Here is a 144,179-nt window from a genome sequence, read left to right on the forward strand (position 1 = left end):
TAAATGTCCAGAGCTTGCGGTATAAATCTGTGGATATGGAGAGAAAATAGGTCCGGTATGGACTGAGTTGCGTTGTACAAAACAGGCGATAGCTTTTTGAGCTAAAGGATAGCTGATGACCACCAACCGTGCTTAGCTGAATACTAATGTTAGCCAGTAAATTGCTTCTGGCTAGCTTCCGGCTAACTTCTAGCTCTCTTCTGGCTAGCTTCTGGCTAACTTCTTGCTATCTTCTGGCTAGGTTCTGGCTAACTTCTTGCGATCTTCTGGCTATCTTCTGGCTAACTTCTTGCTATCTTCTGGCTATCTTCTATTGTGGATTTCAGATTTGAGGTGAATGATGCTTTTTTTTAAATTGGTGAGGCGGGTTGCAGGAGAGTGTTTTGAAGTTGAGATTTTTAGAAAAAAAATATATAAAAAGATATGAGAAGAAAAGATGTAAATATATATACAAGGGACACGACAAGACGATGACAAAGGACGTCTGACTGCTATGCCATCTTGGGACATCTCATGTTGATGATAGGGATAATAGGGACAATGGCCTTGGAATACAGGAGACAATGCTTTGACACCACAGTTCCACTCCTAGGGAGAAAATGGTACTTCAGCAGGGACAATGGCCTTGGAATACAGGAGACAATGCTTTGACACCACAGTTCCACTCCTAGGGAGAAAATGGTACTTCAGCAGGGACAATGGCCTTGGAATACAGGAGACAATGCTTTCACACCACAGTTCCACTCCTAGGGAGAAAATGGTACTTCAGCAGGGACAATGGCCTTGGAATACAGGAGACAATGCTTTCACACCACAGTTCCACTCCTAGGGAGAAAATGGTACTTCAGCATCGACAATCATCAAAGGGAAATGGCATTGCTCGATGTCCATAATCAGCTCTTTAAATTGTCTTACAGTAGAAGCGTGGGGCTACAGGAAGAGAGACGATAAAACACACCCGAAAAAAGAGAAACATTCAAACTAATTCACAGCATCAAAATTATTGTATTGGTACTTGACAGAGCAGGGTGCCATAGACTGTACATCGTAGCTTTGACTACCCATAATGATGCAATTATAGCAGAAACATGTTGTACTTTTAGAACTGGCTGATCTTCTCATTCCCCTTCTGACGGAATTGATTGCTGGCTGTTATTAGGTATTCTCATTGCTATTAACCACTGCTGAATGAACTGAGGCATGTATTCCCTGTGCTTGACTGCTTCACCGAAATAAACCTTGGGATAATTGCTATAGAAGTGTATGGGGGTGGCAAATTGAGGTTGTGCTGTGCCCTACAGCCTATTTATAGATGTTCAGCAAACTGCTTTATAAAATGAAGTGAGAGTCGTGTGTGTGTGTGTGTGTGTGTGTGTGTGTGTGTGTGTGTGTGTGTGTGTGTGTGTGTGTGTGTGTGTGTGTGTGTGTGGGTACGGCCGACCTGCTCATTAGGCAGGATTAGACGGCCGTCCATAGCGGAAGATTTACGAGGGCATTTTCTGAGCTAAACTGACCAAGACCCAAGACACACCTCCAACAACAACACATAAAACCTCACATAATTCTGCCCAAAAACAATGACAATTTCTTTCAACCAGTGACACATGGGCTTTTTTAGGTGAGCGCTGATGCCGCCCTGTGATAAGCAGTGTCCACTTTGTCAAAGGCAGGGACGCAACATATTTCTCTTTTCCATACCCAGCGCTCCTCTCCAGTGTGCTGTTGGAGAGAGGCATCGCTGCGGCAGAAAGAGTCTGTGGCCTTTTCTGTAGCCTACAGGCTGGAGGTAAAAATGTGAGACAATGTAATGAGATGGACACTTTTTTTCACATCATGCTGATTTCTCCGATTAAAGAGCCTAACCTAAATGGCATTCCAATCAAATAAAATAAAAAATGTGCTGCCATGTTAACAAACAACATATCCCCCCCCAGAAAACAGGACAGCTCAATGTAAAATGGATGCTATGGAATGGATAATCACAACTGTTCTCCAGGAGTTTCACCCCATTGTCATGCTCAGTGATTTCAAGTTTGTATCCATACATTTTTTTTTGACAAGCTGATCAATAGTGAAATTATTTTTAAAAAGGGCTGCATTTCCGGCTGTGTAAACACATAGGCTCATGCAAATAGGCTCATGCAAATAGGCTCATGCAAATAGGCTCATGCAAATAGGCTCATGCAAATAGGCTCATGCAAATAGGCTCATGCAAATAGGCTCACGATAACTCTTGATGAAGTTGGGTAGCTGATATTCAGAGCTTAAAAAAAGCCAAATTGATAAGTCACAGGAATCAGGACTAATAAAGCCAATGCAACGGCCTGTTTTACAAACGGTGGGCCTACCACATGGATGGGCATTCTTCAAATTTGACATGGCAGGCTACACCCCAGTAAGCACGAGCCTACGTCTTTCGGACATCTGTTTTTGGTCGTATCTCTTTTTTTTGTCCTGCTATTTTGTTTTGGGGGGGTGGGGGGGGGGGGGTATTTTACAAATGGTAGACTTACCATACAGATGGGCATTCATAAAATGTAATTTCAGGCATCACTGTAGGCAGCTCAGTCAGCTCGGGCCGGCGCCTTTTGGACTCCTTTTTTTGTGACACATCCCGGACCGGCCTTGATTTTCACATCCATGGACATAGACGTCTGTGTTTGATTCAGATTTTGTTCGGTCTAGACCAGGCTTGATTTGACCCAAAACAGAGACGTCTATAAATTACGTATTTTCAACTTTCATTCAGAACCAAAAATCAACCTGATTTCAACATCTGGAAAATACGTATTTTTCAACATCCGGGAAAAGACTCCTTTTCAACGCCCTGGAAAATACGTATTTTAAACGTGTGGAAAATAATTATTTCCACCTTTCATTCAGAACCTAAATTGAACCTAACTTCAACGTGTGTACAATATGTATTTTCTATGTAACGTCCTTTTGCTTACTGGGACTGTTATAGCTTTGAGGGGTAACATAATTTTTTTGGTCTCACCTAAAGTGGCAGAACGGCAAAGACTGGCCCTGTGTGTGCTTTTTTTAGAGGAGTGTTTGCCTGAAGGGCTACAAGGTAACTTTTTCCTGCCTTCTAATTGTGTTTATGGACAACCACGGCCACAACATACTGTTCATCAATATTTGTAAAACTGAAGTTGTTCCTTTCAAAGTAATCGGCTAATTAACACATAGATGCAGTGCTCTGGTCAGATTTATTGCACTGTTGTAGGGCTCTGGTCAGATTTATTGGACTGTTGTTGGGCCCTGGTCAGATTTGTTGGACTGTTGTAGGGCCCTGGTCAGATTTGATGGACTGTTGTAGGGCCCTGGTCAGATTTATTGGACTGTTGTAGGGCCCTGGTCTGATTTATTGTACTGTTATAGGTCCCTGGTCATATTTATTGGACTGTTGTAGGGCCCTGGTGTCACACCCTGGTCAAAGTATTTTGTGTTTATCTTTATTTATTTGGTCAGGCCAGGGTGTGGCATGGGTTTTTGTATGTGGTGTGTATGTGTGGGGATTGTAGCTAGTGGGGTGTTCTAGCTAAGTCTATGGCTGTCTGAAGTGGTTCTCAATCAGAGGCAGGTGTTTATCGTTGTCTCTGATTGGGAACCATATTTAGGCAGCCATATTCTTTGAGTTTGTCGTGGGTGATTGTCCTTAGTGTCCTGATGTCATTGTTCTGTGTTAGGATACACAAGTATAGGCTGTTTCGGGTTTTGTTAAGTTTATTGTTTTGGTAGTGTTTGTGTTTAGTGTGTTATTTCATTAAACATGGATTGCAATAGACACGCCGCATTTTGGTCCGACTCTCCTTCTCATACAGAAAACCGTTACAGAATCACCCACCACAAAGGGACCAAGCAGCGTGTCAACAGGCAAGAACAGCCCAAAGTGGAGTACAGTATGGACTATACTTCTTGGGAGGAGATAGACAGGTGGGCGGTCGACCCAGGGAGAGTGCCGGAGCCCGCCTGGGATTCGATGGAGCAGTGCGCGGAAGGATATAGGAGAATGGAGTTTGCGAAGCAAGCAAGGCGGCGCGGACGGAGGCCCCATAGTCAGCCCCAAAAATTTCTTGGGGGGGGGCTCAGGGAGAGTGTGGCAGAGTCAGGAGCCAGACCTGAGCCAACTCTCCCTGTTTATCGTGAGGAGCCAAGGAGGAGACCAGAGCCGGTGTTGGAGGTGAGCGAAACAGAGACTGTGAAGGAGTTAATGGGGAAATTGGAGGAGAGAGAAATGAGGGAGTTGCTGTGTTGGTGTTTTAAACATGGAATTCGCCCGACGGAGCGTGTCGGGGATTTGATGGCACCTGGGTCAGCGCTCCATACTCGTCCTGAGGTGCGTGTTAGTCGGCTGGTTAAGATGGTGCCAGTCTCACGTACCAGGCCTCCTGTGCACCTCCCTAGCCTTGCACGTCCTGTGCCAGCACCGCTCTCAAGATCTCCAGTACGCCTTCACGGTCTAACCCATCCTGTGCCACCTCCACACCCCAGCCCTCCGGTAGCAGCTCCCCGCACCAGGCTTCCTGTGCGTGTCCTCGGCCCAGTACCACCAGTGCCAGCACCACGCATCAGGCCTATAGTGCGCCTCGCCTGTCCAGCGCTGTCGGAGCCCTCCTCCTCTCCAGCGCTGTCGGAGTCTCCCGCCTGTTTAGCGCTGTTAGAGCCTTCCTTCTCTACAGCGCTGCCGGAGTCTCCCGCCTGTTCAGAGCTGCCAGTTAGCATAGAGCTGCCAGTTAGCATAGAGCTGCCAGTTAGCATAGAGCTGCCAGTTAGCATAGAGCTGCCAGTTAGCATAGAGCTGCCAGTTAGCATAGAGCTGCCAGTCTGCAAGGAGCTGCCAGTCTGCATAGAGCTGCCAGTCTGTAAGGAGCTGCCAGTCTGCAAGGAGCCGCCAGAGCTGCCTGTCTGCAGGATGCCGCCAAAGCTGCCAGTCTGCAAGGAGCCGCCAGAGCTGCCAGTCTGCAAGGAGCCGCCAGAGCTGCCAGTCTGCAAGGAGCCGCCAGAGCTGCTAGTCAGCATGGAGCAGCCAGGGCCGCCAGTCAGCATGGAGCAGCCAGGGCCGCCAGTCAGCATGGAGCAGCCAGTCAGCATGGAGCAGCCAGTCAGCATGGAGCAGCCAGAACAGCCAGTCAGCATGGAGCAGCCAGAGCTGCCAGTCAGCATGGAGCAGCCAGTCAGCATGGAGCAGCCAGAGCTGCCAGTCAGCATGGAGCAGCCAGTCAGCATGGAGCAGCCAGAGCTGCCAGTCAGCATGGAGCAGCCAGTCAGCATGGAGCAGCCAGAGCTGCCAGTCAGCATGGAGCAGCCAGTCAGCATGGAGCAGCCAGAGCTGCCAGTCATCATGGAGCAGCCAGTCAGCATGGAGCAGCCAGATCTGCCAGTCGACCAGACTCTTCCAGATCTGCCAGTCGACCAGACTCTTCCAGATCTGCCAGTCGACCAGACTCTCCCAGATCTGCCAGTCGACCAGACTCTTCCAGATCTGCCAGTCGACCAGAATCTTCCAGATCCGCCAGTCGACCAGAATCTTCCAGATCCGCCAGTCGACCAGAATCTTCCAGATCCGCCAGTCGACCAGACTCTTCCAGATCCGCCAGTCGACCAGACTCTTCCAGATCCGCCAGTCGACCAGACTCTTCCAGATCCGCCAGTCGACCAGACTCTTCCAGATCTGCCAGTCGACCAGACTCTTCCAGATCTGCCAGTCGACCAGACTCTTCCAGATCTGCCAGTCGACCAGACTCTTCAAGATCTGCCAGTCGACCAGACTCTTCAAGATCTGCCAGTCGACCAGACTCTTCCAGATCTGCCAGTCAGCCAGGATCTGCCAGTCAGCCAGGATCTGCCGAAACCACCAGCCAGCCAGGTAGATTCATCAACCTGCCTGAGCTTCCTCTCACTCCTGAGCTTCCTCTCACTCCTGAGCTTCCCCTCAGTCCCGAGCTGCCTCAGTCCCGAGCTGCCCCTCAGTCCCGATCTGCTCCTCAGTCCAGTGGGGTTCTGGGTGAGGACTACTAGGCCATGGTCGGCGGCGAGGGTGGACTATCCAGGGACGCGAGGAGAAGGGACTAAGACATTGATTGAGTGGGGTCCACGTCCCGCACCGGAGCCGCCACCATGGACAGACGCCCACCCGGACCCTCCCTATTGTTTTGAGGTGCGTTCGGGAGTCCGCACCTTAGGGGGGGGGTTCTGTCACACCCTGGTCAAAGTATTTTGTGTTTATCTTTATTTATTTGGTCAGGCCAGGGTGTGGCATGGGTTTTTGTATGTGGTGTGTATGTGTGGGGATTGTAGCTAGTGGGGTGTTCTAGCTAAGTCTATGGCTGTCTGAAGTGGTTCTCAATCAGAGGCAGGTGTTTATCGTTGTCTCTGATTGGGAACCATATTTAGGCAGCCATATTCTTTGAGTTTGTCGTGGGTGATTGTCCTTAGTGTCCTGATGTCATTGTTCTGTGTTAGGATACACAAGTATAGGCTGTTTCGGGTTTTGTTAAGTTTATTGTTTTGGTAGTGTTTGTGTTTAGTGTGTTATTTCATTAAACATGGATTGCAATAGACACGCCGCATTTTGGTCCGACTCTCCTTCTCATACAGAAAACCGTTACACCTGGTCAGATTTGTTGGACTGTTGTAGGGCCCTGGTCAGATTTGTTGGACTGTTGTAGGGCCCTGGTCAGATTTATTGGACTGTTGTAGGGCCCTGGTCAGATTTATTGGACTGTTGTAGGGCCCTGGTCTGATGTATTGGACTGTTGTAGGGCCCTGGTCAAAAATAGGGATGCAAACATTATTTATTTGTTACGTGTTCAAGAGTTCTTACTCCATAGGAGAGGTCTTTAACAGCTTGTCTTTGTGCTAAATGTTTCTAATCGATCTTAAACTCATATGTGTTCTCTGTCCTCAAACACAAAGCTCTCTATTGTATTCACTCTGCTTAGTCATATTCAGCTTTATTGATTAACAATATGTCACAAAATGAGCATCTCTTTCACTGAAAATCTTCATTAACTGAATGAATGGCCCCTGAGTGGGTGTTGATGAATAGTCATAGCAAATGCTTGAGATGGCCTGACGATAAGAAAATCCCACTTCTGACACCAACGCAGCGACTTCAGGAAATTATAAGGCTTTTAGAACACCTACTCATTCAAGGATCTTTTTGTTTATTTTTACTATTTTCTACATTGTAGAATAGTAGTGAAGACATCAAAACTATGAAATAACACATATGGAATCATGTACGTTTTGCAGATTGTAGTGTTGATGTACTTACTACATGTGGCATCGGTGCCATGTGGAGCAAAATCAATATACTGACAGATGAGAATTGTTGGCCGCAACCTGTGATGTAACACTATGTCTGCATCACAAATTGTATCTTGTACCCCAAATTCCCTTCCTTACTTTTCCCTATTAATGCACTACTTTTGACCAGGATTTTAGTTAAACGTAGTGCACTATATAGGGAATAGGGCGCAATGTAGGACGCGTAACCAATAAGATTTCATATTGGTATGTGTCCATATTCAAGTTGTATTGAATGCAGCTATGAATGCAGTTCAGACTCTGTTCAAGGTTCCTCTGTGACCTTCACAGGTCTGTGACGGTAGGACTGTTCAAGGTTCCTCGGTGACCTTCACAGGTCTGTGACGGTAGGACTATGTTCAAGGTTCCTCTGTGACCTTCACAGGTCTGTGACGGTAGGATTATGATCAAGGTTCCTCGGTGACCTTCACAGGTGTGTGACGGTAGGACTGTTCAAGGTTCCTCTCTGACCTTCACACGTCTGTGGCGGTAGGACTATATTCAAAGTTCCTCTGTGACCTTCACAGGTCTGTGACAGTTGGACTATGTTCAAGGTTCCTCTGTGACCTTCACAGGTCTGTGACGGTAGGACTATGTTCAAGGTTCCTCTGTGACCTTCACAGGTCTGTGACGGTATGACTATGTTCAAGGTCCCTCTGTGACCTTCACAGGTCTGTGACGGTAGGACTGTTCAAGGTTCCTCAATGACCTCCTTCACAGGTCTGTGATGGTATCCTCTCTCTCTCTCTCTCTCTCTCTCTCTCTCTCCCTCTCTCTCTCTCTCTCTCTCTCTCTCTCTCTCTCTCAACTCACAGCCCAGCCAACACTGAGACTGCCTGGCTAACACTGAGACTGCCTGGCTAACACTGAGACTGCCTGGCTAAAACTGAGACTTCCTGGCTAACACTGAGACTGTCTGGCTAACACAGAGGCTGCCTGGCTAACACTGAGACTGCCTGGCTAAAACTGAGACTTCCTGGCTAACACTGAACTGTCTGGCTAACACCGAGACGGTCTGGCTAACACTGAGACTGTCTGGCTAACACTGAGACTGCCTGGCTTACTCTGAGACTGTCTGGCTAACACTCGAGACTGTCTGGCTAACACAGAGACTGTTTGCCTAACACTGAGACTGTCTGGCTAACACTGTGACTGCCTCGCTAACACTGAGACTGTCTGGCTAACACTGAGACTGTCTGGCTAACACTGAGACTGTCTGGCTAACACTCGAGACTGTCTGGCTAACACTGAGACTGCTTGGCTAACTCAGGCACCAAATGGCACCCTTTTCCCTTTACAGCGCACTACTTCTGAACAGAGATCTATGGACCCTGGAGAAAAGTAGTGCACTTAATAGGGAATAGGTTTCCAATTTGGAATGCACAGTCTGTGTGTGTGGATGCACTATGTTTATTTACCCAGTACAGGATTGTAGTGTGTGTCTTGGGATTGATAATTTAAATTCTACTAGAAATCATTAATGCGCCAAAGATGGTCAAGGCCACATTCATATTTCATTATGTCCGCTCCATGAGTGGCATCTTCCAATTAGGGGGGTTTGAAAGAATCCCAAAGAATGACATATCATCCTTGGTTAGTTCCACTTCCACATAGTTCAATTTCTATCCCCCCCAATGCAATGAAAAGTCCCATACACAAAATATTCCCAGAAATCATTGTTTAAGGCTCTAATTTCAGTGGCAGGCCTTGCAAATCTTATCTGGGCAGTAATGTTATTTCACATCGCCCTGGGCCACTGCATATTTAAGCAAATCATCCTGTCTTTTTTTTCAGACAGGCAATGTGAATTATAGAAAAGCCTGTATTTCTCCAACTAAATTAATTTTATCAGCACCTGGGAGTTGAATGATAGCTGTCACCATATAGATTAAACAAACAAAAACATTGAGGTTCCAGTTATTTATTTTAATTTTGCAATTTGCAGTGACACCAGTCCGTCATGCCAATTAAACACATTTCTACAAGTCCAATCATTTGTGAGAAGTGCCAAGCGGATGCCAGATTATAAATGTCCTCAGTGATTTAAATTCTGACTGCTCCATCCATACGTGACCAGAGAATCCAGGTGACCACCCAGGGTCACTGCTGTAATAAATGTAAAAGAAAGTAAATGAGATTTGACAGAGAATCTTGGAAAGCAGTACTTGTTGCACGTAAATCCCATTAAGTTATTGAAAACGGCCAACAAATATTTACATTCCTGTGTCTTTACCAGTTTTGTCTCAAGTCTATGAACGGGACAGTTGAATCAATCACAACACACAAATTATGTCCATCATTATATCATCATTCTTCACTGTATCAGCTGGTCACAGTAGTGGGTACCTGATATTGACACGTTTACCTATCATGAATCAGCACTAGTATCGCTGTACTACCCAAACACTCCCTTCATGCTTAGAACCTCATCCATGAAGTGATCTATGTGTAAATGTAAAACAAACTTCACAGTGTAATGTACAAGGGGTCAGACATCGGTCTATTATTTTCTGTCTATTTTCTGGCCTTATTCACTAGGCACGTCCCCTGGGCCTTATTCACTAGGCACGTCCCCTGGGCCTTATTCACTAGGCACGTCCCCTGGGCCTTATTCACTAGGCACGTCCCCTGGGCCTTATTCACTAGGCAATGTAAAAAAAAAAAATGCCTTACCTTGTCCAAAACAAACTTTTTCGTTTTCCGTAGCAAAAGTTTTGTTATGGTGTGCACTAATGAATAGGACTCTGACATTTACACAGACACTTAACCTGACACTTACACTTACCACTTTACAAGCATTTCGCTACACTCGCATTAACATCTGCTAACCATGTGTATGTGACAAATAAATTTGATTTGATTACCCTGACACTTACCCAGACACTTAACCTGACACTTAACCAGACACTTACCCTGACACTTACCCTAACACTTACCCTGACACTTAACCTGACACTTAACCTGACACTTACCCTGACACTTAACCTGACACTTACCCAGACACTTAACCTGACACTTACCCTGACAGTTAACCTGACACTTACCCGGACACTTAACCTGACACTTAATCTGACACCTACCCCGACACTTACCCCGATATTTACCCCGGCACTTAACCTGACACTTACCCTGACAGTTAACCTGACACTTAACCAGACACTTACCCTGACAGTTAACCTGACACTTACCCTGACAGTTAACCTGACACTTACCCTGACACTTACCCTGACAGTTAACCTGACAGTTAACCCGACACTTAACCTGACACTTACCCTGAGAGTTTACCCGACACTTACCCTGACACTTAACCCAACACTTACCCTGACACTTAACCCAACACTTACCCTGACACTTACCCTGACAGTTAACCTGACACTTAACCAGACACTTAACCTGACACTCACCCCAACACTTAACCCGACACTTAACCTGACACTTACCCTGACAGTTAACCCGACACTTACCCTGACACTTAACCCAACACTTACCCTGACACTTACCCTGACAGTTAACCTGACACTTAACCAGACACTTACCCTTACACTTAACCTGACACTTAACCTGACACTTACCCCAACACTTAACCCGACACTTACCCCGGCACTTACCCTGACAGTTAACCTGACACTTAACCAGACACTTACCCTGACAGTTAACCTGACACTTACCCTGACAGTTAACCTGACACTTACCCTGACACTTACCCTGACAGTTAACCTGACAGTTAACCCGACACTTAACCTGACACTTACCCTGACAGTTTACCCGACACTTACCCTGACACTTAACCCGACACTTACCCTGACACTTACCCTGACAGTTAACCTGACAGTTACCCCGACACTTACCCTGACAGTTAACCTGACAGTTAACCTGACACTTACCCTGACACTTACCCTGACAGTTAACCTGACACTTAACCTGACACTTACCCTGACATTTACCCAGACACTTAACCAGACACTTACCCAGACACTTAACCTGACACTTACCCCGACACTTACCCCAACATTTACCCCGACACTTAACCAGACACTTACCCTGACACTTAACCTGACACTTACCCTGACAGTTAACCTGACACTTAACCAGACACTTACCCTGACAGTTAACCTGACACTTACCCTGACACTTACCCTGACACTTAACCTGACACTTACCCTGACACTTACCCTGACAGTTAACCTGACACTTAAACTGACACTTAACATGTCACTTAACCAGACACTTACCCTGACACTTACCCTGACAGTTAACCTGACACTTAACCAGACACTTACCCTTACACTTAACCTGACACTTAACCTGACACTTACCCCGACACTTAACCCAACACTTACCCCGACACTTAACCCGACACTTACCCCGGCACTTAACCAGACACTTACCCTGACAGTTAACCCGACACTTACCCTGACAGTTAACCTGACACTTACCCTGACACTTACCCTGACAGTAAACCTGACACTTACCCTGACACTTACCCTGACAGTTAACCCAACACTTAAGCTGACACTTAATCTGACACTTACCCTGACACTTAACCTGGCACTTACCCTGCCATTTACCACGACACTTACTCTGACACAATGGACACACCATACCACCCACACTCCTCCCAACATCTCCATCAGCTCATTGGCAACATTTAGCTCAACTTGTTGACGTTATTATCTTGTTAAGAGTGTCTGGCAGTGACAAACAGGGGAAGAAGATGCAGAATATTCCACAATGGGATTCTCAGATTGCCTGACCTGACCAGCCCATTCCACGGAGAGCCGAGGCAAAGCTGAGCTTGTCACATTGTGCAAGGTGCAGAGAGTAGAATTCTGGAAGTAAAAAATAAAAAGTGACAGAATATTGATTTGCTTATCTCTGCTGTGCAGACACACAGAAGTGAAGGGCGAGTTTGGGGGGGGGGGGGGGGGGGGGGGGGGGGGTGGTTATCAGGCTTCAGCGTCTGATAGAGGAAACAGTGAGAGGGGAAAAAAATGATTCCTTAACCGATTGGTTAACTTCAATTTTTGTTCCACTTTCTTCTGGTGCATTACAGTAAGAGCCAAGGTACTTTTACAGTAGATGAAAAGTAGTGGAGCTTTTTGGATGTTGATAGGATTATTCACGGCCAAATAGATAGCTGAATGAATGTTGGTTTTTATCTGTAATGGCTATTGATGGATGATTCATCAATATCCTGGCTGTGTAATTGGGTAAATTAATCATGTGGAACCATCACAATAACCTACAGTTGATGTACTCAATTTAATTTGTGGTTGAGAGAACCAATCAACATAGCCTATTATCAACACAGCCTATCATCAGTATGAAAACGTCACCCTGGCACATTTTATTGCAACAAAAAAGTAAAATGTAACAGTAGCTGACGTATTTCTCAATGCACTGAGGTCAATGGGAAAATACGTGTTATGTGGCTGATGTTTTTGTCAGTACATTGGGTTCAATGGGAAAATATGAGTGTCACAGGGTTGATGCCTAAGTGAATACATGAAATTCAATAGGGGAAGATTAGAGTCACAATATGGACACATATAGAAAGGCATCACAGACATGACACCTGCCCCTCCCTCCCTCCCTCCCTCCCTCCCTCCCTCCCTCCCTCCCTCCCTCCCTCCCTCCCTCCCTCCCTCCCTCCCTCCTTCTTTCCCCCTGTATCTAATCTATTTCTCTCTCTATCCTCTTGCTCTCTCTCCTCTCTCCTCTCTCTCTCTCCTCCCTTTCCCTCCTATCTCTCCCTCCTCTCTTTCACTCCCTCCTCTCCCTCCCTCTTCCCCCTCCTGCCTCTATCTTCCTCCTCTCTCTCTCTCCCACCTCCACCCCTCACTCCACTTTCCCATCTCCACAGACAGGATATTGATGCATAGATATGCATCAAAGGTATTGGCGCATAAGTCAATACATTGCATTCAATGAAAAAAGTTGTTGATAGACCTGCAATGGGAAGATTGGTGAAAGACTCAGACAGACGCAGACGCAGACAGGCAGGCAGGCAGGCAGACAGACAGACAGACAGACAGACAGACAGACAGGCAGGCAGGCAGGCAGGCAGGCAGGCAGGCAGGCAGACAGGCAGGCAGGCAGGCAGACAGGCAGACAGACAGACAGACAGGCAGGCAGACAGACAGACAGACAGACAGACAGACAGACAGACAGACAGACAGACAGACAGACAGACAGACAGACAGGCAGGCAGACTCTAAATTCAACACAAAATCTAAAACTAACCCTAGCTTCATGTCCACATCCTGACACAACCCTAACCCTAGCCAGACGCTAACCCTAGCCATAGCCTTAACTGTAGCCTTAGACCTAACCCTAGCCTTAGACCTAAACTTAGCCATATCCTTAACCTTAACCCTAGCCTTAGACCTAACCTTAGCCATAGCCTTAACCCTAGCCATAGCCTTAACTGTAGCCTTAGACCTAACCCTAGACATAGCCTTAACCTTAGCCATAGCCTTAACCCTAGCCATAGCCTTAACCTAGACCTAACCCTAGCCATAGCCTTAACACTAGCCCTCCACATCTTGGTTCAGCTCTTGAAGTAAAGGTTGAGCTGAGAAATGGACAAGAAGTTAGGGTTATGGCCAGGGTTAAGGTTGATCTAAGATGTGGAGATGAAGCCAGGGTTAAGGTTGATCTAAGATGTGGAGATGAAGCCAGGGTTAAGGTTGACCTAAGATGTGGAGATGAGGCCAGGGTTAAGGTTGACCTAAGATGTGGAGATGAAGCCAGGATTAAGTTTGAGCAGAGTGTTGATATGAAGCCAGGGTAGTGTACATGAAACTAGGGTTAGATTCTTAACCCTAGACATGATGACCCTAACCTTAATCCAATTAACACGTATTAGCAGAATGGTTGAGGCTAGAAACAAAATGAATGTGTGGGACCGTTCAACTGGTGTTCCTGATGAGTGCAAGCCTACGTCTGACCATCTGAAATGAACTAATCACAGTGAAAACTTGGTCCCACAGAGAACAAGGCTTTTCTTCTATAGGAAATCATTACCTACAGCCCTCATATAGCCATGACACCTCCGACGACTGCGATTGAGCTAGCTAATTGTCCCTGCACACAACCAATCATTACCTTTTATAGGGATGCTCTGTGTTGAAGTTCACAGGGCATCAGCTCCACAGGGCATTCAGATTACAGGAAGTGACTTAATTGGGGGTAATAGGGGCGGTTTCAAAGGGTTAATCCTCCCAAATTGTAAACATTTGTGACCGGGGGAAAGGCATATGAATTTTGAAGTCAATCGACCCAAAAGAGTGTGTGACCTCCATTGGACACAATGGTCTTTCAGTTCTCGAAACTAAGAGGCTTGTTATGAATTATTGATGGGATATTGGTCAATTTGTATTAGGTAAACTTGAAGCTATGTCGAAAGTCCTTTCCTCGATTCATTGCATCCTCCTTCCTCATCCTCCTTCCTCATCCTCCTTCCTCATCCTCCTTTTAAAATTGTCAAATGGATGTGAGGATATCACCTCGGATTGGTTAGACAGACAATATGATGTCAGACGGACATCGCTTTCTTTTGCCCTCACTTGTCATAATAAAGTTATACGTTTTCCAGAGATCCTCGCTCTGTCGATATGTCAGGTTATTAAACTGACAGAAGTTGGCTTCCCCATTACGATCATAACGATGAAAGCAGTGCTATTTACTGGGGAAGACATGGTGACGGGGTGAAAAATCCATGATAACGGAATATAATCATAAAATCTATCCCAGTTATTTTTCCTCTCGAAAAAGTATGTCCAAATTAAAGAAAACCTATGAATATAATTGTAGGTGAAATCGAACTTCAAGCATTGAAGTTTTCTATGAACCTAATCTGACAGTGTATTTACCAAGTTCCACTACTGTAATTTCCCACCACTACTGTAATTTCCCACCACTACTGTAATTTCCCACCACTACTGTAATTTCACGCTGCCTAGTTCTTACATGCATTACAATTATGCTTTAGAATCTTACCATTTTCAAGAAGCATTTTCAACGTCTAACATGCAGTGTCACATACAGTGTAGCATACAGGTACAGTTTTCATTTCTTCACCTTTCATAGATTTGATCTGGAAACACACATGTTCTATGTAGGATAGACAAAATGAAACATCTGTGTAGAAGAGTAAAGTTGTGTAATTCTTCTTTAGACTTTCCTACTGGTAGAGTCAGGAGTTGTTTTGGTTGAACTCGGTTGAACTCAGCAGTTGGTTGCCATAGCAGCCCGTGTCTAGGCTATGACATCAGTGTTGAGACCTACAATGATAACAATGACAATGACAGAATAATGACACTGGTCAGACATAAGATATTACCAAGTCAAGAACAGAACGTCACTCTCATTTACAGCCACACAGCTTTGTCGTACGTCCAGCAGTGGGGTTATAACACATCAGAAATACATTACTGATAATTAAAGATCTTCACTGATGAACGGGGAGGTGAAGGTCACTGACAGACAGACAGACACTGACACTCCATCGGCAGAGTTTACGTTCTTACAATGTTCATCTTGAAACCTTTGTCATTGAAACAATGGAGTTGTCATCTTATTCAATAAAAAAAATCTAAATTGACTAACTTAGCCAATAGAAAGATCTCAAGGCCATGTGGGAAAACTACCCCCCCCCCCCCCCCCCCCCCCCCCCACACACACACACACACACACACACACAAAAGAAAGGAATGAGAACGGCTGATTAAATTGTCTTCATTTACTTAACTTGCTGCTAATATTTCAATTAGAGCGACTGGAGGCAGTGACACTGTAGGGTTAAAAATGGAACAGGAGAGAATTAGTCCCACTGAGTAATAGCCAGGGAAATGAAGACTTACTTCTGTTTCCTCTCTTCCACTCACAGGAGACACTATCATCCCTCCGGCTCTGTTCGTCACTGACACTCACCCTCATATTCATGCCACTCAATTAAAAAAAAAATATATATCCGTTTATCAAGGTTCTATTCACTTAAAATGGTATAAAACATTTGGTGTTCAGCCTCTACAACCTTCCTTGTGTTGAGTATTGACTAGTTAGTCCTCTGTAAGGAACAACAGATACGAGTTACAACCGTTAGCTGCCAGAGAGCGAGAGCTCGAGCTCGAGAGAGAGAGAGAGAGAGAGGAGAGATCCGCATTGAATTTGACAAAAAAAGCACATTTGAGACTTCCTTTCCCCTCCTCTGCCCTTTCCAATTACCATAAACCCACTCACTCATGATAACCATTAATGTAGAGTCTTATTAAAAACCTATCAATACACATGCTGCCACGCCGCTAATGGCCAGGAATTCCTCTCAGTTAAATCTCGACTTTGGTGTTCCAGTCAGGACTAATGAGATCCATCCCTCAGCATCTCTTTGGGCTAAATCACCTTTATTTGTATCTGCCTACTCCTCGCTGCTGGTAATTTATAGAAGTGTCGTACAATGGGAGATGCATTATGCCTCTGGAGCCTGGGGGGGCTGTGTTGTGCTGTGTTGTGCTGTGGCTGGCTGCTTGGCTGCTGGCTGCTGGCTGGCTGTGCTTCCCTTGCCTCCCTCCCTGGGTGATTCAGGTTTTAGGGAACCATAGAGAGTCGTTAATTGTTCTTGGTCAGGGCTCGGGCAATAAAAAGGTCTGCCGCCGTCGCTGATGAGGCATCGCTGTCTAGAAGTTGATCTTTAATGCCAAGTCACAGAGAGGGCAGGGTGGGTTGTGAAGCTGCAGCTAGCCCAGTTCCTCACGGGGGGGGGGGGGGGGGATTTGCCCTCTAACTCAGGGGAGGAATTGAATATTGCTCTATCAATCTGAGTGTTTTACGGCTCCAGGTCTTCCCAGCCGTGAAAAATGTGGGGGGTGTATTTACACTGTCATTTACTGTCCACTGAGTCAGAGTCTGAGTCTCAAATGGCACACTTATAGTGCTATGTAGTGCAATATTTTTGGTCAGAGCCCACTGGTACAAAGTGGTGAAGAAAATAGGGCACCATTGGAGATGCAGACAGAGGAAAACCTCCATATGCTTTGGGAGTAGTGAGTGAGTTTAAACCACACAAGTGCTAAAATGTACCTAATCAAACTAAGAGACTTTAACCCTTGTGTAGCGTTCTGGTCTGTGGGATCCATTTTCAATGTCTGTCTCCCTGCCTGTCTCCCTGCCTGTCTGTCTCCCTGACTGCCTGTCTGCCTCCCTGCCTGTCTGTCTGTCTGTCTCCCTGCCTACCTGTCTGCCTCCCTGCCTGTCAGTCTGTCTCCCTGCCTGTCTGCCTGTCTCCCTGCCTGTCTGCCTGTCTGTCTCCCTGCCTGCCTGTCTGTCTCCCTGCCTGTCTGTCTGTCTCCCTGCCTGTCTGCCTGTCTGTCTCCCTGCCTGTCTGCCTGTCTGTCTCCCTGCCTGCCTGTCTGTCTCCCTGCCTGTCTGTCTCCCTGCCTGTCTGCCTGTCTGTCTCCCTGCCTGCCTGTCTGCCTCCCTGCCTGTCTGTCTGTCTCCCTGCCTGTCTGCCTGTCTGTCTCCCTGCCTGTCTGCCTGTCTGTCTCCCTGCCTGCCTGTCTGCCTCCCTGCCTGTCTGTCTGTCTCCCTGCCTGTCTGCCTGTCTCCCGCTTTTCTCTCACTCTTTACCCTTTGTAGTGTGTGAAACTACACAATGTCTTGCGGGACCCTGCACAATGTTATTACAATACATTATTTTGACACATTATTTTGATACATTGTAAAAAATTCAGTATTTTCCAACAATACCGGAGCCTGATGCAAATTAGGGGGAGGGAGACAACAAATCAATAGCTTTGCATGTGTGGCTCCTTACCACAATCAATCAGTAAATAATCTCTGCCTAGAGGGCCATAGAAATATTTTTTTTTCAGAGAGAGAAGCTAGTGTGGAAGGAGCCTCTTCCATTTTGGAAGATGAAGAATTTTCAGAATATGAAGATCATCTGTCAATTCGGAGTCTGACAGTGAGTTGGAAGAAGATGAGATTGAACCTCAGCAAGGCCCAGGACCAGCCCATCAGCAGCCAGCCCCAGGACCAGCCTGTCAGCAGCCAGCCCCAGGACCAGCCCATCAGCAGCCAGCCCCAGGACCAGCCAATCAGCAGCCAGCCTCAGGACCAGCCCATCAGCAGCCAGCCCCAGGACCAGCCCATCAGCAGCCAGCCCCAGGACCAGCCCATCAGCAGCCAGCCTCAGGACCAGCCCGTCAGCAGCCAGCCCCAGGACCAGCCCATCAGCAGCCAGCCCCAGGACCAGCCTGTCAGCAGCCAGCCCCAGGACCAGCCCATCAGCAGCCAGCCCCAAGACCAGCCAATCAGCAGCCAGCCTCAGGACTAGCCCATCAGCAGCCAGCCCCAGGACCAGCCCATCAGCAGCCAGCCCCAGGACCAGCCCATCAGCAGCCAGCCTCAAGACCAGCCCGTCAGCAGCCAGCCTCAGGACCAGCCCATCAGCAGCCAGCCCCAGGACCAGGACCAGCCCATCAGCAGCCAGCCCCAGGACCAGCCAATCAGCAGCCAGCCCCAGGACCAGAACCAGCCCATCAGCAGCCAGCCCCAGGATCAGCCCATCAGCAGCCAGCCCCAGGACCAGCCCATCAGCAGCCAGCCTCAAGACCAGCCCGTCAGCAGCCAGCCTCAGGACCAGCCCATCAGCAGCCAGCCCCAGGACCAGGACCAGCCCATCAGCAGCCAGCCTCAGGACCAGCCCATCAGCAGCCAGCCCCAGAACCAGCCCGTCAGCAGCCAGCCCCAGAACCAGCCCGTCAGCAACCAGCTCATCAACAGTCTGAAGAAATATGGATGTCGTTTTAAAAAAAATGGAATGGTCTTCTTACCAAAGGAATGAGCCACCCCGAATGGCTGCCAACGTGATAAGGACGCAACCAGGGCCGACGCGGATGCCGGTTACTCATGTGCAGGACATAAGGTATTTTATTGAGCAGTTCATCCCAGACACCATCCAGAAATGTATTCTGGACTGCACTAATTTGGAGGGAAGGCGTGTTTTTGGAGAGAGATGGAAGGAGATTGACCAAACTCATTTACATGCATACTTTGGGGGTTCCTATCCTTGCTGGCGTTTTCAGATCCAATGGGGAATCCACAGAATCCATATGGGATGCAGAAACGTCCCGAGTCTCCTACGTGCCAATGAAAGGCACAAATGTGGTTCTCAAGAGTACTCTGGATAGGGATGGGAGAATCTGTGGTCAGGAACATCAAAAACCAGAAATCATAATGGATTACAAAGGAGGGCTGGACAATTTAGACTTGCCGGTTACAGCTGCAAAAGAAGAACCCTACGCTGGTCACTTGTGATATTCTTCAACATATTGGCGTACAATGCACTTGTCATCTGGATGGTGTTGAACCCAGATTGGGTTCAAAAAATTCAGTATTTTCCAACAATACCGGAGCCTGATGCAAATTAGGGGGAGGGAGACAACAAATCAATAGCTTTGCATGTGTGGCTCCTTACCACAATCAATCAGTAAATAATCTCTGCCTAGAGGGCCATAGAAATATTTTTTTTTCAGAGAGAGAAGCTAGTGTGGAAGGAGCCTCTTCCATTTTGGAAGATGAAGAATTTTCAGAATATGAAGATCATCTGTCAATTCGGAGTCTGACAGTGAGTTGGAAGAAGATGAGATTGAACCTCAGCAAGGCCCAGGACCAGCCCATCAGCAGCCAGCCCCAGGACCAGCCTTTCAGCAGCCAGCCCCAGGACCAGCCCATCAGCAGCCAGCCCCAGGACCAGCCAATCAGCAGCCAGCCTCAGGACCAGCCCATCAGCAGCCAGCCCCAGGACCAGCCCATCAGCAGCCAGCCCCAGGACCAGCCCATCAGCAGCCAGCCTCAGGACCAGCCCGTCAGCAGCCAGCCCCAGGACCAGCCCATCAGCAGCCAGCCCCAGGACCAGCCTGTCAGCAGCCAGCCCCAGGACCAGCCCATCAGCAGCCAGCCCCAAGACCAGCCAATCAGCAGCCAGCCTCAGGACTAGCCCATCAGCAGCCAGCCCCAGGACCAGCCCATCAGCAGCCAGCCCCAGGACCAGCCCATCAGCAGCCAGCCTCAAGACCAGCCCGTCAGCAGCCAGCCTCAGGACCAGCCCATCAGCAGCCAGCCCCAGGACCAGGACCAGCCCATCAGCAGCCAGCCCCAGGACCAGCCAATCAGCAGCCAGCCCCAGGACCAGAACCAGCCCATCAGCAGCCAGCCCCAGGATCAGCCCATCAGCAGCCAGCCCCAGGACCAGCCCATCAGCAGCCAGCCTCAAGACCAGCCCGTCAGCAGCCAGCCTCAGGACGAGCCCATCAGCAGCCAGCCCCAGGACCAGGACCAGCCCATCAGCAGCCAGCCTCAGGACCAGCCCATCAGCAGCCAGCCCCAGAACCAGCCCGTCAGCAGCCAGCCCCAGAACCAGCCCGTCAGCAACCAGCTCATCAACAGTCTGAAGAAATATGGATGTCGTTTTAAAAAAAATGGAATGGTCTTCTTACCAAAGGAATGAGCCACCCCGAATGGCTGCCAACGTGATAAGGACGCAACCAGGGCCGACGCGGATGCCGGTTACTCATGTGCAGGACATAAGGTATTTTATTGAGCAGTTCATCCCAGACACCATCCAGAAATGTATTCTGGACTGCACTAATTTGGAGGGAAGGCGTGTTTTTGGAGAGAGATGGAAGGAGATTGACCAAACTCATTTACATGCATACTTTGGGGGTTCCTATCCTTGCTGGCGTTTTCAGATCCAATGGGGAATCCACAGAATCCATATGGGATGCAGAAACGTCCCGAGTCTCCTACGTGCCAATGAAAGGCACAAATGTGGTTCTCAAGAGTACTCTGGATAGGGATGGGAGAATCTGTGGTCAGGAACATCAAAAACCAGAAATCATAATGGATTACAAAGGAGGGCTGGACAATTTAGACTTGCCGGTTACAGCTGCAAAAGAAGAACCCTACGCTGGTCACTTGTGATATTCTTCAACATATTGGCGTACAATGCACTTGTCATCTGGATGGTGTTGAACCCAGATTGGAACAGAGGGAAGCTCCAGAGTAGACAGCTCTTTCTAGAGGAGCTGGGCAAGGCATTTGTAAGACCTCAAATCCAGAGGAGGCAACATGACCCAAGGACCCCCAGCTTCTGCAGCCATCGCGAGGAGGATTCAGGAGGAGGATGCTGGTGCCCCATCCGCCCGACCCACAGGACCAACTACTCCAATACCGGAAGTAAGTGTGAGTGATGTTGTTGCCTTTATCATTTCTATAAAATATTGTATGTAAATAAGTCCTTCCAATGTGTTCAGCCCAAAGCAATAAACATCAATAGTGATGAACACCTTGTTTCATTTATATTTGTTCAAGATAAACACGATTTATTCCAGCCATGTCTTGATTATAATTGATTTGTTTACACAAATCACATTTTATTTAAAAACAACAAAGAGCGCTTGTATTGATAAATGTGATCTAACAGAGGTAAACGGCAAATATTAACCATGTAGGCTGTCAATATTGTTTGTAATTGATATAAGTCAACATCTAAGTAGTAAGTATTGTTTTGGCTGTATGGTTTAAAATAAATGTTAATGTTGTTGGTCCGTCAGACCTGCAAACATTGAGTGAATAACAAAAACGTGAACACCACACAAGATTAAACAGTGGTAATGATCCAACCACCCTATGTATCTCTTTGGCTAGTAGTGGTAATGATGATACCACCCTATGTATCTCTTTAGCTAGTAGTGGTAATGATGATACCACCCTATGTATCTCTTTGGCTAGTAGTGGTAATGATGATACCACCCTATGTATCTCTTTGGCTAGTAGTGGTAATGATCCAACCACCCTATGTATCTCTTTAGCTAGTAGTGGTTATGATGATACCACCCTATGTATCTCTTTGGCTAGTAGTGATAATGATGATACCACCCCATGTATCTCTTTGGCTAGTAGTGGTAATGATGATACCCTCCTATCTATCTCTTTGGCTAGTCGTGGTAATAATGCTACCCTCCGTTGGCTAGTAGTGGTAATGATGCTACCCTCCTATGTATCTCTTTGGCTAGTAGTGGTAACGATGCTACCCTCCTATGTATCGCTTTGGCTAGTAGTGCTAATGATGCTACCACCCTATGTATCTCTTTGGCTAGTCGTGGTAATGATGCTACCACCCTATACATCTCTTTGGCTAGTAGTGGTAATGATGCTACCACCCCATGTATCTCTTTGGCTAGTCGTGGTAATGATGCTACCACCCTATAAATCTCTTTGGCTAGTAGTGGTAATGATGCTACCACCCCATGTATCTCTTTAGCTAGTCGTGGTAATGATGCTACCACCCTGTAAATCTCTTTGGCTAGTGGTGCCAATGATGCTACCACCCTATGTATCTGTTTGGCTAGTAGTGGTAATGATGCAACAACCCTATGTATCTCTTTGGCTAGTAGTGGTAATGATGCTACCACCCTATTTTTCTCTTTGGCTAGTAGTGGTAATGACGCTACCATCCTATGTATCTATTTGGCTAGTAGTGGTAATGATGCAACAACCCTATGTATCTCTTTGGCTAGTAGTGGTAATGATGCTACCACCCTATTTTTCTCTTTGGCTAGTAGTGGTAATGATGCAACAACCCTATGTATCTCTTTGGCTAGTAGTGGTAATGATGCTACCACCCTATTTTTCTCTTTGGCTAGTAGTGGTAATGACGCTACCACCCCATGTATCTCTTTGGCTAGTAGTGGTAATGATGATACCCTCCTATCTATCTCTTTGGCTAGTCGTGGTAATAATGCTACCCTCCGTTGGCTAGTAGTGGTAATGATGCTACCCTCCTATGTATCTCTTTGGCTAGTAGTGGTAACGATGCTACCCTCCTATGTATCTCTTTGGCTAGTAGTGCTAATGATGCTACCACCCTATGTATCTCTTTGGCTAGTAGTGGTAACGATGCTACCCTCCTATGTATCTCTTTGGCTAGTAGTGGTAATGATGCTACCACCCTATGTATCTCTTTGGCTAGTCGTGGTAATGATGCTACCACCCTATAAATCTCTTTGGCTAGTAGTGGTAATGATGCTACCACCCCATGTATCTCTTTAGCTAGTCGTGGTAATGATGCTACCACCCTATTTTTCTCTTTGGCTAGTAGTGGTAATGACGCTACCACCCTATGTATCTCTTTGGCTAGTAGTGGTAATGATGATACCCTCCTATCTATCTCTTTGGCTAGTCGTGGTAATAATGCTACCCTCCGTTGGCTAGTAGTGGTAATGATGCTACCCTCCTATGTATCTCTTTGGCTAGTAGTGGTAATGATGCTACCCTCCTATGTATCTCTTTGGCTAGTAGTGCTAATGATGCTACCACCCTATGTATCTCTTTGGCTAGTCGTGGTAATGATGATACCCTCCTATGTATCTCTTTGGCTAGTAGTGGTAATGATGCTACCACCCTATGTATCTATTTGGCTAGTAGTGGTAATGATGCAACAACCCTATGTATCTCTTTGGCTAGTAGTGGTAATGATGCTACCACCCTATTTTTCTCTTTGGCTAGTAGTGGTAATGACGCTACCACCCTATGTATCTCTTTGGCTAGTAGTGGTAATGATGATACCCTCCTATCTATCTCTTTGGCTAGTCGTGGTAATAATGCTACCCTCCGTTGGCTAGTAGTGGTAATGATGCTACCCTCCTATGTATCTCTTTGGCTAGTAGTGGTAACGATGCTACCCTCCTATGTATCTCTTTGGCTAGTAGTGCTAATGATGCTACCACCCTATGTATCTCTTTGGCTAGTCGTGGTAATGATGCTACCACCCTATAAATCTCTTTGGCTAGTAGTGGTAATGATGCTACCACCCCATGTATCTCTTTGGCTAGTCGTGGTAATGATGCTACCACCCTGTAAATCTCTTTGGCTAGTGTTGCCAATGATGCTACCACCCTATGTATCTCTTTGGCTACGAGCTGCATAGTGACACTTTTCGGGTCAGAAGTAGTGCACTAGGTAGGGAATAGGGTGCCATTTGGAACTCAGCCGTTGTCTCAGGTTTGACAGATGGCTCTTAACTTAGGACTCCTTTATTATAATCAAACAAATATGATGTAGCTCTTATTTTAGGATTTCTTTATTATAATCAGACAAACATGAGACAACTCTTAATTTAGGATTGCTTTATCATAATGGACAAACATGAGATACCTCTTAACTTAGGATTCCTTTATTAGAATCAGACAACCATGAGTACTCTTAATTTAGGATTACATTATTATATTCAGACAAACATTTTCATTCATTTATCTAACTAGGCAAGTCAGTGAAGAACAAATTCTTATTTACAATGACAGCCTGCCCCGGCCAAACCCGGACGACGCTGGGCCAATTGTGCACCGCCCTATAGGACTCCCAATCACAGCCTGATTTGATACTCCCTGGAATAAAACCAGGGTCTGTAGTGACCCTGGTTTGATGCAGTGCCTTAGACTGCTGCGCCACTCGGGAGCCCTGAGATAACTCAGACAAACATAAGATGCAATGTTAAGGATGGGTCGGTCACTCCTAAAAATGCCCTCTACACCAGAGCTTTAGATAATTGGCTGACAAGCCACCTATCATCACAGATTAACATTATCATCTACCAGGAAGTAGATGTCATTGGCAGTCCACTTCCCGGGGCGGCAGGGTAGCCTAGTGGTTAGAGTGTTGGACTAGTAACTGGAAGTTCAAACCCCCGAGCTGACAAATCTGTCATTCTGCCCCTGAACAGGCAGTTAACCCACTGTTCCTAGGCTGTCATTGAAAATAAGAATTTGTTCTTAACTGACTTGCCTAGTTAAATAAAGGTAAAATAAATAAATAAACCTCAAAGCCTCTAGGATTGCCTCCCAAATGACACCATATTCTCTATACAGAGCACAATTGTTGGCCAAAAGTAGTGCATTATGTAGGGAATATGGCCCCATTTGGAACCAGCCTGTTGGCTCACTACAAAGCCATGAACTCCCTTTGAAATGCCCCCTACTGTCTCCTTGTCAATAAGTAAAAACATAAACAGCTACAGTATATACAAGAAAGGTTCTGGCTCTAGCTGGATGGCAACAAAGGTAACCAAGGGCAAAGCTACATTTAATATTTATGATGGTATGATGGAATCATTGCAAAGCACCTATTCGTTAGTGCAGCATACACTTCCACATCCATCGATGTACAGAAACAGTGGAGGAGATGTACAGTACTGTATGGTACTAGGTCTTCGTTCTAGGTCTAATAACTGTCATTCAAACAAGCCAATAAGAGCTTTTCTCTGTTATAGCCAATCGCAATCATCGTCAGTTCTGGAACGGCTGTTACTGAACCACTAGAAAGCCAGAGAGGTTGCCGAGAGAGATAGAGAGAGAGAGAGAGAGAGAGAGAGAGAGAGAGAGAGAGAGAGAGAGAGAGAGAGAGAGAGAGAGAGAGAGAGAGAGAGAGGCAGTAAAATAAATGCACTTTGAAGAATTGGGGAGGGAGGGATGCCATTCTTTTTTAGTTGCCGGACATATATCCAGAGCTATAAAATCACAGGCAACAAGCTTCAAGCTGACTCAGTCTCTGAACAATCACACAGTCTGAACGGAGAATGGATTGCTCTTTTTCTTTTTCAATATAATCTGGGGTAATTACTGCATTCTGCTCACAAAATACTGACAAACACATCATTTCTACCTCAAAAAGGTGATCGGAGAGAGAAGAGAAAATGCCACATATGTTTTTGTGGGGACTGATTGAAGAGTAGCCAATCTAAAACTGATATGTTTAAACTTTTTTTTTTTTACGCTACACTAAGGCAAGGCTGGCTGTCTGGCTGGGGGGAACAGACACTGGGGGGCAGCATTGCTATGCCAGGTGTTGGTAGTCATTGATCATAGATTTAAATTAGTTTTGTAGAATATGAGCTCTCAACAATTTAGTGATCTATCAGTCACAACACATTAGCCTACACATGTACTGTAGATGTGTGTGTGTGTATGCGGGGGGGGGGGGGGGGGGGGGGATGCAGGAAAACCAGGTTGAGTTGACATTGTGAGGCTGAGCTAGACTACTGAGAACTCAGAGGTATTTCTATCTTACAGCTGCCTTGGTTTGTCCTCAGATTGGTAAGTTATTTATTATCTCTGCATAGCAAGTGGATGGGAACACGGGAAGGACTCTCATTAATGAAATATGATGTGGACGCTGTATGGCCTATTTAAATCTAATACAGATACACTATGGTCAGATTTACGACAGTCTCTCTGTGTTGTATAGCTAATGATAGACAGTGAGCGGTAGCAGCAGGATAATAACTATGCATGTAATATTCTAATAAGCTTCCGTAGCTACGCTCTAAGCTGAAAGGTTCCAGAACCCTGGAGGATTCCAACGGTCGGTGTTGTCTCTTTTCATTTAAAAGGTGTTTTTACCAAAGCATGGTATTATTCTGCATTGAACCACCACAGCAGCGTTTTCTTAAGAGCAGGAATTTCACAGATATCGTAATACAGTACAGCTCTTTTTTTTTTTGTGAGCAACTTTTTTTATTTATATATGTATATATATATATATATATATATTTTTTTTTTTGTGAGAGGTTCAGATCACAGACAACGCAATAATATTGAAATAATAAATATATAAAATGGAAAAATCCTGTAAAAAAATAATAAAATAAATCATTATTTGTCCTGTCTGTCCCATCTCCCATCTCCCTGCCCCTTCTCAGTGGGTGTGACCCATTACTACTACCCCCCCATATATATATGCATAAAACTAAAACTAACTCATCTTATGTTTGTAAAATTGCTTGTGTTACCAAGGAATATAATCAGCCATTACCATCAATGTTAAATACAGATATTCCAAATACAGTTGATAAATTCAAACATGATTACATTACATTGACTCATAATAAACCTCAACCTTTTTGACTGCTCTATTGAACACATCTAATGATGTTTCCTTGGCGCTGCTCACACGTTGCTGTGGAGAGCTCTAATGAAAGAACATCTGAAGGAAGTTTTGTAGCCAATGAATTATGCTGAGCTTATGTGGAAGCTTCCATCTGGTCACTAACATCATTTCTTTTGCCGCAGTCCATCCAGACAACCATACTCACCTCACTAGGGTACTGTGAAAGTCAGTGTAGAGTCATCGTTCAACAAGAATATATTGGGGAGATTCGGAATGGGAACACCAACTATGCTCGATAGAAACGTGGAAACTTGAGACCAAAAGGTCTTCATGCTGGGGCACTACCACATCATACCGTATGCATGTACGTTCCAAATATTTATTTGAGAACACAACAGACAATTTGGAATAGGAACAATTTTAAATTGATCTGTGGATTAATTTGTAGTGCATTAGTTGACGATTCATATTGAGGAGGACATTTGGGATATTGTTCCAGACTCTTGTTCCAATCTGTATGTTGTTGTATTCCATACCGTAACTATTCCCATTGGTTTACAGAGGGCTTCTAGTATTTTTTTAAATTTTTTATATAGATTGGAGACAAAACCTCCACTTGTGTTCTGGCTACCTAAAAACTCAATGAGTGAATGGAATGAGAGTTGTTGGCTCTATGGGACTCCATAAGTGTGCAAAGCGGTTTTAAATGTTTTTAAAAAAGAAAGAAACGAAGATTCAGGTAAATTAGACATATTTTTTACGTCATGAAAGCAAAATCAACCTTAATCATTCATTATGTCCTTTTTCAGACAATTTTATAAAATTATAGGTTTCCCTCGCTGAATATTAGTGATGCGGCATTGCATTGCACTTTCCACTTAACCAGATTTCTAATACAAGTATGTTGCCAGGTCTGTATTAAGTGAGCGATGATCTGTCCCAAACCGAGTATGGCAAAACTTAGGAGATAAGGTAGAGAATCGTACATATTCAACGGTAAATGGTGACACCATATTTTCCTCTGTTTCCAACCAAGGAAGAAATGTAACATTTAACATGGCCATTTCATAAGTGTGTTTAGATCTAGAGACAAAGCATAGAATTTGAAGTTGGGTAAATCTAGATCCCCAAAACCTTTGGGTTGCTGGAGTTGAGTAATTTTAATTCTGGGACGTTTCCCTTTCCATCTAAAATTCAAAATGTAACTTTGAATCTTTTCCCAGTACCCTAATGGCTTGGGCAAAGGAATCATGCTAACTTAGACATTTAGTCTATTTAGTCTAATTTTAATGTTAGATTAAACCATCTGTTGAGGTCTGCCGTAATTGCAGTTGAGACGTTTGTAGTTCTTTGTGACTGTTTGTAGTTCTTCAAAAACAATTTTATCTAGCGTGGGAAAAACACCAATAACCAGGTATTTTAAATCGGTCACAATTGGTATCTTTGATTCTATGTTGAGATTAAACATTGCTTGAACTTCCACGTTGCATACAAAGCCCTCCCCCGCCCTCCTTTCGACAAATCCGAACACGACGCCATCTTGCTCCTTCCGTCTAATAGGCAGAAACTCAAACAGGATGTACCAGTGACTAGAACCATTCAACGCCGGTCTGACCAATCGGAAGCCACCCTTCAAGATTGTTTTGATCACTCGCAGAAACCATGGATGGATGGCAGCATTCGGGCAAAACTGTAAGAGCGATCAACTGCATTTAACCATGGGAAGAGGTCTGGGAATATGTCTGAATATAAACAGTGTAGTTATTCCCTTTGCAAGGCAATCAAACAAGTGAAATGCCAGTACAGGGAAAAGGTGGAGTCGCAATTCAACGGCTCAGACACGAGACATATGTGGCAGGGTCTACAGGAAATCACGGAGTGCAAAAAGAAATCCAGCCACGTCACGGACACCGACGTTTCTAGACAAACTAAACACCATCTTTGCCCGCTTTGAGGATAATACAGTGCCACCGTTGCAGCCTGTTAACAAGGACTGCGCCCCACCCATCCTTCTCCATGGCTGACGTGAGTAAAACATTTAAACGTGTTAACCCTCGCAAGGCTGCCGGCCCAGACAGCATCCCTAGCCGCATCCTCAAAGCATGCGCAGACCAGCTGGCTGGTGTGTTTATGGACATATTCTATCTCTCCCAATCCCGGTCTGTTGTCCCCACATGCTTAAAGATGACTACCATTGTTCCTGTACCCAAGAAGGCAAAGATAACTGAACTAAATGACTACTGCCCCGTAGCACTCACTTCTGTCATCATGAAGCACTTTGAGAAACTAGTTAATCATATCACTTCCACTTTACCGGCCACCCTAGATCCAGGTTCAGTTTGTATACCGCCCCAACAAGTCCACAGACGACGCAATCACCATCACACTGCCCTATCTCATCTAGATCCAGGTTCAGTTTGTATACCGCCCCAACAAGTCCACAGACGACGCAATCGCCATCACACTGCCCTATCTCATCTAGATCCAGGTTCAGTTTGTATACCGCCCCAACAAGTCCACAGACGATGCAATCGCCAACACACTGCCCTATCTCATCTAGATCCAGGTTCAGTTTGTATACCGCCCCAACAAGTCCACAGACGACGCAATCGCCATCACACTGCCCTATCTCATCTAGATCCAGGTTCAGTTTGTATACCGCCCCAACAAGTCCACAGACGACGCAATCGCCAACACACTGCCCTATCTCATCTAGATCCAGGTTCAGTTTGTATACCGCCCCAACAAGTCCACAGACGATGCGATCGCCAACACACTGGCCTATCTCATCTAGATCCAGGTTCAGTTTGTATACCGCCCCAACAAGTCCACAGACGACGCAATCGCCAACACACTGCCCTATCTCATCTAGATCCAGGTTCAGTTTGTATACCGCCCCAACAAGTCCACAGACGACGCAATCGCCAACACACTGCACACCGCCCTGTCCCATTTGGACAAAAGTAATACCTATGTAAGAATGCTGTTTATTGACTACAGCTCAACATTCAACACCATAGTGCCCTCTAAGCTCATCATCAGCTGAGGGCCCTGGGTCTCAACCCCGCCCTGTGCAATTCTGTCCTGCACTTTCTGATGGGTCGCCCCCAGGTGGTGAATGTAGGAAACAACATCTCCACTTCGCTGACCCTCAACACTGAGGCCCGACAAGGGTGCATGCTCAGCCCCCTCCTGTGCTCCCTGTTCATCCACGACTGCATGGCCACGCACGCCTCCAACTCAATCATCAAGTTTGCAGGCGACACAGCAGTAGTGGGCTTGATTACCAACAACGATGAGACAGCCTACAGGGAGGAGGTGAGGGAACTTGGAGTGTGGTGACAGGTTACAAACCTCTCCCTCAACATGAAAAAAACAGAGGAGATGATTGTGGACTTCAGGAAACAGCAGAGGGAGCACCCCCATCCACATACTGTATTTTATATCTATTGCACCTTGCCTATGCCACTCGGTCATCGCTCATCCGTATACTTACATGTACATATTCTCATTCACCCCTTTAGATTTGTGTGTATTAGGCAATTGTTGGGTAATTGTTAGACTACTTGTTAGATATTACTGTTAGATATTACTATTAGATATTACTGCACTGTCGGAACTAGAAGCGCAATCATTTCGCTACACTCGTATTAACATCTGCTAACCATGTGTATGTGACGTAGATGTACTGGATACCTTTTCTAATAATATTGGGCCAAGTTCAGACCAAAAGGTTAATTAAAATTCAGTTTGGGATGCCGTCCCATCCAGGGGATTTACCTCGGTTCATGTCTTTTCACTGCATTGTGCAAATCATTGAGTGTTATATATGTGCATCATTGGAAGAGATTTGTGATAGATTCAGCCCCTCTAAAAAGGTCTCATAATGTCTTATTACATTATATTATGTATTAAAGATATTATGTATTATATATATTAGGTATTATATATATTATGTATTATATATATTAGGTATTATATATATTATGTATTATATATAATATGTATAATATATATTAGGTATTATATATATTATGTATTATATATATTATGTATTATATATATTAGGTATTATATATATTATGTATTATATATATTATGTATTATATATATTAGGTATTATATATATTAGGTATTATATATATTATGTATTATATATATTAGGTATTATATATATTATGTATTATATATATTAGGTATTATATATATTATGTATTATATATATTCGGTATTATATATATTATGTATTATATATAATATGTATAATATATATTAGGTATTATGTATATTAGGCTTTATATATATTATGTATTATATATATTAGGTATCATGTATATTATGTATTATATATATTTGGTATTATATATATTAGGTATTATATATATTAGGTATTATATGTATTAGGTATTATATATATTAGGTATTATATATATTAGGTATTATATGTATTATGTATTATATATATTAGGTATTATATATATTAGGTATTATATATATTAGGTATTATATATATTAGGTATTATATATATTAGGTATTATATATATTAGGTATTATATGTATTATGTATTATATATATTAGGTATTATATATATTATGTATTATATATATTATGTATTATGTAATTAATTGATGGTGCATCATGCAACAAAACTGAATCAAAACAAATCAGCAAGACTATCATTATTTAATTTGATTTACTTGCTAAGACGAAGCTAGGTCTATTTACCGTCCAGATTATCAGGTTGTCTAACTCTATGAAGTACACATTCTGCTCTTAATGTGAGTAAGGAATTGAACTCAGATTTGATGAGTAATAATTCTCTCTCCTTCTTGGCGGAGAAACTGTTCTGTTGATGGCGAGTTAGTACGGATAAATTGGACTCCAGTCCGGCTACTTGTTTTCAGTTGAGACATGTTCAATCCAGAAGCAAATGCTATTGTACAGTTTCTAACGAACCATTTAATGGCATCCCACAGGAATCCATTGTCATTTACAGACCCTTTGTTGAGGATAAAGAATGTAAATCAAACCTGAATTGATCACAGAAATCCACATTTGTTAAGAGGTTAAATCTCCACCTTTGTGGCACGATTTGGAGCAAATGCTACGGATAATTTGCATGATGATCAGACATAGAAATGTTTATATTTTCTGAACTAGATCACAAACTGGGATTAAAGTCATGTAATCTATCCTTGAAAATTATAGGTGCCTAGTGGAGTTAAAAGTGCATTCTTTCAGCTGTGGATTATGCACTCTCCATTTCTGCTAGCGTTACATCAGAGACCATATTTCACAATGCTATGGTGGCTGGTGGTGCAGCCCCCGATGTGTTAGATTTTTACATTGTCAGGTTAAGTATTGTATTCATATAACTACCCAAAACCACATGGAAATCAGATATCCCAGCAAGTTTTTTTGGATAAAGAAACAAAAAAAACTAATAATCATAAATATTGGGGGCATGTGCAGAAATAAAAACTTAAAAAAAAACTTTAAATAAAATTTTTTTTGGGGGGGGGGCCAGATAAAAGGCCTTTCACATAGGCAAATCCTTCCTTCTTGACCATTCCCTTGGTCTAATATATGAAACTTGAAATCACGGAGAAACACAGCAGTCACCCTTTGTGTTGTATTACTAGAAGAAGAAAAAGGCAGCAACCTTGAAGTTTTATTTTCTATATTACATCTATCATTCCTCATTATATGAGTTTTCTGGAGCAATATCTACTTCTTTCCTATTCACTTGACATTTCTAACCAAACATAAACTTTCAGGAGAGAAACTAGATTCATGCAAGCTTTTACTGATTATCTATGTGGGATTAAAGAATCTACACAAGGCTGGGACTGAGGCTGGGACTGCTCTGAGATGGAAAATGACTTGTGATGAGTTTTATTGCCCCTCAAAGCAAAAAAACGATTCCCAGATGGATGTTTTGGGATTGCATAGGAATGAGACAGAACAGAATGTGTCCTCAGAGTCTCATACAGGCTACTAAATGTCAGTTGGTCCTAGGATATACTGCCACAATTCAAACTACACATTAGGGAAACCATCACAAATTTTAACTGGACTGCAGTGCCGAATTATCTGTCAAATTACCATTGTCATTTTACCACCATTATCTTTACAAATTGCAGCACTGAGTTAATGTTAAAGCTGCATGTGTGCCCTAAAAAAAGGGACATTTTTTGTTCATTCCAGTTGCCAGTTTTGCTATGTTTATTCCAGTTGCCAGTCTTGCTATGTTTATTCCAGTTGCCAGTTTTGCTATGTTTATTCCAGTTGCCAGTCTTGCTATGTTTATTCCAGTTGCCAGTCTTGCTATGTTTATTCCAGTTGCCAGTCTTGCTATGTTTATTCCAGTTGCCAGTCTTGCTATGTTTATTCCAGTTGCCAGTCTTGCTATGTTTATTCCAGTTGCAGGTTTTGCCATGTTTATTCCAGTTGCCAGTCTTGCTATGTTTATTCCAGTTGCAGATTTTGCTATGTTTATTCCAGTTGCCAGTCTTGCTATGTTTATTCCAGCAACATTGACCACCGTATCCCCCTGCCGCTGTGCTTCTGGAGTTGGTTCTGGTTAGTCTCTGAATGGAAAACCATGTCTAGCTGGAGGTGGTGAAATTAACATGTGGGGAAAAAATGTCACACGGCTGATTTTTAAAAAAAAAATTTTACGACGGAAAAAACACATAACACATTTGTCCGAAAACAACGTCTGACTCGTGAACATTTGACATGTGAAAGCAAAGGCCAGGGTAACGTAACCAAATATATTACATTTGGAGAACATGTGGAGTTTGTGAATTGTTTTTCACATGTGAAAGCAAAGGCTAGGGTAACATATTTTTTTTACTTTTGTTTATTTAGTAATGCTTTTTTAAAATATATTTCTTGAAAAGCATTGTTGGTTAAGGTCTTGAAAAGTAAACATTTCACTGCAAGTTGTTGTATTCAGCGTGTGTGACAAAAAAAAAAATGGATTTGATTTGAATCTTTGTGAACAAAGTAAATGTAAACAAACACTGTATAGCCTAAAGGTATGGTTAAAACTATCATTTTGATATAATGGATAGTCATTTCTTGCATCCATCTATGGATATGAGAGTGTATGCATTTCTCCAGCTGAAAGTGTGGCGGAGAGAAATCTGTGTTCATTTTTTTTTTCAATTACGGATGGCTGCTTTAAAGACCTTTTAATAGAGTCATCGTGTTATTATATAGTGCAATACTCGAGTGAATGAGTTACTTTTGTGCCATTAATATCAAGCACAACGTGTTAAAGTTGAGAACAGAATTCTTAGCATCGCAAACAAGAAGTGTGCAACTGCATATCTAATTCTCAAAAAGTTTTTTAACATCTGAAACTGAAAATCACATGTGAGGTGAAAACAGGTGGTGTTAACATGTGAACTCTAAATTTTAATGTCAAAAAACATGGTTTCATATGTGAAATATAAGCTAAACATGTTAAAACAGCTATTTCACATGTGAAACTGCAAACACGACTATGTGTTTCTTTGTAACGGTGTACTGTGTATGTACCGGACATACTGTATGTACAATACATTTTGTGCATACCTCGGATAGAACAGTTGTTCATTCAACATTGCCCACATCCATCAACTGGAGGTCGGTCAGCATGTCACCTTCTGTCTTTGTGACTCTCTTCATGGTGCTTCAGACATAATCCCTAAACAGACTAGACCCCTACATCAGTGTCCCTGACCTCCTCCAGACCCCCGGCAGCCTCTGTTAGTACCGGGGCATTTACACCCTTTGATGTGACCCCGGATCGGACTGGCTCACTGGGCTTGTCTCAGGAATTGATACTGGTGCTGCTTGCTGCTGCCGCCCCCGTAGCCTGGAGGTCTCTGTGTCTCTGTGTGTATCTGGGGTTTGTTGGAGGCTGCACGGTGACAATGAACGGTAAGAACGTATTATGAGAGAGATAACCTTGAAATACACTGTATTACTGCATCCTAGTCCTCGTCTAACCAACAGACAAACATTGATTTGCGTAAAATGTATTGCAACACCCTCCGCCCCGACCCCCTCATACATACAAGCCCAGCGTAATTGTATTAATGTACTTGTATTAAAGATTAATCATCTTGAAATTGATGAGTAGCAGCCAAAAACAACAGATGAAATGCTGTAGCTATACAACAAGTTATGGACCAGTGAAACCCAACCCCATTATGATGTTGATGATAGGCATAATCAAGACATGGCTTTTTTTTCCCAGAGATTATTGACAGAGGTAAGTGCATCAAAAACAGCACGCTATTACCTAATTAGTGCACTACTTTTGACCAGGGTCCATAGAGTAGTGCACTATATAGAGAATTAGGGTGCCGTTTGTGACACATGTGAGTGTGCCATTTGAGAGGGAAGGGGGTGTGTTCAGGTTTCACATGTTGTTTTTGTCACATGCACAAGAACAGCGAGAATGCTTTGCCGAAAATCTTCAGATTAAATGACTGTTGACTGAGTGATGAGGGTTTCAATCCCATCTAATGCCCTTAAGGATAGTCCTCAACATGTAAACCTGTTAGCTAAACACATGTATTTAATATGGGATGTGCCTAATGTATTTAATGTGGGATAAAAATGCTTCAAGGAATATATCACAAATGATATCACGTGATGGGAAAATGCACCATGATTTAATGTGAAGAAACACTGCAATTATTTCTCTCCGGTGTACTCTTTGAACAGACAATTTAATGTAATTATTCAGCGTACATCTTTTTAATACGCTTTCCTAATTTCCTCACAAATTGATTATGTGTACGTAATTTCAGTTCCTGTTTAATCGACATATCTCTGAGCTTCTCTAGAATTGGTGCCAGTGACTGTGGCTGCATCTCAAACGGCATCCTATTCCCTACATAGTGCACTACTTTAGACCAGAGACCTATTCCCTATATAGTGCACTACTTTAGACCAGAGACCTATTCCCTATATAGTGCACTATTTTAGACCAGAGCCCTATTCCCTATATAGTGCACTACTTTAGACCAGAGCCATATTCCCTATTTAGTGCACTACTTTAGACCAGAGCCCTATTCCCTATATAGTGCACTACTTTAGACCAGAGCCCTATTCCCTATATAGTGCACTACTTTTGACCAGAGCCCTATTCCCTATATAGTGCACTACTTTAGACCAGAGCTCTATTCCCTATATAGTGCACTACTTTAGACCAGAGCCCTAATCCCTATATAGTGCACTACTTTAGACCAGAGACCTATTCCCTATATAGTGCACTACTTTAGACCAGAGCCCTATTCCCTATATAGTGCACTACTTTAGACCAGAGCTCTATTCCCTATATAGTGCACTACTTTAGACCAGAGCCCTATTCTCTATATAGTGCACTACTTTAGACCAGAGACCTATTCCCTATATAGTGCACTACTTTAGACCAGAGCCCTATTCCCTATATAGTGCACTACTTTAGACCAGAGACCTATTCCCTATTTAGTGCACTACTTTAGACCAGAGCCCTATTCCCTATATAGTGCACTACTTTAGACCAGAGCCATATTCCCTATTTAGTGCACTACTTTAGACCAGAGCCCTATTCCCTATATAGTGCACTACTTTAGACCAGAGCGCTATTCCCTATATAGTGCACTATTTTAGACCAGAGCCCTATTCCCTATATAGTGCACTACTTTAGACCAGAGCCCTATTCCCTATACAGTGCACTACTTTAGACCAGAGCCATATTCCCTATACAGTGCACTACTTTAGACCAGGGCCATTTGGAACGTAGTCACAGATAGAAAGTGTAGTGCAGACGAGTGACAGTAAATTAATAACTCACGATGTGTTGTTAGGAATCCTTAAGAGTTTGTGCGTCAATCAAAGGAAAATAACATAATAAAATATCCACGAAAAATCTGTCTGTTTATCAAGCTAGAGATGTGTTTATTTTCTGTTTATCAAGCTAGAGATATGTTTATTTTCTGTTTATCAAGCTAGAGATATGTTTATTTTCTGTTTATCAAGCTAGAGATGTGTTTATTTTCTGTTTATCAAGCTAGAGATATGTTTATTTTCTGTTTATCAAGCTAGAGATATGTTTATTTTCTGTTTATCAAGCTAGAGATGTGTTTATTTTCTGTTTATTAAGCTAGAGATATGTTTATTTTCTGCTTATTAAGCTAGAGATGTGTTTATTTTCTGTTTATTAAGCTAGAGATATGTTTATTTTCTGTTTATCAAGCTAGAGATATGTTTATTTTCTGTTTATTAAGCTAGAGATATGTTTATTTTCTGCTTATTAAGCTAGAGATGTGTTTATTTTCTGCTTATTAAGCTAGAGATGTGTTTATTTTCTGTTTATTAAGCATGGGTTTGGTCTCAATCCGCTGCATTCACCTAAACCCCTGAGCTCACTTCAAAACTGTCCCTGGCCATTTTGAGTTTTAGCATCACAATCCCAACACCCTCCATGCACCATCTTTCCATCACACCCCCCAACCCATTCCAACACCATCCATACCCTATCCTTCCATCCCCTCCCCATCCTAATTGTTTCTGTCTCTTAGGTAGCATGGCTCAGCTTTGATGTTCAAACCCCATCTCCCTTACAAAGACTTGTGACTGAGGTGAGCAGGGAGGAAGGCAGATGGGGTGTGACAGGATGGGGCGAACCTGACGTCTTTCTTCCCCTTTCAAGTGCTCTGGTTCAATCATCCCTCGCCACACAAGCTGTTGTGTAGCACCTTTGAAATCATGGCGTCGGCACAATAGTCTTGACAGTTAATGACTTCTTGTAAAGTTCTAAAGCGGAACCTGATGACACGCTCTCGCTAACGTGTCACGCAACACACACCCACGTGCATGCACAATCGCGCACATACACACACACAAACATGCACAAACACACACTTTATGCCAGGGAAACATGCCCATACAAACTCTGCTCTGCCTCCATTGCTCAACACTCGTAGATATCGTTGTTATTGTTTTTGGTTATTCCCTGTGTTTATTTCTCATTACAATTTATATTTTTTTATTTTAATATTTATCTTGAATTTTGCATTGTTGGAAAAGGACCCGTAAGAAAGCTTTCCACATTTAGTTTACAACTGTTGTTTTTAAGATGCACGTGACAAATACAATTCGATTTTGATTTGAAAATAAATGCAGGAATGAAAACAAACAATTCACATGTTCATAAGACTTGTTGAACAGTACAGAAGGGAAGAAAAGAGCTCTAAGCTCCTCCGAAATGAATCAGAACTATGTATTGTGTTTGAACTTGAGGTGTGAGAATTTTTGGCTACAGATGAAGAAACGTTATATTCAGCCATCTTGATGATTTAAAACACGCAATGTTTTCTATGAAACAGCCAAAACAAAAGCTTTTCAAAGTAAGCCAAAGCATAAGATTTTCTCAGAAAGCCAAAACAAAAGGTTTTCTAAGAAACAGTCAAAACACATTGTTTTCTAAGCAATAGCCAAAACACAGGGGTTTCTAAGAAACAGCCAAAACACATGGTTTTCTAAGAAACAGCCAAAACACATGGTTTTCTAAGAAACAGCCAAAACACCAAGGATATCTAAGAAACAACCAATCCTGGGATTGGTTGGGAAGTACTGGTGGCCTACCTTGGCCAAGGACGTGAGGGTTTATGTTTCCTCCTGTTCGGTGTGCTCCCAGTGTAAGCCTCCTAGGCACCTGTCCAGAGGGAAACTACACCCCTTATCCATTCCACAGCGGCCTTTGTCTCACCTGTCGGTGGATTTTCTTACCGACCCCCCCCCCCCCCCTCCCCTCAGGGAAACATCACGATCCTGGTCGTTGTGGATCGGTTCTCTAAGTCCTTGCTTACGCACGTCTTCCGGGCACTACGGGGTGCCTGAGGATATAGTGTCTGACCGAGGTCCCCAGTTCACGTCGAGGGTCTGGAAGGCGTTCATGGAACGTCTGAGGGTCTCGATCAGCCTTAACTCGGGGTTTCCTTCCGAGAGTAATGGGCAGGTGGAGAGAGTGAACCAGGATGTGGGCAGGTTTCTACGGTCCTATTGCCAGGATCGGCCGAGGGAGTGGGCAGCGTTCGTGCCCTGGGCCAAGATGGCTCAGAACTAGCTCCGCCACTCCTACACTAACCTCTCCCCCTTCCAGTGCGTACTGGAGTACCAGCCGGTTCTGGGACGTTAGCATCAGAGTCAGACCGAGGCCGTGAACGAGTGGTTCAGACGCGCTGCCCATGTTCACCTCCAGCGGGCCGTGCTGCACCAGAAAACCAGCGCAGACCGTCACCGTAGTGAGGCCCCGGTGTTCGCACTGGGGGACTGGGTCTGGCTCTCAACCCGTAACCTGCCCCCCCCCCCGCCTGCCCTACCGGAAGCTGGGTCGGCGGTTTGTGGGGCCATTTAAAGTCCTGTGGAGAGTGAACGAGGTTAATTATAGATTACAGCTATAGGTTAGTTATAGGTTGCAACCGTATTAACCCCTCGTTCCATGTGTCTCTCCACAGACCGGTGGTGGTTGGCCCGCTCCAGGAGTCTGAGTTGCGGGAGGTTCCTCCGCCCCCTCTGGACATCGAGGGGGTCCCGGCGTACTCCGTTCGTTCATACTGGATTTGAGGCGTCGGGCGAGGATTCTTCAGTAACTCGTGGAGTGGGAGGGGTACGGTCCGGAAGAGAGGTGCTGGGTGCCGGTGGAGGACGTGTTGGACCTTTCAATGCTGCGGCAGTTTCACCGTCTCCGTCGTGATCGCCCTGCGCATCGCCCTCCAGGTCGTCCCCGAGGCCAGCGTCGGCGCGTTGCTGGAGCCGCGCGTCAAGGGGGGGTACTGTCACGACTTCTCCCGAAGTCTGTTTCTCCTTGTTCGGGCGGCGCTCGGCGGCCGGCGTCGCCAGTCTTCTAGCCATCATCGATCCACTTTTCCTTTTCCATGAGTTTTGTCTTGTTTTTTCCTCACACCTGGTTTCAATTCCCTCAATTACTTGTTGTATATTTAACCCTCTGTTCCCACCATGTCTTTGTGTGGGATTGTTTACGTGTGCACGTTTTCTCTGGTGCCCGACAGGTTTTGTACCCATTTGTTTGTGGTTCTGGTTTCCGGTGTTATTATGAATAAAACTGCTCCTTTGATTACCCAGTTTTGCTCTCCTGCGCCTGACTTCCCTGCTGCCAGTTACGCACTCCCTTACAGAAACAGCTTAGACAAATTATTTTCTAAGAAACAGTGTAAAGAAATGGTTTTCTAAGAAATTGCCAAAACTCCAAGGTTTTCTAACAAACAGCCAAAACACAAGTTTTTCTAAGAAACAGCAAAAATAAAACGTTTTCTAAGAAACAGCCAAAACATTTATTAATTTTTTTTTACAAACAGCATAAACATATATATTTCTATGAAAGAGCCAAAACACAAGGATTTCTTAGAATCAGACAAAATAGTTTTTCTAAGAAACAGCCAAAACTCCAAGGTTTTCTAAGAAACATCCCAAAGAAAAGGTTTTCTAAGATTGCCAAAACAAAAACTGTTCTAGGATACAGCCAAAACACTAAGGTTTTCTTAGAAACAGCCAAAACACCAATGTTTTCTAAGAAATAGACAAAATACCAAAGTGTTCTAAGATAAAGACATAACAAGGTTTTCTAAGAAAGCAAAAAGAAAATATTTCTAATAAACAGCCAAAACACAAGGTTTCCTAAGAAACAGCCAAAACACAAGGTTTTCTAAGTTAACTAATACAGGTGGCTAATTACTGTATGTAGTGAAGGACCTCATATTTAATATTCAGTGTTAATTCAGTGACATACCATCATCGTATTGCAGCAGGGAGAAAATACATTATAGTGCACGTCTATGAAATCATGTTCTTGACTGCCTCTTGAGAGCAAAGGACAAATTGTTTTAACTCTTACATCTGGAACAGACATAAGAAATACTTTCTCTACAATCAAAGTTTGAAATCTCTGATAATTTCTGTCCTTACCTAAAGGAGTAATTGCAATGCAACTTTTGGTCTGAGCAAAAAGTTTACCACATTCTGAATCTTCTGGCCACCAATGAAATCTAAAAATAAGTGCAATTCACTTCCCTTCAGTTAAATAAACAACAGCAAGAGCTTGGTACAAATGCTCTATTCACTTCCCAAACATTCTGTTCAGCCTTGAGAAATCTGTTCGACAAGCCAAAGATCATTTTTTTTCATAGTTTTTATAAAGTGACAAAAGAGTTTGCTCTTAATAACATCAGCAAAAACATACAGTTGAAGAGAATTTATCCTAAATTAAACTTTGTCTACATTTCAGTTTACCTTCCTAGGACTGAACACCTCTCGATCAGTCCAGACAATCATTTAGAATACTGATTATAGGGCCATGCAGCACACCACAACTAACTAGTTTATACATAGTGTTAATGTGACTACAACTAACTAGTTTATATATAGTGTTGATGTGACCACAACTAACTAGTTTATATATAGTGTTAATGTGACTACAACTAACTAGTTTATATATAGTGTTGATGTGACCAGTGAACTAGTTAATATATAGTGTTGATGTAACCAGAGAACTAGTTAATATATAGTGTTGATGTGACCAGTGAACTAGTTAATATATAGTGTTGATGTAACCAGAGAACTAGTTAATATATAGTGTTGATGTGACCAGTGAACTAGTTAATATATAGTGTTGATGTGACTACTAGTTTATATATAGTGTTGATGTAACTACAACTAACTAGTTAATATATAGTGTTGATGTAACCAGGGAACTAGTTAATATATAGTGTTGATGTGACCAGTGAACTAGTTAATATAGAGTGTTGATGTAACCAGGGAACTAGTTAATATATAGTGTTGATGTGACCAGTGAACTAGTTAATATATAGTGTTGATGTAACCAGAGAACTAGTTAATATATAGTGTTGATGTGACCAGTGAACTAGTTAATATATAGTGTTGATGTAACCAGTGAACTAGTTAATATATAGTGTTGATGTAACCAGTGAACTAGTTAATATATAGTGTTGATGTGACCAGTGAACTAGTTAATATATAGTGTTGATGTGACTACAGCTAACTAGTTAATATATAGTGTTGATGTGACCAGTGAACTAGTTAATATATAGTGTTGATGTGACCACAACTACCTAGTTAATATATAGTGTTGATGTGACCAGTGAACTAGTTAATATATAGTGTTGATGTGACTACAGCTAACTAGTTAATATATAGTGTTGATGTGACTACAGCTAACTAGTTAATATATAGTGTTGATGTGACCAGTGAACTAGTTAATATATAGTGTTGATGTGACCACAACTACCTAGTTAATATATAGTGTTGATGTGACCACAACTACCTAGTTAATATATAGTGTTGATGTGACTACTAGTTTATATATAGTGTTGATGTGACCAGGGAACTAGTTAATATATAGTGTTGATGTGACTACAACTAACTAGTTAATATATAGTGTTGATGTGACCAGTGAACTAGTTAATATATAGTGTTGATGTGACCAGTGAACTAGTTAATATATAGTGTTGATGTGACTACTACTAACTAGTTAATATATAGTGTTGATGTGACCAGTAAACTAGTTAATATATAGTGTTGATGTGACTACAACTAACTAGTTAATATATAGTGTTGATGTAACCAGTGAACTAGTTAATATATAGTGTTGATGTGACTACAACTAACTAGTTAATATATAGTGTTGATGTAACCAGTGAACTAGTTAATATATAGTGTTGATGTGACCAGTGAACTAGTTAATATATAGTGTTGATGTGACCAGTGAACTAGTTAATATATAGTGTTGATGTGACTACAACTAACTAGTTAATATATAGTGTTGATGTAAACAGGGAACTAGTTAATATATAGTGTTGATGTAACCAGTGAACTAGTTAATATATAGTGTTGATGTGACCAGTGAACTAGTTAATATATAGTGTTGATGTGACTACAACTAACTAGTTAATATATAGTGTTGATGTGACCAGTGAACTAGTTAATATATAGTGTTGATGTGACCATTAAACTAGTTAATATATAGTGTTGATGTGACTACAACTAACTAGTTAATATATAGTGTTGATGTGACCAGTGAACTAGTTAATATATAGTGTTGATGTGACTACAACTAACTAATTAATATATAGTGTTGATGTGACCAGTGAACTAGTTAATATATATTGTTGATGTAACCAGTGAACTAGTTAATATATAGTGTTGATGTAACCAGTGAACTAGTTAATATATAGTGTTGATGTAACCAGTGAACTAGTTAATATATAGTGTTGATGTAACCAGTGAACTAGTTAATATATAGTGTTGATGTGACTACAACTAACTAGTTAATATATAGTGTTGATGTGACCAGGGAACTAGTTAATATATAGTGTTAATGTGACTACAACTAACTAGTTAATATATAGTGTTGATGTGACTACAACTAACTAGTTAATTTATATTGTTGATGTAACCAGTGAACTAGTTAATATATAGTGTTGATGTAACCAGTGAACTAGTTAATATATAGTGTTGATGTAACCAGTGAACTAGTTAATATATAGTGTTGATGTGACTACTAGTTTATATATAGTGTTGACGTAACCAGGGAACTAGTTAATATATAGTGTTGATGTGACCACAACTAACTAGTTTATATATAGTGTTGATGTGACTACGACTAACTAGTTAATATATAGTGTTGATGTAACCAGGGAACTAGTTAATATATAGTGTTGATGTAACCAGGGAACTAGTTAATATATAGTGTTGATGTGACTACAACTAACTAGTTAATATATAGTGTTGATGTAACCAGGGAACTAGGTGATATATAGTGTTGATGTGACCAGTGAACTAGTTAGTATATAGTGTTGATGTGACCAGTGAACTAGTTAATATATAGTGTTGATGTAACCAGTGAACGAGTTAATATATAGTGTTGATGTAACCAGTGAACTAGTTAATATATAGTGTCGATGTGACCAGTGAACTAGTTAATATATAGTGTTGATGTGACTACAACTAACTAGTTAATATATAGTGTTGATGTGACCAGTGAACTAGTTAATATATAGTGTTGATGTGACTACAACTAACTAGTTAATATATAGTGTTGATGTGACCAGTGAACTAGTTAATATATAGTGTTGATGTGACTACAACTAACTAGTTAATATATATTGTTGATGTAACCAGTGAACTAGTTAATATATAGTGTTGATGTAACCAGTGAACTAGTTAATATATAGTGTTGATGTAACCAGTGAACTAGTTAATATATAGTGTTGATGTGACTACTAGTTTATATATAGTGTTGACGTAACCAGGGAACTAGTTAATATATAGTGTTGATGTGACCACAACTAACTAGTTTATATATAGTGTTGATGTGAATACAACTAACTAGTTAATATATAGTGTTGATGTAACCAGGGAACTAGTTGATATATAGTGTTGATGTAACCAGTGAACTAGTTAATATATAGTGTTGATGTGACCAGTGAACTAGTTAATATATAGTGTTGATGTGACTACAACTAACTAGTTAATATATAGTGTTGATGTGACCAGTGAACTAGTTAGTATATAGTGTTGATGTGACCAGTGAACTAGTTAATATATAGTGTTGATGTGACTACAACTAACTAGTTAATATATAGTGTTGATGTGACCAGTGAACTAGTTAATATATAGTGTTGATGTGACTACAACTAACTAGTTAATATATAGTGTTGATGTGACCAGTGAACTAGTTAATATATATTGTTGATGTAACCAGTGAACTAGTTAATATATAGTGTTGATGTAACCAGTGAACTAGTTAATATATAGTGTTGATGTAACCAGTGAACTAGTTAATATATAGTGTTGATGTAACCAGTGAACTAGTTAATATATAGTGTTGATGTGACTACAACTAACTAGTTAATATATAGTGTTGATGTGACCAGGGAACTAGTTAATATATAGTGTTAATGTGACTACAACTAACTAGTTAATATATAGTGTTGATGTGACTACAACTAACTAGTTAATATATATTGTTGATGTAACCAGTGAACTAGTTAATATATAGTGTTGATGTAACCAGTGAACTAGTTAATATATAGTGTTGATGTAACCAGTGAACTAGTTAATATATAGTGTTGATGTGACTACTAGTTTATATATAGTGTTGACGTAACCAGGGAACTAGTTAATATATAGTGTTGATGTGACCACAACTAACTAGTTTATATATAGTGTTGATGTGACTACGACTAACTAGTTAATATATAGTGTTGATGTAACCAGGGAACTAGTTAATATATAGTGTTGATGTAACCAGTGAACGAGTTAATATATAGTGTTGATGTAACCAGTGAACTAGTTAATATATAGTGTTGATGTGACCAGTGAACTAGTTAGTATATAGTGTTGATGTGACCAGTGAACTAGTTAATATATAGTGTTGATGTGACCAGTGAACTAGTTAATATATAGTGTTGATGTGACCAGTGAACTAGTTAATATATAGTGTTGATGTGACCAGTGAACTAGTTAATATATAGTGTTGATGTGACTACAACTAACTAGTTAATATATAGTGTTTATGTGACCAGTGAACTAGTTAATATATAGTGTTGATGTGACCAGTGAACTAGTTAATATATAGTGTTGATGTGACTACAACTAACTAGTTAATATATAGTGTTGATGTGACCAGTGAACTAGTTAATATATAGTGTTGATGTGACTACAACTAACTAGTTAATATATATTGTTGATGTAACCAGTGAACTAGTTAATATATAGTGTTGATGTAACCAGTGAACTAGTTAATATATAGTGTTGATGTGACTACTAGTTTATATATAGTGTTGACGTAACCAGGGAACTAGTTAATATATAGTGTTGATGTGACCACAACTAACTAGTTTATATATAGTGTTGATGTGAATACAACTAACTAGTTAATATATAGTGTTGATGTAACCAGGGAACTAGTTGATATATAGTGTTGATGTAACCAGTGAACTAGTTAATATATAGTGTTGATGTGACTACAACTAACTAGTTAATATATAGTGTTGATGTGACCAGTGAACTAGTTAATATATAGTGTTGATGTAACCAGTGAACTAGTTAATATATAGTGTTGATGTGACCAGTGAACTAGTTAATATATAGTGTTGATGTAACCAGTGAACTAGTTAATATATAGTGTTGATGTGACCAGTGAATTAGTTAATACATAGTGTTGATGTGACTACAACTAACTAGTTAATATATAGTGTTGATGTGACCAGTGAACTAGTTAGTATATAGTGTTGATGTGACCAGTGAACTAGTTAATATATAGTGTTGATGTAACCAGTGAACTAGTTAATATATAGTGTTGATGTAACCAGTGAACTAGTTAATATATAGTGTTGATGTGACTACAACTAACTAGTTAATATATAGTGTTGATGTGACCAGTGAACTAGTTAATATATAGTGTTGATGTGACCAGTGAACTAGTTAATATATAGTGTTGATGTAACCAGTGAACTAGTTAATATATAGTGTTGATGTGACCAGTGAACTAGTTAATATATAGTGTTGATGTAACCAGTGAACTAGTTAATATATAGTGTTGATGTGACCAGTGAACTAGTTAATATATAGTGTTGATGTGACTACAACTAACTAGTTAATATATAGTGTTGATGTGACCAGTGAACTAGTTAGTATATAGTGTTGATGTGACCAGTGAACTAGTTAATATATAGTGTTGATGTAACCAGTGAACTAGTTAATATATAGTGTTGATGTAACCAGTGAACTAGTTAATATATAGTGTCGATGTGACCAGTGAACTAGTTTATATACAGTGTTGATGTGACCAGGGAACTAGTTAATATATAGTGTTGATGTGACCACAACTAACTAGTTTATATATAGTGTTGATGTGACGAGTGAACTAGTTAATATATAGTGTTAATGTGACTACAACTAACTAGTTAATATATAGTGTTGATGTAACCAGGGAACTAGTTAATATATAGTGTTGATGTAACCAGGGAACTAGTGAATATATAGTGTTGATGTGACCAGTGAACTAGTTAATATATAGTGTTTATGTAACCAGGGAACTAGTTAATATATAGTGTTGATGTGACCAGTGAACTAGTTAATATATAGTGTTGATGTGACTACAACTAACTAGTTAATATATAGTGTTGATGTGACCAGTGAACTAGTTAGTATATAGTGTTGATGTGACCAGTGAACTAGTTAATATATAGTGTCGATGTGACCAGTGAACTAGTTAATATATAGTGTTGATGTGACCAGTGAACTAGTTAATATATAGTGTTGATGTAACCAGTGAACTAGTTAATATATAGTGTCGATGTGACCAGTGAACTAGTTAATATATAGTGTTGATGTGACCAGTGAACTAGTTAATATATAGTGTTGATGTGACCAGTGAACTAGTTTATATACAGTGTTGATGTGACCAGTGAACTAGTTAATATATAGTGTTGATGTGACCAGTGAACTAGTTTATATACAGTGTTGATGTGACCAGGGAACTAGTTTATATATAGTGTTGATGTGACCAGTGAACTAGTTAATATATAGTGTTGATGTGACCAGTGAACTAGTTAATATATAGTGTTGATGTGACTACAACTAACAAGTTAATATATAGTGTTGATGTGACCAGTGAACTAGTTAATATATAGTGTCGATGTGACCAGTGAACTAGTTAATATACAGTGTTGATGTGACCAGGGAACTAGTTTATATATAGTGTTGATGTGACCACAACTAACTAGTTTATATATAGTGTTGATGTGACGAGTGAACTAGTTAATATATAGTGTTGATGTGACTACAACTAACTAATTAATATATAGTGTTAATGTAACCAGGGAACTAGTTAATATATAGTGTTGATTTGACCAGTGAACTAGTTAATATATAGTGTTTATGTAACCAGGGAACTAGTTAATATATAGTGTTGATGTAACCAGTGAACTAGTTAATATATAGTGTTGATGTGACCAGTGAACTAGTTAATATATAGTGTTGATGTGACCAGTGAACTAGTTAATATATAGTGTTGATGTGACTACAACTAACTAGTTAATATATAGTGTTGATGTGACCAGTGAACTAGTTAGTATATAGTGTTGATGTGACCAGTGAACTAGTTAATATATAGTATTGATGTAACCAGTGAACTAGTTAATATATAGTGTTGATGTAACCAGTGAACTAGTTAATATATAGTGTTGATGTGACTACAACTAACTAGTTAATATATAGTGTTGATGTAACCAGGGAACTAGTTAATATATAGTGTTGATGTAACCAGTGAACTAGTTAATATATAGTGTTGATGTAACCAGGGAACTAGTTAATATATAGTGTTGATGTGACCAGTGAACTAGTTAATATATAGTGTTTATGTAACCAGGGAACTAGTTAATATATAGTGTTGATGTAACCAGTGAACTAGTTAATATATAGTGTTGATGTAACCAGGGAACTAGTTAATATATAGTGTTGATGTAACCAGTGAACTAGTTAATATATAGTGTTGATGTGACCAGTGAACTAGTTAATATATAGTGTTGATGTGACCAGTGAACTAGTTAATATATAGTGTTGATGTGACCAGTGAACTAGTTAATATATATTGTTGATGTGACTACAACTAACTAGTTAATATATAGTGTTGATGTGACCAGTGAACTAGTTAGTATATAGTGTTGATGTGACCAGTGAACTAGTTAATATATAGTGTCGATGTGACCAGTGAACTAGTTAATATATAGTGTTGATGTAACCAGTGAACTAGTTAATATGTAGTGTTGATGTGACTACTAGTTTATATACAGTGTTGATGTGACCAGGGAACTAGTTAATATATAGTGTTGATGTGACCACAACTAACTAGTTTATATATAGTGTTGATGTGACGAGTGAACTAGTTAATATATAGTGTTGATGTGACTACAACTAACTAGTTAATATATAGTGTTGATGTCACCAGGGAACTAGTTAATATATAGTGTTGATGTGACCAGTGAACTAGTTTATATATAGTGTTGATGTGACTATAACTAACTAGTTAATATATAGTGTTGATGTAACCAGTGAACTAGTTAATATATATTGTTGATGTAACCAGTGAACTAGTTAATATATAGTGTTGATGTAACCAGTGAACTAGTTAATATATAGTGTTGATGTAACCAGGGAACTAGTTAATATATAGTGTTGATGTGACTGCAACTAACTAGTTAATATATAGTGTTGATGTAACCAGGGAACTAGTTAATATATAGTGTTGATGTGACCAGTGAACTAGTTAATATATAGTGTTGATGTAACCAGTGAACTAGTTAATATATAGTGTTGATGTGACTACTAGTTTATATATAGTGTTTACGTAACCAGGGAACTAGTTAATATATAGGGTTGATGTGACCACAACTAACTCGTTTATATATAGTGTTGATGTGACGAGTGAACTAGTTAATATATAGTGTTGATGTGACTACAACTAACTAGTTAATATATAGTGTTGATGTAACCAGGGAACTAGTTAATATATAGTGTTGATGTGACCAGTGAACTAGTTAATGTATAGTGTTTATGTAACCAGGGAACTAGTTAATATATAGTGTTGATGTAACCAGTGAACTAGTTAATATATAGTGTTGATGTGACCAGTGAACTAGTTAATATATAGTGTTGATGTGACCAGTGAACTAGTTAATATATAGTGTTGATGTGACTACAACTAACAAGTTAATATATAGTGTTGATGTGACCAGTGAACTAGTTAATATATAGTGTTGATGTGACCAGTGAACTAGTTAGTATATAGTGTTGATGTGACCATTGAACTAGTTAATATATAGTGTTGATGTAACCAGTGAACTAGTTAATATATAGTGTTGATGTAACCAGTGAACTAGTTAATATATAGTGTTGATGTGACTACAACTAACTAGTTAATATATAGTGTTGATGTGACCAGTGAACTAGTTAATATATAGTGTTGATGTAACCAGGGAACTAGTTAATATATAGTGTTGATGTGACCAGTGAACTAGTTAATATATAGTGTTGATGTAACCAGTGAACTAGTTAATATATAGTGTTGATGTAACCAGTGAACTAGTTAATATATAGTGTTGATGTAACCAGTGAACTAGTTAATATATAGTGTTGATGTGACTACAACTAACTAGTTAATATATAGTGTTGATGTGACCAGTGAACTAGTTAATATATAGTGTTGATGTGACCATTGAACTAGTTAATATATAGTGTTGATGTAACCAGTGAACTAGTTAATATATAGTGTTGATGTAACCAGTGAACTAGTTAATATATAGTGTTGATGTGACTACAACTAACTAGTTAATATATAGTGTTGATGTGACCAGTTAACTAGTTAATATATAGTGTTGATGTGACGGGTGAACTAGTTAATATATAGTGTTGATGTGACTACAACTAACTAGTTGATATATAGTGTTGATGTAACCAGTGAACTAGTTAATATATAGTGTTGATGTGACTACAACTAACTAGTTAATATATATTGTTGATGTAACCAGTGAACTAGTTAATATATAGTGTTGATGTAACCAGGGAACTAGTTAATATATAGTGTTGATGTAACCAGGGAACTAGTTAATATATAGTGTTGATGTGACCAGTGAACTAGTTAATATATAGTGTTTATGTAACCAGGGAACTAGTTAATATATAGTGTTGATGTAACCAGTGAACTAGTTAATATATAGTGTTGATAGACCAGTGAACTAGTTAATATATAGTGTTGATGTGACCAGTGAACTAGTTAATATATAGTGTTGATGTGACTACAACTAACTAGTTAATATATAGTGTTGATATGACCAGCAAACTAGTTAATATATAGTGTTGATGTGACCAGTGAACTAGTTAGTATATAGTGTTGATGTGACCAGTGAACTAGTTAATATATAGTGTTGATGTAACCAGTGAACTAGTTAATATATAGTGTTGATGTAACCAGTGAACTAGTTAATATATAGTGTTGATGTGACTACAACTAACTAGTTAATATATAGTGTTGATGTGACCAGTGAACTAGTTAATATATAGTGTTGATGTGACCAGTGAACTAGTTAATATATAGTGTTGATGTAACCAGTGAACTAGTTAATATATAGTGTTGATGTGACCAGTGAACTAGTTAATATATAGTGTTGATGTGACCAGTGAACTAGTTAATATATAGTGTTGATGTAACCAGTGAACTAGTTAATATATAGTGTTGATGTGACTACAACTAACTAGTTAATATATAGTGTTGATGTAACCAGGGAACTAGTTAATATATAGTGTTGATGTAACCAGTGAACTAGTTAATATATAGTGTTGATGTAACCAGGGAACTAGTTAATATATAGTGTTGATGTGACCAGTGAACTAGTTAATATATAGTGTTTATGTAACCAGGGAACTAGTTAATATATAGTGTTGATGTAACCAGTGAACTAGTTAATATATAGTGTTGATGTAACCAGGGAACTAGTTAATATATAGTGTTGATGTAACCAGTGAACTAGTTAATATATAGTGTTGATGTGACCAGTGAACTAGTTAATATATAGTGTTGATGTGACCAGTGAACTAGTTAATATATAGTGTTGATGTGACCAGTGAACTAGTTAATATATATTGTTGATGTGACTACAACTAACTAGTTAATATATAGTGTTGATGTGACCAGTGAACTAGTTAGTATATAGTGTTGATGTGACCAGTGAACTAGTTAATATATAGTGTCGATGTGACCAGTGAACTAGTTAATATATAGTGTTGATGTAACCAGTGAACTAGTTAATATGTAGTGTTGATGTGACTACTAGTTTATATACAGTGTTGATGTGACCAGGGAACTAGTTAATATATAGTGTTGATGTGACCACAACTAACTAGTTTATATATAGTGTTGATGTGACGAGTGAACTAGTTAATATATAGTGTTGATGTGACTACAACTAACTAGTTAATATATAGTGTTGATGTCACCAGGGAACTAGTTAATATATAGTGTTGATGTGACCAGTGAACTAGTTTATATATAGTGTTGATGTGACTATAACTAACTAGTTAATATATAGTGTTGATGTAACCAGTGAACTAGTTAATATATATTGTTGATGTAACCAGTGAACTAGTTAATATATAGTGTTGATGTAACCAGTGAACTAGTTAATATATAGTGTTGATGTAACCAGGGAACTAGTTAATATATAGTGTTGATGTGACTGCAACTAACTAGTTAATATATAGTGTTGATGTAACCAGGGAACTAGTTAATATATAGTGTTGATGTGACCAGTGAACTAGTTAATATATAGTGTTGATGTAACCAGTGAACTAGTTAATATATAGTGTTGATGTGACTACTAGTTTATATATAGTGTTTACGTAACCAGGGAACTAGTTAATATATAGGGTTGATGTGACCACAACTAACTAGTTTATATATAGTGTTGATGTGACGAGTGAACTAGTTAATATATAGTGTTGATGTGACTACAACTAACTAGTTAATATATAGTGTTGATGTAACCAGGGAACTAGTTAATATATAGTGTTGATGTGACCAGTGAACTAGTTAATGTATAGTGTTTATGTAACCAGGGAACTAGTTAATATATAGTGTTGATGTAACCAGTGAACTAGTTAATATATAGTGTTGATGTGACCAGTGAACTAGTTAATATATAGTGTTGATGTGACCAGTGAACTAGTTAATATATAGTGTTGATGTGACTACAACTAACAAGTTAATATATAGTGTTGATGTGACCAGTGAACTAGTTAATATATAGTGTTGATGTGACCAGTGAACTAGTTAGTATATAGTGTTGATGTGACCATTGAACTAGTTAATATATAGTGTTGATGTAACCAGTGAACTAGTTAATATATAGTGTTGATGTAACCAGTGAACTAGTTAATATATAGTGTTGATGTGACTACAACTAACTAGTTAATATATAGTGTTGATGTGACCAGTGAACTAGTTAATATATAGTGTTGATGTAACCAGGGAACTAGTTAATATATAGTGTTGATGTGACCAGTGAACTAGTTAATATATAGTGTTGATGTAACCAGTGAACTAGTTAATATATAGTGTTGATGTAACCAGTGAACTAGTTAATATATAGTGTTGATGTAACCAGTGAACTAGTTAATATATAGTGTTGATGTGACTACAACTAACTAGTTAATATATAGTGTTGATGTGACCAGTGAACTAGTTAATATATAGTGTTGATGTGACCATTGAACTAGTTAATATATAGTGTTGATGTAACCAGTGAACTAGTTAATATATAGTGTTGATGTAACCAGTGAACTAGTTAATATATAGTGTTGATGTGACTACAACTAACTAGTTAATATATAGTGTTGATGTGACCAGTTAACTAGTTAATATATAGTGTTGATGTGACGGGTGAACTAGTTAATATATAGTGTTGATGTGACTACAACTAACTAGTTGATATATAGTGTTGATGTAACCAGTGAACTAGTTAATATATAGTGTTGATGTGACTACAACTAACTAGTTAATATATATTGTTGATGTAACCAGTGAACTAGTTAATATATAGTGTTGATGTAACCAGGGAACTAGTTAATATATAGTGTTGATGTAACCAGGGAACTAGTTAATATATAGTGTTGATGTGACCAGTGAACTAGTTAATATATAGTGTTTATGTAACCAGGGAACTAGTTAATATATAGTGTTGATGTAACCAGTGAACTAGTTAATATATAGTGTTGATAGACCAGTGAACTAGTTAATATATAGTGTTGATGTGACCAGTGAACTAGTTAATATATAGTGTTGATGTGACTACAACTAACTAGTTAATATATAGTGTTGATGTGACCAGTGAACTAGTTAATATATAGTGTTTATGTAACCAGGGAACTAGTTAATATATAGTGTTGATGTAACCAGTGAACTAGTTAATATATAGTGTTGATGTAACCAGGGAACTAGTTAATATATAGTGTTGATGTAACCAGTGAACTAGTTAATATATAGTGTTGATGTGACCAGTGAACTAGTTAATATATAGTGTTGATGTGACCAGTGAACTAGTTAATATATAGTGTTGATGTGACCAGTGAACTAGTTAATATATATTGTTGATGTGACTACAACTAACTAGTTAATATATAGTGTTGATGTGACCAGTGAACTAGTTAGTATATAGTGTTGATGTGACCAGTGAACTAGTTAATATATAGTGTCGATGTGACCAGTGAACTAGTTAATATATAGTGTTGATGTAACCAGTGAACTAGTTAATATGTAGTGTTGATGTGACTACTAGTTTATATACAGTGTTGATGTGACCAGGGAACTAGTTAATATATAGTGTTGATGTGACCACAACTAACTAGTTTATATATAGTGTTGATGTGACGAGTGAACTAGTTAATATATAGTGTTGATGTGACTACAACTAACTAGTTAATATATAGTGTTGATGTCACCAGGGAACTAGTTAATATATAGTGTTGATGTGACCAGTGAACTAGTTTATATATAGTGTTGATGTGACTATAACTAACTAGTTAATATATAGTGTTGATGTAACCAGTGAACTAGTTAATATATATTGTTGATGTAACCAGTGAACTAGTTAATATATAGTGTTGATGTAACCAGTGAACTAGTTAATATATAGTGTTGATGTAACCAGGGAACTAGTTAATATATAGTGTTGATGTGACTGCAACTAACTAGTTAATATATAGTGTTGATGTAACCAGGGAACTAGTTAATATATAGTGTTGATGTGACCAGTGAACTAGTTAATATATAGTGTTGATGTAACCAGTGAACTAGTTAATATATAGTGTTGATGTGACTACTAGTTTATATATAGTGTTTACGTAACCAGGGAACTAGTTAATATATAGGGTTGATGTGACCACAACTAACTCGTTTATATATAGTGTTGATGTGACGAGTGAACTAGTTAATATATAGTGTTGATGTGACTACAACTAACTAGTTAATATATAGTGTTGATGTAACCAGGGAACTAGTTAATATATAGTGTTGATGTGACCAGTGAACTAGTTAATGTATAGTGTTTATGTAACCAGGGAACTAGTTAATATATAGTGTTGATGTAACCAGTGAACTAGTTAATATATAGTGTTGATGTGACCAGTGAACTAGTTAATATATAGTGTTGATGTGACCAGTGAACTAGTTAATATATAGTGTTGATGTGACTACAACTAACAAGTTAATATATAGTGTTGATGTGACCAGTGAACTAGTTAATATATAGTGTTGATGTGACCAGTGAACTAGTTAGTATATAGTGTTGATGTGACCATTGAACTAGTTAATATATAGTGTTGATGTAACCAGTGAACTAGTTAATATATAGTGTTGATGTAACCAGTGAACTAGTTAATATATAGTGTTGATGTGACTACAACTAACTAGTTAATATATAGTGTTGATGTGACCAGTGAACTAGTTAATATATAGTGTTGATGTAACCAGGGAACTAGTTAATATATAGTGTTGATGTGACCAGTGAACTAGTTAATATATAGTGTTGATGTAACCAGTGAACTAGTTAATATATAGTGTTGATGTAACCAGTGAACTAGTTAATATATAGTGTTGATGTAACCAGTGAACTAGTTAATATATAGTGTTGATGTGACTACAACTAACTAGTTAATATATAGTGTTGATGTGACCAGTGAACTAGTTAATATATAGTGTTGATGTGACCATTGAACTAGTTAATATATAGTGTTGATGTAACCAGTGAACTAGTTAATATATAGTGTTGATGTAACCAGTGAACTAGTTAATATATAGTGTTGATGTGACTACAACTAACTAGTTAATATATAGTGTTGATGTGACCAGTTAACTAGTTAATATATAGTGTTGATGTGACGGGTGAACTAGTTAATATATAGTGTTGATGTGACTACAACTAACTAGTTGATATATAGTGTTGATGTAACCAGTGAACTAGTTAATATATAGTGTTGATGTGACTACAACTAACTAGTTAATATATATTGTTGATGTAACCAGTGAACTAGTTAATATATAGTGTTGATGTAACCAGGGAACTAGTTAATATATAGTGTTGATGTAACCAGGGAACTAGTTAATATATAGTGTTGATGTGACCAGTGAACTAGTTAATATATAGTGTTTATGTAACCAGGGAACTAGTTAATATATAGTGTTGATGTAACCAGTGAACTAGTTAATATATAGTGTTGATAGACCAGTGAACTAGTTAATATATAGTGTTGATGTGACCAGTGAACTAGTTAATATATAGTGTTGATGTGACTACAACTAACTAGTTAATATATAGTGTTGATATGACCAGCAAACTAGTTAATATATAGTGTTGATGTGACCAGTGAACTAGTTAGTATATAGTGTTGATGTGACCAGTGAACTAGTTAATATATAGTGTTGATGTAACCAGTGAACTAGTTAATATATAGTGTTGATGTAACCAGTGAACTAGTTAATATATAGTGTTGATGTGACTACAACTAACTAGTTAATATATAGTGTTGATGTGACCAGTGAACTAGTTAATATATAGTGTTGATGTGACCAGTGAACTAGTTAATATATAGTGTTGATGTAACCAGTGAACTAGTTAATATATAGTGTTGATGTGACTACAACTAACTAGTTAATATATAGTGTTGATGTAACCAGGGAACTAGTTAATATATAGTGTTGATGTAACCAGTGAACTAGTTAATATATAGTGTTGATGTAACCAGGGAACTAGTTAATATATAGTGTTGATGTGACCAGTGAACTAGTTAATATATAGTGTTTATGTAACCAGGGAACTAGTTAATATATAGTGTTGATGTAACCAGTGAACTAGTTAATATATAGTGTTGATGTAACCAGGGAACTAGTTAATATATAGTGTTGATGTAACCAGTGAACTAGTTAATATATAGTGTTGATGTGACCAGTGAACTAGTTAATATATAGTGTTGATGTGACCAGTGAACTAGTTAATATATAGTGTTGATGTGACCAGTGAACTAGTTAATATATATTGTTGATGTGACTACAACTAACTAGTTAATATATAGTGTTGATGTGACCAGTGAACTAGTTAGTATATAGTGTTGATGTGACCAGTGAACTAGTTAATATATAGTGTCGATGTGACCAGTGAACTAGTTAATATATAGTGTTGATGTAACCAGTGAACTAGTTAATATGTAGTGTTGATGTGACTACTAGTTTATATACAGTGTTGATGTGACCAGGGAACTAGTTAATATATAGTGTTGATGTGACCACAACTAACTAGTTTATATATAGTGTTGATGTGACGAGTGAACTAGTTAATATATAGTGTTGATGTGACTACAACTAACTAGTTAATATATAGTGTTGATGTCACCAGGGAACTAGTTAATATATAGTGTTGATGTGACCAGTGAACTAGTTTATATATAGTGTTGATGTGACTATAACTAACTAGTTAATATATAGTGTTGATGTAACCAGTGAACTAGTTAATATATATTGTTGATGTAACCAGTGAACTAGTTAATATATAGTGTTGATGTAACCAGTGAACTAGTTAATATATAGTGTTGATGTAACCAGGGAACTAGTTAATATATAGTGTTGATGTGACTGCAACTAACTAGTTAATATATAGTGTTGATGTAACCAGGGAACTAGTTAATATATAGTGTTGATGTGACCAGTGAACTAGTTAATATATAGTGTTGATGTAACCAGTGAACTAGTTAATATATAGTGTTGATGTGACTACTAGTTTATATATAGTGTTTACGTAACCAGGGAACTAGTTAATATATAGGGTTGATGTGACCACAACTAACTAGTTTATATATAGTGTTGATGTGACGAGTGAACTAGTTAATATATAGTGTTGATGTGACTACAACTAACTAGTTAATATATAGTGTTGATGTAACCAGGGAACTAGTTAATATATAGTGTTGATGTGACCAGTGAACTAGTTAATGTATAGTGTTTATGTAACCAGGGAACTAGTTAATATATAGTGTTTATGTAACCAGGGAACTAGTTAATATATAGTGTTGATGTGACCAGTGAACTAGTTAATATATAGTGTTGATGTGACTACAACTAACTAGTTAATATATAGTGTTGATGTGACCAGTGAACTAGTTAATATATAGTGTTGATGTGACCAGTGAACTAGTTAATATATAGTGTTGATGTGACTACAACTAACTAGTTAATATATAGTGTTGATGTGACCAGTGAACTAGTTAATATATAGTGTTGATGTGACGACAACTAACTAGTTAATATATAGTGTTGATGTGACGAGTGAACTAGTTAATATATAGTGTTGATGTGACTACAACTAACTAGTTAATATATAGTGTTGATGTAACCAGGGAACTAGTTAATATATAGTGTTGATGTGACCAGTGAACTAGTTAATGTATAGTGTTTATGTAACCAGGGAACTAGTTAATATATAGTGTTGATGTAACCAGTGAACTAGTTAATATATAGTGTTGATGTGACCAGTGAACTAGTTAATATATAGTGTTGATGTGACCAGTGAACTAGTTAATATATAGTGTTGATGTGACTACAACTAACAAGTTAATATATAGTGTTGATGTGACCAGTGAACTAGTTAATATATAGTGTTGATGTGACCAGTGAACTAGTTAGTATATAGTGTTGATGTGACCATTGAACTAGTTAATATATAGTGTTGATGTAACCAGTGAACTAGTTAATATATAGTGTTGATGTAACCAGTGAACTAGTTAATATATAGTGTTGATGTGACTACAACTAACTAGTTAATATATAGTGTTGATGTGACCAGTGAACTAGTTAATATATAGTGTTGATGTAACCAGGGAACTAGTTAATATATAGTGTTGATGTGACCAGTGAACTAGTTAATATATAGTGTTGATGTAACCAGTGAACTAGTTAATATATAGTGTTGATGTAACCAGTGAACTAGTTAATATATAGTGTTGATGTAACCAGTGAACTAGTTAATATATAGTGTTGATGTGACTACAACTAACTAGTTAATATATAGTGTTGATGTGACCAGTGAACTAGTTAATATATAGTGTTGATGTGACCATTGAACTAGTTAATATATAGTGTTGATGTAACCAGTGAACTAGTTAATATATAGTGTTGATGTAACCAGTGAACTAGTTAATATATAGTGTTGATGTGACTACAACTAACTAGTTAATATATAGTGTTGATGTGACCAGTTAACTAGTTAATATATAGTGTTGATGTGACGGGTGAACTAGTTAATATATAGTGTTGATGTGACTACAACTAACTAGTTGATATATAGTGTTGATGTAACCAGTGAACTAGTTAATATATAGTGTTGATGTGACTACAACTAACTAGTTAATATATATTGTTGATGTAACCAGTGAACTAGTTAATATATAGTGTTGATGTAACCAGGGAACTAGTTAATATATAGTGTTGATGTAACCAGGGAACTAGTTAATATATAGTGTTGATGTGACCAGTGAACTAGTTAATATATAGTGTTTATGTAACCAGGGAACTAGTTAATATATAGTGTTGATGTAACCAGTGAACTAGTTAATATATAGTGTTGATAGACCAGTGAACTAGTTAATATATAGTGTTGATGTGACCAGTGAACTAGTTAATATATAGTGTTGATGTGACTACAACTAACTAGTTAATATATAGTGTTGATATGACCAGCAAACTAGTTAATATATAGTGTTGATGTGACCAGTGAACTAGTTAGTATATAGTGTTGATGTGACCAGTGAACTAGTTAATATATAGTGTTGATGTAACCAGTGAACTAGTTAATATATAGTGTTGATGTAACCAGTGAACTAGTTAATATATAGTGTTGATGTGACTACAACTAACTAGTTAATATATAGTGTTGATGTGACCAGTGAACTAGTTAATATATAGTGTTGATGTGACCAGTGAACTAGTTAATATATAGTGTTGATGTAACCAGTGAACTAGTTAATATATAGTGTTGATGTGACCAGTGAACTAGTTAATATATAGTGTTGATGTGACCAGTGAACTAGTTAATATATAGTGTTGATGTAACCAGTGAACTAGTTAATATATAGTGTTGATGTGACTACAACTAACTAGTTAATATATAGTGTTGATGTAACCAGGGAACTAGTTAATATATAGTGTTGATGTAACCAGTGAACTAGTTAATATATAGTGTTGATGTAACCAGGGAACTAGTTAATATATAGTGTTGATGTGACCAGTGAACTAGTTAATATATAGTGTTTATGTAACCAGGGAACTAGTTAATATATAGTGTTGATGTAACCAGTGAACTAGTTAATATATAGTGTTGATGTAACCAGGGAACTAGTTAATATATAGTGTTGATGTAACCAGTGAACTAGTTAATATATAGTGTTGATGTGACCAGTGAACTAGTTAATATATAGTGTTGATGTGACCAGTGAACTAGTTAATATATAGTGTTGATGTGACCAGTGAACTAGTTAATATATATTGTTGATGTGACTACAACTAACTAGTTAATATATAGTGTTGATGTGACCAGTGAACTAGTTAGTATATAGTGTTGATGTGACCAGTGAACTAGTTAATATATAGTGTCGATGTGACCAGTGAACTAGTTAATATATAGTGTTGATGTAACCAGTGAACTAGTTAATATGTAGTGTTGATGTGACTACTAGTTTATATACAGTGTTGATGTGACCAGGGAACTAGTTAATATATAGTGTTGATGTGACCACAACTAACTAGTTTATATATAGTGTTGATGTGACGAGTGAACTAGTTAATATATAGTGTTGATGTGACTACAACTAACTAGTTAATATATAGTGTTGATGTCACCAGGGAACTAGTTAATATATAGTGTTGATGTGACCAGTGAACTAGTTTATATATAGTGTTGATGTGACTATAACTAACTAGTTAATATATAGTGTTGATGTAACCAGTGAACTAGTTAATATATATTGTTGATGTAACCAGTGAACTAGTTAATATATAGTGTTGATGTAACCAGTGAACTAGTTAATATATAGTGTTGATGTAACCAGGGAACTAGTTAATATATAGTGTTGATGTGACTGCAACTAACTAGTTAATATATAGTGTTGATGTAACCAGGGAACTAGTTAATATATAGTGTTGATGTGACCAGTGAACTAGTTAATATATAGTGTTGATGTAACCAGTGAACTAGTTAATATATAGTGTTGATGTGACTACTAGTTTATATATAGTGTTTACGTAACCAGGGAACTAGTTAATATATAGGGTTGATGTGACCACAACTAACTAGTTTATATATAGTGTTGATGTGACGAGTGAACTAGTTAATATATAGTGTTGATGTGACTACAACTAACTAGTTAATATATAGTGTTGATGTAACCAGGGAACTAGTTAATATATAGTGTTGATGTGACCAGTGAACTAGTTAATGTATAGTGTTTATGTAACCAGGGAACTAGTTAATATATAGTGTTGATGTAACCAGTGAACTAGTTAATATATAGTGTTGATGTGACCAGTGAACTAGTTAATATATAGTGTTGATGTGACCAGTGAACTAGTTAATATATAGTGTTGATGTGACTACAACTAACAAGTTAATATATAGTGTTGATGTGACCAGTGAACTAGTTAATATATAGTGTTGATGTGACCAGTGAACTAGTTAGTATATAGTGTTGATGTGACCATTGAACTAGTTAATATATAGTGTTGATGTAACCAGTGAACTAGTTAATATATAGTGTTGATGTAACCAGTGAACTAGTTAATATATAGTGTTGATGTGACTACAACTAACTAGTTAATATATAGTGTTGATGTGACCAGTGAACTAGTTAATATATAGTGTTGATGTAACCAGGGAACTAGTTAATATATAGTGTTGATGTGACCAGTGAACTAGTTAATATATAGTGTTGATGTAACCAGTGAACTAGTTAATATATAGTGTTGATGTAACCAGTGAACTAGTTAATATATAGTGTTGATGTAACCAGTGAACTAGTTAATATATAGTGTTGATGTGACTACAACTAACTAGTTAATATATAGTGTTGATGTGACCAGTGAACTAGTTAATATATAGTGTTGATGTGACCATTGAACTAGTTAATATATAGTGTTGATGTAACCAGTGAACTAGTTAATATATAGTGTTGATGTAACCAGTGAACTAGTTAATATATAGTGTTGATGTGACTACAACTAACTAGTTAATATATAGTGTTGATGTGACCAGTTAACTAGTTAATATATAGTGTTGATGTGACGGGTGAACTAGTTAATATATAGTGTTGATGTGACTACAACTAACTAGTTGATATATAGTGTTGATGTAACCAGTGAACTAGTTAATATATAGTGTTGATGTGACTACAACTAACTAGTTAATATATATTGTTGATGTAACCAGTGAACTAGTTAATATATAGTGTTGATGTAACCAGGGAACTAGTTAATATATAGTGTTGATGTAACCAGGGAACTAGTTAATATATAGTGTTGATGTGACCAGTGAACTAGTTAATATATAGTGTTTATGTAACCAGGGAACTAGTTAATATATAGTGTTGATGTAACCAGTGAACTAGTTAATATATAGTGTTGATGTAACCAGGGAACTAGTTAATATATAGTGTTGATGTAACCAGTGAACTAGTTAATATATAGTGTTGATGTGACCAGTGAACTAGTTAATATATAGTGTTGATGTGACCAGTGAACTAGTTAATATATAGTGTTGATGTGACCAGTGAACTAGTTAATATATATTGTTGATGTGACTACAACTAACTAGTTAATATATAGTGTTGATGTGACCAGTGAACTAGTTAGTATATAGTGTTGATGTGACCAGTGAACTAGTTAATATATAGTGTCGATGTGACCAGTGAACTAGTTAATATATAGTGTTGATGTAACCAGTGAACTAGTTAATATGTAGTGTTGATGTGACTACTAGTTTATATACAGTGTTGATGTGACCAGGGAACTAGTTAATATATAGTGTTGATGTGACCACAACTAACTAGTTTATATATAGTGTTGATGTGACGAGTGAACTAGTTAATATATAGTGTTGATGTGACTACAACTAACTAGTTAATATATAGTGTTGATGTCACCAGGGAACTAGTTAATATATAGTGTTGATGTGACCAGTGAACTAGTTTATATATAGTGTTGATGTGACTATAACTAACTAGTTAATATATAGTGTTGATGTAACCAGTGAACTAGTTAATATATATTGTTGATGTAACCAGTGAACTAGTTAATATATAGTGTTGATGTAACCAGTGAACTAGTTAATATATAGTGTTGATGTAACCAGGGAACTAGTTAATATATAGTGTTGATGTGACTGCAACTAACTAGTTAATATATAGTGTTGATGTAACCAGGGAACTAGTTAATATATAGTGTTGATGTGACCAGTGAACTAGTTAATATATAGTGTTGATGTAACCAGTGAACTAGTTAATATATAGTGTTGATGTGACTACTAGTTTATATATAGTGTTTACGTAACCAGGGAACTAGTTAATATATAGGGTTGATGTGACCACAACTAACTAGTTTATATATAGTGTTGATGTGACGAGTGAACTAGTTAATATATAGTGTTGATGTGACTACAACTAACTAGTTAATATATAGTGTTGATGTAACCAGGGAACTAGTTAATATATAGTGTTGATGTGACCAGTGAACTAGTTAATGTATAGTGTTTATGTAACCAGGGAACTAGTTAATATATAGTGTTGATGTAACCAGTGAACTAGTTAATATATAGTGTTGATGTGACCAGTGAACTAGTTAATATATAGTGTTGATGTGACCAGTGAACTAGTTAATATATAGTGTTGATGTGACTACAACTAACAAGTTAATATATAGTGTTGATGTGACCAGTGAACTAGTTAATATATAGTGTTGATGTGACCAGTGAACTAGTTAGTATATAGTGTTGATGTGACCATTGAACTAGTTAATATATAGTGTTGATGTAACCAGTGAACTAGTTAATATATAGTGTTGATGTAACCAGTGAACTAGTTAATATATAGTGTTGATGTGACTACAACTAACTAGTTAATATATAGTGTTGATGTGACCAGTGAACTAGTTAATATATAGTGTTGATGTAACCAGGGAACTAGTTAATATATAGTGTTGATGTGACCAGTGAACTAGTTAATATATAGTGTTGATGTAACCAGTGAACTAGTTAATATATAGTGTTGATGTAACCAGTGAACTAGTTAATATATAGTGTTGATGTAACCAGTGAACTAGTTAATATATAGTGTTGATGTGACTACAACTAACTAGTTAATATATAGTGTTGATGTGACCAGTGAACTAGTTAATATATAGTGTTGATGTGACCATTGAACTAGTTAATATATAGTGTTGATGTAACCAGTGAACTAGTTAATATATAGTGTTGATGTAACCAGTGAACTAGTTAATATATAGTGTTGATGTGACTACAACTAACTAGTTAATATATAGTGTTGATGTGACCAGTTAACTAGTTAATATATAGTGTTGATGTGACGGGTGAACTAGTTAATATATAGTGTTGATGTGACTACAACTAACTAGTTGATATATAGTGTTGATGTAACCAGTGAACTAGTTAATATATAGTGTTGATGTGACTACAACTAACTAGTTAATATATATTGTTGATGTAACCAGTGAACTAGTTAATATATAGTGTTGATGTAACCAGGGAACTAGTTAATATATAGTGTTGATGTAACCAGGGAACTAGTTAATATATAGTGTTGATGTGACCAGTGAACTAGTTAATATATAGTGTTTATGTAACCAGGGAACTAGTTAATATATAGTGTTGATGTAACCAGTGAACTAGTTAATATATAGTGTTGATAGACCAGTGAACTAGTTAATATATAGTGTTGATGTGACCAGTGAACTAGTTAATATATAGTGTTGATGTGACTACAACTAACTAGTTAATATATAGTGTTGATATGACCAGCAAACTAGTTAATATATAGTGTTGATGTGACCAGTGAACTAGTTAGTATATAGTGTTGATGTGACCAGTGAACTAGTTAATATATAGTGTTGATGTGACTACAACTAACTAGTTAATATATAGTGTTGATATGACCAGCAAACTAGTTAATATATAGTGTTGATGTGACCAGTGAACTAGTTAATATATAGTGTTGATGTGACCAGTGAACTAGTTAATATATAGTGTTGATGTAACCAGTGAACTAGTTAATATATAGTGTTGATGTGACCAGTGAACTAGTTAATATATAGTGTTGATGTGACTACAACTAACAAGTTAATATATAGTGTTGATGTGACCAGTGAACTAGTTAATATATAGTGTTGATGTGACCAGTGAACTAGTTAATATATAGTGTTGATGTGACTACAACTAACAAGTTAATATATAGTGTTGATGTGACCAGTGAACTAGTTAATATATAGTGTTGATGTGACCAGTGAACTAGTTAGTATATAGTGTTGATGTGACCATTGAACTAGTTAATATATAGTGTTGATGTAACCAGTGAACTAGTTAATATATAGTGTTGATGTAACCAGTGAACTAGTTAATATATAGTGTTGATGTGACTACAACTAACTAGTTAATATATAGTGTTGATGTGACCAGTGAACTAGTTAATATATAGTGTTGATGTAACCAGGGAACTAGTTAATATATAGTGTTGATGTGACCAGTGAACTAGTTAATATATAGTGTTGATGTAACCAGTGAACTAGTTAATATATAGTGTTGATGTAACCAGTGAACTAGTTAATATATAGTGTTGATGTAACCAGTGAACTAGTTAATATATAGTGTTGATGTGACTACAACTAACTAGTTAATATATAGTGTTGATGTGACCAGTGAACTAGTTAATATATAGTGTTGATGTGACCATTGAACTAGTTAATATATAGTGTTGATGTAACCAGTGAACTAGTTAATATATAGTGTTGATGTAACCAGTGAACTAGTTAATATATAGTGTTGATGTGACTACAACTAACTAGTTAATATATAGTGTTGATGTGACCAGTTAACTAGTTAATATATAGTGTTGATGTGACGGGTGAACTAGTTAATATATAGTGTTGATGTGACTACAACTAACTAGTTGATATATAGTGTTGATGTAACCAGTGAACTAGTTAATATATAGTGTTGATGTGACTACAACTAACTAGTTAATATATATTGTTGATGTAACCAGTGAACTAGTTAATATATAGTGTTGATGTAACCAGGGAACTAGTTAATATATAGTGTTGATGTAACCAGGGAACTAGTTAATATATAGTGTTGATGTGACCAGTGAACTAGTTAATATATAGTGTTTATGTAACCAGGGAACTAGTTAATATATAGTGTTGATGTAACCAGTGAACTAGTTAATATATAGTGTTGATAGACCAGTGAACTAGTTAATATATAGTGTTGATGTGACCAGTGAACTAGTTAATATATAGTGTTGATGTGACTACAACTAACTAGTTAATATATAGTGTTGATATGACCAGCAAACTAGTTAATATATAGTGTTGATGTGACCAGTGAACTAGTTAGTATATAGTGTTGATGTGACCAGTGAACTAGTTAATATATAGTGTTGATGTGACTACAACTAACTAGTTAATATATAGTGTTGATATGACCAGCAAACTAGTTAATATATAGTGTTGATGTGACCAGTGAACTAGTTAATATATAGTGTTGATGTGACCAGTGAACTAGTTAATATATAGTGTTGATGTAACCAGTGAACTAGTTAATATATAGTGTTGATGTGACCAGTGAACTAGTTAATATATAGTGTTGATGTGACTACAACTAACAAGTTAATATATAGTGTTGATGTGACCAGTGAACTAGTTAATATATAGTGTTGATGTGACCAGTGAACTAGTTAATATATAGTGTTGATGTGACCAGTGAACTAGTTAGTATATAGTGTTGATGTGACCAGTGAACTAGTTAATATATAGTGTTGATGTAACCAGTGAACTAGTTAATATATAGTGTTGATGTAACCAGTGAACTAGTTAATATATAGTGTTGATGTGACTACAACTAACTAGTTAATATATAGTGTTGATGTGACCAGTGAACTAGTTAATATATAGTGTTGATGTGACCAGTGAACTAGTTAATATATAGTGTTGATGTAACCAGTGAACTAGTTAATATATAGTGTTGATGTGACCAGTGAACTAGTTAATATATAGTGTTGATGTGACCAGTGAACTAGTTAATATATAGTGTTGATGTAACCAGTGAACTAGTTAATATATAGTGTTGATGTGACCAGTGAACTAGTTAATATATAGTGTTGATGTAACCAGTGAACTAGTTAATATATAGTGTTGATGTGACCAGTGAACTAGTTAATATATACTGTTGATGTGACTACAACTAACTAGTTAATATATAGTGTTGATGTGACCAGTGAACTAGTTAGTATATAGTGTTGATGTGACCAGTGAACTAGTTAATATATAGTGTTGATGTAACCAGTGAACTAGTTAATATATAGTGTCGATGTGACCAGTGAACTAGTTTATATACAGTGTTGATGTGACCAGGGAACTAGTTAATATATAGTGTTGATGTGACCACAACTAACTAGTTTATATATAGTGTTGATGTGACGAGTGAACTAGTTAATATATAGTGTTGATGTGACTACAACTAACTAGTTAATATATAGTGTTGATGTAACCAGGGAACTAGTTAATATATAGTGTTGATGTAACCAGGGAACTAGTTAATATATAGTGTTGATGTGACCAGTGAACTAGTTAATATATAGTGTTTATGTAACCAGGGAACTAGTTAATATATAGTGTTGATGTAACCAGTGAACTAGTTAATATATAGTGTTGATGTGACCAGTGAACTAGTTAATATATAGTGTTGATGTGACCAGTGAACTAGTTAATATATAGTGTTGATGTGACTACAACTAACTAATTAATATATAGTGTTAATGTAACCAGGGAACTAGTTAATATATAGTGTTGATGTAACCAGGGAACTAGTTAATATATAGTGTTGATTTGACCAGTGAACTAGTTAATATATAGTGTTTATGTAACCAGGGAACTAGTTAATATATAGTGTTGATGTAACCAGTGAACTAGTTAATATATAGTGTTGATGTGACCAGTGAACTAGTTAATATATAGTGTTGATGTGACCAGTGAACTAGTTAATATATAGTGTTGATGTGACTACAACTAACTAGTTAATATATAGTGTTGATGTGACCAGTGAACTAGTTAGTATATAGTGTTGATGTGACCAGTGAACTAGTTAATATATAGTGTTGATGTAACCAGTGAACTAGTTAATATGTAGTGTTGATGTAACCAGTGAACTAGTTAATATATAGTGTTGATGTGACTACAACTAACTAGTTAATATATAGTGTTGATGTAACCAGGGAACTAGTTAATATATAGTGTTGATGTAACCAGTGAACTAGTTAATATATAGTGTTGATGTAACCAGGGAACTAGTTAATATATAGTGTTGATGTGACCAGTGAACTAGTTAATATATAGTGTTTATGTAACCAGGGAACTAGTTAATATATAGTGTTGATGTAACCAGTGAACTAGTTAATATATAGTGTTGATGTAACCAGGGAACTAGTTAATATATAGTGTTGATGTAACCAGTGAACTAGTTAATATATAGTGTTGATGTGACCAGTGAACTAGTTAATATATAGTGTTGATGTGACCAGTGAACTAGTTAATATATAGTGTTGATGTGACCAGTGAACTAGTTAATATATATTGTTGATGTGACTACAACTAACTAGTTAATATATAGTGTTGATGTGACCAGTGAACTAGTTAGTATATAGTGTTGATGTGACCAGTGAACTAGTTAATATATAGTGTCGATGTGACCAGTGAACTAGTTAATATATAGTGTTGATGTAACCAGTGAACTAGTTAATATGTAGTGTTGATGTGACTACTAGTTTATATACAGTGTTGATGTGACCAGGGAACTAGTTAATATATAGTGTTGATGTGACCACAACTAACTAGTTTATATATAGTGTTGATGTGACGAGTGAACTAGTTAATATATAGTGTTGATGTGACTACAACTAACTAGTTAATATATAGTGTTGATGTCACCAGGGAACTAGTTAATATATAGTGTTGATGTGACCAGTGAACTAGTTTATATATAGTGTTGATGTGACTATAACTAACTAGTTAATATATAGTGTTGATGTAACCAGTGAACTAGTTAATATATATTGTTGATGTAACCAGTGAACTAGTTAATATATAGTGTTGATGTAACCAGTGAACTAGTTAATATATAGTGTTGATGTAACCAGGGAACTAGTTAATATATAGTGTTGATGTGACTGCAACTAACTAGTTAATATATAGTGTTGATGTAACCAGGGAACTAGTTAATATATAGTGTTGATGTGACCAGTGAACTAGTTAATATATAGTGTTGATGTAACCAGTGAACTAGTTAATATATAGTGTTGATGTGACTACTAGTTTATATATAGTCTTTACGTAACCAGGGAACTAGTTAATATATAGTGTTGATGTAACCAGTGAACTAGTTAATATATAGTGTTGATGTAACCAGTGAACTAGTTAATATATAGTGTTGATGTGACCAGTGAACTAGTTAATATATAGTGTTGATGTGACCAGTGAACTAGTTAATATATAGTGTTGATGTGACTACAACTAACAAGTTAATATATAGTGTTGATGTGACCAGTGAACTAGTTAATATATAGTGTTGATGTGACCAGTGAACTAGTTAGTATATAGTGTTGATGTGACCATTGAACTAGTTAATATATAGTGTTGATGTAACCAGTGAACTAGTTAATATATAGTGTTGATGTAACCAGTGAACTAGTTAATATATAGTGTTGATGTGACTACAACTAACTAGTTAATATATAGTGTTGATGTGACCAGTGAACTAGTTAATATATAGTGTTGATGTAACCAGGGAACTAGTTAATATATAGTGTTGATGTGACCAGTGAACTAGTTAATATATAGTGTTGATGTAACCAGTGAACTAGTTAATATATAGTGTTGATGTAACCAGTGAACTAGTTAATATATAGTGTTGATGTAACCAGTGAACTAGTTAATATATAGTGTTGATGTGACTACAACTAACTAGTTAATATATAGTGTTGATGTGACCAGTGAACTAGTTAATATATAGTGTTGATGTGACCATTGAACTAGTTAATATATAGTGTTGATGTAACCAGTGAACTAGTTAATATATAGTGTTGATGTAACCAGTGAACTAGTTAATATATAGTGTTGATGTGACTACAACTAACTAGTTAATATATAGTGTTGATGTGACCAGTTAACTAGTTAATATATAGTGTTGATGTGACGGGTGAACTAGTTAATATATAGTGTTGATGTGACTACAACTAACTAGTTGATATATAGTGTTGATGTAACCAGTGAACTAGTTAATATATAGTGTTGATGTGACTACAACTAACTAGTTAATATATATTGTTGATGTAACCAGTGAACTAGTTAATATATAGTGTTGATGTAACCAGGGAACTAGTTAATATATAGTGTTGATGTAACCAGGGAACTAGTTAATATATAGTGTTGATGTGACCAGTGAACTAGTTAATATATAGTGTTTATGTAACCAGGGAACTAGTTAATATATAGTGTTGATGTAACCAGTGAACTAGTTAATATATAGTGTTTATGTAACCAGTGAACTAGTTAATATATAGTGTTGATGTAACCAGTGAACTAGTTAATATATAGTGTTGATGTGACCAGTGAACTAGTTAATATATAGTGTTGATGTGACTACAACTAACTAGTTAATATATAGTGTTGATATGACCAGCAAACTAGTTAATATATAGTGTTGATGTGACCAGTGAACTAGTTAGTATATAGTGTTGATGTGACCAGTGAACTAGTTAATATATAGTGTTGATGTAACCAGTGAACTAGTTAATATATAGTGTTGATGTAACCAGTGAACTAGTTAATATATAGTGTTGATGTGACTACAACTAACTAGTTAATATATAGTGTTGATGTGACCAGTGAACTAGTTAATATATAGTGTTGATGTGACCAGTGAACTAGTTAATATATAGTGTTGATGTAACCAGTGAACTAGTTAATATATAGTGTTGATGTGACCAGTGAACTAGTTAATATATAGTGTTGATGTGACCAGTGAACTAGTTAATATATAGTGTTGATGTAACCAGTGAACTAGTTAATATATAGTGTTGATGTGACCAGTGAACTAGTTAATATATAGTGTTGATGTAACCAGTGAACTAGTTAATATATAGTGTTGATGTGACCAGTGAACTAGTTAATATATACTGTTGATGTGACTACAACTAACTAGTTAATATATAGTGTTGATGTGACCAGTGAACTAGTTAGTATATAGTGTTGATGTGACCAGTGAACTAGTTAATATATAGTGTTGATGTGACTACAACTAACTAGTTTATATACAGTGTTGATGTGACCAGGGAACTAGTTAATATATAGTGTTGATGTGACCACAACTAACTAGTTTATATATAGTGTTGATGTGACGAGTGAACTAGTTAATATATAGTGTTGATGTGACTACAACTAACTAGTTAATATATAGTGTTGATGTAACCAGGGAACTAGTTAATATATAATGTTGATGTAACCAGGGAACTAGTTAATATATAGTGTTGATGTGACCAGTGAACTAGTTAATATATAGTGTTTATGTAACCAGGGAACTAGTTAATATATAGTGTTGATGTAACCAGTGAACTAGTTAATATATAGTGTTGATGTGACCAGTGAACTAGTTAATATATAGTGTTGATGTGACCAGTGAACTAGTTAATATATAGTGTTGATGTGACTACAACTAACTAGTTAATATATAGTGTTGATGTGACCAGTGAACTAGTTAGTATATAGTGTTGATGTGACCAGTGAACTAGTTAATATATAGTGTTGATGTAACCAGTGAACTAGTTAATATATAGTGTCGATGTGACCAGTGAACTAGTTTATATACAGTGTTGATGTGACAAAGGGAACTAGTTTATATATAGTGTTGATGTGACTACAACTAACTAGTTTATATACAGTGTTGATGTGACCAGGGAACTAGTTAATATATAGTGTTGATGTGACCACAACTAACTAGTTTATATATAGTGTTGATGTGACGAGTGAACTAGTTAATATATAGTGTTGATGTGACTACAACTAACTAGTTAATATATAGTGTTGATGTAACCAGGGAACTAGTTAATATATAGTGTTGATGTAACCAGGGAACTAGTTAATATATAGTGTTGATGTGACCAGTGAACTAGTTAATATATAGTGTTGATGTAACCAGGGAACTAGTTAATATATAGTGTTGATGTAACCAGGGAACTAGTTAATATATAGTGTTGATGTAACCAGTGAACTAGTTAATATATAGTGTCGATGTGACCAGTGAACTAGTTTATATACAGTGTTGATGTGACCAGGGAACTAGTTTATATATAGTGTTGATGTGACCACAACTAACTAGTTTATATATAGTGTTGATGTGACGAGTGAACTAGTTAATATATAGTGTTGATGTGACTACAACTAACTAATTAATATATAGTGTTAATGTAACCAGGGAACTAGTTAATATATAGTGTTGATGTAACCAGGGAACTAGTTAATATATAGTGTTGATGTGACCAGTGAACTAGTTAATATATAGTGTTTATGTAACCAGGGAACTAGTTAATATATAGTGTTGATGTAACCAGTGAACTAGTTAATATATAGTGTTGATGTGACCAGTGAACTAGTTAATATATAGTGTTGATGTGACCAGTGAACTAGTTAATATATAGTGTTGATGTGACTACAACTAACTAGTTAATATATAGTGTTGATGTGACCAGTGAACTAGTTAGTATATAGTGTTGATGTGACCAGTGAACTAGTTAATATATAGTGTTGATGTAACCAGTGAACTAGTTAATATATAGTGTTGATGTAACCAGTGAACTAGTTAATATATAGTGTTGATGTGACTACAACTAACTAGTTAATATATAGTGTTGATGTAACCAGGGAACTAGTTAATATATAGTGTTGATGTAACCAGTGAACTAGTTAATATATAGTGTTGATGTAACCAGGGAACTAGTTAATATATAGTGTTGATGTGACCAGTGAACTAGTTAATATATAGTGTTTATGTAACCAGGGAACTAGTTAATATATAGTGTTGATGTAACCAGTGAACTAGTTAATATATAGTGTTGATGTAACCAGGGAACTAGTTAATATATAGTGTTGATGTAACCAGTGAACTAGTTAATATATAGTGTTGATGTGACCAGTGAACTAGTTAATATATAGTGTTGATGTGACCAGTGAACTAGTTAATATATAGTGTTGATGTGACCAGTGAACTAGTTAATATATATTGTTGATGTGACTACAACTAACTAGTTAATATATAGTGTTGATGTGACCAGTGAACTAGTTAATATATAGTGTCGATGTGACCAGTGAACTAGTTAATATATAGTGTTGATGTAACCAGTGAACTAGTTAATATGTAGTGTTGATGTGACTACTAGTTTATATACAGTGTTGATGTGACCAGGGAACTAGTTAATATATAGTGTTGATGTGACCACAACTAACTAGTTTATATATAGTGTTGATGTGACGAGTGAACTAGTTAATATATAGTGTTGATGTGACTACAACTAACTAGTTAATATATAGTGTTGATGTCACCAGGGAACTAGTTAATATATAGTGTTGATGTGACCAGTGAACTAGTTTATATATAGTGTTGATTTGACTATAACTAACTAGTTAATATACAGTGTTGATGTAACCAGTGAACTAGTTAATATATATTGTTGATGTAACCAGTGAACTAGTTAATATATAGTGTTGATGTAACCAGTGAACTAGTTAATATATAGTGTTAATGTAACCAGGGAACTAGTTAATATATAGTGTTGATGTGACTGCAACTAACTAGTTAATATATAGTGTTGATGTAACCAGGGAACTAGTTAATATATAGTGTTGATGTGACCAGTGAACTAGTTAATATATAGTGTTGATGTAACCAGTGAACTAGTTAATATATAGTGTTGATGTGACTACTAGTTTATATATAGTGTTTACGTAACCAGGGAACTAGTTAATATATAGGGTTGATGTGACCACAACTAACTAGTTTATATATAGTGTTGATGTGACAAGTGAACTAGTTAATATATAGTGTTGATGTGACTACAACTAACTAGTTAATATATAGTGTTGATGTAACCAGGGAACTAGTTAATATATAGTGTTGATGTGACCAGTGAACTAGTTAATGTATAGTGTTTATGTAACCAGGGAACTAGTTAATATATAGTGTTGATGTAACCAGTGAACTAGTTAATATATAGTGTTGATGTGACCAGTGAACTAGTTAATATATAGTGTTGATGTGACCAGTGAACTAGTTAATATATAGTGTTGATGTGACTACAACTAACAAGTTAATATATAGTGTTGATGTGACCAGTGAACTAGTTAATATATAGTGTTGATGTGACCAGTGAACTAGTTAGTATATAGTGTTGATGTGACCATTGAACTAGTTAATATATAGTGTTGATGTAACCAGTGAACTAGTTAATATATAGTGTTGATGTAACCAGTGAACTAGTTAATATATAGTGTTGATGTGACCAGTGAACTAGTTAATATATAGTGTTGATGTGACCAGTGAACTAGTTAATATATAGTGTTGATGTAACCAGTGAACTAGTTAATATATAGTGTTGATGTGACCAGTGAACTAGTTAATATATAGTGTTGATGTGACTACAACTAACTAGTTAATATATAGTGTTGATGTGACCAGTGAACTAGTTAATATATAGTGTTGATGTGACCAGTGAACTAGTTAGTATATAGTGTTGATGTGACCATTGAACTAGTTAATATATAGTGTTGATGTAACCAGTGAACTAGTTAATATATAGTGTTGATGTAACCAGTGAACTAGTTAATATATACTGTTGATGTAACCAGTGAACTAGTTAATATATAGTGTTGATGTAACCAGTGAACTAGTTAATATATAGTGTTGATGTGACTACAACTAACTAGTTAATATATAGTGTTGATGTGACCAGTTAACTAGTTAATATATAGTGTTGATGTGACGGGTGAACTAGTTAATATATAGTGTTGATGTGACTACAACTAACTAGTTGATATATAGTGTTGATGTAACCAGTGAACTAGTTAATATATAGTGTTGATGTGACTACAACTAACTAGTTAATATATATTGTTGATGTAACCAGTGAACTAGTTAATATATAGTGTTGATGTAACCAGGGAACTAGTTAATATATAGTGTTGATGTAACCAGTGAACTAGTTAATATATAGTGTTGATGTAACCAGTGAACTAGTTAATATATAGTGTTGATGTAACCAGTGAACTAGTTAATATATAGTGTTGATGTGACTACAACTAACTAGTTAATATATAGTGTTGATGTAACCAGGGAACTAGTTAATATATAGTGTTGATGTAACCAGTGAACTAGTTAATATATAGTGTTGATGTAACCAGGGAACTAGTTAATATATAGTGTTGATGTGACCAGTGAACTAGTTAATATATAGTGTTTATGTAACCAGGGAACTAGTTAATATATAGTGTTGATGTAACCAGTGAACTAGTTAATATATAGTGTTGATGTAACCAGGGAACTAGTTAATATATAGTGTTGATGTAACCAGTGAACTAGTTAATATATAGTGTTGATGTGACCAGTGAACTAGTTAATATATAGTGTTGATGTGACCAGTGAACTAGTTAATATATAGTGTTGATGTGACCAGTGAACTAGTTAATATATATTGTTGATGTGACTACAACTAACTAGTTAATATATAGTGTTGATGTGACCAGTGAACTAGTTAATATATAGTGTCGATGTGACCAGTGAACTAGTTAATATATAGTGTTGATGTAACCAGTGAACTAGTTAATATGTAGTGTTGATGTGACTACTAGTTTATATACAGTGTTGATGTGACCAGGGAACTAGTTAATATATAGTGTTGATGTGACCACAACTAACTAGTTTATATATAGTGTTGATGTGACGAGTGAACTAGTTAATATATAGTGTTGATGTGACTACAACTAACTAGTTAATATATAGTGTTGATGTCACCAGGGAACTAGTTAATATATAGTGTTGATGTGACCAGTGAACTAGTTTATATATAGTGTTGATTTGACTATAACTAACTAGTTAATATACAGTGTTGATGTAACCAGTGAACTCGTTAATATATATTGTTGATGTAACCAGTGAACTAGTTAATATATAGTGTTGATGTAACCAGTGAACTAGTTAATATATAGTGTTGATGTAACCAGGGAACTAGTTAATATATAGTGTTGATGTGACTGCAACTAACTAGTTAATATATAGTGTTGATGTAACCAGGGAACTAGTTAATATATAGTGTTGATGTGACCAGTGAACTAGTTAATATATAGTGTTGATGTAACCAGTGAACTAGTTAATATATAGTGTTGATGTGACTACTAGTTTATATATAGTGTTTACGTAACCAGGGAACTAGTTAATATATAGGGTTGATGTGACCACAACTAACTAGTTTATATATAGTGTTGATGTGACAAGTGAACTAGTTAATATATAGTGTTGATGTGACTACAACTAACTAGTTAATATATAGTGTTGATGTAACCAGGGAACTAGTTAATATATAGTGTTGATGTGACCAGTGAACTAGTTAATGTATAGTGTTTATGTAACCAGGGAACTAGTTAATATATAGTGTTGATGTAACCAGTGAACTAGTTAATATATAGTGTTGATGTGACCAGTGAACTAGTTAATATATAGTGTTGATGTGACCAGTGAACTAGTTAATATATAGTGTTGATGTGACTACAACTAACAAGTTAATATATAGTGTTGATGTGACCAGTGAACTAGTTAATATATAGTGTTGATGTGACCAGTGAACTAGTTAGTATATAGTGTTGATGTGACCATTGAACTAGTTAATATATAGTGTTGATGTAACCAGTGAACTAGTTAATATATAGTGTTGATGTAACCAGTGAACTAGTTAATATATAGTGTTGATGTGACTACAACTAACTAGTTAATATATAGTGTTGATGTGACCAGTGAACTAGTTAATATATAGTGTTGATGTGACCAGTGAACTAGTTAATATATAGTGTTGATGTAACCAGTGAACTAGTTAATATATAGTGTTGATGTGACCAGTGAACTAGTTAATATATAGTGTTGATGTGACTACAACTAACTAGTTAATATATAGTGTTGATGTGACCAGTTAACTAGTTAATATATAGTGTTGATGTGACCAGTGAACTAGTTAGTATATAGTGTTGATGTGACCATTGAACTAGTTAATATATAGTGTTGATGTAACCAGTGAACTAGTTAATATATAGTGTTGATGTAACCAGTGAACTAGTTAATATATACTGTTGATGTAACCAGTGAACTAGTTAATATATAGTGTTGATGTAACCAGTGAACTAGTTAATATATAGTGTTGATGTGACTACAACTAACTAGTTAATATATAGTGTTGATGTGACCAGTTAACTAGTTAATATATAGTGTTGATGTGACGGGTGAACTAGTTAATATATAGTGTTGATGTGACTACAACTAACTAGTTGATATATAGTGTTGATGTAACCAGTGAACTAGTTAATATATAGTGTTGATGTGACTACAACTAACTAGTTAATATATATTGTTGATGTAACCAGTGAACTAGTTAATATATAGTGTTGATGTAACCAGGGAACTAGTTAATATATAGTGTTGATGTAACCAGGGAACTAGTTAATATATAGTGTTGATGTGACCAGTGAACTAGTTAATATATAGTGTTTATGTAACCAGGGAACTAGTTAATATATAGTGTTGATGTAACCAGTGAACTAGTTAATATATAGTGTTGATAGACCAGTGAACTAGTTAATATATAGTGTTGATGTGACCAGTGAACTAGTTAATATATAGTGTTGATGTGACTACAACTAACTAGTTAATATATAGTGTTGATGTGACCAGTGAACTAGTTAATATATAGTGTTGATGTAACCAGTGAACTAGTTAATATGTAGTGTTGATGTGACTACTAGTTTATATATAGTGTTGATGTGACCAGTGAACTAGTTAATATATAGTGTTGATGTAACCAGTGAACTAGTTAATATGTAGTGTTGATGTGACTACTAGTTTATATATAGTGTTGATGTGACCAGTGAACTAGTTAATATATAGTGTTGATGTAACCAGTGAACTAGTTAATATGTAGTGTTGATGTGACTACTAGTTTATATATAGTGTTGATGTGACCAGTGAACTAGTTAATATATAGTGTTGATGTAACCAGTGAACTAGTTAATATATAGTGTTGATGTGACCAGTGAACTAGTTAATATATAGTGTTGATGTGACCAGTGAACTAGTTAATATATAGTGTTGATGTGACCAGTGAACTAGTTAATATATAGTGTTGATGTAACCAGTGAACTAGTTAATATATAGTGTTGATGTGACCAGTGAACTAGTTAGTATATAGTGTTTATGTAACCAGGGAACTAGTTAATATATAGTGTTGATGTAACCAGTGAACTAGTTAATATGTAGTGTTGATGTGACTACTAGTTTATATACAGTGTTGATGTGACCAGGGAACTAGTTAATATATAGTGTTGATGTGACCACAACTAACTAGTTTATATATAGTGTTGATGTGACGAGTGAACTAGTTAATATATAGTGTTGATGTGACTACAACTAACTAGTTAATATATAGTGTTGATGTCACCAGGGAACTAGTTAATATATAGTGTTGATGTGACCAGTGAACTAGTTTATATATAGTGTTGATTTGACTATAACTAACTAGTTAATATACAGTGTTGATGTAACCAGTGAACTAGTTAATATATATTGTTGATGTAACCAGTGAACTAGTTAATATATAGTGTTGATGTAACCAGTGAACTAGTTAATATATAGTGTTAATGTAACCAGGGAACTAGTTAATATATAGTGTTGATGTGACTGCAACTAACTAGTTAATATATAGTGTTGATGTAACCAGGGAACTAGTTAATATATAGTGTTGATGTGACCAGTGAACTAGTTAATATATAGTGTTGATGTAACCAGTGAACTAGTTAATATATAGTGTTGATGTGACTACTAGTTTATATATAGTGTTTACGTAACCAGGGAACTAGTTAATATATAGGGTTGATGTGACCACAACTAACTAGTTTATATATAGTGTTGATGTGACAAGTGAACTAGTTAATATATAGTGTTGATGTGACTACAACTAACTAGTTAATATATAGTGTTGATGTAACCAGGGAACTAGTTAATATATAGTGTTGATGTGACCAGTGAACTAGTTAATGTATAGTGTTTATGTAACCAGGGAACTAGTTAATATATAGTGTTGATGTAACCAGTGAACTAGTTAATATATAGTGTTGATGTGACCAGTGAACTAGTTAATATATAGTGTTGATGTGACCAGTGAACTAGTTAATATATAGTGTTGATGTGACTACAACTAACAAGTTAATATATAGTGTTGATGTGACCAGTGAACTAGTTAATATATAGTGTTGATGTGACCAGTGAACTAGTTAGTATATAGTGTTGATGTGACCATTGAACTAGTTAATATATAGTGTTGATGTAACCAGTGAACTAGTTAATATATAGTGTTGATGTAACCAGTGAACTAGTTAATATATAGTGTTGATGTGACTACAACTAACTAGTTAATATATAGTGTTGATGTGACCAGTGAACTAGTTAATATATAGTGTTGATGTGACCAGTGAACTAGTTAATATATAGTGTTGATGTAACCAGTGAACTAGTTAATATATAGTGTTGATGTGACCAGTGAACTAGTTAATATATAGTGTTGATGTGACTACAACTAACTAGTTAATATATAGTGTTGATGTGACCAGTGAACTAGTTAATATATAGTGTTGATGTGACCAGTGAACTAGTTAGTATATAGTGTTGATGTGACCATTGAACTAGTTAATATATAGTGTTGATGTAACCAGTGAACTAGTTAATATATAGTGTTGATGTAACCAGTGAACTAGTTAATATATACTGTTGATGTAACCAGTGAACTAGTTAATATATAGTGTTGATGTAACCAGTGAACTAGTTAATATATAGTGTTGATGTGACTACAACTAACTAGTTAATATATAGTGTTGATGTGACCAGTTAACTAGTTAATATATAGTGTTGATGTGACGGGTGAACTAGTTAATATATAGTGTTGATGTGACTACAACTAACTAGTTGATATATAGTGTTGATGTAACCAGTGAACTAGTTAATATATAGTGTTGATGTGACTACAACTAACTAGTTAATATATATTGTTGATGTAACCAGTGAACTAGTTAATATATAGTGTTGATGTAACCAGGGAACTAGTTAATATATAGTGTTGATGTAACCAGTGAACTAGTTAATATATAGTGTTGATGTAACCAGTGAACTAGTTAATATATAGTGTTGATGTAACCAGTGAACTAGTTAATATATAGTGTTGATGTGACTACAACTAACTAGTTAATATATAGTGTTGATGTAACCAGGGAACTAGTTAATATATAGTGTTGATGTAACCAGTGAACTAGTTAATATATAGTGTTGATGTAACCAGGGAACTAGTTAATATATAGTGTTGATGTGACCAGTGAACTAGTTAATATATAGTGTTTATGTAACCAGGGAACTAGTTAATATATAGTGTTGATGTAACCAGTGAACTAGTTAATATATAGTGTTGATGTAACCAGGGAACTAGTTAATATATAGTGTTGATGTAACCAGTGAACTAGTTAATATATAGTGTTGATGTGACCAGTGAACTAGTTAATATATAGTGTTGATGTGACCAGTGAACTAGTTAATATATAGTGTTGATGTGACCAGTGAACTAGTTAATATATATTGTTGATGTGACTACAACTAACTAGTTAATATATAGTGTTGATGTGACCAGTGAACTAGTTAATATATAGTGTCGATGTGACCAGTGAACTAGTTAATATATAGTGTTGATGTAACCAGTGAACTAGTTAATATGTAGTGTTGATGTGACTACTAGTTTATATACAGTGTTGATGTGACCAGGGAACTAGTTAATATATAGTGTTGATGTGACCACAACTAACTAGTTTATATATAGTGTTGATGTGACGAGTGAACTAGTTAATATATAGTGTTGATGTGACTACAACTAACTAGTTAATATATAGTGTTGATGTCACCAGGGAACTAGTTAATATATAGTGTTGATGTGACCAGTGAACTAGTTTATATATAGTGTTGATTTGACTATAACTAACTAGTTAATATACAGTGTTGATGTAACCAGTGAACTAGTTAATATATATTGTTGATGTAACCAGTGAACTAGTTAATATATAGTGTTGATGTAACCAGTGAACTAGTTAATATATAGTGTTGATGTAACCAGGGAACTAGTTAATATATAGTGTTGATGTGACTGCAACTAACTAGTTAATATATAGTGTTGATGTAACCAGGGAACTAGTTAATATATAGTGTTGATGTGACCAGTGAACTAGTTAATATATAGTGTTGATGTAACCAGTGAACTAGTTAATATATAGTGTTGATGTGACTACTAGTTTATATATAGTGTTTACGTAACCAGGGAACTAGTTAATATATAGGGTTGATGTGACCACAACTAACTAGTTTATATATAGTGTTGATGTGACAAGTGAACTAGTTAATATATAGTGTTGATGTGACTACAACTAACTAGTTAATATATAGTGTTGATGTAACCAGGGAACTAGTTAATATATAGTGTTGATGTGACCAGTGAACTAGTTAATGTATAGTGTTTATGTAACCAGGGAACTAGTTAATATATAGTGTTGATGTAACCAGTGAACTAGTTAATATATAGTGTTGATGTGACCAGTGAACTAGTTAATATATAGTGTTGATGTGACCAGTGAACTAGTTAATATATAGTGTTGATGTGACTACAACTAACAAGTTAATATATAGTGTTGATGTGACCAGTGAACTAGTTAATATATAGTGTTGATGTGACCAGTGAACTAGTTAGTATATAGTGTTGATGTGACCATTGAACTAGTTAATATATAGTGTTGATGTAACCAGTGAACTAGTTAATATATAGTGTTGATGTAACCAGTGAACTAGTTAATATATAGTGTTGATGTGACTACAACTAACTAGTTAATATATAGTGTTGATGTGACCAGTGAACTAGTTAATATATAGTGTTGATGTGACCAGTGAACTAGTTAATATATAGTGTTGATGTAACCAGTGAACTAGTTAATATATAGTGTTGATGTGACCAGTGAACTAGTTAATATATAGTGTTGATGTGACTACAACTAACTAGTTAATATATAGTGTTGATGTGACCAGTTAACTAGTTAATATATAGTGTTGATGTGACCAGTGAACTAGTTAGTATATAGTGTTGATGTGACCATTGAACTAGTTAATATATAGTGTTGATGTAACCAGTGAACTAGTTAATATATAGTGTTGATGTAACCAGTGAACTAGTTAATATATACTGTTGATGTAACCAGTGAACTAGTTAATATATAGTGTTGATGTAACCAGTGAACTAGTTAATATATAGTGTTGATGTGACTACAACTAACTAGTTAATATATAGTGTTGATGTGACCAGTTAACTAGTTAATATATAGTGTTGATGTGACGGGTGAACTAGTTAATATATAGTGTTGATGTGACTACAACTAACTAGTTGATATATAGTGTTGATGTAACCAGTGAACTAGTTAATATATAGTGTTGATGTGACTACAACTAACTAGTTAATATATATTGTTGATGTAACCAGTGAACTAGTTAATATATAGTGTTGATGTAACCAGGGAACTAGTTAATATATAGTGTTGATGTAACCAGGGAACTAGTTAATATATAGTGTTGATGTGACCAGTGAACTAGTTAATATATAGTGTTTATGTAACCAGGGAACTAGTTAATATATAGTGTTGATGTAACCAGTGAACTAGTTAATATATAGTGTTGATAGACCAGTGAACTAGTTAATATATAGTGTTGATGTGACCAGTGAACTAGTTAATATATAGTGTTGATGTGACTACAACTAACTAGTTAATATATAGTGTTGATGTGACCAGTGAACTAGTTAATATATAGTGTTGATGTAACCAGTGAACTAGTTAATATGTAGTGTTGATGTGACTACTAGTTTATATATAGTGTTGATGTGACCAGTGAACTAGTTAATATATAGTGTTGATGTAACCAGTGAACTAGTTAATATGTAGTGTTGATGTGACTACTAGTTTATATATAGTGTTGATGTGACCAGTGAACTAGTTAATATATAGTGTTGATGTAACCAGTGAACTAGTTAATATGTAGTGTTGATGTGACTACTAGTTTATATATAGTGTTGATGTGACCAGTGAACTAGTTAATATATAGTGTTGATGTAACCAGTGAACTAGTTAATATATAGTGTTGATGTGACCAGTGAACTAGTTAATATATAGTGTTGATGTGACCAGTGAACTAGTTAATATATAGTGTTGATGTGACCAGTGAACTAGTTAATATATAGTGTTGATGTAACCAGTGAACTAGTTAATATATAGTGTTGATGTGACCAGTGAACTAGTTAGTATATAGTGTTTATGTAACCAGGGAACTAGTTAATATATAGTGTTGATGTAACCAGTGAACTAGTTAATATATAGTGTTGATGTAACCAGTGAACTAGTTAATATATAGTGTTGATGTGACTACAACTAACTAGTTAATATATAGTGTTGATGTGACCAGTGAACTAGTTAATATATAGTGTTGATGTGACCAGTGAACTAGTTAATATATAGTGTTGATGTGACCAGTGAACTAGTTAATATATAGTGTTTATGTAACCAGGGAACTAGTTAATATATAGTGTTGATGTGACCAGTGAACTAGTTAATATATAGTGTTTATGTAACCAGGGAACTAGTTAATATATATTGTTGATGTAACCAGTGAACTAGTTAATATATAGTGTTGATGTGACCATTGAACTAGTTAATATATAGTGTTGATGTGACCAGTGAACTAGTTAATATATAGTGTTGATGTGACCAGTGAACTAGTTAATATATAGTGTTGATGTGACTACAAATAACTACTTAATATATAGTGTTGATGTAACCAGGGAACTAGTTAATATATAGTGTTGATGTGACTACAACTAACTAGTTAATATATAGTGTTGATGTAAACAGGGAACTAGTTAATATATAGTGTTGATGTAACCAGTGAACTAGTTAATATATAGTGTTGATGTGACTACTAGTTTATATATAGTGTTGACGTAACCAGGGAACTAGTTAATATATAGTGTTGATGTGACCACAACTAACTAGTTTATATATAGTGTTGATGTGACGAGTGAACTAGTTAATATATAGTGTTGATGTGACTACAACTAACTAGTTAATATATAGTGTTGATGTCACCAGGGAACTAGTTAATATATAGTGTTTATGTAACCAGGGAACTAGTTAATATATAGTGTTGATGTGACCACAACTAACTAGTTTATATATAGTGTTGATGTGACGAGTGAACTAGTTAATATATAGTGTTGATGTGACTACAACTAACTAGTTAATATATAGTGTTGATATGACCAGTGAACTAGTTAATATATAGTGTTGATGTAACCAGGGAACTAGTTAATATATAGTGTTGATGTGACTACAACTAACTAGGTAATATATAGTGTTGATGTAACCAGGGAACTAGTTAATATATAGTGTTGATGTGACCAGTGAACTAGTTAATATATAGTGTTGATGTAACCAGTGAACTAGTTAATATATAGTGTTGATGTGACCAGTGAACTAGTTAATATATAGTGTTAATGTGACTACAACTAACTAGTTAATATATAGTGTTGATGTGACTACAACTAACTAGTTAATATATAGTGTTGATGTAACCAGTGAACTAGTTAATATATAGTGTTAATGTGACTTCTCCTCCTACTCTATGCCTCCTCAGCTGTCAAATCCACACAGTCGTGGGTGGCCTTGAGTTTACTTTTACAATAATGACATTTCAGTAGGAGGATGATTGGATGATTATTCTACTGTTCTCTAAGGTTGACATCGGTGTGACCTCCACGACTAGGCTAAAACCTCCTTTCCACGGCTCCGTCCCAAATGTCAACCCGTTCCCTATATAATGCACTCCATTTGACCACAGCTAAAAGTCAAAGTAGTGCACTATATAGGCAATAGGGTGCCATGTGGGACTCACATCCAGTCCATAGCTATCTGTTACACTGTAAAGAGAATATAAAGCTGGAGGATGGGCCCAGTCCACATCTATCTGTACTGTAAAGAGAATTTAAAACTGGATTGGCTAAGTCCGAATCTATCTGTTGTACTGCAAAGCAGGGTGGCAGGTAGCCTAGTGGTTAGAGCGCTGGACTAGTAACAGAAAGGTTGCAAGATCAAATCCCCGAACTGAGAAGGTAAAAACCTGTCATTCTGTCCCTGAACAAGGCAGTTAACCCACTTTTCCGAGGCCATCATTGAAAATGAGAATTTGTTAAATAAAGGTTAAATAAAAAAAATAACTATGAAGCTGGTCACCTGGATGGGCCCAGTCCACATCTATCTGTACTGTAAAGAGAATTTAAAACTGGATTGGCTAAGTCCGAATCTATCTGTTGTACTGCAAAGCAGGGTGGCAGGTAGCCTAGTGGTTAGAGCGCTGGACTAGTAACAGAAAGGTTGCAAGATCAAATCCCCGAACTGAGAAGGTAAAAACCTGTCATTCTGTCCCTGAACAAGGCAGTTAACCCACTTTTCCGAGGCCATCATTGAAAATGAGAATTTGTTAAATAAAGGTTAAATAAAAAAAATAACTATGAAGCTGGTCACCTGGATGGGCCCAGTCCACATCTATCTGTTGTACTGTAAAGAGGATATGAACCTGGATGGGCCCAGTCCACATCTATCTGTTGTACTGTAAAGAGGATATGAAGCTGGATGGGCCCAGTCCACATCTATCTGTTGTACTGTAAAGAGGATATGAAGCTGGATGGGCCCAGTCCACATCTATCTGTTGTACTGTAAAGAGGATATGAACCTGGATGGGCCCAGTCCACATCTATCTGTTGTACTGTAAAGAGGATATGAAGCTGGAAGGGCCCAGTCCACATCTATCTGTTGTACTGTAAAGAGGATATGAAGCTGGAAGGGCCCAGTCCACATCTATCTGTTGTACTGTAGAGAGGATATGAAGCTGGATGGGCCCAGTCCACATCTATCTGTTGCACTGTAAAGAGGATATGAAGCTGGATGATGGACTATAATACTAAACAGCACTTCATTAGTTTACTCTATTTATTTGTACACAATATTAACAAATACAACATCAAGAATAACACTGTGACTGCACAGGTGAAATCCTCACCATTAAATCCAATATAAACTATGTATTGAAAGGTATGTATTGATGAACACAGACGTCATTGATTCTTGAGACGGAATAAAATGCACAATGAAAAATTATAACATTCATGTTATTTGAGGTGGTAGTCAAAATTCCACCCCTGTGTGAGATAGTGTGTTGCGCAATGAATAGAGTGCCTTTAAAATGCACTAATGTATTGGACTGCCTTGAGAAGAGGAGGAGGAGGAGAAGGGGAGAGGGGAGGAGGATGAAGAGGAGGGGAGAAGGGAGGAGGATGAGGAGGAGGGGAGAGGGGAGGAGGAGGAGGGGAGAGGGGAGGAGGATGAGGAGGAGGGGGGGAGGGGAGGAGGAGGAGGATGAGGGGAGAGGGGAGGAGGATGAGGAGGAGGGGAGAAGGGGGGAGGAGGAGGAGAAGGGGAGAGGGGAAGAGGAGGAGAAGAAGGGGAGAGGGGAGGAGGATGAGGAGGAGGGGAGAGGGGAGGAGGATGAGGAGGAGGGGAGAGGGGAGGAGGATGAGGAGGAGGGGAGAGGGGAGGAGGAGGAGGAGAAGGGGAGAGGGGAGGATGAGGAGGATGGGAGAGGGGAGGAGGATGAGGAGGAGGGGAGAGGGGAGGAGGATGAGGAGGAGGGGAGAGGGGACGAGGAGGAAGAGAGTGGTCCTTTCTCTCCAGATCTAAGCTTCAAGGACCAACCGTAATGAGGTAATGGTGATAGAGAACACCTGGCATGGAGAGGTGAAGGAGAGATTTACCTGCAGCAGTCAGCACACAAGAGTTTCACTACTCACAGCTTAAGCTGATAACAGAACAAGAAGTTAAAAGTGTCAAGAGGTCATGAGAATAAGTATTTTCCACCAGACAGAACTGGGAAAGTCTTATACTCAGAAATATGGTGTAACAATAGCCAAGATGGAAAGTACAGCAGAAAACAGGATGGAAGGCAGCTTTAAGCACCAAAAGCAATTCTAATGGCTTTTTACTGTAAGCGAACTGACCAATACTGTATTATGTGTATTATCTCTTTCACAAACCAAATAGAGGAATGGGTCTTAGAAATAAATTGTAGAAGAATATTCTCATAACAAGTGGTCCAGATAGAATAGAACCAGAGATTTACCGACAACGTCAAACCAAGTCTTTAACAATCCAACACATTGAGTCGTCATTTCAAAGTGAAAGGAAATGGCCTTGATTTGAGCCTGTTGAGAAATAGTCATATCGTCAATACAAAAAAAATGCATTTTAATTATTAACAGTTACAGATTTTGTAGCGAAGTATTGACATGACCCAGTTAAGTAGTTAAGTTAGCTAATTGCGGAGTGTTTGTTCAAAATGGCAACCTATTCCCTATGTAGGGCACTATTTTTGACCAGGCCACATAGGGTATGTGGAGAGTCTCACGTGAATTATAGGCCTGGGTTTTACAGACATGTTGTAGGAAGCAGAATGGTCCAGTAGTCTGATGTGACTCAGGCACATTACCACTGCAATTGAGTGTGACCAAACGTGGCCATCTAGTCATTAATCCACATTAAGATGTGTTGCCTAATGAGCAACATCTCCGGGTTGTTGAAGTCAAACATATTCATGGCTTGTTTAATATAGCATGATTCCCTGTCAATGTTGTTTAGGATTTCCAGCCCTGAAATTCAAGCGAGGCTCACTTTTCCGTTTTAGGCGGAAACTCGTTTGTGTAAATAAATCAAATCAAATGTATTTATATAGCCCTTCGTACATCAGCTGATATCTCAAAGTGCTGTACAGAAACCCAGCCTAAAACCCCAAACAGCAAGCAATGCAGGTGTAGAAGCACGGTGGCTAGGAAAAACTCCCTAGAAAGGCCAAAACCTAGGAGGAAACCTAGAGAGGAACCAGGCTATGTGGGGTGGCCAGTCCTCTTCTGGCTGTGCCGGGTGGAGATTATAACAGAACATGGCCAAGATGTTCAAATGTTCATAAATGACCAGCATGGTCCAATAATAATAAGGCAGAACAGTTGAAACTGGAGCAGCAGCACGGCCAGGTGGACTGGGGACAGCAAGGAGTCATCATGTCAGGTAGTCCTCAGGCATGGTCCTAGGGCTCAGGTCCTCCGAGAGAGAGAAAGAAAGAGAGAGAGAGAGAATTAGAGAGAGCACACTTAAATTCACACAGGACACCGAATAGGACAGGAGAAGTACTCCACATATAACAAACTGACCCTAGCCCCCCGAAACATAAACTACTGCAGCATAAATACTGGAGGCTGAGACAGTATAAATAAACCAGTATAAATCAGGTAGGGTTGTGTTAATAACAGTATAAATCAGGTAGAGTTGTGTTTATAACAGTATAAATCAGGTAGAGTTGTGTTTATAAATCAGGTAGAGTTGTGTTAATAACATTATAAATCAGGTCGAGTTGTGCTTATAAATCAGGTAGAGTTGTGTTAATGAATCAGGTAGAGTTGTGTTAATGAATCAGGTAGAGTTGTGTTAAGAAATCAGGTAGATTTGTGTTAATAACAGTATACATCAGGTAGAGTTGTGTTTATAAATCAGGTAGAGTTGTGTTAATAACATTATAAATCAGGTAGAGTTGTGTTAATAACATTATAAATCAGGTAGAGTTGTTTTAATAAATCAGGTAGAGTTGTGTTAAGTAATCAGGTAGAGTTGTGTTTATAACAGTATAAATCAGGTAGAGTAGTGTTTATAAATCAGGTAGAGTTGTGTTAATAACATTAGAAATAGGTAGAGTTGTGTTAATAACATTATAAATCAGGTCGAGTTGTGCTTAAAAATCAGGTAGAGTTGTGTTAATGAATCAGGTAGAGTTGTGTTAAGTAATCAGGTAGAGTTGTGTTTATAACAGTATAAATCAGGTAGAGTAGTGTTAATAAAACAATATAAATCAGGTAGAATTGTGTTTATAAATCAGGTAGAGTTGTGTTAATAACAGTATACATCAGGTAGAGTTGTGTTTATAAATCAGGTAGAGTTGTGTTAATGAATCAGGTAGAGATGTGTTTATAAATCAGGTAGAGTTGTGTTTATAAATCAGGTAGAGTTGTGTTAATAAATCAGGTAGAGTTGTGTTACTAGACCAGTATTGTTGAATACAACCAGTCCATTTGCATGTAAACATGTGAACTATTACTTTAATTTATTGCAACTTTCCTGGATGAATTTTCAGGAAATAGTTTAGTAGTGTGTGGTCCAAACCTTCACATCTTTTAGTAGAGATACTGCTGTCCTTAGAGATAATTACTGGTACTCAGACAAATAGGTTCAATGGTGAAATCAGATACTATGGCCAGACAGTAATACGGCCACTAACAAATTACTGAACTAATTACACGTGACATATGTCTTCATTGGTCTACTCTGTACCTCTTGTAGTTACAAAATACCAATAACAAGCATCTGTAGTGAATGGAATCCCAATACCAACGCTCTTGGGCACAATGTAACAAAATACCTATACAGTACACCTTAATGTGTCTTGTCTTCTATGTTATTGAAGGTAGGTCTGTGAGCACTGTTCCACTGTTGTGAGCCAACTATCCAGCAGCCAGTAGCAAGTAGAAACCAGCAGTGAGTAGAAACCAGTAGCAAGTAGAAACCAGCAGCAAATAGAAACCAGCATCGAGTAGAAACCAGCAGAGAGTAGAATCCAGAAGCAAGTAGAAACCAGCAGCAAATAGAAACCAGCAGCGAGTAGAAACCTGCAGCAAGTAGGAACCAGCAGCAAGTAGAAACCAGCAGCAAGTAGAAACCAGCAGCAAGTAGAAACCAGTAGCAAGTAGAATCCAGAAGCAAGTAGAAACCAGCAGCAAGTAGAAACCAGAAGCAAGTAGAATCCAGCAGCAGGTAGAAACCAGTAGCAAGTAGAAACAAGCAGCAAGTAGAAACCAGTAGCAAGTAGAAACCAGTAGCAAGTAGCAATAAGAGCAATTGATCCATGTTTTGTACAGTTACCCATTTCTTACAAGCAAAACTAAACCTTCATTCTTTAATACAGTTAACATGTTTTTATATCTTCCTCGACTGTTTCCCTATGAATGGGCCTAGAACCTGTGACTATAGTACATGCTAAGAAAGTAAACTATACTGAACAAAAATATGAACGCAACATGTTGGTCCCATGTTTCACGAGCTGAAATAAAAGATCTCTGAAATGTTCCATATGCACAAACACCTTATTTCTTGCTAATTTTGAAGGAGCATGCAATTGGCATGCTGACTGCAGGAATGTCTATAGAGCTGTTGCCAGATAATTGAATGTTAATTTCTCTACCAAAGCCACCTCCAACGTCATTTTAAGCGAATTTGGCAGTACGTCCAACCGACCTCACAAATGCAGACCACGTGTAACAACGCTAGCCCATGACCTCCACATCCGGCTTCTTTACCTGCGGGATCGTCTGAGACCAGCCACCCGGACAGCTGATGAAACTGAGGAGTATCTCTGTCTGTACTAAAATTAATTCTGATTGGCTGGGCCTGGCGCCCCAGCGGGTGGCTCTGGCTCCCAAGTGGGTGGGCCTATGCCCTTACAGGCCCACCCACGGCTGTGGCCTTGTCCAGTCATTTGAAAACCATAGATTAGGGCCTAATGAATTGATTTCAATTGACTGATTTTCTTAAATGAACTGTAACTCAGTCAAATTCTTTAAATTGTTGCATGTTGCGTTTATAATTTTGTTCAGTTCACATCGAAAAACATATTGACCGTACTTCAGCATTACATTCTCATAGAGAGTGCACTCTAAGGATTCTCTACATTTTGTAATGCAGTCTTGAACCTGTTAACTGGACACAAGAGTGTATAGAACTAGTCTAGATGGTGAGATTGAATTCTGGGACATATTAACGGGTGCCCGCCAGTGAGAGAGGATTATGTAACTATTCAGGCTCAAGGACACAACACACACAACTAAAAGGGGAAAAGATTTCAGTCGAATATCTTACCCTGTTAACATGTCTATACAGGTGTATTCTGCTGAAACCAGTGCCACTGAAAACAACTACCTACACTAGAGAGGAATCCGCTGCAAAAGCACTTAACAAAATATTGGACTAACATGTCACATGCTGGAGGATCACTTTGGAAATAAGAGTTTTAATGGTAACATTTCATTTTAAGGGATCCTTATTACAGTGTATCTCAGTGCAAGAGGCGTCACTACAGTCCCTCGTTCAATCCAGGCTGTATCACATCCGGCCGTGATTGGCCCAGCGTTGTCCAGGTTTGGCCGGGGTAGGCTGTCATTGTAATAATAATTTGTTCTTATCTGACTTGTCTAGTTAAATAAAGGTTAAATTAAATAAATCAAAAAACATGTGTACAGGGCTGGCTTAATATACAGGGGATTACCGGGGCCGAAGCCCCTGGGCCCTGGGCCTGTGGGGGGCCCAGGAGGTAGCAATTAAAAAATACATTTAAAAAATCTTAATAATGGTACATATATAAATATATTAATCTGTGTACACATTGTATATTAAATATGTAATAAACAGTTGAAGTCGGAAGTTTACATACACTTTAGCCACGGACATTTAAACTCAGTTTTTCACAATTCCTGACAATTAATCCGAGCCACAATTCCCTGTCTAAGGTCAGTTAGGATCACCACTTTATTTTAAGAATGCGAAAGGTCAGAATAGTAGTAGATAGAATTATGTATTTCAGCTTTTATTTCTTTCATCACATTCCCAGGGGGTCATAAGTTTACATACACTCAATTAGCATTCGGTAGCATTGCATTTAAATTTTAACTTGGGTCAAACATTTCAGGTAGCCTTCCACAAGCTCCCCACAATAAATGGCCCATTACTCCAGACAGAGCTGGTGTAACTGAATCCGATTCGTAGGCCTACTTGCTCGCACACGCCATTTCAGTTCTGCCCACGCATTTTCTATAGGATAGATTTTTATTTATGTATTTATTTAACCTTTATTTAACCAGGAAGCTCATTGAGCTTTTTCAAGAGCGTCCTGGCCAAGATAGGCAGCACCAAGTCATTACAAAAATTACAGACAAACAACATGAAAAACTACAAGTAATCTAGTAAAAACCATAGAAAACCACAAGAGTATAACAAGAGTATAACAAAATCAAAAACTGCAAATTGACTTTAATATTCACATGGAAAAATCCACAGATCCACTCCAAAAGGCTTTCAGAGCCGTCATCGACTCAGTGGGTTTTGTCCAACATGTCTCTGGACCTACTCACTGTCACAGTCATACTCTGGACCTAGTTTTGTTCCATGGAATACATGTTGTGGATCTTAATGTTTTTCCTCATAATCCTGGACTATCGGACCACCATTTAATTACGTTTGCAATTGCAACAAATAATCTGCTCAGACCCCAACCAAGGAGCATCAAAAGTCGTGCTATAAATTCACAGACATCACAAAGATTCCTTGATGCCCTTCCAGACTCCCTCTGCCTAACCAAGGACGTCAGAGGACAAAAATCAGATAATCATCTAACTGAGGAACTCAATTTAACCTTGCGCAATACCCTAGATGCAGTTGCACACCTAAAAAAAAAAAAAACATTTCTCATAAGAAATTAGCTCCCTGGTATACAGAAAATACCCGAGCTCTGAAGCAAGCTTCCAGAAAATTGGAACGGAAATGGCGCCACACCAAACTGGAAGTCTTCCGACTAGCTTGGAAGGATAGTACCGTGCAGTATCGAAGAGCCCTCACTGCAGCTCGATCATCCTATTTTCCAACTTAATTGAGGAAAATAAGAACAATCCCACATTTATTTTGATACTGTCGCAAAGCTAACTAAAAAGCAGCATTCCCCAAGAGAGGATGGCTTTCACTTCAGCAGTAATAAATTCATGAACTTCTTTGAGGAAAAGATCATGACTGCACTTGTGAAGGTGGTAAATGACCTTTTAATGGCATCAGACCGAGGCTCTGCATCTGTCCTCGTGCTCCTAGACCTTAGTGCTGCTTTTGATACCATCGATCACCACATTCTTTTGGAGAGATTGGAAACCCAAATTGGTCTACACGGACAAGTTCTGGCCTGGTTTAGAAAGATATCAGTTTGTCTCTGTGAATGGTTTGTCCTCTGACAAATCAACTGTACATTTCGCTGTTCCTCAAGGTTCCGTTTTAGGACCACTATTGTTTTCCCTATATATTTTACCTCTTGGGGATGTAATTCGAAAACATAATGTTATCTTTCACTGCTATGCGGATGACACACAGCTGTACATTTCAATGAAACATGGTGAAGCCCCAAAATTTCCCTCGCTAGAAGCCTGTGTTTCAGACATAAGGAAGTGGATGGCTGCAAACCTTCTACTTTTAAACTCGGACAAAACAGAGATGCTTGTTCTAGGTCCCAGGAAACAAAGAGATCATCTGTTGAATCTGACAATTAATCTTAATGGTTGTACAGTCGTCTCAAATAAAACTGAAAAGGACCTCGGCGTTACTCTGGACCCTGATCTCTCTTTTGACAAACATATCAAGACTGTTTCAAGGACAGCTTTTTTTCCATCTACGTAACATTGCAAAAATCAGAAACTTTCTGTCCAAAAATGATGCAGAAAAATGAATCCATGCTTTTGTTAGGTTAGACCACTGCAATGCTCTACTTTCCGGCTATCCGGATAAAGCACTAAATAAACTTCAGTTAGTGTTAAATACGGCTGCTAGAATCCTGACTAGAACCAAAAAAATTGATCATATTACTCCAGTGCTAGCCTCCCTACACTGGCTTCCTGTCAAGGCAAGGGCTGATTTCAAGGTTTTAATGCTAACCTGCAAAGCATTACATAGGCTTGCTCCTACCTATCTCTCTGATTTGGTCCTGCCGTACATACCTACACGTACACTACGGTCACAAGACGCAGGCATCCTAATTGTCCCTAGAATTTCTAAGCAGCTGGAGGCAGGGCTTTCTCCTTTAGAGCTCCATTCTTATGGAATGGTCTGCCTTACCCATATGAGAGACGCAAACTCGGTCTCAACCTTTAAGTCTTTACTGAAGACTCATCTCTTCAGTGGGTAATATGATTGAGTGTAGTCTGGTCCAGGAGTGTGAAGGTGAACGGAAAGGCTCTGGAGCAACAAACCGCGGTTGCTGTCTCTGCCTGGCCGGTTCCCCTCTTTCCACTACGATTCTCTGCCTCTAACCCTATTACAGGGGCTGAGTCACTGGCTTACTGGTGCTCTTTCATGTCGTCCCTAGGAGGGGTGCGTCACTTGAGTGGCTTGAGTCACTGATGTGATCTTCCTGTCTGGGTTGGCGCGCCCCCTTGGGTTGTGCTGTGGTGGATAACTTTGTGGACTATACTCAGCCTTGTCTCAGGATGGTAAGTTGGTGGTTGAAGATATCCCTCTAGTGGTGTGGGGGCTGTTCTTTGGCAAAGTGGGTGGGGTTATATCCTTCCTTTTTGGCCGTGTCCTGAGGTATCACCGGATGGGGCCACAGTGTCTCCTGACCCCTCCTGTCTCATCCTCCAGTATTTATGCTGCATTAGTTTATGTGTCGGGTGGCTAGGGTCAGTTTGTTATATCTGGAGTACTTCTCCTGTCTTATCCGGTGTCCTGTGTGAATTTAAGTATGCTCTCTCTAATTCTCTCTTTCTCTCTTTCTTTCTCTCTCTCGGAGGACCTGAGCCCTAGGACCATGCCTCAGGACTACCTGGCATGATGACTCCTTGCTGTCCCCAGTCCACCTGGCCATGCTGCTGCTCCAGTTTCAACTGTTCTGCCTGCGGCTATGGAATCCTGACCTGTTCACCGGACGTGCTACCTGTCCCAGACCTATTATTTGACAATGCTGGTCATTTATGAACATTTGAACATCTTGGCCATGTTGATGTTAGAGTCTCCACCCGGCACAGCCAGAAGAGGACTGGCCACCCCTCATAGCCTGGTTCCTCTCTATGGTTTCTTCATAGGTTTTGGCCTTTCTAGGGAGTTTTTCCTAGCCAACGTGCTTCAACACCTGCAATGCTTGCTGTTTGGGGTTTTAGGCTGGGTTTGTGTACACAGCTGATGTATGAAGGGCTATATAAATTCATTTGATTTGAAATTAAAAACATTGACAGGTCAGGGAATCAGTCTCAAGATCATTCATCAGTGATTAAAAAATACCAATCGGGACAAGTTATTCTAGTTTAAAAGTATTTTGTAAGGTGTTCCAAGACGATGGAGCAGAGTACATAAAAGCCCTTTTACCAAATTCAGTTCGGACATTTGGAACAGTTAGCAGGATAAAGTCCAGCGAACGAAGAGAGTACCCACCACATTTCTGAATAATAAAAATGCCCAAATAAAAAGGTAGTAAACCCAAAATGGCTTTGTAAATAAAAGTATACCAGTGCCTGAGCCTACGAGTGACTAGGGAATGCCAGCCAACCCTGGTATACAAAGTGCAGTGGTGCGTAAGGGTTTTGCAGTTTAAAATAAATCTCAAAGTGCCATGGCATTCATTTATAAAATATCCCCATAGTCTAGTATAAGGTATATAAGGTATAAATGTAGCTGGTACTAGCCTCCTTCTGGCTTAAAAAACAGGCCTTATTCCTAAAATAAAGTCCCAATTTCAGCTTCAATTTTTTTGTAATTTTTTTTTTAAATAGAGGCCATCATCAATTAAAATTCCAAGATATTTACATGAGGTTACAACCTCAATCTCCTTGCCCTGACAGGTAGTAATAGGTTAAATGTTCAGAGGTCTATTTCTTGCTTTAGAAAACACCATTAGTTTAGTTTTGTCAGTATTGAGGATGAGTTTCAATTGACACAAGGTATGTTGAACAGTATAAAAAGCAGTTTGCAAGTTCTGGAAAGCTTTTGTAAGAGACGAGGCACAACAGTAAATAACAGTATCATCAGCATAAAAATTAGGTTGTGCATTTTGGACATTTTTGTCTAAATCATTTATATAAATAGTGAATAAGAGAGGACCAGGTACAGAGCCTTGGGGCACACCATTAAAGACAGACAATTTAACAGACATAAGCCTATCAAATTGAGTGCACTGAGTTCTATCAGACAGAGAGTTAGCAAACCATGCAACTGCATGCCCTGAAAACCTACACTCAACAATCTCTGCCTACAGCATGATCAACTGTATCAAAAGCCTTAGAGAGATCAATAAAAAGTGAGACACAGTGCTGTTGTTTTGTCAATGGCTTCAGTAATATCATTTAAAACCTTCATGGATTCTGTAATTGTGCTATGCTTCTTCCTGAAGCCCGATTGGTACATTGATAAAATAGAGTTAGTAAATAAAAACTTGTTTAGCTGTTCACTCACATGAGCTATGTAAGTGGTTCAGCTATGAAATCAGCTGTCAGATTTAAAAAGCAGGGATCCAAAACATCTGGACCTGCAGGCTTTCTCTGATCTAAGGATTTCAGTGCTTTATGTACCACCTGCCCTGAGAATGGCAAAAAGCTAAAAGTTTGTCCAGCTCTCACTGGGTCATCCACACAGGGATGTACAGAGAGAGAGGACACTGAATAAAACAGCCTACCAGATGATACAAAGTGCTCATTTCAGTTTTGTCATATACAGCAACAGAGTCCTTCAAAACACATGACGGTAATTCATTAACATTACTGTTAACAGACATAGACTTAATATCCTTCCAGAACGTTCTAGTGTCATTCTGGTTATCAGTGGAAACAGACATAAAATATTCAGACTTGGCCTTCCTGAGAAGAAAATAACACTTGTTTCGTAACTGCCTAAAAACAAGCCAATCAGCATCAGAACATGATTTCCTTGCTTTAGCCCAGGCTAGATTACGGTCGTGAATAATACAAGACAGCTCAGAAGAAAACCATGGATTATCCCGCCCTTTAACCCTGAACCTGCGGAATGGGGCATGTCTGTTTACTATTTGGAAAAAAACACAATGAAAGAATTTCCACATCAATATTACTCCAGTCAAAATAAAACAAATCATGAAAGAAAGCCTGCTCATTAAAACACTTCACATTTTTCTAACTAATGAAATGTGGGTTTGTCTTAGGAACCTTTGTATTTCTAACAGCAACAACAGCAGAATGGTCACTTAAATCATTACAAAAAACACCAACCGCAGAATATTTATGTGGAACATTTTGTCAATAACAAATCAATCAGGGTAGATTTATCAGGACATTTGAGATTTGGTCGAGTGGGTGAGTTAATCAACTGGGTAATTCATAGAATTACAAAACATTTTTAAATCATCAGACACCGTCTTTAACCAACACCAGTTGAGATCACCAATCAAGATAATTTCACTGTAAAGAAGTTTAGACATAAGGTGCTTAAAAGAAGAAAATGCATCTCCGAGAGCAGAGGGTCCTATAACAGCCAATCACAGTTATAGAAAGACCCTTTGAAATCTCAATATTCAAATCAAGAAATTCCAACGGTTTACAAATAGCTTCAGACTTTGCCACAGGGAATTTAGTTTTTACACATATAGAAACAACCCCACCTTTATTAACTTGACCAGTGCGATAAACATTGTAACCACTTGTACAAATATCCTGAGATCAGGACTTTGTGAGGGCCACTCCAAGAACTTGACTTTGTTGTTCCTAAACCATTTTGCCACAACTCTGGAAGTATGCTTGGGGTCATTGTCCATTTGGAAGACCCATTTACGACAAAGCTTTAACTTCCTGACTGTTGTCTTGAGATGTTGCTTCAATATATCCACATAATTTTCGTACCTCATGATGCCATCTATTTTGTGAAGTGCACCAGTCCCTCCTGCAGCAAAGCACCCCCACATCATGATGCTGCCACCCTCATGTTTCACGGTTGGGATGGTGTTCTTCAGCCTGCAAGCGTTTTTCCTCCAAACGTAACAATGGTCATTATGGCCAAACAGTTCTATTTTTGTTCCATCAGACCATAGGACATTTCTCCAAAAAGTATGACCGTTGTCCTCATGTGCAGTTGCAAACCGTAGTCTGGCTTTTTTTATGGCGGTTTTGGAGCAGTGGCTTCTTCCTTGCTTAGCGGCCTTTCAGATTATGTCGATATTAGGACTGTCATCAAGGCAAATGGTGGCTTCTTCGAAGAATCTATAATCTAAAATGTATTTAGAATTGTTTCACTGTTTTTTGGTTACTACATTAATCCACATTTGTTATTTCATAGTGTTGATGTCTTCACTATTACTCTGCAATGTAGAAAATAGTAAAAATAAAGAAAAACCCTTGAATGAGAAGGTGTGTCCAAACGGTAAATGGTACTGTATACATTTTTTTAATTGGTTAGAAATGCAGAACATGAGCCCCCCACACACACACACAACACTTTGCCATACCCTAGGTTAAGCTGAACTGACACCACTCATTTGATTTCCTTTCCTTTCCTCATCTCATTACAACACAACTGAACCCAACATGTAAATATGATTTCTCTTCCTCATCTCATAACAACACAACTGAACCCAACATGTAAATATGATTTCTCTTCCTCATCTCATAACAACGCAACTGAATCCAACATGTAAATATGATTTCTCTTCCTCACCTCATAACAACACAACTGAACCCAACATGTAAATATGATTTCTCTTCCTCACCTCATAACACAACTGAACTCAACATTTAAATATGATTTCTCTTCCTCACCTCATAACACAACTGAACTCAACATGTAAACATGATTTCTCTTCCTCACCTCATAACACAACTGAACCCAACATGTAGATATGATTTATCTTCCTCATCTCATAACACAACTGAACTCAACATGTAAATATGATTTCTCTTCCTCACCTCATAACACAACTGAACCTAACATGTAGATATGATTTCTCTTTCTCATCTCATAACAACACAACTGAACCCAACATGTAGATATGATTTCTCTTCCTCATCTCATAACAACACAACTGAACCCAACATGTAGATATGATTTCTCTTCCTCATCTCATTACAACACAACTGATCCCAACATGTAAATAAAAATGCCCATGTGCTACCTGACTAAACCATGATTATTTTTCCTGCATCACCACTGAAAAAAGGGATTGTCCAACACCAACAGTCATTGACTACCCCAGTGCATACATGCCGTTTGATATTTGCATAGAGAGACAATTAGAATTATGGGGATTGACTATCATTAATAAGTCCCCCTTTGAAAATAATTTCTAACCTGCCAGCGAATTCAATTGATTTCGTGCCACTGCATATTCCCTGGGGCGTTTTTTTTCCCCCCCCTCCATCGTCGTCTCCATGTCCGAACTCACCAACGCTAACCTTTCTCCTCCTCATGGTTGCGTCATCATCTGGAATTACACTAGACTAAATAAAAATGTAGGATTTAAGGTTACACTCATGCAAATGTATCATTGCAAAACCATTGAACAGATGGGCTAGATGGGATGGGATAGCAATGCGTCCATTGAATTTACTGTTCTGGACATCTGAGAGATCTACTGTAGGTGCAGAGAGGCCGCCCAGCGCAACTTATGTCTTTAAAGGTGTCTCTGAGGGAATGGAACGAGTTAGTCCTTACATCCGTTTCGATTTCTGTTTACAGAGAGTGGAGCATGTACAGAGAACAAATGCCTTTGATTAAAGCATCATCCCAGAGACTCTTTTACTGAAGGAGAATGTCTCCGGCTAACGACAACATGAGGTTAACAGCGGATTCTGAAATAATGTGCCATTTCCCAATAGGCCTCCCCCTGTCCTTTTCATTTTCTTTGTGCCACTGGAACAATGCAGACAAGGGGAACTGATTCTGCACTGTGTCAACATGATGTGACTGCAGTCCTGACAATGTTTGTGGCAATAGATGAGCCAGACTGCCGAGGGAAATTAATTCCCTTATAGTTGGTATGGATGAGGGCAGGGGATGGAGAGTGACTGATGACGGGGTTGGGGTGATGGGGCTGGGAGATGGGGCTGGGGAGATGGGGCTGGGGTGATGGGGCTGGGTGATGGGGTTGGGGAGATGGGGCTTGGGAGATGGGGCTGGGGTGATCTGGTTGGGGTGATGGGGCTGGGGAGATGGGGCTGGGGAGATGGGGCTGGGGTGATCTGGTTGGGGTGATGGGGCTGGGGTGATGGGGCTGGGGTGATCTGGTTGGGGTGATGGGGTTGGGGTGATCTGGTTGGGGTGATGGGGCTGGGGTGATGGGGCTGGGGAGATGGGGCTGGGGAGATGGGGCTGGGGTGATGGGGCTGGGGTGATCTGGTTGGGGTGATGGGGTTGGGGTGATCTGGTTGGGGTGATGGGGTTGGGGTGATCTGGTTGGGGTGATGGGGCTGGGGTGATGGGGCTGGGGTGATCTGGTTGGGGTGATGGGGCTGGGGTGATCTGGTTGGGGTGATGGGGCTGGGGTGATGGGGCTGGGGTGATCTGGTTGGGGTGATGGGGCTGGGGTGATCTGGTTGGGGTGATGGGGCTGGGGTGATGGGGCTGGGGTGATCTGGTTGGGGTGATGGGGCTGGGGTGATCTGGTTGGGGTGATAGGGCTAGGTTGATGGGGCTAGGTTGATGGGGCTGGGGTGATGTGACTAGGGTGATGTGGCTGGGAGATGGCGCTTGGCATTGTGTTCGTGCCTAGAAACCAAAACTCAGACTATTTTGATGGCATATGAAGATGTCGCAAAAGAGAAAAAAATTAGTTATTAGGATTTGGTCATATCATGGGGGCATTAGTTTGGTGTAATGTCACTGAAATCCATCCAGAATGAAACAGAAACATCCCTTTTGCTTCTGACCTAGTGTGTGTCCCAAATGGCACAATATTCCCTTTATAGTGCACTACTTTGATCTGGACACACAGGGCACTATTACCCCATAGGGCTTTGGTCGTAAATTGTGCACTACATAGGGAACATGCTGTCATTTGGGATGCATATATGGAATGAGAGTTACAGTTTCATTTCAGCACTGGTGCTTGGAAATGGCAAGGCCACTACTGGTCTCACACACTGTGATCTAAACAAAAAGCTCCTAATTCCTATTGGGATAATTAGTCGCGAGTAGTGAGTAGCATAAATGATTTCAAACAATTATACAAATTTTCATAAGACCCTCTTAGCCAGGACCAGATTCTTGGATAAAAGATACAAGACATAACAATTAAGCCATCAATGCCAGATGCTTTCACAGCTGTAATCTCATCTAGAAACAGAGTGTGTTAAATGAACAGGATTAATTGAATATCACAGCCTATACTAATACTGTCTCAATGGCTTTTGACGAAGGGAAATCAGCAATGAAAGTGATAATTTAGAATATAAATTAAATCACAAAACTTTATGATGGATTGGAATCACATCAATAATGGTAATTAAACTGTGATTACAACAAAAAGAGACAATAATTGCTATGGGCTGCAAATAGCGTTATAATAAATTACACGGTAGCTCCGGATCGTGACAGTCAAATAACACAGCAATTATGTTATTGATCTTTGTCACTCTGTACCGATGGGGATGCTTCACAGCCATATTTACAATGATGCATATTCATGCTTTGGATTGGCTGCGTAGTCTACACCATTTTTTCATTTTATTTTTTACATTATCCAATGTATTAGAATCACTGTACATTTCAGTTTATTCTAGTTTTAACCATTTATTTAACTGTCTGTTATTGAGAAAAAAAACGTGTTAAAACAAACATTTCACCTTACATTCCTTCTAGTAGGAACTTTAAAGTTTATTTAGGAAATTAAAGAGCTTTACCAATGTTATATTATCTCCCACCAATTTTTTGGGAGCATTCCCTCAGGAAGGACCATCTGTAACGGATTTCAATTTCCGCCCTTACTTGGGGGAAAAGCATGTCTTTAAATCTTTAATTGAGATGGATATGGTCATCCAATTAACCTTAACACACATGGGTGTCCTTCCTCCTTCCATCCATCCCTTCCTCCCTTCCTTCTTTTCTGCTGAAATTGCTGGAGCAGTCATGCTTTTGGCTATTGTCTCGGCTCTTTAAATCACTACAGAACTAGTACACACTATACATGTTAATGGAGTTGAGCTGTGCCTCTAACAAAGAACAGAGCAGAGCTGTGCCATAGGTGATCCATGGTTGTCCAGTAAATAAATGTACACCAGGGGCTGTATGTATCAAGCGTCTCAGTGTATGAGTTCTGATCTAGGATCAGTTTTACATTTTAGAACACAATGAAAAAGATTACATTACATGTCCTCGATCAGCACTGCTACACAGAGACCCTTGATAAATCCGACCCATGATTGTAAAAAAAAAAAAAAAAAACATCTCAATGTCATATGCAAACATTCAAGGTTACTACATTAATGTGTTTTTAAAAATCCCTAAAATACTCCAGGGAAGTACATGATGTATTATTTTAACCAGAATATGGGGACACATAGAAAACTCACTATTGTTTCTGAAGTAAAACACAACAACAAAGAACAAGCTACATTAGGCACCAGACACCCCAGCAGTCATTTTTAATTATAGATAATCTTACAAGCTATGCCACTTTTAATTGTACAGGGAAGTAAAACTGATTCATATTTTTTGGCAATTTAAATTGAAATGCAAGTGCTTGAAGATGGAAGGTTCTGCCAGGAGTCATGGGGAGAAAATTGTCTTAATTGTTTAATCCATATCAGTTATTCACCATAAGGGAGAAATTACAGGTGGAATGTTGATGGGATAAACACCACTCCTAAACAAGAGAGCTTCAGGGGCCAGTCTACTCTGGTTTGTGATGTCTTCTAAGGCCAATTTGTCCTGCCTGCTTTTCTCTCTTCAGCCTTGTTATTAAGATATGTATGAGAAAAAATCCTTCTCTTTTAACTGATCGTCAGCTTTAATGTTGTGCTCTACTTACAGTATTTTATGTGCTATTTATTTTTGTCTTCCCTGTGTATTCCTCCTACCGTCCATTCCTAAATCACCAAGAGCAACAGGTATACAAAGTTGAAGATCATTTTCATGTTTTTTTGTATCCATCCCTTTTTAAGGAATTCCTTAAAATGTCATTTTTGGTATGGCTTCCAAAAAAGGTTATATTTTGGTCTAATTTAAGTTCTGGAGTGGGATTTCAATTAGCTACATTCATTTAATAGCACCCCCCCCCCCCCCCCACAAATTATTTATTGTTTCTGAGTTATGTTCGGATGGGTTGGCAATTACCATACCGTTAATCACACCATAATTAGAGTCAATGATTCAATTGTGGCTTAAAGCTTCCATTTTTCCTTAAGGAATTAATAAAATAAGTTGTCATTAATGTATTAAGTCGAATGTCTAGTATTTGGTGGGATCTCTACACGGACGGATCCTTTAATCAGGGTGTGTGGACGCCTGACTGTACGTGACTACGGATAGCGTCTGTTAAAGGGCATCTGTTATTATCATTACTGAGGCTTAAACTGAACAGTGCCGTGCCAAGAGATTTGAGTTGCGTATCTGAGGGTCAGAAAATGGGTGAAATAGTTTAACACACTCATGGCCTTACGTAAAAAAAGGTAGTTTTACCTCATATCTTACCTATGGACCAGGATGCACTTCAATCAGTTGGTTCATCATAAAAACTCATTTGTAGTTGATGTAATTGGTCTGATCAAACTGCTGGGAATCATTGCTCGATACGGCTTATCAAGGGCAGTTTAGAGGTATTTGAACCGGGAGAGCTTCGATATTGATAGTGGATGAAAATAACGGTAAATGATGGCCTAGAATAAAAAAAAGAATGAGGCTTCAACAAACGCGAGAGTGAAATAGGATTTGAAATGTTGGAGGGAAGGTAATGACTTTGAATTACCTTTCGTCTTTTAAAACTACCTACAGAATATTTTTTTTGCTGTTTAATTTTTTGGTTTAGGATTGCCGGATTGTTGTCTTTTCTCTCTACGTACCCAATAGTCATGAAATTCTATCGTAGCGATGGATAACCTGATGATGACCCCTGTAATCGTTGACGATGGCCTGTTATTTGAGTCCAATGGGTATTTTTCCGTTGTGTCTCTCCATCTCTCCTCATCTCTCCACTGTGATAGCCAATGTGTAGCTAGCTGTAAGTGTGTTCTGGGGAAATATGGCCACAGTGCATCACAATGCTACTGTACACATATGGGTTTGTTTCCCCCCATACAATATGAAGCTTCTGTACACATTGGGGTTTGTTTCCCCCCATACAATATGAAGCTACTGTACACATTGGGGTTTGTTTCCCCCCATACAATATGAAGCTACTGTACACATTGGGGTTTGTTTCCCCCCATACAATATGAAGCTTCTGTACACATTGGGGTTTGTTTCCCCCCATACAATATGAAGCTACTGTACACATATGGGTTTGTTTCCCCCCATACAATATGAAGCTACTGTACACATATGGGTTTGTTTCCCCCCATACAATATGAAGCTTCTGTACACATTGGGGTTTGTTTCCCCCCATACAATATGAAGCTACTGTACACATTGGGGTTTGTTTCCCCCCATACAATATGAAGCTACTGTACACATTGGGGTTTGTTTTCCCCCATACAATATGAAGCTACTGTACACATTGGGGTTTGTTTCCCCCCATACAATATGAAGCTACTGTACACATTGGGCTTTGTTTTCCCCCATACAATATGAAGCTACTGTACACATTGGGGTTTGTTTCCCCCCATACAATATGAAGCTACTGTACACATTGGGGATGGTTTCCGCCCGTACAATATGAAACCCTCGGGCCCTTGGAGATTTTTTGAAAAGGACCTGGTGGATAAAATCAATTTTTCACTCTTCTTTTCATTTTCCACGGGGCAAAAGTTGTAATTTAATTTGTTCAGAAAACAATATAATAACAATTTCCCAATTCAAAGCGGAAACTATGACACAATAGCCATGCTCACACAAGCTGGCCACAAGATAAAATCTACCTGACGTTTATGCTAGCCCCCCACCCGCCCCGCCCCTATTGTTTTTTTTCAGACTGGTACCGTGAAAATAATGAAACACACACCATGATATGTTATTTTATTACTAAACCAAACAGGATCCATTGCTAATCTTCACACTCCTCTATTCTCCCAACTCAATGAGCTGCCATGGAGGGCTCTGTTTGATATCACCCGTTCTAGGCTGCATCCTTAGAAAGGTCACAGGCATCAAGAAAATAGGAGGAATCAGCCAGGAGGGTTTAAAGTTGTATTAATGAGGACCCCCTCACCGGCACAACTCTTAGAGGTCAGCCCATCACCTAAAAGGATAAAGAAGTATCATGGGGAGACAGGCTGGGCAGGATGGTCTGAACCACTCACTCTGTTATCTCCTATGGCTCTGCTCTTATGAAAGCAACCGCTGTCAAGGGTCCCTGGATGGATGAAAGATAACCCCCCCACACACACACACACCCCACCCAGCCCCTCTCCTCCACCACCACTGTTGCAAAGCCTCAGAAAGTTTCCTGCTGGTGGTGTCTGTAAATAATTTATCCAATATATTTTGTACTCTTTGAGCATTTTTAAGAGACATGCGCTGCTACATTATCCCACACTTTGAGGACCTACTCTGAAGAGGTGAAATATGTGAGATTGGAAACCACTTAAGATGACACGATTGCCTTATTTCGTGCAATACTTTGGAGGGGAAGGGTATTTGGAGGAAATTGTGGTACTTGGCCGGGAGGTGTAAACCGTCTACAGGTAAGCTTTATACATACATGAACCTTAAACTGCAGCTGATCCAACGTCACAATAAGCATAATAAACATGTTATTCTTTACTATTCGTCCTACTATTGTTCTATACATCTACCTGCTGTATTTTATACATATTTTTTTATTTATTTTCTTTACAATATGCAGCTTGTACATAACTCTTAACATGTAGTCCATAAGCCGAACATTCAAGATCCTTCTATTTGCTAAATTGACTGACAGTTTAAATTAACTCATTTTTTCCTTTCAAAGTAATCTGTCCTAAAAGATGGGCCAACGCTTTGTATCTGTGTGTGAGGTTATTTAAAACAGTCACATCTTGTTCTAGTCATAATAAGCTAAAACAATACACCAACATTCAACAATGTATAGGCGTCAGTACAAAGACATGTTTATTTTGTTTGAGGTTAACACCCCACGTGGCCAGGGGGGAAAAAAAAACATGGCTGTCGTTATGGCAACCATTAAAGTGGAATAGCTGTGTTCCAGCATGGGGTGTGTGTGTGTGTGTGTGTGTGTGTGTGTGTGTCTGTCTGTGTCTGTGTCTGTGTCTGTGTCTGTGTCTGTGTCTGTGTCTGTGTCTGTGTCTGTGTGTGTGTCTGTGTGTGTCTGTGTCTGTGTCTGTGTCTGTGTCTGTGTCTGTGTCTGTGTCTGTGTCTGTGTCTGTGTGTGTGTCTGTGTCTGTGTCTGTGTCTGTGTCTGTGTCTGTGTCTGTGTCTGTGTCTGTGTCTGTGTATGAATGAAAGCAAATTTAAAAAGTAATTTCATCAGCAACTGTTTTGTTCATAAGAATTTCCGTCTCAGAGGCACAGATGGAAAACAAGTGCCTTTCCACACAGCAACAGCGGGCTACTCTTGCATTGATAGCATGGACCTTGTAGATACTCAGTCAGGTATGCATTCATGTTATTTTTCTTCTTAGGATGGACATGGTGTACAGAATAAGACCTGAGTGTCTTGTTATATCCCTCAATGCCGGGTACTCACTGTCTCCACAAGTGTCATGAACCCCAACGGTTCAACACACTAAAAGCTAATTGTTCTATATAGTGCCAAATAAGGGTTTGTTGGCTTTTAACCATAACGGAACCCTTTTTTTCGCAGAACCCTTTTTTCACAGAACATTTTTTTTAAATGTTTTATAAAGAACCATTCTCATAAGGTTCTAAATGGAACCTGCACAATGCTATAAAGAACACTCTCCTAAGGTTCTATAAAGAACCCTTTCCTAAGGTTCTATAAAGAACCCTTTCCTAAGGTTCTATAAAGAACACTCTCCTAATGTTCTATAAAGAAATCGTTAATAAAAGGTTCTATACAGCACCAAGAAGCACCAAGGTTCCGCTATGTTTCTAGACTTTTTGCTAAATAGAATCATTTTTTATGGTTCTTAATTGAACCATTCTCAAACTAAAAGTTAATTTGTAGAACCATCAAGTTTTATTTATTTATTCTGGTTTAATAGCCATAATATATTGTTAAAATTCCATAGGTTTTATTACTGTGGTTATTAACTAGTTGAATCAGGCGTGCTAGGTCTGGAATGGCTGGAGGTCCCTGAGGAGGGAATTAAGAACTACTGACTTACTCAACTGTTCTCAATTGACACAAGGCCATAGCTGAGTCTTTCACAAGACACCATCACTGGCTTTAGTCTTATAAAACATGTAACTGCATAACACAACATATTAGATAAACTGGAATGACACTATCACTCACGGTTGCACAAAAAAAGGGCTGTGAGCAAACCACGCCCCCAGAAAATATTCTAACGATCCAACGTCTCTACATTTTCATTATCACTAAAAGTGGAAAGAACACTTTTATTGAACTGCAAAATAACATTTGAGGGCTGAGAGTGTTTTTCGGTCAGTATGGTTCCACATGAAAAAACACCTCCCTTCCCAAAGAGCCCTTGAGGAACCCACCATGTTTTAGTGTGCAAGGCTTCGACTCTATACACAAGCAGGCGTTACAGCGTCAGAACTGACAGGAAACTTCCAATGTATTGACAGCAGGTGATTCCCTGAAGCAGATTTTCAGCCATAAGATATTACAAATAAGTGGTTACAAATGCTTGTATTAAACTTCTGAAGTCAGAATGAATGAGCTGTAATTAACTACACCAGGCAGAGGTAGATAATGGCAAGGACTGAGTAGCCTACTTTAAACGGGCCCCAAATGATTTGGCACTGACACCTGCAAGTCTGGCGATTGTCAGTTCCCTAACCATCATGGTTGCCAGTGAAAATAGGGTTCATTGCACAGAGGAGCAGCCAGAAAAGGCCATACGGTCTCTAAATGTTAACTTCCCTAAAGGAGTCATTCAAAAAACAGGAACAGCAAGTATCCATGGGGAAATACCTTAGGATTAGAGGGGCAGAAAGATTGAGAAAGTAATTTGAAAAATAATGGGCTTTTTAATGACTAAACCTATGGGACACCCAGATGTGCTCTTTGTTAATTTTCACTAGTGTAATGTAAAATTCCAACTGCTTAATTACTCTAGGAAACACAAAGCAACTGGTTTTAATGAAACAATTATGGGAACAGCCGCTAACATAGCACCATGCACAGCTAATGTACATAAATACGTCCCTCCTTGATGAAACACTGGTGATTTTTGGGAAAGAAGTTATCAAGGCTTTCATGTTATAACCAATAAGAATAAACCCATAATTCTTCATCAGTGGTTAGGCCCCATCGGCTTACAGTTATGTTTCACAACTATATGACCTAAATGTAGTTGGGGAATGTTTTGGTGTGCAAAATTTGGATTAATAGATTCTTATAAATTAATCTGTTAACGAGGGGAATCTTTTAGTAGCAAAGGGTTTTAGATGGCTATTGTTTCTATGTATGTAATATAATGCATCTAATGGGGCAATGTTGGCTTTGTTTGCCCTTTAAAGATGAAAATATCATTAAGGAACATCTCTACAGAATTCAATTTTTGTCGATTTTTGTTGTTGTTGAGTAAATCAATAAAGACACCAACTGGGGCAAAAAGTAGACTGGTTGCCCCCAGGGAAACATCTGAATAACAGCTGTTGGTAAATATCATTACAATGTTAAATGCTTTTTCGCTGGTTTAATGCTGAAATATCAGATTTCTCGGCTCTAAAGACATTAACATTTAGACCAATCAATATAACTTATGGTTGCGCCATACACATTTTATTGGGGGACATTTTTACTGAGATTCCATACATAGCAGTAACATGTATTCTGTTAAAGATGAAGGACATCAGGCCAAGTATTAGGGATTTGCTCAAAATAAAACTTCAGTGGCACTATAGCCATTCAATTTCGCCACGAACAGAGAGTTAATGAATTCACATTCAAACGCAGCACCAGTGAAATGAAAAATGACATTACCATCCCTTTGTTATACATCAATGAGAATGGCACTGCACCTTTTTAATAAATTATACCAAAGGGGTACCACCATACATTCACTCACTCAACAATCATTTTTTTTTTTATGTTTTTTTTTTCAATTGTGGAAATATGTTCTCTCACAGCTCTCCTGCACATACAAGTAATACAAGGTGTCTACTGCAAACCTACAGTAGCCATGTACACTGAGAATGAGGAAGCAAGTTCAGGGAGTGAATAAATGTAATTAATAAATGAACAAAACAAGAAACACGAACAGCCGCACCGACATGAAACAGGAACAACGACGACTTGTTACATGTCGCAACCAAAGGGAGTGACATATAAAGGGCAGGTAATCAAGGAGGTGATAGAGTCCAGGTGAGTGTCATTATGCATGTAACGCTGGTGACAGGTGTGTGCCATAACGAGCAGCCTGGTGACCTAGAGGTAGGAGAGGGTTGCACACGTGACAGTACCCCCTTCCCCGACACGCGTCTCCAGACGCAGAACAACGACCAAGATGACGATCCCGGGGATCAGGAGCGGACCGGTCACCTCTGCTAAGGCGCAGGAACCTGTCGATCCGGCTGAGGCACGGAAGCATGACGACCTAGAGCACCGGATAAAGAGCATATGTGACAGTACCCACTCCCCGGCGCGTTCGGCTCCAGTCGCAGGATGCCAACCAAAGGGACTATCCCGGGGATCCGAACCGGTCACCTCCGCTGAGGCGCAGAAACCTGATGAACCGGCAAAGGCGTGAGAGCCTGATGAGCCGCCTGAGACCTCCCCGGTTGCCTCGGCCGAGGCACAGGAACCTGTTCACCAGGTGAAAGCATGGGAGTGTATTGAGCCCACAGATGCATGGGAGCCTACAAACCAGCTCCAGCACCCGGACCCGACATCACCCCCAACACACACACAAAAAAAAACACTCCCTGATGCTTCCATTTGTTGAGTCGTCATTCTGCGTGTAACGCTGCTGACAGGTGTGCGCCATAACGAGCAACCTGGTGACATAGAGGCCTGAGAGGGAGCACACGTAACACCTACTGCAATTAAAGTAATGAAAGGTACCTACTGCATTTAAAGTTGTAAAAGCTACCTACTGCATCACAAGATGTAAAAGCTACCTACTACAATTAAAGTTGTAAAAGCTACCTACTACATCACAAGTTGTAAAAGCTACCTACTGCATCTCAAGTTTTATAAGCTACCTACTGCATCACAAGTTGTAAAAGCTACCTACTGCATCTCAAGTTTTATAAGCTACCTACTGCATCACAAGTTGTAAAAGCTACCTACTGCAATTAAAGTTGTAAAAGCTACCTACTGCATCACAAGTTGTAAAAGGTACCTACTGCAATTAAAGTTGTAAAAGCTACCTACTGCATCACAAGTTGTAAAAGCTACCTACTGTGTCTCAAGTTGTAAAAGCTACCTATTACATCTCAAGTTGTAAAAGCTACCTACTACATCTCAAGTTGTAAAAGCTACCTACTGCAATTAAAGTTGTAAAAGCTACCTACTGCATCACAAATTGTGAAGGCTACCTACTGCAATTAAAGTTAGAAAAGCTACCTACTGCATCACAAGTTGTAAAATGTACCTACTGCAATTAAAGTTGTGAAAGCTACCTACTGCATCACAAGTTGTAAAAGCTACTTACTGCATCACAAGATGTAAAAGGTACCTACTGCATTTAAAGTTGTAACTGCAATTAAAGTAATGAAAGGTACCTACTGCATTTAAAGTTCTAAAAGGTACCTACTGCATCACAAGTTGTAAAAGCTACTTACTGCATCACAAGTTGTAAAAGCTACCTACAGCATCACAAGTTGTAAAAGCTACTTACTGCATCACAAGTTGTAAAAGCTACCTACTGCATCACAAGTTATAAAAGGTACCTACTGCATCACAAGTTGTAAAAGCTACCTACTGCATCACAAGTTAACTTTTGCTAGAAAAGCATTGTTCATGCTGGATCTAAATGGATAATGCCGTGACTCTGTGGCAAGCAGAGCGTGTCGCTGTCAAGGGTGGACCTGACGGCAGAGGCTCTATACTATGACATGTTACTGCACACATTCAAAACTAAGCAAATAACACGTTGCAACACAATGAGAAGTATATTCTACTGTCATTAACCACTATCAGGTTACAACACCGTCAACTATAACCACAGTCAGGTTACAACACCATCAACTATAATCACAGTCAGGTTACAACACCATCAACTATAATCACAGTCAGGTTACAACACCATCAACTATAATCACAGTCAGGTTACATCACCGTCAACTATAACCACTATCAGGTTACAACACCATCAACTATAATCACAGTCAGGTTACAACACCATCAACTATAATCACAGTCAGGTTACAACACCATCAACTATAATCACAGTCAGGTTACAACACCATCAACTATAATCACAGTCAGGTTACAACACCATCAACTATAATCACAGTCAGGTTACAACACCATCAACTATAATCACAGTCAGGTTACAACACCATCAACTATAATCACAGTCAGGTTACAACACCATCAACTATAATCACAGTCAGGTTACAACACCATCAACTATAATCACAGTCAGGTTACAACACCATCAACTATAATCACAGTCAGGTTACAACACCATCAACTATAATCACAGTCAGGTTACAACACCATCAACTATAATCACAGTCAGGTTACAACACCATCAACTATAATCACAGTCAGGTTACAACACCATCAACTATAATCACAGTCAGGTTACAACACCATCAACTATAATCACAGTCAGGTTACAACACCATCAACTATAATCACAGTCAGGTTACAACACCATCAACTATAATCACAGTCAGGTTACAACACCATCAACTATAATCACAGTCAGGTTACAACACCGTCAACTATAATCACAGTCAGGTTACAACACCATCAACTATAATCACAGTCAGGTTACAACACCATCAACTATAATCACAGTCAGGTTACAACACCATCAACTATAATCACAGTCAGGCTGCAACACCATCAACTATAATCACAGTCAGGTTACAACACCATCAACTATAATCACAGTCAGGTTACAACACCATCAACTATAATCACAGTCAGGTTACAACACCATCAACTATAATCACAGTCAGGTTACAACACCATCAACTATAATCACAGTCAGGTTACAACACCATCAACTATAATCACAGTCAGGTTACAACACCATCAACTATAATCACAGTCAGGTTACAACACCATCAACTATAATCACAGTCAGGTTACAACACCATCAACTATAATCACAGTCAGGTTACAACACCATCAACTATAATCACAGTCAGGTTACAACACCATCAACTATAATCACAGTCAGGTTACAACACCATCAACTATAATCACAGTCAGGTTACAACACCGTCAACTATAATCACAGTCAGGTTACAACACCATCAACTATAATCACAGTCAGGTTACAACACCATCAACTATAATCACAGTCAGGCTGCAACACCATCAACTATAATCACAGTCAGGTTACAACACCATCAACTATAATCACAGTCAGGCTGCAACACCATCAACTATAATCACAGTCAGGTTACAACACCATCAACTATAATCACAGTCAGGTTACAACACCATCAACTATAATCACAGTCAGGTTACAACACCATCAACTATAATCACAGTCAGGTTACAACACCATCAACTATAATCACAGTCAGGTTACAACACCATCAACTATAATCACAGTCAGGTTACAACACCATCAACTATAATCACAGTCAGGTTACAACACCATCAACTATAATCACAGTCAGGTTACAACACCATCAACTATAATCACAGTCAGGTTACAACACCATCAACTATAATCACAGTCAGGTTACAACACCGTCAACTATAATCACAGTCAGGTTACAACACCATCAACTATAATCACAGTCAGGTTACAACACCGTCAACTATAATCACAGTCAGGTTACAACACCATCAACTATAATCACAGTCAGGTTACAACACCATCAACTATAATCACAGTCAGGTTACAACACCGTCAACTATAATCACAGTCAGGTTACAACACCATCAACTATAATCACAGTCAGGTTACAACACCGTCAACTATAATCACAGTCAGGTTACAACACCGTCAACTATAATCATAGAGATGAATGGATATACAGACCACGTTAGAAATCACAATACACTTCTTTATGATATCTGCACTAATTTCACAACATCAAAAATGTAATGTGAGTCTAACATCGAGATCATTACAGAAAAACAATAACGCAGTAGGTTTGATTGTTCTATTCTTAGACAGGACAGACATTTTTGGCTTCTTTCATTGAACTTGATAGAGCAGCTGTATGGATTAACAGCGGTAGTTACAGTCCAGCCGAAGGCCTATCCGTCTCAGTTAATAGAGCCTAGCCATTCATGTCAGCTTTTGTGGGAGATGAAAGTGTTGTGTATCCACATAGCAATTCACGGGACTTGAACAGATATCTCTTGAGTTGAATGACTGCAATTTTCATTTAAAGCTAAATGTATTTTGCTATATCTGTCGACACCGTGGGGTCATTTGTCTTTGAACAATCTCTTCATCCTAAAGGAAGCTATGAAGCGGTCTCCATTGTTGCTGGTTCTGTATTTCCAGGTGTAAACCTAAAACATAGGCCTACCCCATTTTGTATCTTTATTTAACTAGGCAAGTCAGTTAAGAACAAATTATGATTTACTAATATTGGCCTAGGAACAGTGGGTTAACTGCCTTGTTCAGGGGCAGAACGACAGATCTTTGTCAGCTCAGGGATTTGATTTCGCAACCTTTCGGTTAGTAGTCCAACTCTTGAACCACTAGGCTACCTGCCGCCCCCATGCAGGCTGGTTAGGTGATGTGGCTATAAGCCTACCCCATGCAGGCCGGTTGAGTGATGTTGCTATTCATCTAACTAACGTCCTATCAAGTGAGCAAGTGTCCAAGAAAATCCAGTGCTCCAACTATAATCAATCATGCTATTGTCACACGCTCCATCCATTCAGGAATCAGGGAAGCATGGGCTCCTCCAACCTATTCCGTAAAGGGACCAGGACAAAAGCAGTGCACTACATAAGGAATAGGGGGCAGACCTACAGTACGTTCAGGAGGCAGATCTAAGAATGTTTCGTTTTTCATGAGAATTGTTTAAGTCATTTAGCAGACTCTCTTAGTTACAATAAAGAGCAAGACGTGCCGCTCTGTTCTGGTCCAGCTGCGGTTTAAATAGGTCTATCATTGTAGCTCTTGACCACATGGCTGGACAGTAATTAAGATAAAACAAACTAGAGCCTGCAGGACTTGCTTTTTGGAGTGTGGTGTCAAAAGAGCAGAGCATCTCTTTATCATGGACATATCTCTCCCTGTCTTTACAACCATTGCATCTATATGTTTTGACCATGACAGTAAGTTAATGGCAAGTAATTTAGTCTCATCAACTTGTTCAAAAGCCACATCATTCATTACTAGATTCAGCTGAGATCTGGAGCTTAGGGAATGTTTTTAACCAAATACAATGTGCTTAGTTTCAGAGATGTCCAGGCCAGTTTATTACTGGCTACCCATTTTAAAACAGACTGGCAGAAAGCTTAAATTGTTGTTAATCTAACTGCACTGGCCAGTTTACGTTACAATTTACATGAGCTATTACAGGGAAATAATAACATGCTATTGTTTGAGGTGAGTGCAAACGTTATGAACGTGAAAATGTATTAATAAACCAATTAGACACATTTGGGCAGTACTGATACAACATTTTCAAGAGAAATGCAACGTTTCATTGAATCAGTCTTAAACTTTGCACATACACTGTTGCCATCTAGTGGCGAAAATCGAAATTGTGCCTAACCTGGAATAATACATTATGGCCTTCTCTTGCATTTCAAATATGATGAAAAGAAATGGTTGTATTTTTCTTTGTATTATCTTTTACCAGATCTAATGTGTTATAGTATCCTACATTAAGTTCACATTTCCACAAAATTCAAAGTGTGTCCATTTAAATGGTATCAAGAAAATGCAAATCCTTGCTTCAGGTCCTGAGCTACAGAGAGTCAGATTTGGATATGTAATTTTAAGCGAAATTTTAAAAAAAAAAAAAAAAGGGTCTGATCCTTAAGAGGTTTTAAGACATGAAGGTCAGTCAATAAGGACCATTTCAAGAAAGTGTCTTCAACTGTCGTCTCAAAAATCATCAAGTGCTATGATGAAACTGGCTCTAATGAGGACCACCAGAGGAAAGGAAGACCCACGGTTACCTTCGCTGCAGAGGATAAGTTCATTAGAGTTACCATCCTCAGAAATTGGAGTCCAGATAAATGCTTCACAGAGTTCAAGTAACAGACACATCTCATCATCAACTGTTCAGAGGAAACTGCGTGAATCAGGCAATGGTCGAATTGCTGCAATGAAACAACTATTAAAGGACACCAATAAGAATAAGATACTTGCTTGGGCCAAGAAACACGAGCAATGGACATTAGACCGGTGAAAATCTGTTCTTTGGTCTGCTGAGTCTAAATTTGAGATTTTGGGTTGCAACCACCATGTCTTTGTGAGATGCAGAGTAGGTGAAGCATGGAGGAGGAGGTGTGATGGTGAGGTGGTGATTTGCTGGTGACACTGTCTGTGATTTATTTAGAATTCGAGGCACACTTAACCAGCATGGCTACCACAGCATTCTGCAGGGATTCACCATTCCCATCTGGATTGCGGGACTATAATTATTTTTTTTACAGCACAATGACCCTAAACGCACCTGCAGGCTGTGTAAGTGCTATTTGGAGTACTGCATCAGATGGCCTGTCCTCCACAATCACCTGACCTCAAACCAATTGAGATGGTTTGGGATGTGTCGGACCGCAAGAGTGAAGGCAAACAGCCAACATGTGCCCAGCATATGTGACCGACCGGCTCAATTTGGTCAGCTACTTCCAGACACCTAAGTGAGAGAGAACAGCTCACTGAACATTACTCGCCCTAGCAGAGCTGGTTAGGCTGTTATGTTATCCAGAGTGTTGGTGACTGCAGCTGTGCTGTCAGATTGTCCAGAGCGTTATGCGTTCAGAGCGCACAGCAGACACTCTGGTCGATGAGTTTACTGATGTTTACTCACACCGGCCATATTCAATGGGTCTTGAGCGTACGTAAATTCATCAGTTATTCTGCGCTCTTTGGCACACTTAGACGAAAATGCTCTGAGATTGGAGAAGATGGCCAGACTGAATTTATGAATGCACCCAAAATGGTTACTTGCATAGTGGAGTATTTTGTTAAGACATGTAGCTAGCTAGCTACGTAAACAATGAACAATAATCCAACTCATGACGTTAAAACCCTGCATGAATCTGCAGGTATCTGACCAACCAGGTTCAATGTTAACTAGCTAAAATTAGGCTATAGCTAGCAAAAAAATAATAATTGCTCTGAGATACAAATAATAAGGTCATACATGTAGCATTAGCTAGTGAGCCAGGCAGCTAACGTTAGCTAGCTAGCTAGGTAAACAATTAACAATAATCACAATATGCAGGTAGCTAACCAACCAGGTTCAATGTTAGCTAGCCAACATTAGGCAAAAGCTAGCCAAGTAAATGGCTCTTTCTGCCAAGATTAGAAACATATAATATCTGTTAATGTGAAGTGCCTTGTGCAAAAGTATTCATCCCCTTTCCTATTTTGTTGCATTACAACATGTCATTTTACATGATTTCAATTTGGATTTCATGTAATGGACATATACAAAATGGTAAAAATTGGTGAAGTGAAATGAAAAAAAAAGAATTTCAAAAAATGTAAACAAATAAAAAATGGAAAAGTTGTGCGTGCATATGTATTCACCCCCTTTGCTATGAAGCCCCTGAATAAGATCTGGTGCAACCAATTACCTTCAGAAGTCACATAATTAGTTAGATTGCACACAGGTGAACTGTATTTAAGTGTCACATGATCTGTCACCTGATCTCAGTATATATACACCCAGAGTCTACAACACCACCATGCAAAGGGCACCACCAAGCAAGCGGCACCATGAAGACCAAGGAGCTCTCAAAGCCTTGTCAAGGACAAAGTTGTGGAGAAGTACAGATCAGGATTGGGTTATAAAAAAATATCAGAAACTTTGAACATCCCACAGAGCACCATCAAATCCATTATTAAAAAATTGAAAGAATATGGTACCACAACAAACCTCCCAAGAGAGGGCCGTCCACCAAAACTCACAGACCAGGCAAGGAGGGCATTAATCAGAGAGGCCACAAAGAGACCAAAGATAACCCTGAAGGAGCTGCAAAGCTCCACAGCGGAGATTGTAGTATCTGTCCACAGGACCACTTTAACCTCTTGAAACTAGGGGGTACAATTTTTTTTATTTTTTAAATAACGTTCCCAAAGTAAACCGCCTATTTCTTAGGACCAGATGCTAGAATATGCATATAATTTACAGCTTAGGATAGAAAACACTCTAAAGTTTCCAAAACTGTCAAAATATTGCCTGTGAGTATAACAGAACTGATATTGCAGGTGAAAACCGGAGGAAAATCCAATCAGGAAGTGCCTCTTATTTTGAAACCGTTGTGTTCCTATGCATCCTTATTGGCCATTGAAAGGGATATCAAGCAGATTCCTTTTTTTATGTATTCCCTAAGGTGTCTACAGCCTTTAGACATTTGCTGTCTAACTGGGAGTCTCGTAAGTGAAAACATCCGAAGATCATCAAAGGTAAACGATTCATTTGATTGCTTTTCTGATTTTCGTGACCAAGCTTCCTGCTGCTAGCTGGACATAATGCTATGCTAGGTTATCGATAAACTTACACAAATGCTTGTCTTGCTTTAGCTGTAAAGCATAATTTCAAAATCTGAGATGACATGGTGATTAACAAAAGGCTAAGCTATGTTTTACTATATTTCACTTGTGATTTCATGAATATGAACATTTTCTAGTAATATTTTTTGACCGTTCCGCTATGCTAATTAGTGTAATTGATGACAATTCTCCCGGATCCGGAATCTGTGGTATGACTTACAGATTGCAGTACACCAGCGGAACCCATCCAAATTGAAAGAGTTGTAGCAATTTTGCCTTGAAGAATGGGCAAAAATCCCAGTGGCTAGATGTGCCAAGCTTATAGAGACATACCCCAAGAGACTTGCAGCTGTAATTGCTTCAAAAGGTTGCACTACAAAGTATTGACTTTTGGGGGTGAATAGTTTTGCATGCTCAAGTTTTCAGTTTTTTGTCTTATTTATTTGTTGCGTTTATTTCAGGCTAAATGTAATCTAGACTTGGTTTCCTCTATTGTAATTGCTCCTCTTTTACCCCAGCTGCCGAACTAACCCTAATTCACACGGTTTTACAAGTCAGTTTTAAGAACAAATTATAATTCACAATGACAGCCAGCCGGGGAACAGTGGGCTAACTGCCTTGTTCAGGGGTAGAACAATACATTTTTACCTTGTCAGCTCAAGGATTTTATCTAGCAACCTTTCAGTAACTGGTCCAACATAGTAACCACTAGGCTACGTGCCACCCCAGATGACCATCCTACCCATGCTAGATTACGGAGATATAATTAATTGATCAGCAGGTAAGGGTGCTCTCGAGTGGCTAGATGTTTTTTACCATTCAGCCATCAGATGTGCCACCAATGCTCCTTATAGGGACACATCACTGCACTCTATACTCTTCTGCAAACTGGTCATCTCTCTATACCCGTCGCAAGACCCACTGGTTGATGTTTATTTATAAAACCCTCTTAGGCCTCACTCCCCCCTATCTGAGATATCTACTGCAGCCTTCATCCTACACATACAACACCTGTTCTGCCAGTCACATTCTGCTAAAGGTCCTCTTTTCAGTTCGCTGCAGCTAGCGGCTGGAATGAGCTGCAACAAAAACTCAAACTGAACTGTTTTATCTCAATCTCTTCATTCAAAGACTCAATCATTGAGACACTTACTGACAGTGGTGGCTGCTTTGCGTGATGTATTGAGGCCTCACCCAAAGGGCAACCCTTTGTGCAATTGTCTGTGCCCAACAACGTTTGAACCCTGTTTTGTGCTGCTACCATGTTGTGCTGCTGCCATGTTGTGTTGCTACCATGTTGTGTTGGTACCATGTTGTGTTGCTGCCATGTTGTGTTGGTACCATGTTGTGCTGCTGCCATGTTGTGTTGCTACCATGTTGTGCTGCTGCCATGCTGTGATGCTACCATGTTGTGTTGCTACCATGTTGTGCTGTTGCCATGCTGTGATGCTACCATGTTGTTGTCTTGCATCACTCGGGCTCCCAGGTGGCGCAGCGGTCTAAAGGTGTCACTACAGACACTGGTTAGAATCCAGGCTGAGTCACAACCTGGCTGTGATTGGGAGTCCCATAGGGCGGTGCACAACTGTCCCAGCATTGTTCGGGTTTGGCCGGTGTAGGTCGTCATTGTAGATAATAATTTGCTCTTAAACTGACTTGCCTACTTAAAGAAAAGGATAAATACAAATAAATGTTGTGTTGCTGCCATGCTATGTTGTTGTCTTAGGTCTCTCTTTATGTAGTGCTGTGTTGTCTCTCTTGTCGTGATGTGTGTTTTGTCCTATATCTTCATTTGATTTATTTGTTTTTTTCATCCCAGCCCCCGGCCCTGCAGGAGGCCTTTTGCCTTTTAGTCAGCCGTCGTTGTAAATAAGAATTTGTTCTTAACTGACTTGCCTAGTTAAACAACGGTTCAAAAAAAATAAATAATAATAAATGATCTCAGCCAATCATGGCTAGTAGGAAGGTTCCTGACTTTTTCTTTGGATAAACCATATAGGCTCGTAATTTAACAATTTTATTCGTAGTTACAGATGACATACAAGTTTGTTATTAAGGCAAGTTCACATTTTCTATAAGGCATTTCTGCATATAAAATGGCTCTCGTGTGAAGTAGTGACCCGTGACATACGCTTGGTTTCCTGGAACGGGTCATGTGGGAACTCCTTCAAGACTGTTGGAAAAACATTCCTCATGAAGCTGGTTGAGAGAGTGTCAAGAGTTTGCAAAGGGTGACTACTTTGAAGAATCTAAAATATATGTTGATTTGTACAACACTTTTATGGTTACTACATGATTCCATATGTGTTATTTTATAGTTCTGATGTCTTCACTGTTATTCCACAATGTAGAAAAAACTACAAATAACGAAAAACCCTTCAATGAGTAGGTGTGTCCAAACCTTTGGTACTGTACGTTTTCTCGACAAGAAGTTATGGTCAATAATTTCAAAGGCTGCAATGAAATCTAACAATACAGCTCCCAGAATCTTCTTATTACTAATTTCCTTCAACCAATCATCAGTCATTTGTGTCAGTGCAAGTACGTTGAGTGCCCTTCTCTTTAAGCATGCTGAAAGTCTGCTGTCAATTTGTTTACAGAGAAATAGCATTGTACTTGGTCAAACACAATTTCTTCCAACAGTTTGCTAAGAGCTGACAGCAAACTGATAGGTCTGATGTTAGAACCAGTAAAGGCCGCTTTACCACTCTTGGGTAGTGGAATGACTTTGGCTTCCCTCCAGGCCTGAGGATAACCACCTTCCTCTAGGCTCAGATTAAAGATATGACAGATAGGAGTGGCTATAGAGTCAGCTACCATTCTCAGTAGCTTTCCATTTAAGTTGTCAATGCCAGGAGGTTTGTCATTATTGATCGATAACAATCATGTTATCACCTCTCCCACACTAACTTTACAAAATTAAAACTTACAATGATTTTCTTCCATTATTTGTTTTTTTTACACATGGTTGTGACTGTTCGTTGTTGATATAAATAAGCCATCTGATTCAATTAGTTTAATTTGTCTTTCTGATCATAATTTAATGTAAAGTACAAAAAAAAATCCATCATTCTTTATATCATTGATCTTGAATTCATAATACAGTTTATTCTTCTTTTTGTTGAGTTTAGTCACATAATTTCTCAATTTACAGTAAGTCAGCCAGTCAGATATGCATCCAGACTTATTATCTACTCTTTTGCCCCGTCTCTGTCAATCTTTTTCAACCGTAGTTATTTCATTCCTCATCAATCAATGGGCCCTTAACAGTTCTAACTGTCACTTTCTTAACAGGTGCATATTTATCAATAATTTGAATGAGACATTTCTTAAATTCATCAAGTGCAGCTTCTCGAGTCTAAGCTCTGTGTAGGGGTTGCCACTACGCTATATGGAATTGTTTAAAGAATGTCATGCCAAGAATAATGTTGCTCTTTGATTTTTAAATTTCAAAATGAATTTTCAAAAAAATATATAATAATGTAAAAATGATTTGATTAAACATTTTATTTGGTCTTATTGCTATTAGCCAATACAAACTCATTGAATAACAGATTCAGTACACAGAAAAACAGATAGTCCCCCACAAATATCTAAAGGATGTTTGTTTTGAAATATCTGAGAGATATCAGAAAGATCAGGAAACAATTATTATCATTATTTATAATGATTTTAACACTTTTTGGGCACTAAACAGTCTCCATATCTACTGCACCTCTAAATATTCTTTCAACTTGTCATGTCGTGTACGTAGGTGGCAGGGAAGTCAAGCGCAGGATAATCAAATTTGGTATGAATGGAGTATTTTAATAACTTATAACACAAACTCCAAAACCAAAGTCCATAATAAAATAAATGTGTGTACAAGAACCTGTCGCACACCAATCCATAAAACATTAACATAACAATAAACAATCTCTGACAAGGACATGAGGGGAAACAAAGATTTAAATACGCAACATACAGTATAATGAATGGGATTGGAACCAGGTGTGTAAGAAGACCAGACAAAACCAATGGAAACTGAAACATAGATCAATGATGGCTAGAAGACCGGTGACATCGATCGCCGAGCACCGCCCGAACAAGGCGCAGAAGTCGTGACACAACTGGTACGGATGGAAATTCAGACCAGTCCTGTGACACTTATGGGGGCCGTAGAGCAAAACGGAGAACACCATCGTGTTCGTGACAATCTCCCCTTTCCAGAATGTGGTCCCATTTTTAGCCCAAATGGTTTAGAAGCTACAAACAGAAGTTGGCACATCGACGGCACCGACTTCAGACAAGTCGGAGAACACTCCCATAGAATGGTCATAATAGTTTGTGGGCCAAACCTTTCGGAATCTACTGACTATTTTGTGAGAAGACCGATTTTCGGGAAGTCTCATGGTCTGAAAAACATCACACTAGCGCTGTCAACTTTCAAGTGGTGGAAGTGGTGAATTCTATAGTTTAAACGGTCAGATTTGTGTATTATGCTAATTCGATTTTCGTGTGGACATGGACATCAACCTTAGGGGGTTTATTTATTCTTGGGTGTCAAAGGAGAAATAAGTGTTTTAGCAATGCTGAAAATGTAATTCAGAAATTCATAATCCAACAGATTGTGCAGTCTTTTGACAATAACTGGTAAGGATTCTCTATGATTCATAACAATAGTTTTCTAAGAATCTGGACTACGTCTGGAGTATGACACAAGTGACAACTGACTTACCAAACTAGAGACTGCCATTCTCTTAATATCAGCATGCTTTATTATTTGATATCGTGCATATCACCTTCTCAAACAAATTACTAAACCCCCCTCCCAGAACTAGAGTCAGAAGAAATTGTAATTTACCTTAAGCAGGCCATTCGGACCTGGAACATCTCAACCGACTGAAGTCCACCTCGTTGCCCGATACTCATTGCTCCTCTCCACTGTTCGCCTGCTATGGGAAAAAAATATGAATGGCACTACTTAAGGAAAGTGCTTGTTTCCAGCGTGTCAGGGAGATCTAATTGGGTCGTAGTGTGTATTGTCATTGTTGTAAAAGCTGAATTTATGATAAAGAACATTTTATTGTACTTTGTCCTGCCTCTGTGTTCTTGTTTGCTTTGGAATCTTAGAGCTCTGCTTTTAACATACAAAAGAGGTCATTAGATATACATAACAGGTATATATCCTCAGTGGTACGGTAACTCATTATGAGATGTGGCGTAAACCTATTTAAGAAGACACTGACAGGAAAAAAAAACGATTAGTTTGCCTTAATTATTGATGTTACGTTCAGTAAACTCATTGATCCATATATATTTGAATCACTAATGTTCCATGCTCCATAAAGGTGCAAAAGGAGGCTTATAGCACCCTCAGTTTCAGTTTCATGTCCCTATATAAAAATAGCAAAAACAGTTCAAAATGATTGGCTGACAGTTTGGCACAGAATCTGCATCGCTGCAGCACTGTGTGAGCACAGTGGACAGAGTTCGCCGTGGTATGTGTACGGGATCTATGGAAAGGGGCGGTATAAGGTATGCCTCCTTTTGGGTTTCCATACTGTAAAAATCTGGGAAAACCGCTTCTCATCTGTGGTAAACTATGTACAGTGCCTTGCGAAAGTATTCGGCCCCCTTGAACTTTGCGACCTTTTGCCACATTTCAGGCTTCAAACATAAAGATGTAAAACTGTATTTTTTTGTGAAGAATCAACAACAAGTGGTGCACAATCATGAAGTGGAACGACATTTATTGGATATTTCAAACTTTTTTAACAAATCAAAAACTGAAAAATTGGGCGTGCAAAATTATTCAGCCCCTTTACTTTCAGTGCAGCAAACTCTCTCCAGAAGTTCAGTGAGGATCTCTGAATGATCCAATGTTGACCTAAATGACTAATGATGATAAATACAATCCACCTGTGTGTAATCAAGTCTCCGTATAAATGCACCTGCACTGTGATAGTCTCAGAGGTCCGTCAAACGCGCAGAGAGCATCATGAAGAACAAGGAACACACCAGGCAGGTCCGAGATACTGTTGTGAAGAAGTTTAAAGCCGGATTTGGATACAAAAAGATTTACCAAGCTTTAAACATCCCAAGGAGCACTTTGCAAGCGATAATATTGAAATGGAAGGAGTATCAGACCACTGCAAATCTACCAAGACCTGGCCGTCCCTCTAAACTTTCAGCTCATACAAGGAGAAGACTGATCAGAGATGCAGCCAAGAGGCCCATGATCACTCTGGATGAACTGCAGAGATCAACAGCTGAGGTGGGAGACTCTGTCCATGGGACAACAATCAGTCGTATATTGCACAAATCTGGCCTTTATGGAAGAGTGGCAAGAAGAAAGCCATTTCTTAAAGATATCCATAAAAAGTGTTGTTTAAAGTTTGCCACAAGCCACCTGGGAGACACACCAAACATGTGAAAGAATGTGCTCTGGTCAGATGAAACCAAAATTGAACTTTTTGGCAACAATGCAAAACGTTATGTTTGGCGTAAAAGCAACACAGCTGAACACACCATCCCCACTGTCAAACATGGTGGTGGCAGCATCATGGTTTGGGCCTGCTTTTCTTCAGCAGGGACAGGGAAGATGGTTAAAATTGATGGGAAGATGGATGGAGCCAAATACAGGACCTTTCTGGAAGAAAACCTGATGGAGTCTGCAAAAGACCTGAGACTGGGACGGAGATTTGTCTTCCAACAAGACAATGATCCAAAACATAAAGCAAAATCTACAATGGAATGGTTCAAAAATAAACATATCCAGGTGTTAGAATGGCCAAGTCAAAGTCCAGACCTGAATCCAATCGAGAATCTGTGGAAAGAACTGAAAACTGCTGTTCACAAATGCTCTCCATCCAACCTCACTGAGCTCGAGCTGTTTTGCAAGGAGGAATGGGAAAAAATTTCAGTCTCTTGATGTGCAAAACTGATAGAGACATACCCCAAGCGACTTACAACTGTCATGTATTGTCATATTATGTCTTGTTCCTGTTCTTTCTCTTCACTCCGTCTCCCTCTGCTGGTCGTATTAGGTTACCTTCTCTTCCTCTCCTTCCCCCAGCTGCTCCTCATCTTCTCTAACTACCTCGTTCACCCTTTTCCCACCTGTTCCCTTTTTTAGGTCTCTATTTCTCTCTCTGTTCCTGCTTCTGTCTTTGTCAGATTCTCGTTTGAGTTTCTCATGCCTGAACCAAACTATCGTCTCGTTTGCTTCAACCTTGTCCTGTCCTGTCGGAATCTGCCTGTTCATCTGAGGCTACGTGTGATCAGGTACCTCTGTCCTCTACAACCCAGCTATTCTCCTCTGCTGCTAGAAGGGGACTCTAACCCAGCTATTCTCCTCTGCTGCTAGAAGGGGAACTCTTCTGTGATATTCAGAAGGACTTTATGTTTCATTTGTCGCCCTCTCTGCGGGTTGTTTATTTTGCCATCATATACATTTGAAGAGGATCTATGTCTTACCTGTGTTTTGACATTAAAGGACTCTGTTTTTGTTAAACCGCTTTTGGGTCCTCACTCACGTGCATAACAGAAGAATCTGACCAAGAATGGACCCAGCGACTTCGGATCCTCTCCACTCAGCCGTCGAGATCCAGGGAGCGATGCTAGGCAGACACGAGCAGGAATTGTCTGCTGCTCGACATGCCGTTGAGACCCTGGCCGCCCAAGTCTCCAACCTCACAGAACAGATTCACCATCTCCGCCTCGATCCACCGGCCACTTCCAGGGCTTTCTAATCTCCGGAGCCCAGAATCAATAACCCGCCGTGTTACTCTGGGGAGCCCACTGAATGCCGCTCGTTCCTCATCCAGTGTGATATTGTGTTTTCTCTCCAGCCCAACACTTACTCCAGGAGCACAGCTCGTATCGCCTACGTCATATCTCTCCTTACTGGACGGGCTCGTGAGTGGGGCACGGCAATCTGGGAGGCGAGGGCTGAGTGTACTAACCAGTATCAGGACTTTAAGGAGGAGATGATACGGGTTTTTGATCGTTCTGTTTTTGGGGAGGAAGCTTCCAGGGTCCTGTCTTCCCTATGTCAAGGTAATCGATCCATAACAGATTACTCTATTGAGTTTCGCACTCTTGCTGCCTCCAGTGACTGGAACGAGCCGGCTTTGCTCGCTCGTTTTCTGGAGGGTCTCCGCGCGGAGGTAAAGGATGAGATTCTCTCCCGGGAGGTTCCTTCCAGCGTGGATTCCTTGATTGAACTCGCTATTCGCATAGAGCGACGGGTTGATCTTCGTCACCGAGCTCGTGGAAAGGAGCTCGCGTTCTCCGTTGCCCCCTTCTCCGCATCACTACCATCTTCCTCCGCCGGCTCGGGTGCTGAGCCTATGCAGCTGGGGGGTATCCGCATCTCGACTAAGGAGAGGGAACGGAGAATCACCAACCGCCTCTGTCTCTATTGCGGTTCCGCTGGTCATTTTGTCACTTCATGTCCAGTAAAAGCCAGAGCTCATCAGTAAGAGGAGGGCTACTGGTGAGCGCTACTACTCTGGTCTCTCCTTCAAGATCCTGCACTACCTTGTCGGTCCATCTACGCTGGACCGGTTCGTCAGCTTCCTGCAGTGCCTTGATAGACTCTGGGGCGGAGGGCTGTTTTATGGACGAGACCTGGGCTCGGGAACATGACATTCCTCTCAGACAGTTAAGGGAGCCCACGGCCTTGTTCGCTTTGGATGGTAGTCCTCTCCCCAGGATTCAGCGTGAGACGCTACCTTTAACCCTCACTGTCTCTGGTAATCATAGCGAAACCCTTTCTTTTAAAATTTTTCGTTCACCTTTTACACCTGTTGTTTTGGGTCATCCCTGGCTAGTTCGTCATAATCCTTCATTGGTCTAGTAATTCTATCCTCTCCTGGAACGTCTCTTGTCATGTGAAATGTTTAATGTCTGCTATCCCTCCTGTTTCCTCTGTCTCTTCTTCACAGGAGGAGCCTGGTGATTTGACAGGGGTGCCGGAGGAATATCACGATCTGCGCACGGTGTTCAGTCGGTCCAGGGCCACCTCTCTTCCTCCACACCGGTCGTATGATTGTAGTATTGTAGTAGTATTTCGGCCTCGCTAACGCTCCAGCTGTCTTTCAGGCATTAGTCAATGACGTCCTGAGAGACATGCTGAACATCTTTGTTTTCGTTTACCTTGACGATATCCTGATTTTTTCACCGTCACTCCAGATTCATGTTCAGCACGTTCTACGTGTCCTCCAGCGCCTTTTAGAGAATTGTCTTTTTGTGAAGGCTGAGAAGTGCACTTTTCATGCCTCCTCCGTTACATTTCTCGGTTCTGTTATTTCCGCTGAAGGCATTAAGATGGATCCCGCTAAGGTCCAAGCTGTCATTGATTGGCCCGTCCCTAAGTCACGCGTCGAGCTGCAGCGCTTTCTCGGCTTCGCAAATTTCTATCGTCGTTTCATCCGTAATTTCGGTCAGGTGGCAGCTCCTCTCACAGCCCTTACTTCTGTCAAGACGTGCTTTAAGTGGTCCGTTTCCGCCCAGGGAGCTTTTGATCTCCTCAAGAATCGTTTTACATCCACACCTATCCTTGTTACACCTGACGTCTCTAGACAGTTCGTTGTCGAGGTTGACGCGTCAGAGGTGGGCGTGGGAGCCATTCTTTCTCAGCGCTCCCTCTCTGACGACAAGGTCCACCCTTGCGCGTATTTTTCTCATCGCCTGTCGCCGTCGGAACGTAACTATGATGTGGGAAACATGCGAACTGCTCGCCATCCGCTTAGCCCTAGGCGAATGGCGACAGTGGTTGGAGGGGGCGACCGTTCCTTTTGTCGTTTGGACTGACCATAGGAACCTTGAGTACATCCGTTCTGCCAAACGACTTAATGCGCGTCAGGCTCGTTGGGCGCTGTTTTTCGCTCGTTTCGAGTTCGTGATTTCTTATCGTCCGGGCTCTAAGAACACCAAGCCTGATGCTTTATCTCGTCTCTTCAGTTCTTCAGTAGCCTCCACTGACCCCGAGGGGATTCTCCCTGAGGGGCGTGTTGTCGGGTTGACTGTCTGGGGAATTGAGAGGCAGGTAAAGCAAGCACTCACTCACACTCCGTCGCCGCGCGCTTGTTCTAGGAACCTTCTTTTCGTTCCCGTTCATACTCGTCTGGCCGTTCTTCAGTGGGCTCACTCTGCCAAGTTAGCCGGCCACCCCGGGGTTCGGGGTACGCTTGCTTCCATTCGCCAGCGTTTTTGGTGGCCCACCCGGGAGCATGACACGCGTCGTTTCATGGCTGCTTGTTCGGTCTGCGCGCAGACTAAGTCCGGTAACTCCCCTCCTGCCGGCCGTCTCAGACCGCTTCCCATTCCCTCTCGACCGTGGTCTCACATCGCCTTAGATTTTATCACCGGACTGCCTTCGTCAGCGGGGAAGACTGTTATTCTTACGGTTGTCGATAGGTTCTCTAAGGCGGCTCATTTTATTCCCCTCGCTAAGCTCCCTTCTGCTAAAGAAACGGCACAAATCATCATCGAGAATGTTTTCAGAATTCATGGCCTTCCGTCAGACGTCGTTTCGGACAGGGGTCCGCAATTCACGTCTCAATTTTGGAGGGAGTTTTGCCGTTTGATTGGGGCTTCCGTCAGTCTCTCTTCCGGCTTTCACCCCCAGTCTAACGGTCAAGCAGAACGGGCCAATCAGACTATTGGTCGCATCTTACGCAGTCTTTCTTTTCGTAACCCTGCGTCTTGGTCAGAACAGCTCCCCTGGGCAGAATACGCCCACAACTCGCTTCCTTCGTCTGCGACCGGGCTATCTCCTTTTCAGAGTAGCCTCGGGTACCAGCCTCCGCTGTTCTCGTCTCAGTTCGCCGAGTCCAGCGTCCCCTCCGCTCAGGCTTTTGTCCAACGTTGCGAGCGCACCTGGAAGAGGGTCAGGTCTGCACTTTGCCGTTATAGGGCGCAGACTGTGAGAGCCGCTAATAAGCGTAGAACTAAGAGTCCTAGATATTGTCGCGGTCAGAGAGTTTGGCTCTCCACTCAGAACCTTCCCCTTAAGACAGCTTCTCGCAAGTTGACCCCGCGGTTCATTGGTCCGTTCCGTATTTCTCAGATCAATAATCTTGTCGCAGTGCGACTTCTTCCGCGATATCTTCGTCGCGTCCACCCGGTCTTCCATGTCTCCTGTGTTAAGCCCCTTCTTCGCGCCCCCGCTCGTCTTCCCCCCCCCCATCCTTGTCGAGGGCGCACCTATCTACAGGGTCCGTAAGATTTTGGACATGCGTCCTCGGGGCCGTGGTCATCAGTACCTAGTGGATTGGGAGGGGTACGGTCCTGAGGAAAGGAGTTGGGTTCCCTCTCGGGACGTGCTGGACCGTTCGCTGATCGATGATTTCCTCCGTTGCCACCAGGTTTCCTCCTCGAGTGCGCCAGGAGGCGCTCGGTGAGTGGGGGGGTACTGTCATGTATTGTCATATTATGTCTTGTTCCTGTTCTTTCTCTTCACTCCGTCTCCCTCTGCTGGTCGTATTAGGTTACCTTCTCTTCCTCTCCTTCCCCCAGCTGCTCCTCATCTTCTCTAACTACCTCGTTCACCCTTTTCCCACCTGTTCCCTTTTTTCCCTCTGATTAGGTCTCTATTTCTCTCTCTGTTCCTGCTTCTGTCTTTGTCAGATTCTCGTTTGAGTTTCTCATGCCTGAACCAAACTATCGTCTCGTTTGCTTCAACCTTGTCCTGTCCTGTCGGAATCTGCCTGTTCATCTGAGGCTGCGTGTGATCAGGTACCTCTGTCCTCTACAACCCAGCTATTCTCCTCTGCTGCTAGAAGGGGACTCTAACCCAGCTATTCTCCTCTGCTGCTAGAAGGGGAACTCTTCTGTGATATTCAGAAGGACTTTATGTTTCATTTGTCGCCCTCTCTGCGGGTTGTTTATTTTGCCATCATATATATTTGAAGAGGATCTATGTCTTACCTGTGTTTTGACATTAAAGGACTCTCTTTGTTAAACCGCTTTTGGGTCCTCACTCACGTGCATAACAACAGCTGTAATCGCAGCAAAAGGTGACGCTACAAAGTATTAACTTAAGGGGGCTGAATCATTTTGCACGCCCAATTTTTCAGTTTTTGATTTGTTAAAAAAGTTTGAAATATCCAATAAATGTCGTTCCACTTCATGATTGTGTCCCACTTGTTGTTGATTCTTCACAAAAAAATACAGTTTTATATCTTTATGTTTGAAGCCTGAAATGCGTCAAAAGGTCGCAAAGTTCAAGGGGGCCGAATACTTTCGCACCTGAATATGTTTATTTTTGAACCATTCCATTGTAGATTTTGCTTTATGTTTTGGATCATTGTCTTGTTGGAAGACAAATCTCCGTCCCAGTCTCAGGTCTTCTGCAGACTCCATCAGGTTTTCTTCCAGAATGGTCCTGTATTTGGCTCCATCCATCTTCCCATCAATTTTAACCATCTTCCCTGTCCCTGCTGAAGAAAAGCAGGCCCAAACCATGATGCTGCCATCACCATGTTTGACAATGGGGATGGTGTGTTCAGGGTGATGAGCTGTGTTGCTTTTACGCCAAACATAACGTTTTGCATTGTTGCCAAAAAGTTCAATTTTGGTTTCATCTGAACAGAGCACCTTCTTCCACATGTTTGGTGTGTCTCCCAGGTGGCTTGTGGCAAACTTTAAACAACACTTTTTATGGATATCTTTATGAAATGGCTTTCTTCTTGCCACTCTTCCATAAATGCCAGATTTGTGCAATATACGACTGATTGTTATACGACTGAGAGTCTCCCACCTCAGCTGTAGATCTCTGCAGTTCATCCAGAGTGATCATGGGCCTCTTGGCTGCATCTCTGATCAGTCTTCTCCTTGTATGAGCTGAAAGTTTAGAGGGACGGCCAAGTCTTGATAGATTTGCAGTGGTCTGATACTCCTTCCATTTCAATATTATCGCTTGCACAGTGCTCCTTGAGATGTTTAAAGCTTGGGAAATCTTTTTGTATCCAAATCCGGCTTTAAACTTCTTCACAACAGTATCTCGGACCTGCCTGGTGTGTTCCTTGTTCTTCATGATGCTCTCTGCGCTTTTAACGGACCTCTGAGACTATCACAGTGCAGGTGCATTTATACGGAGACTTGATTACACACAGGTGGATTGTATTTATCATCATTAGTCATTTAGGTCAACATTGGATCATTCAGAGATCCTCACTGAACTTCTGGAGAGAGTTTGCTGCACAGAAAGTAAAGGGGCTGAATAATTTTGCACGCCCAATTTTGTTAAAAAAGTTTGAAATATCCAATAAATGTCGTTCCACTTCATGATTGTGTCCCACTTGTTGTTGATTCTTCACAAAAAAATACAGTTTTATATCTTTATGTTTGAAGCCTGAAATGTGGCAAAAGGTCGCAAAGTTCAAGGGGGCCGAATACTTTCGCAAGGCACTGTATGTTTTGTTTGATAATATGCATATTTACATCCACAAATCTCGGTTTACATTGGTGCCATGTTCAGAAATGCCTCCAAAATATCCGGAGTAATTACAGAGAGCTATGTCAGATAACAGAAATATTCAACATAAACTTTGACGAAAGATACATGTTTTACATATGATTAAAGATACACTGGTTCTTAATGCAACCGCTGTGTCAGATTTTTTTTTAAACGTTACAAAAAAAGCATACCATGCAATAATCTGAGACGGTGCTCAGACGTAAATATATTTCTCTGCCATGTTGGATTCAACAGAAATACAACATTTAATCAGAATGTATTGCAAGGAATCCTAGTTCCGCAATAAATCGTTGTTTTGTTCCATAATGTCCATTACTAGTGTCCAATTAGCTACTTTTGCTAGCACGTTTAGTTCACATGTCCAAAAGCTGGCGCTGGTCCAGGCGAACTCGGGCGAAAACTTCAAAAAGTTATATTCCAGGTCGAATAAACTGGTCAAACTAGGTAGAGAATCAATCTTCAGGATGTTACTATCATATATATCCAATAACGTTCCAACCGGAGCATTTGTTTTTGTCGACAGAGTAATGGAACCAAGGCGATATAATGACTACTGCGCGTAACCAGGAACTGGCATTCTGCCAGACCAGTGACTCAAATAGCTGCCATCCGGTCCCACATCACACTAGAGGCTTCATTCCACGTTCTACTGACTGTTGACATCTAGTGGAAGGCGTAGGAAGTGTGAACAGATCCATATCTTATTTGGATGTGAATAGGCGATGAGTTGAAAATCAACCAGCCCCAGAATTTCCACTTCCTGTTTGGAAGTGTGCCTGCCCTATGAGTTCTGTTATACACACAGACATAATTCAAACAGTTTTAGAAACGTCAGAGTGTTTTCTATCCAATAGTAATAATAATAAGCATATATTAGCATCTGGGACAGAGTAGGAGGCAGTTCACTATGGGCACGCAATTCATCCAAAGTGAAAATCCCCCTATCCCTAAAAGGATAAAGTGTTCGTGTTATTAGCCTCGGAAATTGGCTTCGCCAAAGTACCCAAACAAAGGAGAGCCAGAAGCAGCAGCATCAAACCACCAAGGCCTCTGCCAAGCCCAGCAGAGTCACATACACATATTTAGCAGATGTTATTGCAGGTGTAGCAAAATGCTTGTGTTCCTAGCTCCAACAGTGCAACAGTATCTAACAACTCACAATAATACACACATATCTACAAAAAATATAATATCAGGAAGAGGTATGTTGGAGTCCGGAGAATAATATATGTATAAACTGTATATGTGTATATATATATATATATACACATATACAGTTTATACGTATATATATATATATATATATATATATATATATATATATATATATATATATATATATATATATATATATATATATATATATACATAGAGTCGTATGAAAAAGTTTGGGCACCCCTCTGAGGCTGCATAATGATTTACTCTGTCGTCACAAAAAATGATCACTGTGGCATGCCATTCAATTTCTAATAAAAGCTGAGTACTGGGGTATTGTCCAGACAAAGATTTTTAGAGTAGCAATATTAAGTTGTATGAAATTAAATCAGATGTGAAAAATAGGCTATGCAAAAATGTGTGCACCCTTGTCATTCTGTTGATTTGAATACCTGTAACTACTTAGCACTGATTAATTGGAACACACAATTGGTTTGGTGAGCTCATTAAGCCTTGAACTTCATAGACAAGTGCATCCAATCATGAGAAAAGGTATTTAAGGTGGCCAATTGCAAGTTGTTGTTCTCTTTGACTCTCCTCTGAAGAGTGGCAACATGGGGGCCTCAAAACAACTCTCAAATGACCCGAAAACAAAGATTGTTCAACATTATGGTTTAGAGGAAGGCTACAAAAAGCTATCGCAGAGATTTAAGCTGTCAGTGTCCACTGTGAGGAACATAGTGAGGAAATGGAAGACCACAGGCACAGTTCTTGTTAACGCCAGAGGTGGCTGGTCAAGAGGCAAAGGACAAAGGATGGTGAGAACAGTCAAAAACAGCCCACAGACCACCGCCAAAGACCTACAACATCATCTTGCTGCAGATGGTGTCACTGTGCATCGTTCAACAATTCAGCGCACTTTGCACAAGGAGAAGCTGTATGGGATGTGGAAGAAGCCTTTTCTGCACACACGCCACAAACAGAGTCGCTTGAGGTAATCAAACGCACAGTTGGACAAGCCAGCTTCATTTTGGAATAAGGTGCTGTGGACTGATGAAACAAAGATTGAGTTATTTTTTGGTCATAACACGGAACGTCCTTTCTAGGGAGTTTTTCCTAGCCACCGTGCTTCTACACCTGCATTGCTTTGAGATATCAGCTGATGTACGAAGGGCTATATAAATACATTTGATTTGATTTGATTTGAAAGTTATGCATGGCGGCAAAAGAACACAGCGTTCCAAGAAAAACACTTGCTTCCAACAGTAGAATTTGGTGGGGATTCCATCATGCTGTGGGGCTGTGTGGCCAGTGCCGGTACTGGGAATCTTGTTAAAGTTGAGGGTCGCATGGATTCCACTCAATATCAGCAGATTCTTGGGAATAATGTTGAAGAATCAGTCACAAATTTCGCAAGAACGACAGATTTGTACCTTGTCAGCTCGGGGGTTAGAATTTGCAACCTTCCGGTTAATAGTCCAACGCTCTAACCACTAGGCTACCCTTCTGCCCCAAATAAATATACAGTTGAAATTGGAAGTTAACATAGACTTAGTTTGGAGTCATTAAAACTTGTTTTTCAACCACCGCAAGTCGGTTAGGACATCTACTTGGTTCATGACACTAGAAACTTTTCCAACAATTGTTTACAGACAGATTATTTCACTTATAATTCACTGTATCACAATTCCAGTGGGTCAGAAGTTTACATACACTAAGTTGACTGTGCTTTTAAACAGCTTGAACATTTCCAGAAAATGACGTCATGGCTTTAGAAGCTTCTGATAGGTTAATTGACATCATTTGAGTCAATTGGAGGTGTACCTGTGGATGTTTTTCAAGGCCTACCTTCAAACTCAGTGCCTATTCGCTTGACATCATGGGAACATTTTGTTTACTAGGCCTACTACTTGGTACCTCCGTTTTGTTCTGTTAGCATTCATTCCCAGTTGTGTTGGTACTCTAAGCCAAACTGCTATTCAGTATTTTTGTTTGCATGCATGAATAACTAAGCTACTACTTTCAACATTTAGTTTGCATTATTTTAGGGGGTTTAGCTGTGTTTTTGGTTGCATTCACACATTCAACTGTTACAATCAGCTTATCTACAGTCTCTTGTAGCCTATATTCATTACCAAAAGGGACTTGCTTAAGTTTGTAGGGCACTGTCCATTGTGCTGATACAGAGCAGCAGAGGTAGACTACAGATTGTGCACCAATCTGACTGTTCAAAAGCACCCAATGATCTCGGAGTCTTGGCATTTTATCTTTTTTGTTTATTGTGGTATAGCGTGACGTAAGCAGAATTTCAATTTCGCCCTTAGTCCCTTTTTCTTGGTGCCGGGTATGTAATGCTCAGATATTTATACATTCATATTTATTGCAAAAAATTCCCTTTGTTAAGATAAAAAAGGAAAATACTTTTGATAAATATTTTATAAGCACAAGTGGTCATTTTTTACTGTGGAATTGAATAATATAGGTCATGCTAATCGTGACTGAAATATTGACGTAGCAGAGCATGTAAATGTTAAATATATTCTGGCCTAGTGTTACGTACTTGCTTTAGGACATGTTGTATCACACAATAATCTTGCCTCTCATTTCAAGTCTAGTTTGTCTGTGACAATATGTGACCCGATTCAGGAAACTAGGCGTATGTCGCAAGTCACATGAGAGCTGTTTGAACGAAAACATTTTTTTATCAGAATGTGTGGGTTTTTTGGTGCAGAAATGCCTTCTCGAAAAGGTGAACTTTCATGTGCCTTAATAACAAACTTGTATGTCATCTGTAAATACAAATAAAATTGTTAAATTACGAGCCTAGTTGGTGAAGCCACAGTGAAAGCTAGCTAGCTAGCTAACATTGAATCTATTGGTTAACTTCAGCTATGACAATCGGTTTGTATTGCTAGTTAAACCTTGCTGTTAGCTAGCCAGCTGACGTTAGATGGCTGGCTAGCAACAGTAGCTAACATTACCTGTATGAACTCTGTAGTGATATCTCAGAATGCCATTTCACATCTGTTGTATAATAATGCAAAAAATATTTGTGTCTGGAATTTGTCTGTCAGCATCAATCAGTAGAACACGCCTGACTCTAATGCACCATAGTCATCAAAAAGAGAGCAAGCAAAGGCTGCAGCTCAGTAATCAACTACATGCACCATTTCTTCACCAACTACAGAGTTGGGAAAACACGTGTGGACCTGAAATGTGAAAACTGCAGTGGCCAAAATAAGAACAAGTCTGTGCTCTGGTATTGTGCCTGGTGGACCATCCACAAGCTCCATCACAATCTGGACCTTCACTTCCTGATCACAGGCCATACCAAGTTTGCCGCTGACTGGTGCCCTCGGCCTCATCAAGCAGTGCTTCAGAAAGACCAGAGAACACTTTGTCTGAGATTGCTGGTGTTGTGAAGGATATCACTGTGACAGGGGTCAACATCCCAACGCTGGTTGAACTGGAGGATGGTACGGTGCTGGTCGGAAGTTAAGGCTGGTAACAACATCTGACTTGTATGAGGTTATTTTTATCTTAACTTGGGAGGTGAATTGATGTTGTGCAGGGTTGTAATGTCTTCAGATGTTTTGTTATTCCCTGTTTTCCAGCTTTGATGCTCTGGAGCTTGGTGTTGTCGCCAATGGGCTTTCGGACTGTCGGGACCAGGTTTCAGTTGCTGCGCATCCTTCCTCCCATAGATGGTCTGCCTGTAAAAGCACCATCTGGACTGGACACAGCTAGACAAACTATTTTTTTTGAGAAGATCATGGAGTTTTGCGACAAAGAGGCTATGGACATCACATGCCCTGCGCCAAAGTCAAGGGCAGGACAGAAATATAGATCCCCTTGTTCATGCGTGGTTTGTAAGGACCAGTCATCAGCACTATCTGCAGTGTCTCTATTCACATGTCTCTCCTAACACACACGCCATATGTTGCTGCAACTCATGTTTTATCCTGCTGCTCAGCCACTTTACCCCTGATTGTGTGCATATAACTATCTTGTCTGATATATATAACTGATATTGTTATTTACATTGACACTATATGTTTCTGATATTGCTACTATGCAAGTAACCATTTGGCTGTACGGTTTACACCTTCTGTAGAGACCATCCACTTATCAAAATATTGCTACATAATGAATATTGGTATGTGTGGTCGTGACATGATTTTGTGACATACCACGACAATATCATGTGACCTTATCAAGTGTGCACCACTTAAATATATGGCGCATGCATCTGTTAATGTACTGTACATGTGCACCACACTTGAGGTTTCAATTCAGGTTGCATGGCCTTAACTTATGTATGGAATACTTTGTGATAAAAAGGTGTGTAACAGTATATAAAGTATGCTAATGTACTGGTGTGAAGGCATCTGGGCGGTGGTGTAAAGTACCTAAGTAAAAATACTTGAAAGTACTACTTAAGTACTACTTCTGTGGTATCTGTACATTACTTTACTATTTTAGATTTTTGGCTACTTTTACTTCACTACATTCATAAATAAAATGTACTTTTTACTTAATACATTTTCCTTGACACCCAAAAGTACTTGTTACATTATGACAGGAAAATTGTTCAAGCCACACACCTATCAAGAGAGCATCCCTGGTCATCCCTACTGCCTCTGATATGGCCGACTCACTAAACACAAATGCTTCGTTTGTGAATTATATCTGAGTGTTGGAGCCCCCTGGCTATCGTCAATAAAACAGAGGAAAAAAGAATGGTGCCGTTTGGTTTAAACTTTTGAAATAATTTATACTTTTTCTCTGACAATTTAGTACTTTTTCCACTACTGGATGTGGCTGGGGTTTATAGCATGTATTTCACATGACCCATCAATTTAGACAAGTGTGTCTGAGTAAGTGTCTGATATTTATTTTAAAAAATTATCTGGGCACTACGATCAATGATCGGCTATGAAAAGCCAACTGACATTTACTCCTGAGGTGCTGACTTGTTGCACCTTCAACAACTACTGTGATTATTATTATTTGACCATGCTGGTCATCTATGAACATTTGAACATCTTGGCAATGTTCTGTTATATTCTCCACCCGGCACAGCCAGAAGAGGACTGGCCACCCCACATAGCCTGGTTCCTCTCTAGGTTTCTTCCTAGGTTCTGGCCTTTCTAGGGAGTTTTTCCTAGCCACCGTGTTTCTACACCTGCATTGCTTGCTGTTTGGGGTTTTAGGCTGGGTTTCTGTACAGCACTTTGATATATCAGCTGATGTAAGAAGGGCTACATGAATACATTTGATTTGATTTACCTGGAATTTTTCCTTATTGTAAGCTACTACATTCACCACTTTTAGTCTTGATCTTTACTTCACTACTCACTGTTTAGCACATGACCTCACATGTGAATCCTTAAAGATATGAGTGTGGTTAAAGCTTAAGAGGGTGTGAAAAATGCTGAATGGGTGTAGACAAAGGAGGGCTCTCCAGTAGGTACCAAAACATTCAAAGGCCCTTTTCTCAAAAGTGAGTTTACAAGTTAATCCACTTTCAAAGCAGAATTACTTTCCCATTGTTCCTCAAATGCAGTGGATGATACACCATTTTGTAGCTCGGAGTCTCTACTTTTATCCAATGTATAAAAAACGATTTAAAATGTTTCTACATAAGACTGATTTGAGCTGGTCAGTCACATATAATATGATGCAATCACCCATTTTAACACAAGGAGACCATATAGGAGTGATGATTTAATTTATATTCTTCACTGATTACACTTGAAAGCATTGATCCCCCCCCCCCAAAAAAAAAAATAATTTAAATGTTGCAATTGAATATTCATTCAATCCAATTAATGTAAAACACAATTGGTATTTAAAGCACAATGGTCATAGCAAATTACTTTTAGATTGAACAAGGGCAAGGAATTAACATTTTAGAATAACTAAGGGTAATAATGAATATAAATTACATAAAAAGTTAATGGCTCATCCATTTTATATCAAAACATGATGAATGACCTATACAGATTACGGTTGTTTTATGATCATGATGAATGACCTATACAGATTACGGTTGTTTTATGATAATGATGAATTACCTATACAGATTACGGTTGTTTTATGATCATGATGAATGACCTATACAGATTACAGTTATTTTATGATAATGATGAATTACCTATACAGATTATAGTTATTTTATGATAACGATGAATTACCTATACAGATTACTGTAATTTTATGATAATGATGAATTACCTATACACATTGCAGTTATTTTATGATAGTGATGAATGACCTAAACATATTAACGTTATTTCATGATCATGATGAATGGCCTATGGAGCAGATTAATTCACTACAAAGCAGTTTATAGCTAGATATCTGATGAGGAATTGATACAGTTATTTCCAGACATTCCTCTCTGATGGGGAGTTGATCCAGTTATTACCAGACATTCCTCTCTGATGGGGAGTTGATCCAGGTATTACCAGACATTCCTCTCTGACGGGGAGTTGATACAGTTATTACCAGACATTCCTCTCTGATGGGGAGTTGATCCAGTTATTACCAGACATTCCTCTCTGACGGGGAGTTGATCCAGTTATTTCCTGGCATTCCTCTCTGATGGGGAGTTGATACAGTTATTACCAGACATTCCTCTCTGACGGGGAGTTGATCCAGTTATTACCAGACATTCCTCTCTGATGGGGAGTTGATCCAGTTATTACCAGACATTCCTCTCTGATGGGGAGTAGATCCAGTTATTACCAGACATTCCTCTCTGATGGGGAGTTGATCCAGTTATTACCAGACATTCCTCTCTGACGGGGAGTTGATCCAGTTATTACCAGACATTCCTCTCTGACGGGGAGTTGATCCAGTATATTACCAGACATTCCTCTCTGACGTGGAGTAGATCCAGTTATTTCCAGACATTCTTCTTCATCTCTTCTCTCAATTTCCTACCAAATGGCAAGGCTTATGAATATTATATAGTCCCTGTTAAGATGGAATGAAAGATCAGTGTTTTAATGGATAGGCCTATTTTAATCTCCCACATTAATACTTTAGTATCCAGGAAATTATTGTTCTATACCAATGACTATGATTACTTCTGTTTAATAATCTCTGTCAATCCTGAAAATGCTCACTTGCTGAGAAGGTTCATTAGTTACACATCTTTGTTATCTTGGTTGGGTAAAAAAGGGATATATTTTTTTTTTTTAATGAAATAAAGTAAGGTTAACTAAAGTACCATGTTTTATGTGAGGGGGAATAGCGAGTAGATTTAAATGACCAGTTATGTTACCACGGAATCTAGTGTCTGTATAGTTCGGCAAACATATTCTAAGGCATATATTTTCTCCATACTTAGGACTTGTAAGGCTTTTCATAAAGGGATCAACCAGTTGTGGCCACAGGGGAAGACAATCAGTTCGACCCTGTATGTTACTGTACCACTAATAGTGGCACTGGTCAACATAAGGTTAAAACCTAACATAACCACAACCAACACTGGGCAACATAAGGTCAAAACCTAACATAATCACAACCAACACTGGGCAACATAAGGTCAAAACCTAACATTGGTAAAGTAGACATTCCTCTCTGAGGAGCATATCCAGCTATTACCAGATATTCCGTGTTATTACCAGCGGGTTGAGAGTTTCAAGTTCCTTGGTGTCCACATCACCAACAAACTATCTTTGTCCAAACACACCAAGACAGTCGTGAAGAGGGGACGACAACGCCTTTTCCCTCTCAGGAGACTGAAAAGATTTGGCATGGGTCCCCAAATCCTCAAAAAGTTATACAGCTGCACCATCGAGAGCACCCTGTCCGGTTGCATCGCCGCCTGGTATGGCAACTGCTCGGCATCCGACCATAAGACGCTACAGAGGGTGGCGCGTACATCTCAGTACATCACTGGGGTCAAGCTTCCTTGGAAATCAGGCGAAGGCTTCTAAGCAATGGGACCACAGGTTAAATAATATCATATGGTAAATCATGTGATCATTTCAAACCCGTCCGACTGACTATTAACCATAAATCCGTTGTCACAAACAATTTAGATAAACACCTGCTCACGAGCATCACTAACTGTTTTCCCTTCAATGGCCAAGTCAAAATGGCAGCTAGTGCCCCGACTTCACATTCTTCTAGCAAAGAACCTTTAAATGCTAATATTATAAGCTCACAAGCATAATATGATAAAGCTGACAAGCTTATTATAAACTGTGAAGTTTTAAGAGTTCTCCTATTAGTTATCAGCGGAGGCATTAAATTGCATCCCTGTGCGAGTAGAAGGTTTCTGAGTTAAATTCTGTAGGAAAAAAGAGATTATTTTGGCTGCATTTGACAGTATTATATACAGTGCTGTAGTGATGGTTTTGTCAGTGAGGGAAAGGAAAGTGAAGCACAGGTGGGTTTGTGGAGAGTGTTATCTGTTGTAGCTGGAATACATGGTGTATAGGGATGATGAAGGCATCCTGTCCTACAGAAACTAACCACACCACTGCTGTGTACTTAATCATCCTGTCATCCGTTTTGTAGTGATCGGACAGACATCGCCTGACAGAAATCTCCATAGACTCTCAAACTCACACTACAATTAGACACTTGGATCAAAAGAGAAGCTAGCAAGCACTTAGTTGGTATATTAACAATTTGATATAAACCCCTTAAGGTCAATGTCTGCCCCCCCCCCCACACACAAAAATCTAATTAGCATCATTAAGGTAAAGATATCTGTTTTTCTGCATTGTGTGCATCTCAATCCACCTCATCCCCCTATGTCGCACTTCCGCATATGTAAAGAAAGGTGACAGAGCTAGAGCGGTATTTGTCAGACCATGAACATTCCCGAAAATCGGTCTTCTCACAAAATCTTTGGTAGCGTGGTGAACGGTTTGGACTAGAAACTACTATGACCTCAATTGAAAGACGAGACTCTCAAGGAACACTATGGTGTTCTCCGTTTTGCTCTACAACCCTCACAACCGTCTTGATTACTCGTCTGAGTCGATACAGACGATCTACCAGCTTCTGTCTGTAGCGTTTGAATAGTTTGGGCAAAACACTATTATGACCCCTCTGTGGAAAGCTGAGACTCTCACGAACACGTGCTTGTCGGTTTTGCTCTAGGATGACCACGGGCCTTAAAGGGTCTGAATACTTGAAATTACATTTTTTATGTTTTTTTAATATGTAAAAGTACTGTTTATGCTTTGCCATTATGGGGTATTGTGTGTAGATTGATGAGGGTGGAAATTATTTAATCCATTTTAGAATAAGGCTGTAAAGTAATAAAATGTGGAAAAAGCCAAAGGGGTATATATGAAGATTAAGTTTAGTTCAGTTCCAAAAACAAGTGGTTAAATGCATGTAAAATATGTACAATATATATATATATATATATATTTCCTGATCTTTCTTTTATCTCTCAGATATAGGACAAACACTTCAGAACAAACTTACTTCAGATTTTTTGGGGGGGGACGATCTGTTGTTCCATGGAGTGAATCTGTTAGTCAATGCAGTTGTATGGGCTAATAGCAGTAACGCCCAAAATAACTTTTCATTTACATTTTTGTATTTTTGTTGATACTTCAAGGGGTCTTAAAATGCTAAATCAAATAGCAAAATGATCCTCGGTATGACCTTCTTAAACAGGGCTTAGACTGGGCTCAGACTCTTATGATATATTGACCTCACGTTGATATATCAACACCTTGATATATTAACAAAATGATATATTAAAACCTTAGAGGTGTTAACACCTTGAATTATTAACATCTTGATATATTAACACCTTGATATAATAACACCTTGATATATTAACACCTTGAATTATTAACATCTTGATATATTAACACCTTGATATATTAACACCTTGATATATTAACACCTTGAATTATTAACACCTTGATATAATAACACCTTGATATAATAACACCTTGATAAATTAACACCTTGATATATTAACACCTTGATATATTAACACCTTCATATATTAACACCTTGAATTATTAACACCTTGATATAATAACACCTTGATATATTAACACCTTGATATATTAACACCTTGATATATTAACACCTAGAATTATTATCACCTTGATATAATAACACCTTGATATATTAACAAAATTATATATTAACACCTTGATATATTAACACCTTGAATTATTAACACCTTGATATAATAACACCTTGATATATTAACACCTTGATATATTAACACCTTGATATATTAACACCTTGAATTATTAACACCTTGATATAATAACACCTTAATATATTAAAAAAATTACATATTAACACATTGATATATTAACATCTTGATATATTAACACCTTGAATTATTAACACCTTGATATATTAACACCTTGATATATTAACACCTTGATATATTAACACCTTGAATTATTAACACCTTGATATAATAACACCTTGATATATTAACACCTTGATATATTAACACACTGAATTATTAACTCCTTGAT

At 38.8% G+C, this 144,179-nt stretch overlaps 1 long non-coding RNA gene across 1 annotated transcript; it reads left to right on the top strand.

The window, feature by feature from the left end:
• The first annotated feature begins 112,327 nt into the window (after positions 1 to 112,327).
• LOC118938730 lies at positions 112,328 to 116,347 on the top strand. Its single transcript, XR_005035993.1, has 2 exons — positions 112,328 to 112,378; positions 114,331 to 116,347. It is a non-coding gene; the product is annotated as an uncharacterized LOC118938730 (long non-coding RNA).
• The last annotated feature ends 27,832 nt before the right edge of the window (positions 116,348 to 144,179 follow it).

The sequence above is a fragment of the Oncorhynchus mykiss genome, chromosome 14 (genome assembly GCF_013265735.2).
Source record: "Oncorhynchus mykiss isolate Arlee chromosome 14, USDA_OmykA_1.1, whole genome shotgun sequence".
NCBI lineage: Eukaryota > Metazoa > Chordata > Actinopteri > Salmoniformes > Salmonidae > Oncorhynchus > Oncorhynchus mykiss.